The sequence below is a fragment of the Calliphora vicina genome, chromosome 2, assembly GCF_958450345.1.
Source record: "Calliphora vicina chromosome 2, idCalVici1.1, whole genome shotgun sequence".
NCBI lineage: Eukaryota > Metazoa > Arthropoda > Insecta > Diptera > Calliphoridae > Calliphora > Calliphora vicina.
In genome coordinates, this window is record NC_088781.1 from 35,278,804 (window position 1) to 35,422,982 (window position 144,179).

Sequence of the window (144,179 nt, forward strand, 5' to 3'; positions counted from 1 at the left end):
TACACCCGAAACAATTTAAAAAAAATCACGATATGGAGTTGGCCAATCAGAGATTGAAAGTGCGAGAGATTGTGCAACTCATATGCAACTCACATGGCTAAGTGGTTTCAATTTTGAATGAACACTTGGACATGAGAGAGCTTTCCGTAAGATGGGTGCCGCATTTGCTCAAAATCGGGTATAAGGGTGCGCACATGTCCAGTTGCCATGGCAAACATATATGAATAAGGCAACGAATTGCTCCCTCACACCCTATTCTTAGGATTTACTCACGAATAACTATTTTTTTTTCCAAACCTGAAGAAAATTCTCGTTGATAAGGGATTTGACTCCAACGTTGAATTCATCTGCCGAAAAAATAAATATTGGCCATATATGTATATCAAAGATTGGCCATTGTTATGACCATTTCCCATTTTTCTGGCATCATATGGATTCCGAGCCAAAAGAACTGCTCATATTTTGAGGCCAAGAACGAATCAAGCCAATTTTGGATATTCTGTTCTGAAGTGAAGCTTATGCCAGAGAGAGCATTCTGCATCGATATAAACAAATAGTAATTGGACGGGACAAAAGTCTGGACTATAAGGCGGTTGTGGTCTAAAGTGTTTTATCTGCAATTTATAGAATCAAACAATCCAGAAAGACAACAACTAATAATACAAGGCAGTCAATTGAGTACCTTTCTGCGGCATTTAAAATACCTGGCAGACCATCAATTATATGGAAGTTTCAAATCTAGGGAGAATTATGTGATCATATTGTTTCGTAGAGGAAGTAATGGAAAGTTGGTGCTATTGCCCTACAATTCATCTTCATCGATAACGTTTTTTACATATGTAGATGTATATTTCTTTTAAAAACCATAATTCAAATACCAATTGTAACAAGTTACACGCAGTTAAAGCTAATCTGTTTACATTGTATATGAATTATAAACATTCTTACATGCACGTCAATATTTATTTACACATCATGTAAACGTATGTAGATACACTTGTAAGTAGGCATGTAAATTATTTACACCAGAAACCTTAACATTATAAATATCATATTTTCAAAGAATACTTTTAGGCTTTCATCAAAATCTACACTCGTTTATGAGTTGAAAGCAACAACGAATATGTGAACGAAGAAAACACAAGAAACACGAATAACAAACAAGTAAAACAACTACATCAACAGCAGCAAAATAACGTTAGCAAAGCCAGCTAAATAAAAAAAGCAACAGCAACAACAAAAACATAAGAATTTTGTTTTATTTTTTTATTATTATTTGTGTAAAAGGCTGATAAGCAACTTGTGCACAAGTATTGAGGCCGGTCACAAGTACGAGTAGTACGGAGAGATACAAACAAACCAAAAAAAAAAAATATTCAAAATAAACTCACACATACTTATACACGGATTCACAAAATGCACACACATTTGCATGTACACACATAGAGAAAATAATTTAGTGACGAGTAAAGAAGAAAAAAAAAATTAAGAAAAAACGAAAGCAAAATATGTGTGAGTGGCGAGTGTTTGTTTGGGTGGTTGTGTCGGTCGTTCTGTCTGTAAGAATGTATGTAAGAGAGAATTATTCTAAAAATGAACAATTTACGATTGTGTATGTTTGTATCTGTGTAAGTATGAATAATTGTGATAATGATGTTTATATAGACAATAATGAAGTTGTTGAATATTTTATTAATAGTACATATAGTTCTTGTTGTTGTTATTGTTTGTGTAGTTGATGATGATGATGATTAAGTATGAATGTACAAACATACAGCTGCGGTCAAAATAATAGCACAACGACATTAATATTGTTATGCATACATAATCAGGATTTAAATAATTTCAATATTGTTCTCGTAATCGTCTGCGAATAACTACACACTAGTCGTCATTTTTGATCATCGTAGAGATAATAATAGCCTGATTTTTAAAATAGTCAGCCAAGCATGTTATGATGAAAGGCGATAGTTTCGCATCATATAATTTATATTTTTATTGTCTTTTAATACCTACAATTTTCCAATATCTGTAAATATTTTTACACTGAATTCAGCAGCTTTTTATATTTTGAAATGATAATTTTTTAAACTGGTAATTTATTATTTGCACTACTGTTTTGTTATTAAAAAAATAGGAAATTTTTTTAGTTCGATATAGGTAATTAGATTCAAATTATAATTTAATAGCGGTTTTTAAAACGGAAATGTAAATATTCCATATATTTCCAACAATTTCTTACGAATTTCTTACTGCAAAAAATCTGGATATTTTTTCAAAAATACCGTTATAATTGATTGAAAGGTGAATATTTCCTAGAGAAAAATTTACTTAAAGAAGAAATTAAGATCAATTAACGATTTTATATTATATTTAATTAAAATTCATATAGAAATAAAATTACATATAAGCACCCCTATCGGCAATAACATGTGCAATTTTGTTCCCATGAAATATCGATTTCCCTAGAAGGGGAAATTGCTATCGTGATATTCCTATGAACTTTTCATTAATCTATATATATAAAAGAGTAACGTTACTAACTGCCCAAACGATTGAAGCTAGAATCACCAAAACGATCCACTAAGAAGGGATTTTTGGAAATTCGAACGTTTAGGGGGTAAAAACATGTAATTCGATAACCTTATATCTTCAAAACTAATAAAGATACAAAAAACTTAACATTGCATATTACTCCATTTAAAAGATAAGCTTACAGGTGTTTCGTACATTTTCGAAATTCGAACCTTTTAGGGGAGAAAACGGGTAAAAACTGTATTTTGGAACTTTCTTGGCACCCTATGTATCTAGAAACAAATTTTAAATCGCATTCTTTACTTATCAAAAAATAAAAAAATATAAATTTGTTACTTTTTGGAAATTCGAATTGTTAAGGGATAAAAATTGTGTTTATTTTTGGTACTTTTTTCATGAAATATGTTTTTCTATAAACTGACATACAAGTATTATGGGAAAATTTGAATAAAAATTTTATCATCGCAATGGGAATAAAAATGGGTACCTTTTAAAAACGGGAAAATACATTTTATTTGAAATTATAAGGCTAATTTCGATAATTTTTTTAATATTGTTTTCTCGATTCATAAAAAAAACTGAGTGCCAATGAGTATATTGGGCCTAATCCGGGTAAACAGTTTGGTACTTTTTTTAAAACATAGTTTTTCTTGGGCATATTAATACAGATTTTAATCGTTTGAAACATCTGTCTGTAGCATAAACAATTTTGGCAAAATGAACTATTTTTAAATTTCAAACTTGAATGGTGTTCAAGGATGAAAATGAAAATTGGTACTTGTCTCCTGATGGTACTTTTTTAATATTTTAAATTATTTTACTTATCGACATTAAAGTTAGCTGATATGTATCTGATTGAAGTTAGAATAGGGGATTATATTTAGGTAACAAAATGTGAACTACATATATGGATCTAAGTGACTGAAAATTCACTCAGTTTTTCTTTATTAGAATAGAAATAAAGCTTGGGAATCTACAAGTGGAGACCTTATGGTACTTTTACTTTATTCGAATTGTACTTTTTTTTAATTTCTTCACCAATGAACCTAGAAACATGAAATAAAGGTTATATGGATCCGAGTGAGTGGGAAACTACAGATGGGGGCTTTTTGGTACTTTTTCTATATTCTAATGGTACTTTTTGAATTTTCTATAATAATGGACCCAGAAATATGAAGTTAAGCGTATATGGTCGTAAGTGAGTCGAAATTCTAGGGGGACACGTTTTGGTACGTTTTCTTTATTCGAATGGTACATTTAGACATTTCTTTACCAATGAACATAGAAACATGAAATAAATCTTATATGGACCCGAGTGAGTAGGAATCCACAAGTGGCTGCTTTTTGGTACTTTTTATATATTCTAATGAGTGGAAACACAAGGGGATATTGCATGGTACTTTTTCTTTATTATACTGGTACTTTTTTTGAACTTTCTATAACAATGGACTTGTTATAGATTAATCATATATGGTATTAAGTGAGTGAGAATTCTTTGGTAAGTTAAGATGTTTCATGCTACATAAATGACACATTTTTTATTTGTACATTGATATATTTTTATTTTAATATCAAAATATATGTATATATGCTAACGAAGTAGCTTATTGTTTACAAAATCTAGAAATTTCACAACATATTTCATGTGAAATATTGATTCGTTATAAGGGTGAATAAGTATATCCTATGTTAAATGCTTTAAGGATCGGAGGTGCTATTATTTTGACTGGAACTGTATTTACAGGCACACATTTTATGTACATATATTTTTATAAATATTTTTTTGTGTTGTCGTTTTTGCTATTTTTGTATCAGGAATGTGTGTGTGTTTGTGTCAATGTAAGTGTAAGATAAAATAGAAAAAGCTTGTTGTATATTTTTGTTTATTACATATGTACCTACTATATAGTATTTAATTTTTTTCTTATTGATATTATGGCGTCATAGAAATTACATTAATGCAAAATTTTACTAATACAATTACATAAGTAACAGCAACACTTTAATGGAAAATTACTAAAAAAGCTCCCCGAACAGCAAAAATCGCACACACACACTTACACAATATTTTACCAATACATGCAATATAACTAAGAGTACATTAATGAAAACCCACAATCTATACACTTTTGTATTTATGCCCCCTTTTTGCTTTTAAATACAATTTAAATTTTTTCATTTTTAGAACAAAAACCCAATACTTTTTTTATTAACGCGTAGGTTGTCGGATGTGTTAGTGTGTATGAATTTTTGTACATTTTCTGTGCATTTGTATGTGTTTGCATGTGCTCAGTTTTTTTTATATTATTTTGCTTCATTGTATTGCATGAGTTTCAAGTGCGTTTTAATAGGAGGGACGTTTGAAAATTGGTCTTGAAATGAAGGACAAATAGGACTTTATTCAAATTTAGTAAACTCGTTTTATTTTTTTTGGTGAAAAAGTTTTTTTTTTTGTTGAAAACATTTCTATTATTTTTGTAGGAAAAAAACTGATTATTTCATTACAATCTGTTTTCGGTACAAAACTGTTGTTTGGTGAAAAACTTGTTTTTTTGGTGAAACAATTTTCTATAGCAAAACTTGTGGCCTTAAACTTTATATTGTTAAACATCCATTTGTGGTTTCGGTAAGTAGATTTCAACGGAATATTTAAACCAGCCAAAATCAAATTGTTTTTTTAAAAGCTATTGGGACGAAACGGAGAACCTTTACTGTTCTGAATTCGATAATTTTCATGGCTATACAAAATTAAATTACTGTCACGTACGGTATGTCACGTACGATATTAAATTGTATTTATTATAAAATCATCCAAAGATTTTTTTTATTTAAATATGGATTGTAAAAGAAAAATATTCGTTTCAGTTTGATTTTTTTATAAAGGCTTTCGAATACATACTTTTATAATTAATTGTCCAATTTTATTTCCCCCTTGGTTCACGTTTGGACATCTTGGCGAAGCTTCACACTTTTATGTTATGTCCCAAGGGAAAATATCGTGCGAAACCGGGGCTCCGAGGTGCATGGACCTCATTCCTGGTAAGAATTTAATCCTTTTAAATTCGAATCTGAAAACAACATGAGTAAGTGGTCGCAGGACTTGACCTGACTGGCTGTTGGTGAGGTCACTTCGGTGAATTTAAAACCCAACAATTTTTTTTTGTTAAAAATATTGTTTACCCCATGATTTGACCCATTCTAGTTCACGACGTTATATACATACTTCGTTGGAAAGGTCTTCGAAATGTTTATCATTAGATATCCATATTGTCTATATTAATGATGTTAGTAATCCAGATATATGTATATAAAAAGTATGTCAAAAATCGAGGCTGCCCAAGTCTTTCTTTATATCTTACCCATTTGTGGGCCGATTGTCTTGATTTTAAACCGAGCCGGGAGAATTCCCGATATACTGATGTATGAATCATATATGTAAGTTATTTGGGGGCTACGGAAAATTTATTTCAACATAAAGACGGACATACCTATATCGACTCCGCTATCTAAACCGATACATAATATATATAGCCCCTTATGGTGCCAATGTGAATTTTGTATATGTTGGTAAATACATTACTTATAATTCTGGAAAATCTTTAGAAAATTTAAAATATCTTTTTGGAGATATCATTTGATAAATTTCAATCTTTTGGTGTAATATTCTGTGAGCAAAATAAAAGGATTTTTAGGAAAATGTATTGTAAAGGTCTGATGCCTTGTCAATTAAATTTAAAAATGTGTTTTCAGATTGCACTCGTAATAATGCCTGAACTCATACATTTATAGATAAATACACAACTACTCACACACAAAAACACACGCTCTTTCACACATACACGAAAAAATGAGTAATCGAAAAAGAGTAAATTTGATGTAATTTTTGTATTTTGTTTTTTCTACAGAAATGTGTGCTGTATTCATGAGTCTCATTTCAACTTAAATATTTATGTGTGAGTGTGTGTTGTTATTTTTTTCTTTTTTTATAAATTTTTTTACGCATTGACAAAATGATACAACAACGACAACAGCAGAAGTACGACGAATACGTTTGCACCAATGTTCAAGTATGTACATTAGAGTGGCCCCAAATAAAATGTATGGATGTTCTCAGCTAAAATAAAAGTTTAATTCATTCTAAGATTCATTATTGGGTTCAGTATTTGGTGCGCTGGTACAAAGGATAAAAAGGAAAATTTTTTATGGATTTTATGATTTCCTTCATATTTTTCGTAAAGGAAACATATGAAATATTGGTATTATGTGAAGGGTATTTCAATTCAAATGTATATTTATCGTGTAAGTAGAAAAAATATTAAAATTTCTGTAACATATTGCAAAAATTTTAAATACATATTTTAAAAATTTTACATATAATTATTTAAAATAACACAGTGCAACAGTGAAAAAAACACACGATCATGACTATATAGGTTCGACTCTACTACCAAAGGGTAGTAAAACCCTATACTCAGTTTGTCCATTTTGGTGACCGTTTTTTTTTTATGGGCCCGCAAAGTTTCTGAAAATCAGTTGGGCCTCTAAAAAAGGTGTCATCAGTTTTTTGTTAACAGCTAATTCAGACTTTGTGATATGACTTAACTTTATATGGCAATAATAAAGCTTAGATTCCGCCAAATAAATTTTGTTACAATTTTTTTTCATAAAATAGCTTTTTCGTGCACTTTTGTTTAAAAAATATAGGAAGAAAAAATTTTTTTTTACTTTTTTTAGAATAACTTCCAGGGTCTCCTAATTTTTCACTAACAATATTTAGCAAAGTTGTAACTACGGTAAAATTGAACAACTCTTGAGAACATATCAATGCATTCTGAACGTGTCTAGTCACTCTAAATAGCACATAAAGATCACTTTGTACCTTAACCATTTTCGTTTTTACTATTTTTTTCGCTAAAACAAAGATTTTTTGTTAAAATAGTATGATCAAGTCCACACTTCTATGTTGTGCTGTATTATTTACTCGGCTCAGGTGTTCGGAATGGGGATCAGTGAGTGGACCTTCAATGTCACACATTTAAAAAAAAAAATCGCCAAAAAGCCATTTATGATCCGAATGAGCTGAAATTTAAAATGTAGATAGTCCTTGAGAAGGTCTACAAAAATATGCTTTTATCTGCAGGTATCTCTTTTAGTTCAAGAGATATTTAAGTTTAATTTTTTTTAAATTTTGCTCGATCTTTTTTTTGTATTTTATATATGATGGGCCTACGAAAGGTCGAAATTTGTTTTTTATATACGACGTATATTCGCGATAAAATTCTAAAGAAAATTAAATAAACCTGATAACAATTATTTCGTACTTAACAAGTTACACGCATCCAAAGTTGAAGCTTCTTTTTATATATTTCAACTTTGTATGCGTGTGTTTTTTAAGTTTTTTCCCAAAAAAGTCCCCATATTTTTTCTTTTATAAAAAACTAATTTTCTTCGTGGCTATATACATTTTTTTATGATCTGGAAAGATAACTTAATGCAAAAACGTATAAAGTAAAATTTTACTAACTTAAGCGGACATTGTACCCCCCAGCCCTATACAAACTTGGCCAATTTTGAAACAAAATTTTAGGTTTGAGTAAAAAATTCTAAAAACGCAAAGCACCGATCCTCAAAAGCTCGTCATATTTGTATAGCCCTATATATTGTTTATATATATGCAAAATGTTTTTACTATCATACTGTAAATAACGTCAAAGTGGGCTATTTTCTTAAAAAAACTCAGTTTTTGGAACACATTTTCCCCGTTTTAGGAATTTCGATGTTTGAAAACAAAGAATGGCAACATTAGTGATGCCATTGACTTAAGAACATTTAGATCTATATTACTTCCAAATTTTATTGTGATGTCTGTAACTATTAAAATTTTACATTAATTCGAAGTTTTTATTTTTCTTGATGGAAAATCACCATTTTATAATATAGTTAGATTTTAAGGTAAAATACGTCCGAAAAAACCCAACATTTATTCATTTCACTAAAATGTCAATCTCCAAGTCATAAGGTTTCCACCGATATCAAAAACTTATATAAAAAGATTATATTTACTCTTCAGAAGCTCCACAAACCTTGCAGACTTTCAAAAATTTTGATGTTTTTTCATATCTTGTATCAAGCCGGTCTTGCGTGATCAAGATTGGATAAAGTGATGCGCCCGGATCATACCGATAATGATTTGCCCATTCTTCGTTATTCCAGCACAATAGAGAAGTATAACCTCGAACATACATTTTTAACAAAAAAATTTTCGTTTTAGAGTCAAAAAATAGTAAAAAATTAAAATTTTTAAGCTACAAAATGATTTTTGACAGCTATTTAGAATGCCTAGATATGTTCGGATTGCATTGATATGTTCACAAGAGTTATTCAGATTTACCGTAGATACAAATTTGCAAAATATTGTTATTGAAAAATTAGGAGTCCCTGGAAGTTATTCTAAAAAAAGTAAAAAAAAAATTTTTCTTCCTATATTTTTTCAACAAAAGTGCACGAAAAAGCTATTTTTTGGAAACAAATTTCAACAAAATTTATTTGGCGGACTCTTAGCTATATTATTGCCATATAAAGTTAAGCCGTATCACAAGGTCTGAATTAGCTGTTAACCAAAAACTGATGACACCTTTTTTAGAGGCCCCACTGATTTTCAGAAACTTTGGGGGCCCATAAAAAAAATTGGTCACCAAATGGACAAACTGAGTATAGGGTTTTACTACCCTTTGGTAGTAGAGTTGAACCTATACTGTCATGATCTTGTGTTTTTCCAAAAGTCTTCATTTGTTGCATAGTGTAATTAGTTTAAATAAAATATCTCATGAAATAAAGAAAACCTTTAATATTAATCACAAAGGAAGCATGACAAATAAATAACAATTTTATACCCTTCACCAAGAGTGGCAAGGTCATTCGGCATGTTATTTCTACATTTTACATTTGTGACACCATAAATTATATATGTATGATTTCATGTCAAGTGAACCAATTTTTGAAATCGGTCTTTTTTCAAAATCTAAAATTTGTTTTTTTCAAAATGGACCCTTTGTTTTTTATATTCGATATAAATCTCTTTTCCTTGTAGAGCTTTTTATTCGCTTAGTGGGATGAGAGTTGGATATCTATCAAAATGAATTTTTTTTTAACTCAAGACATACAATTTTGGACTTTCTAAATTCAAGACATACATTTTTTTTGACAAAATCAAAAACATTTTTACTTTATATTACATATATAAATTTTTTGTTCAGCAAAAAAAAAAAATTTCTTAAAAAAATATTTTCAATACTTTCGCAATGGACAGCTCTCTTTTTCAGACATGTCAATGGAAATACGAAATATTCCACATTCAATATAAAAAAATTGTAAGTTGTGTTTTACCCTAGGTCTCCACCGTACGTGACATCTGTACGCCTATAAAGTGGAATAGATTTTGCAAAAATAAGAGTATCTGAAAAATAATTTGGTATTTGCTGGTCTTTCAGAGGGTACTATATTTTAAAAAATAGTAAGTTCTTTCGAAACATTGTTGTTCAAAATATCGATCGAAATAAGGGTATATCGTACGTGACATATAACGGAAGTAATATGTAGAAATCTTTTTTCTTATTTCTTACACTAAACAAAATATTTTTCATTTACATAATAAAACCAATATATGAACGATAATTCAGATACATCATTGAAAGCGCCCTTCAAAGACCTTTCATATGATACCAATATTTGATATGTTTCCTTGAAAAGGACATTTTTATCCTTTGATCCAGCTCAACAAATACTGATGCCAGGACAAATATTTTAAGAAATTGTCTCCTCAAAAATAAATTTTGAATTAAGTTGGGAACATCCACACCTTATTTTAACTCCTTATAAATGGGGCCAGCCTAATGTAGCTATGTATTGTATTTAGGTATGTTTGTAAGTTTGTACATTCACCCAACATGTTTAAGTTTGTGTGTTCGTGTGTATGAATGTTGTCTCTACTACATTTATGCTCACGTGATAGAAAATCATCAACAGAAATGAAAAAAAAACACGACACAAAACGAAGGAAAACAACAAAAAAAAAAGTATAAAACAAAAATAAAGAGTGTGTGTATGAATGAGGTTTATCGAATACATACGTACATTCATTCGTACTCGAACAACTTAAACGGGGGGTGGTGATCATATAGTACGAATAATATATACGAGTACTACAGCGTCAGCCAGCCAGCCAGACAAACATGCATGCAATAACCAACAACAACACCAACAATACAATATGAGGAAAAAACAAAAACAAAAAAAGCATACAGTATAAAATGGAATGACGCACACCCAGCTACAAAGCAAACAACTCAAACATATCTATGAGTACGTATGAATATGTTCATTACATGTATTAGTGAAATTTACTACAAGATATTGAAAAAATAAAACAAAAAAATTAAAGTTTTGAAGCATTTACTAAAAAACTAAAATATTTATAGTGTGTATTAACAATAGAATTTTCAATACAAGCATAATTGGTTTGTATGTGTGGGTAACCATATGCATGAGTATGTGTGTAATGTCAATGGTTCATTGTACTTATACATTTTATGAATTTGAAATCTTTTATTTGTGAAAAATCCTGAAAGTAACTTATATTTACACTTCCGGGTATACAGTTACATATGACTCAACGTTGAAACTCAAACATCTATATCAATAACGGTTCGATTTACTTGACTAATCGGCATTACAAACATGATGGAAAATATGTCGCGTGACAAATCATACTGAAGTTACAATCTTCAGTATTGAGATATTTTTTTAAAATTTAATTGAAATAGTGTAGCTATCCATAGAGAGTAGTCTTGTTAAAATGTTTGTATTGGTTTTTGTGTTACAATCTTCAGTAAGATTTGTCACGTGACATTCGTAACGTGACATATTTGTCTGTCGTGTTTGTAATGTCGATTAGTCAAGTAAATTCAACTCAAAATTTAAAAATGTTAATATTTTTGTATACTTATACTCGTAATCATAGAGATAATATACATAGAGCGGAAGCTCTCCTGACAAAGACCTAACTCAGTTGTCAAAAACCTAAGTGGTAAGTGTATTAGGTACTAAAGTGTATTAGGTACTAAAAAACTATGTGAAAACAAAAACAACACTCGTATGTGTAACTTTTTTAAGTAATTTTTTTCTTTGAGTTTTTTATAGTTTCCGCTGTATATTTTCTGTATGCTTGTAATTAAGGGAGCTTAACACAAATAAAGTTATTAAAATCCAAGCTGTTGTCAGGATATCGATTTATGCCAGATTAGAGTGTCTAAAAAAATCGGCAAATTTTAAAAACCTGTTTCCGGTTTAACCGAAAAAGTGTGTTTTTGAAAAAACCAGTTTTGATAATGTATGTATTTTAAAAAAAACCTGTTAAAGGGTTTCGGTTTTTGTCTTCAAAAAACCGGTTTATATTAAATTTTTATTTAATATAAAAAAGGTCACCTTAAATTTATTTGTATTTGTGGACGCTAATAGGAAATGTGAATTGTTTACAAAATCCTCCGAAAATTTAGCATTTTTAATTTTTAAGGATCTATCTTTATGCAATTATTTTATATCTTTTACGAAATATTGTCAAATGCTATAATTTTCTAAAAAATTTCATAAATATATTAGAATGAGCTTTAGAAAATATATTTCATTATAACCGGTTAACCATATTACAAAAACCATTTGTCAAAAAACCGAAAATTTAAAAAAACCGAAATCGGTGGAGTTTCGGTTTTGGATACTCTATGCCAGATACATTAACGGACACGAACTAGACAAACATTGAATATCAGAATAAAATTTTCAGAGTGATTATTACATTCAGTAATTTGATTTTTAGTTAACGCCACAAAATTTTGGTTTGATTAAAATTTTCAGCCATTTTATTAGGAAAAAAAATATATTTTTTTCAGTTTTCAGTCCAATTTTCATGAGAATAACACATACATATTTAACCCTCTAACTCGCAAACTTTAAAAAGCTAAAAAAAAGTTGTCCAATAATTTTTTTAAGGTAATTATGACCCAATAAACTCAGAAAAGCCATCAGAAAATAATTTGAAAATTAAGTTTAGGAACCAGGTGCAAAAAGGTGAAGAGTGCCTCAGGGCATTCTTGCCGGTTTAAGTAAAAAACAGTAACAGTAAAAAACAATAATTATGATACGATTTTATTGAAAAATTAATTAAAAAGAACTAATAAAAAATATTTCGAATAGATCGGGCGACTAAAAGTAAGTAAAACTTTGATTAAAAAAAATAAATAACACAAACAATTTCACGTGCTAAAATTATGACATCACTCACAAAACAGCTGACAGAACAAAAACTATAAGTCAGAATGCATTTCGACCTTCGAGAGAAATGTTAACAAATCTGTAACTAAAGTCACAGTTAAATTCATAGAGAACATAGAGCGGAAACTAGAAAAAAACTCAAACAAAAAAATTACTCAAAATAATCACACATTCGAGTGTTTCCGCTCTATGTCTATTCTCTATGGTTAAATTAAAAAAAAAAAAAAATATAAGTACTTTTTGAGATAATTGCTGTTTTGTAATGCATGCCTTGAGGCACTCTTGCGGATTAGAGGGTTAAAAAGTTTTGACAATGTTTTAATATAATGTTAGAAAAATCAGTTATTTATGAACCTTTAAATTTTCGGTTAAGGTGGACCTATCTGTGGAAATGCCCAAAAGAGTACGATAATCAATTAAACTAACATAACTTGTTATGTTGTTGTAACATGTCTGCTATCGAAAGTTGTTCCCGGTTTATAGAGCTGTCGCTGGGTTGACCATCTATGGACAAGTGAAACTCGTATCAATCTGGAACTAAGATGCAATTGTCTGGAAACGTTATAGTAGTTTGTTATAGTAGTTTTTTTCTCAACAACATACATTAGATATTTCCAGGATGACATTTGCTTTAAGTATAGCAGAAATCCAGCAATAAATCTAACCAGTTGACAAATTGAAAAAAGATCAATAAAATGATCCAAAGAGGATGTGGTTGTTATTTAGAAAATATAAATTTATTAAATTATAGGGTGTTAAAAATACAATCTTCTTTTTGAAAATAAAACAAAATTAACGAAACTTAATTTCATTTGGTGTATTATTATGGCTTTATTATAAAGAACCAAATTTGTCTAAACGCAATCAGCGAGCTACCACCTAAACCAACCCATGCAACAAACATTCCCATTATCTAGGGAACACAATTTCCCAACAATGAACCGATTTATAGCGGCAATCGTCTTGGCGTATTGTTGGCCCTGCGTGGCCAGAGCTGCATTTTGACATGGACATGGACAACTGACTTGACAAGATATACTACTGCAAAGCCAGACGTAGTAATAAACCGTGGAATTTATTTAAAACAACCTCTATAAGCAATTTTTCAAAGTTTACGGAACTATGGACGGAATCTAAAAATGCGGGGTTTTTCAAATTTTTAGCTTTTATTTTGAAATATTTGTACAATATAACTTTTTTCAAACTATTAGCCATTGTTAGCTATGACCTTTTCCCATTTTTCAACTTTTGAGGCCTTGAACGATTAAAGCCGATATCGGATACTCTGTTCAAAAGTGAAGCGTATCCCACATATAGCGTTCTGCATCGATCGAAACAAAAAGTAGTCGAATGGAGCGGGTGCGGCAAAACTTCCCAACCACTTCAATAAGAATATTTTTTAACAGGTATTGTAATATATGGCCGAGCGTTGTTATAATGGAATATTACGGTTTCATATCTGGCCGCATATTCTGAGTGTTTTTCGGCCAATGCTCTCTTCAAACGAAACAGTTGAATTCGGTACATGTTCCATGTGATGGTCTGGTCAGATTTCAGCAGCTCATAACAGATAGGACCCTTTTTGCTGCCACCAAATACTTTGGTGTCGAATCGGCTGGTTTGCCTAGTTTCTCATACGATCTCTTACGCTTCGGATTATCGTAATGGATCCATTTTTCATCGCAAGGTTTGGTGCAAAAATGATTTTCTTTTATAGCGTACATCAGTATATAAGATATTAACGCCAAGTTGCTAAAGTTTATAATATGGAGCGATATATTACAACTCAAAACTATTGTGATAATATTTGGCTCAGTTTTATCTTTCGTTACGAATTTTGTTCGGCTACTGGAGATGTTTTAGAGAAAAATGGAGTCAGTGTCCGGACAAGGAATCGTGCGCCTATATTAAAATTTACTCTAAAAATATCTCCAAAAGCATGGAACTGAAAAATTCGTCAGTCTACGAAATCAGCCCGATACTAGAGCTTTCACTGTATTTAGAAAGTATTAAAATACAAGACTTCTCGCTTTTTAACCTTGTTTCGTAGCCAATTATCAGATCTTTCATTTAGAATCAAACATTTTATTCGATTTTACTCAATCAATTTATGATTAGTAGACAACGATCTTAAACATAACATTTAATGCAATATTCAAGAGGAATATGGAAAGGTTTGTATGCAATATACATATAATTGTGGGCTAATAACTATCAATCGATAAGACTCGTGAATGCTTTCAGTCGCTTTCATTCGATTTGGATTCCGTTAACTCTATCAGCCCAATTATAAAAAAAAATTCACCGGGAGTTTTTCCCTTTTCTCATTTTTCCTATTAAAATTCTATGTAAAAAACGCAAAGGGAAAAAACTCCCGGGGAATTTTTTTTCATAATTGGGTTGTATTTCTATGCAAATGTATTAGGGTAATTTTATTTTATTTCTACCGAGGTTAGATATTTATCATCTCTGTGTTTTATAAAAAGTACCTCCAAAATTTGGAAAATGTCCTTCATCCTTGGATAACTCAAAAAAGAATATTTGGTTTCCTTAATGTTTTTAGATAAAAAGGACTTCGAGAAACAGGCCTTCAGTACCAAAATTTTATTGAAATATCTTTAGAATTGCTACCTGCACAAGGTTTACATGGACAGCCAGACGGACGGACATCGCGATTCAGAGTCGATCGGTATATTTTAAGGAATGTTAGACTAATATTTTCGGGCGTTACAAACATCTGCACAAATCCAATATACCCTCCGCACTATGGGGTATAAATATGCATCGGAAATGAACACAGGAATAGATATGATCTATGTATTTCATTCATATCAGATTATCTGGTATGAGCTCTCTGATATGAGCCTCTGATCTTGACTATCGCAATGATATAACAGTGAGGGATGTGGTCTGATCGGAATTGAAAGTACTGGAAGGTTTCAACGATTTTCAAATTCGTCTTGATTTGGATGCATGTTTTTATTATTCTTAATTCACGTACATATAAGTTACATAGATTATACATACATTTAAGTATATAACGATGGATCTTAGGGGCTCCGAGTATACTCGCTTGTTGCCAGCGACCCATGTAACATAACTTTCTCTAGATTTGGTCCTACGTACGGATTAGGACATAGATAAGTACATAGTAGATACATATTTATATACACATTAGTAATGTGTATGTAAGTATGGCCCACGCTGACCACTTAAAAGTGTAAAACCACATTTTGTTATGCCCCCTTATAAAAAATGCAAGATCATCATTATTCCAAACAAAATCTAATTTTTGTTCTTTATGTTAACCTGACCATATGTTTGGAACAAAATCAAATATCAAAATCTCTATAGGGGAAAACCTAAATGTTGGCTATAAAGCAAATGTATGTATATGTTAATTTCAATTTAAACCCCTCTCAAAACAAAAGCTTAAGCATTGTTTATGAATTCCACCCGGAAGTTAAAAGTTCATAAAGTGTAATTTACATATTTATTTTTCTTTTAGTTTTCTCATACATATTTTCAAATTAAACTCTATTTTTAATGATGAAACACACAACGAAAAACAAGAGAACGCAATTGTGTGAGTGCAATTAGTTATTCAACGAACAATAACAATACATACACATTTTGTGTATGTATTAAACACGATATATCCATACATTTACAATTTATAAATAAACATAGAAAAAAACACACAATTCTTTTTCTCATCGTCTTGGCAACAGAAAACACACATTTCTCAACAAGAACACATGGCTGAATAACCACTACACACTCACAATTTCTATATTCAGCAATTTCAAACACGCTCGAAAACATTCATACACAGGCACACACGTCCATACAGAGATATTAAATAGAACACAATAAATGTGGGTAATTCCATAATTGCTTTGCTCGCATTTTGTGTCTAACATTATTTTTTTACACATGCGAGCAGTGTACGTGTGTGACGTTTTTATTTTTAGTAAATGTATGTGTGAGTGCGTGTAAGAGAGAATTTGGCGATGTGTGAGTGTGTGAAAGCTGAAATTGTGTGAATAGTGTGGGAAAGAAAATGTAAAACATACAGCCAAACAAATGTACAACAATAAAAGTATAGAAATGAAAGAAAAGAGGAAATAATGAATTTATGTTTAAAAATGTTTCGTTATGAAAGAAAGACACAGTTTTTGTGCAAAATTTAAATTATTTGTTGCAAAGGGGGATGGATGTATGGTGAAATAAGCCATTTGAATCATGCAAATAAGAGCTAGTATAGAAATGCCTATGTTGCACTCATAGAAAATTTAAAGGTTGAAAAGATAACTATTTATGATCCGGTATCTATGATCTAACTAATATCATCATTATATTGATTTTGTCATTCCGTTTGTAACACATCAAAATATTTCTCGCAGACCCACATTAGTCTCATAATATTCTAAGACGTTCTTGCTATGACCGTCTTTTTGTCTGTTGAAAACACGGCATAAAATGTCCACAAATACTATCTGTTGATAAAGTTGACTTGAACTTTTATAATTGTATTATAATAATTAATATCGTGATGAAAATCGATAAGCAACATACATAGGTATTATGATAAATTTATAATTGTAGTCCAAACACATGATCATAATATGTTTTGAAGTAATCATATTACCCAAAGCGATCATAATACATATGACCAGAAGTAATCATATCGAGCCCTTAGTGCAAAATTATCGTAAGCGACATTTTCCCAATTTATTTTCTAATTCTGAAATTAAAATTCTGAAATTTATATTTCTAAAGTCATGATAGTGATTTGAATTAGCACAATGTGATGATAATGCTGTTTTTTGTTAAGAAATGTCCCTATATTTTTGATCAGATTTGTGTCCTGCATTATCATCACATTGTGCTAATTCTAATTACTATTCTGACTTTAGAAATATATCAGTTTTGAATATAGAAAACAATTTTAAACGTCGTTATATGTTAGAAATGTTACAGATAATAAATGTACCAACAAATAAAATAATAAATTTTAAGGCAGATGCAGATAATGTAGACAGACGACGCACGTTGGGTTGAATCATGGTCAAAGTGGCGCTTAATTGATTTTTTAGAATTAGTACCGGGTAAAAGTAGACAAAATTCTGCATCACTAATAGCTAAAATCGTTATTCTAGGTTGCATACTTTTTCTGCAGTTACTGTCAAAGTGGATACATTTTTCGTATTTTTAGATAAAGTAATAAAAATTGAAATTAAACACAATTAAAATAATTTTTTTTTGTTTAAAACATTTAAAAGCTAACTTTTTATGATGAAACTTCAGATATTTGAGTATATGAATGAGAATCCTTTATTTAGTTTTTTTTTTGGAAAAGTATTTTTATTTTGTTTTTCTAAATGTTCCAAATTTAGAGTATTTTTAATTTTTGATGGATAATAACTAAATGAGGCATTTATTTTAACAAAAAAAAAATTTAAAAAACAAATTCGAAAAAACAACTGGAAAAAAAATTAAATTTTGTTTACCTAAAAATATTTAAAATTTTTATTTTAAATTATATTTTGGTGAAGGGTATATAAAATTCGGCACAGCCGAATATAGCTCTTTTACTTGTTTTACTTAATAAGGCATAATATTTAACAAAATATATATAGAACAAATCTTACATTATTGCCTGAGTTAATTTGCATTAGTAGTCTTAATTCAAATTAACTTGTGAATTATCACCATCCTAATGCGCATTAGCTTTGACGTAAATACACAAAATCAAACTGAATTTATACTGAATTTAGCTACATCAGAAGTTGGGAAATTGTTTACTTTTGAACAGGAAAAATTAAAATTATCGAGTGGAATACAAAGCCTCATATTGGTGACCATCCTCTCCATATCTTTAACATTCTCACACACTTTTTGGAAAAACTTCCTGTTGAGGCGAAAGTTTTCCTTAAACCTGTTATCGTCTATCGAAAACACGTCACACTCCCAAAAAGTGCTGTTGCGGTCCTTTAATATATGTCATTTATGAATTATATCCTCCATAAAATGGTGATATTAAACCTACAATTGTCTTTCTCTTATTTCAGAGTGTCCTACTGCGATTCCAACTTGAATCAACAGGTTCAGATTTATGGTTGCTAGTGCATGTACAATTTTTGCATTATGAAGCAGTTTCAACAAAAGTAATTTCAGCTTTTTTTCAAAAAGTACTGATTTTACACCATAGCATAGCTGCTAATCTTAATTTCTACCGTCTATCCATTCGATAACGATGTAAATTCCAAACAAATTTTTTCACAATTAAACAATTGTTTACAAACAAACAAATGTTTACTAAATGCAAAAACTGTCGCCTATCAGGGTTAAATTTTAATTCACATTAATGTGCTGTTAATACAAATTAACTCTGTCGTCTGTCTACGGTATTAGTTTATAAAAACGGAAAAGGAAATTAAATATAAAATATTTTTTTGTGTTTGTGTAATATTTAAAAATTTCAATTTTGACAAATTTTGTTATTGTTTTATTTAAAAATTTTTATTATACATATGTATTGTATATTATAGACGGCAATACTGAGTATTAACACTTTTCAAATTTAAAATATTATTAAAATCAGTCGGTATTTCAAAAAATCGTTTCGAAAAAACATTTATTGTTTACACGATAGTATTACAAATATTTTATTTTTTTGTTGATTGATATTTTTCTGAAAATTTTATTTTTATTTTATATTTTCTTGACATTTTTGTTTGCCTTATTTGTTTTTATAAATACATACCCGATACATATGAAAATAAAAAGTTTTTGAATTATTTAAAAACAAATTTTCAATACCGACCGTAAATCAAAAAAATCATTTGTATTTTTTGAAAATCTAATACAAATTTTGTTTAGACGATGAAATTGTATTATGATACTTGAGTTTTTGACAAATATTAATACTCAGTATTGCCGTCTATAAATACCTTAAATATTGTTTCCCTGAAGATGCTACTCAATGAAGTAGCGAAATATCGGAAATAAAATAAACATTGTTATTTAATATAAAAAGTGACCTAAAGCTCAATAAATTAGAAATATAAAATATAACAAAAAAAACAAAAAAAAAATAAATTTAAATTGTTTTTTTAATTTTTTTAAAACGTTTTTTTTAAATTTTTTTTTTAATTTTTAAAAAAATATTTTTTGGAAAAAGAATTTATGACAAAACATTTTTTTGATGAAAAAAAAACGTTGTGGGGTCGAAAATTAAAAATGTATAACTTACAAACTTATATGTATATCGAACACCCAGTTCAAAAGTGACACAACTCTAAATTAATTTAATAAATTAATTAATAAATATAAACACAAAAAATAAATTTGTAGTTGTGTCACTTTTGAACTGGGTGTGCGATATTCCCTTGCAACTCATGGTGAAAATGAAAAATGTAGAACTTACAAACTTATATATCGAACACCCAGTTCAAAAGTGACACAACTCTAAATTAATTTGTCGGGTATATAAACACAAAAAATAAATTTGGAGTTGTGTCACTTTTGAACTGGGTGTGCGATATTCCCTTGCAACTCATGGTGAAGGGTATAAAAGTTGTTATCTTTGCAAAAACTGAATAAAAAGCATTTTTTGTCATATTTTTCAAAAAAGAATTCCATGAATTTTATAATTGTCAAAAGTCAAAAAAAGACAGCAGTACCTAACTCTAAACATGTGTTAGTAAAAAAAATGTACATGTATTGGTGCCTTTTTAATTTTCACCAGACACACATAGTTCTATAAAAATGTTTAAATTTTAATTCATTTAAATTTTGAACTATTTTCAATACCAAAAATTGAAACTCTGTTCTATAAATTAAATTCTACTACAAATAAAATTGTGTGTCAAAAATTAATAATAAATATTTTTTTCATTTGAGCAAAATTAGAGTGTTTCGAAAATAAAAGTGTCCTGCAAAGTTTTTAAAAAATGACCCAAATATTGTGTAGAAGTATAATAAAGTGGTTCGGTATATGTATATTTAGTCGGAAAATCAAAGTTAAAATTTCTAGTATTTTGAAGTGTTTAATTCTCTCACAAGGGTTTTGAATTCACAAGTAATTTTAAAAAATAGCGAGTCGGACTACTTGGTATACTTTGTTTGAATAATAGACAAAATCCTCTATACACTGATACATAACATGTCATAACATGATACATAACACTGATAGGGAAAACTTAATATCTCGCAGAGAATTTACATGTTATTTTCATTCATATTCAATAATTTAGAGACTTAATATTCCCTAAAAGATATTACCAGGAATAACTGTTTCAACATTTCATTTTTAAAATTTTTTTGGATAATATTTCTATTTAGACCCCTAACCCGAAACTTCAAATTGAAGCTCTAAACCAGTGGTACGCAAAAAGAGGCATTTAATTTGTGTGCTCTTTTGGGTAAAAAATAAAATATCCACAACAACATCAAGAAACTGAATGAATTGTGTGTATTTTTACGCTCTATTACGCTCTTTTGTTCACATTCGGGTTGTTTGACGAAAATCATCGTAACCTGAACAATATGAACGCCTACCATGACTCTAAACGTTCTACGACTTAAATCAAATGTTGAGGATAGAGCTTGGGATCTATGTATCGCCTTGTATTTAAACAGAGTTGTTACCAAATTAATTATCGGAATGACTGTATCATTGTCAATAATACACAGATAAAACAGATTCGTAGTAGCAACCGAATTTGTTGCCAATCGAATGATTCGTTTGCACACATCGAATATTTCGGTTCTATCAAGAATTTCGGTTGAAGCAACCAAACTGTTGTTACCTCTTCTAAAATTTTGTAGCCTCAACTATGAAATTCGGTCACTAAGGTAGAATCATTCGATTGACAACAAATTCGGTTGCTATCACGAATCTGTTTTCTCTATGTATATAGTAGCAACACTGTATTTTTATTGAACCAGTACATTAGATGATACTTATTATTTATTTTTACTTTGGAATACGGAACACTCATTGCTGTTTTGTGGTTGTTAAATTTTTCTTATGTGCATTAGGGTAGCCCATGGAAGAAAAATAAGGTGTGGATGTTCCAACTAAAATGAAAGTTCAGCTTGTTTAACGAGACAATTTCTCAAAAATTTTGTCCTGCCGTCAGTATTTGGTAAGCTGGATTAATGTGAATGATCGTTTTGAAAAATTTCAGAAACTTGAATTGTTGCCAAAAATTAGAAAAGTTCGAATATTTTTTGACTTACTCGACAATTTTTAATATGACACTGAAAGCTATTTTCAAAGACCTTTTACATGATACCAATATTTCATATGTTTGAAAAAAATCACAAAAACCACCACGAAATACTGCACATAGAACAAAAAATTTGTGAAGCCGTTTCGTATAATGATTTTTTTTCGTTGGGAAAATCAACAACTTTTTTGGGGGCCACCCTAATGTACATACATATGTAAACTTTGTAGGAAAATCATGCTTCATACTAAATTTTGGTTCATAAGTTTTAAACTAAACGAGTGTGCAACTTCAAATGTTTCACAAGTATAGAATAAAGTTTGGTTATCAAATTTAAGGTTTTTAAAAAATTTAATTTTTTGAAATACACACCTTTGAACATTATATCTCAAGTTATGTACTTTGACCATTTGAAATAAATAATATGTATTCGTATCATATTAATGGAAATATCTATGTTTTGAAAATTAAATCAAAATTACGTAGTTTAAAAGTTATGATAAAAAATGTTGTATAGTCGTTTGTGAAATTTTTATAGTTTTCCGGACATTATAGAGTAAAAATGTCCCGAATCTTCTATATTCACCATCAATATAGTATGACAATAAAATATTTTTTCTGATATAGGGGTTATATGGGAGATAGGGTAAATTATTGACCGATCCTTATAAAAGTTGATAGAAAGATTTAGGTTCATATAAAACTTTTTTATGTCCAATTTCATCACGATATTAATTATTTTATTGTTTTGAAAATTTAGCCAGCTAGCTCCTTTCGGATGGACATATCATGATCGTTTTAGAATATTATGAGGACCCAGAATATATGTATATACTAAAGTGTGTCTGCGACAAATATATTGGTATGTTACAAAAGGAATAGCAACACCCATATTTTTTGATGGTGGGTATAAAAATTGTGATAAATCCAACTGATGTTCCTTTTCAGATGGATCCTCTATTTCAGTATTTATATCTGGAAATTTTGTGGATTATACATAAAAATGTACACAAAAAATAAATTGGCTTTGTATGGGTTTTATTTTGTTCCTTGACAGCTAAAACTATTTGCAAAATTGTTTAAGAAATCAAATCATTGTTTACATAATTTCACAATTTTTAATCGATTTCTGGCACGGGTTCTAGTTATCCAATTGGTCTCAAAATTTTGCAGCAGTTATTTTAAGATCATGTCTAATGTACATAAAATAGGCCCAACAATATCAGTTACCGTAAATTCTTTTCAAACACAGTTTTGCAATTCAATGACTTAAACCAAACTGGATATTTGTTTCCAACAAATTTAACTTGCTATGTGGCACGATCATATGCCACTTTATGAGGATACATTTGGCTATTTATCAATCCATTACAAACGTACATACATATGTACAATGCAATACATTCTACATATCTACATTATCTAGCCTTCAATGCAAGCATTAACAAAAAATGCATGAATGTAGGAGCTATTAATTTAAAAGCCATTTAAATAGGAAACACAATGTTGCATTGGTATTTTCTCCATGCAACACGATGCAGAAATTACAAAATACGTACACAAATACCAATACAATATACAAAGAAAATCCAATAATACTCGTGCATATGTACGTAACCAAGTAAGCATTAAACATCATAAACTCAAAAAGTGGCTAATTGCACTAATATGCTTGTAAAACCCATTCATAATCTATTATAATGTGTGTATTTATTTATTTATTCAAATAAAAATACATTATTGTTGTCCAACACACACTCACTCACAACAAAAATATGTAATGTGAAAGAAAGCTGCAACCAGCTCAGTTCAGCTCAACTCCTGCTACGAAAACTTACAATCGAAGCAAATCAAGCAAAAAGGCATTAAACACCAAAATGCTCATACACACATGCAAACACCAGTACAAAAGTGCAAAAGCAAGCTGGTTATGTGGGCTTTTACACAAAAAATTCAAATAAAATAAAAAAATCTAAAGAAACAACAAACAACAACAATAATAGCAACAGCAAAAATACAAAAATGAAAAAAAAAAAACTTCATACTGGTTTTGATACATACAAAACTACCCAGCAGTTCTAGGAGACAGTACCGAACTAGTGATTTTATCCATCATTTTAACACGTGCATGTCCTAAGCAGCAGGTCAATTGACCCTTTTTGATTACGATGAGACTGTCTGATAGCTGGTCCAAAGTAGTCAACACATTGGATTCACATACTATTTACATAGCGTCAGTTATTTTACTAGCTACCTAACTGGTTATTTGATCTGCTATATAACTAGTTATTTTAACATGTACGGGTGCTAATTGGCCACAAGTAGTCAGCTAACAAGCAAGAGAGCTATATTCGGCTGTGCCGAATCTTATATACCCTTCACCAAATTATACTTAAAAATAAAATTTTTTAAATATTTTTAGGTAAACAAAATTTATTATTTTTGCAGTTTTTTAATTTTTTGGAAAAAATTTTTTTTCGAATTGTTTTTTAAAATTTATAAATTTTTTAAATTGAAAATTTTTTTTTAATATTTAGCGAAGAAAAACTTTACTATGGTTTTATTCGTCATTGCAAAGGTCTTTGAAATATCTATCATTAGATATCCATATTGTCTATATTAATGACTTAGTAATTCAGATATAGATCAAAAATAGGTAAAAAATCGAGGTTATCCTGGTTTTTTCCTCATATCTCAGCCATTGTGGACCGATTTTGCTGATTATAAATAGCAAACTTCTCGAAAGCATGTCTGACAGAATTGTTGAAGATTTGGATCCCGAAGATATCTGGGGTCTTCAGAAAATTGATTTCAACAGACGGACAGACAGACAGTCGGACATGGCTTAATCGACTCCGCTATCTATAAGGATCCAGAATATATATATAGAGTCGGAAATGAAAAATGTAGAAATTACAAACGGAATGACAAACTTATCACGAAGGTCAAGGGTATAAAAAGACATAGACAGTCCAATAAACGATTAGTTGTAAACAAACCTTCCTCCGACAACTCGTATCTAAAATAACTACTTTCTAAAGTGCAGTACAAAATAAACGTTTTAAGTGACTTCACTATAGGTTACTAAGAGAAGAGACACTAAAGTGACTATTGACTTCACGCTATGTTACATGGGATATCAGTATACTTAAGCAAAAATAAAAATAAACTGTATGAGAATTATATCAACACAATTTGTATAAAACCAGTTTGTACGAATTACTCACAAAATGTTTAAAGTGACTACACTCTAGATTATTTAAAGACACTTAACCCTTAATAGCCTGATTTTTTTTTAAGCTGAACAAAATTAATGTTATAAAACTCACGTTTCTGAACAACTTTTGTTATACGTCTTTGTTCATAGGTGTTTTTTAACTGTGCTAGGTAAGAAAAAAAAGGGATGTACCCTTCCTTGACATATTCTGGTAAATGGTTAAAACGTTATCAAGGCGAATGTCACACGGCGGCATCGGAGCAGACATTGGGCGATGACGTTTCGCAACAATTTCAACTTCGAGACCTTTTGTCGTGACTTTATGCGGATATGACTACGGTCGAGTGACGAATCTAAAAGGTCAACACCTCCCATGTATTTGTTATATTCCTGAACTTTGTTGGGACATGGTAATGGAATGACCATTTTTTATTATATAGCTCAACGGTTGGTGCATTCTCTGGCGTTTGACTATCGGCCAAAATATATGGCTTCATTCCAACCATTGTTTATGCTATATTTACAATCTTATTCTCATTCCATGAAACTGTTGTGACTTCGATTCCATGAAACGTTCAATGCCGCATTGAACTGTTATTTTCAAAAAGTAGAAACACGAGCAAGATTGTTTGTTGATGAACAAATTTGTGAGACAAAGATTAAACACTATATGAAACGATATATGAAACAATACACTGCACCCATGGGTTGACAAATTGTTTCTTATGTGCGATGACTCCGGATTTTGCTATTCGTTTGAAATTTATTCCGGCGACGCATTGATTATCGGACGTATTTTGTACAGACGATCGTAGCCTGGATCGTATAGCAGCATCAATATCGAAGTCTGGGTCATAATCACTGTCGTCAGAAGAAAAATCACCATCATCTTCACTTTCCGACCACGCAACCGAATTAACAAACTCGCAAAGCTCTTCTTCTATTCTAAAATCACGAATTGTAATCGACATTTCTAATCAACAAACTGAAAAAAACGTTACAAAAACTTTGATATAGAATTTTATATTTGGTAAATTTCGAACACCCGGTGACTGACGGTTCCGTAAGGGACCAACCAAAAATTTAAAAAAATCCACTAAAATAAAAATTATTATTTTAAACACTCACAATAGCTTCTAGGCACTATAACGATCTCGGAAATATTTTTTTAAGCTTAAATTTTTACGTATTTAACACCAAATTATTTTTCTGAAAGTACGCAATTTCGCAAAAGTTGTTTTTTCGAGGTTTTGACACCTTACTGAACCTACGTGAGTCAAATAAAGTCGGTTTCCAGTGGCAATCGGCTCAAACTGTGGCGCTTGTATCAAGAAATATCCTTAAAGTCGCAGCGGGAAGTTTAGACAAAAATCGTTGAACAAAATTTTAATTTTGTTTGGTTGGTTCCTGACGGTACCAGTGGGATATTAAGGGTTAAGTGGCAATTGTCTTCACGCTAGATTACCTGGGATGTATAAAGTAACCAATTGTCTTCTGTCTGCACTACAAAGAACACATACGTGTCAAATGCCCCAAAATACATATAAATAGGAGTCTGCCAAGTGGTCAAACATTAGTGAAAATGACTGTCTATAAGGGATACATTGACTACTTGCTAAACTGCTGGGTACACTCTAACTTTACTCTATACTGAATGTATCTATGTGTGTATGTCTGTCTGTCTGTTTGTATCTATGTATGTATAAATGTATATGTATGGGGTATTGAATGCTGTTTGTTGTACAAGTACGAGTACGATGAAGTGCTGGAATAGAAAAGAAAGACGAAGAGTGACTAAAAAAAAAAAGTTCATAACCCATACTTGTACAATACATTCAAAATCAACATGTACACACATCCGAACGATGTACATACATTTATTTGTACATTTGAGTGTAAATACGCTACGCTTCAAATTGTTGTTGTTTTTTTTTGTTTTTGTTCATTTGTTATTTTTGTAAACAAGTATAAAGTACGAAAATGAAAAAAAATAAATAAAATCGAAGCAAAAGAAGACAAGTAAGTAAAGCAACAGCATGTTTAATGACAAGCTACATAAATGCAAGCAAACGCAACACATACATACACATCCACATCCAGTACCCAATACAATGCACAGTGGGATGGTGTAAGAAAAAGGATTAAGAGTAAGTGAAAATACCAGTTTTTAAGTGGGCATTGAAGAGGTAGTATCTATCACATATGTAACAATTGGTCAATTCACAAGTTCTCTTATCAGTCATATTGTCATAATGTCCTAATATATCATGACTCGGCAGCTCGGCTTAACCGACTCTTAGGCATTCGGCACAGGTCTCAGCTGGTTGGTTACGATAACAAAATAAACATAGTATACAGAATAGTATTATTTTAGGATATTTTTTGCTTGAAAAACAATAAAAACCATTGTAAAATATTAGGACATTATGACAATATGACATGATAAGAGACCTTGTGAATTGACCAAATGTTATTGTTTTAAGATCTTTAACATTTTTCTAACGATTTTCAAAAAAATGTTCAAGTACTTTGAGATAGTTTTTGGCAATTTAATGACACAGTCTTGATTTCCAACTCCCTTAATAATCGGAGAATATATTTAGTGGATTCACTAGGAATCCTATCATGTCATATTGTTATAATTTTTTAATATGTTACAATGGTTTAAAATGAACAAAAGTGGTCGGCACAGTGGGGCAGAATCAAAAAATTTTTGGAAATCTGGCATTTCTAAACTTCTGTTCCGATTGGGATATACATGGGCGTAGACATAATATACAAACGATTTCAGAGCAATATAGATTATGGGTCCAAAAATAAACGATTTTCAATTTAAAAATTAAAAAAAAAATAGTAGATTTTTGCTGTTTTTTTTTGACGAAAAGAATACTCAACTCTTTTTTATTAAAAAAAAGCTTTCTTTAAGAACATATAACAATTTTATGGTGTTCTGTAAGCTATCTTTACGGAGAACATTTTGGTATAAAAAACATGTCCTATTTTTCGAATATGTCGCCTCTATGCTCTTCGGAATGTGACCTATTTTTTTTTATCAAAATTTCAACTTTGGACCACATGTTCTAAAATCCCAAAGCTGTGATCAGAAAACGGAAAGCCCCTTTGGAAACCTTGATGTGTTCTCTATTTATCTCCAAAGTATTTTCGCTCCAATTTTTAGAAATTGCGGGATTCCCTTTGACCTTTTGACAAGTTTTCTACACCTTGTTATTTAGAATGACAAATTTAAAAAACTTTGAAAATTTCATTGAGCTACATTATATTATATATTTATTGAGTTTCTAAAATTTGTATCAAAATTTTAATAGGATTTCAAATATTAGGAACAATTTGATCCGCATTTAGTCCTTGGATTAATGGAAAAGTTTGTGCCAAATTTTGTCGAATTATTTTTGAAATTCTGACCTGTAGTTTGATTACAAGACTAACATGGACGGTCGCACATAAAAATCTTTCAAATCGAATCAAGAACAATTATTTTTAATTTGTGATATACCCTAGGTGCCCCACTTTGGGGCAAGCTCAAATTCTAAACTTGAACTTATCGACACCTCCTCTATAGCCTTGGGAATTTTATTAAAATCGGGAGAAGTTACAGTTTAATGTGACGACCCTACCTAGGATCGAGTATTTTAATAAAATATCAGTTAAATTTTTGATAAAATGTCAAATGAACGAAACAAGTTCCATGTTGTTATCTGGTCCATATAAAAAGGAAGATTGCTGCATACGCCGATAATGAAGTGATACCGATCTCGGTATAATTTCTTCACACTGTCAAGGATATCATGCAAACGGCGCAAGGCGATATCTCTTCGGATGTAACCATGGGACTAAAAGTCTACCTCGAGAAGACGGAATTTGTTCTCTTCATCTGAGGAGTGGAGCGTTTCAAGCGGAAGGAGTAGAACTTACACTAGCTGGTGACAGTAAATTGCTGTGGAGAAAAAATTAATTGGAGAGAATAAAAATTGGGTCTCAATTCTGGATAGGTATTCTGGAATAATTCCGGAAGATTACAAGGTATGACGGATCTGATATCATTTAGGCTTCCGGATGAATCAAGTGTATTGGAAACTGTCACCTAGGGTTATAAAGTAACTTTCTATGTTAATTACCAGACGGCGATAAGACATTGGATGGTCAAATCCTACCTATTGTATGACCGTAAGGGGCTGATGGAACATTCGAGGTAAAATTAAGTTGTTAGATCCAAGGATAGTTGCGATCTTGGAAGCATGGAAGGATCTAACAACATTCAATATGGTCATATCATCATTAAGTCACTACCACTGGGTTGTTTATCTAGAAAAAATCTGTTATAATATTACTTGTCCCAAACTCAACGAAAAAAATGTTCAAGGATTCTCATACATTAATTCTGGTTTGTTGGATTCCATAAAATTCAAATATTTATAGTTTTTCTCGATTACTTCGTTTAGTATTTTTTAGTAAAATAATAGTTTCTTAACGTTTCGGATATATCATGTCACTAAGGCGGGTCAGTACCGATTTTTTCAAACACTTTTGAGCAACTAAAAATAGTAACATTAAATTTCATACCCCTAATACAAAAAATACAAATATTTGTCCCTAAATAGCTCGCCGCAACTGTATGTATATTTCTGATGTCACAAATGCACTTCTGTGGGAATTTTATTTGTTTTTTTTTGCCCGGCATTGTTCTTGAACATTACCTTGTTCAATCTTGATCCGGAAGTTGTGAAAAGGCTGGTGTATTTTTTTTTATAAAATTTTACATTTTGCTTTTAAGTACGATCTTGAATTTTCTGAACTTGTTCTACTTCTTTTGCCTTACCAATATCTATTAGACTTTTTTTCTTCTTGATCCAGGTTTTCCTTCAATGTTCATGTCTTCCTTATACTGTTTAATGGCTTTAGAAACGGTGTGATGATGAACATTTGGATCTTTTGCTATTTTTTTTGAAAGTACAGTTGGGAAAAAATAATAGCACCACTACCTACCTAATTTTCTGCTCTGTGTCTCAGTAACTATTACTTGTTTCAAAACATGAAAAATATGTCTTTGGATAATTGTACAATTAGAAGAATATTGTGAACAAATTTGGTGTGCTAATAATACCAAAATAACCGAAAACTGAACCATAATTTTTGTGTTCAGTTTTGAGCCATGAAAAACTGCGATTTCGGCTAAAAACGAAACACTGACATTAGTAGTTGCTTCTTCTTAAAACATAAGTAATAACTCTAGTTAATCCACATCTAGAGATGCCAAACGGGGAATCCCGTTCCCGAAAATCCCGGGGTTTTCGGGATTTCTTAAATCCCGTTTTTCATAAATAAATAGGGGAAATTGTAATTGTTGTGTGCTTTTTTATGCGTTTTGATATTATACATGCCCGAATATCGCAAAGTTGTTAAGCTCAACACCTGCTACAATATAGTTAATAAAGGAAAGCGGTATGTTTGGGTTTCCTTGATTGGGGCTCTGGAAAATCAATTCTCTTCTTTTTTGGTAAAGTTACGTACTTGCACCCAGAGAAAAAATATAGTTGTGCATGTTTACTGTAACCATTTTAATATTGTTAGAAGTTTTTTAACAATATTATAGTCACAGTAACTATTTACATGATTGTGGTAACCATAATATGGCTAATTTACGACTCACAAGATTGTATCAACCATTTATATGATGAAGAACTTGCCATATTATGTTGCTCTCGGCTTATGGATATCATAATCTGAGAACAACATATTATGATAAAACTATTCATGAATTAGACTTGCCAACCGTCCCGTTTTCGACGGGACAGACCAGTTTTAGAGTCGAATGTCCCGTGTGCCGGCGATACTCTGAACGGGACGCCATTTGTCCCGTTTTGAAAAAAAAACATAACTTTTTCATTAATTACCACAAAAAATATAAAGAAATCAAAAATTGGAAATACCAATAGACAAGAATGCTTTAATTTCTGAAATATAGTATTTTCTCAAAAAATCACTATTTAACAACATATTCTTACTCCATATTCATATTTTAAATTTATAAAAGCTTTATAAAATAAAATTTTCATACAAAATCTGTTTTATAAACCTTTAGTGCGTTAACTTCTATGAGTTCCGAAAAAACTCATTCAATTATATATTAAACTAGCTGTACCGGCAAACGTTGTTCTGCCATAGCTCCCACAAAGTTTGAAGACTCCCACTATAATAGTACTCCAGATATGCATTAATAAATTTTTACTTTGTATCGGAGGTGCCATGCCCATTGTACCTATATAGGTCAATTGTGAATCTAAACCATCCAGGGACTCACTCAAACACACACAACAAATTTCATCGAAATCGGCCCAGCCGTTAAGGAGGAGTTCAGTAACTAACAGACGTACAGAAGAATTATATAAATAAAGAAGAAGATAATGTTTACAGTATACATTCATGAAACATAAATGGCACGATAATCGTTCTAGGATGCTTGTAAATTTAGTTAAAGCTGAGTTGTTGGTCCATTCCAATTTCAGAGCTAAGATGTGCTAAATTTGTTGAATTTATTACTTCAAATAAAGATTTAATAAAAGCTGATAAAATTGATTAAAAATATAAATTCAAAATTATGGACTGAAATAATTAAACTTTATTAAAGTTTATCGTAGTAAAATAAAAAAAATGTGAAAGATTTTATAAACTATTTTTTGAAACAAATTAGATAAAATTATAAAAAATAAATTTTCAGACAAAGTTTGAAAATCTCGCAGTCTTAATTATCCAGATATTTAAAATTGACTATGTACTTTGAATGGAAAGTGCCACACCCACTGTTCCGATCCAGACCATTTTTAGCTAAACTCCGTACAATAATTAGAATTTGATTCATACTTAGTTTAAATACATTACAATTATAGTACTCCAGATATTCGAAATTATGTATTTACTTTGTATGAGAGGTGCCACGCCCACTAACACAATACCATATTCACCCAAACTATGTAGAATAGTTTCACAGTTATAGTTCTCCAGATATTCGAAAATAACTATTTACTTTGTATGTGTCACGCCCATTTTTAGCGAAGATGCGCACAATTATACCGAAGTAAATTCTGCGAAGTTTTGCGGCTTTCACAGTTATAGTTCATCAGATATTACATAATAAGGGTCCTCATGTAAACGCTTAAAAGCCTCGCAAACTGTGCAATCTGTGCATTTTTACACTCTCGCAAATGAAATGTCAAAAAATGTATGGAAATTCGTTTGCACAACTCCGATAAGTTTGCGCGACAATTTAGACTCGCAAACTTGAATTTATTGTGCATTTGATGAATCAGCTGCTTTTGTTTACTTTTATTTATAAGAAATAAAAATCAAATAAAATATAAAAATATTGTGCATGTGAAAATTGTGTAACTTTGGAACAGAATGATTGTATTAAATGACATTGTGTATGAAAACATTAACCAACAGCTAGAACATAAACAAAGTCCTCCAAGCTATGTATACCACCGTTTGTTCCAAAGATTTAACTTTCATTCAACATTTTAAAATTAAAATTTATACAATTTGAAAAAAAATTATTAAAGCTTTTGTTGAATTTATGTATTTTTATTTGACAAATATAAATTTTCTGTATAAACTTGCACAAAATTGAAAAGGTGGGTTCATGAAACATGTTGCGCAAAATTGCCCATTTGCACAAATGGGAAACTTAAGCGTTTAAATGAGTACCCTTAATAACTATTTACTTTGTATGGGAAGTGCGACGAACACTTGAATTTTTAAAATAGCCTATTGGTCCATCCAGATATAGGGGAACATACATAACAAATTTCAAGACCATCGGTCCAGTGGTTTATTCTGCTATAAGTCACAAACAAATAAACATATTCCTATAATATTAACTATTCCTATTTTATTTACGTTTGTGTTTTTTTAAAGTCTAGATTATTGACTTTAATAAATAAAATAGGACAATAATTATAAACGAATTTATTTGAATTTTTCCCAGATCATTTAGTGCTGTCCCGTTTTGGAAATTTCAAAAGGTGGCAAGTCTATCATGAATATGTTATATTATGTTATATCAGCCTAATTATTACTATGGCTAGGTAGGACAAAAATTGTAACAATGCAGGTAATTTACATATTACAACCCACTGTACATTCTGTATACACATTTCCATACATGCATATCATACACCACTACAAGCAAATGAATTCATACATTAAGTGTGTGTGTAGGTATGTATATATGTATGTAAATCAAGCTTTTTGGAAAAACTCATGGACAAACAAAAATTAACATGCATACACATTTTTAAGTCATAGTGTGCAAAAGATAATAAATTGAAAAACCGGAACTGAAATGAAAAAAAAAAGTTTTTTAAAAAAAATTAATTTATTATTAGTTATTCATTTTTAAATTTTCAATTTTACATAAAAAAAGTGTTAACTGAAAAAAAATGTATAAAATAAAATCTAAATTTTTGTATTGAAAAAAGTTTCACTACTACTTTTAAAAATGTGCACTCATAAATTTAACACACACTTTCTCATAGAGGAACAACACGACAGACAAACCAACAAAGCAACTGGCTGAATGCGAAAAACACTGACACATTCTCTATTCACATACACACAACTTATGCTCACCAACACACTCATGCCTAAAACACCAACGAAAAAAACCCAGCAACACAAAATATGCATGTGTGTGTAAGAAAAAAAATTACACACACATTTACTCACTCACACACTGATACATTAATGGAGTGTGGTAGTGTTGGTTAGTTAGTTGAACGATGACGATGAGCTACGGCAGCCTGCTTTGTTAACACACGAAACAGTTTTCATTTGATCTCTCTACAGTGCAAGTGTGTGTTTTGAATACGAGCGAAAGCAAGAAAACAACAACGGAAAACAAGTGATTTTTATTGTTGAAAATTACAAAGAAAAGAATAAAACAAATATACTGTAAAGATAATTAATAAATTAAAAAAAAAAGTAATTAAAATATTCAATTCTAAGTAAAAGAAAATTAGTGAAACACGCTCTCTGATTTTCCTATTATACAGTTCAAAATTTTTAATTTCCCTCTATTAGTGGTAGCCACTAGGTGGCGTTGTCTATCTTAATAATTGCTGTTATAATAATTAAACTACATATTCTGAATTTACGACAGCCAAAAAAAGAACATAGTACTTTAATGTTAAAAATGTGCCCACAAACACACTAATAATACTGCTACGACAATAAAATTCCCTTCATACATACACACAACTTAATTTTTTTTTTTAAATAAAAATTATTTTTTTTATCGTCTGAAGCAAATGCAAAAATAACACACACACACAAAGAGAAACAAATATAAAAACTACTACTACAAATAGAAAAAAAGCAACAAATACAATACTACACAACAGACAACAACACCACACCAAAAAAAAAACAAATAATATAAACGTAACAACAACGTAACTAAACAGCGGTTTCAATTCAACATACTCAAAACGAAACTAAAAAAAAATAATGAAATAAACACACACTCTCTCACACAAGGCAAAAGCCAAACACAATAAGAATAAAAAAGATAGAATAAAATGGAAAACTGCAAAACATACTGAGCAAACACACATGTGAAAGAAACGGGAAAAAATTCAATGTGAAGATATAGAAGAGAACATCATTATTGTGTTCTCTTAGTAATTGTGTAATGTACATTCTCTTTGTAGTTAATTTTAATCTAAATATCATTGTGTGTTTGTGCTGCCACTTGTTGTGAAGTTGTTTTGTTTTTCTTTTTGTTTTTTGTTTCATTACACAAACTAAAAATTAAGTAAGGGAATTTTTATGATCAAATTACCGCATTCGTAACCGAATGAGCTATCGTATCGACAAATGATTACGATATTATGATAATTATGATAAAATGTACTAAATTTCTTGCTCGATATCGAATGCCATAATCTCAAATAAGAAAATTACGATAAATTTTACTCGATATCGAATGCGGTAATTTGGCCTCAGGACAAGTTTCTCCAAGTTATAGCTTGAAAAGTAAATTTATGCATATCGAGGGACTATATTTAAAACCATCTATTTAAATATTAATTTTCTATAAATAAAACTAATAGAGCGTTTTGGAAGAATTACTTTTTAATTTATACATATTAATGGATATAAGAATCAAGTATTATAAATAACACCCAATAAGTATTGTAAAAAATATTGTTATTAAGTTCGGTTAAGCTTTTCTGAATTTCAGCATGTTCCTAATGTAGAAAGTATGGTATTCAGGGGTATAAATAAATAAATTTATTTGGAAGTATTGAAAATGGACCAGAATATAAAGATTTCAGTTCAATATGTCTTTTATATGTATGATTTAGTTTGAATTGGAAGGTCAAAACGCTACAGTTTGGAAGATATAGAAGTGACCTTGGTTCTGATCGGTAGGTACCTAAGGTACTTTCTTAACATTATATTTATACAGTGCTAGAATTAAACCGTTGTGCTTCACTACCCCTATCTTAGTAAAATTCAAAAAATTTTAAAGGATGTAAAAAATTAAATGAACATAATTAATAATAATTTGCCATTGAAAGTATACAATTTTTTTGGAATAATCTTGAAATTATATGGTAGGTTCCACGCCCACTAATATATTACCGCCCATTTTCATCCAAAATCCGTACAGTAATAAGAAATTGATTCAAAGTTTAAATAAATTTACGATTATAGATCTTTGGATATTCGGAATTAAAAATTTACATTGTATGGAAAGTGCCACGCCCACTAATATAATACCGCCCATTTTCATCCAAACTATGTAGAATAATAAGGTTATAGTTCTCCAGATATTCGAAAATAACTATTTAGACTTTGTGTACTGATAAGAATTTGGTTCGTATAAAGTTTGAAGATTGTCTCAATTACAGTTCAAGAGATATTCGAAATAAGCATCTATATTTGTATGGGTGGTACCACTCCTACTTATCAAAATCTCTTGAGGAACAGTAACACAACATGCTAAATTTTTTTCTACTTAATCCGACCTTACCTCCGATATCATCAAACACAAGAGTCTTGAGCAACTAAATTGCCTAATGTCAAACGGGTCTTATTAACTTTTAGTGTATTTCAACTATATTTAATAACCGGGTCTTTGAATTTTTAGATAAATCTGAAATCGTTCCTCAAAATTGGCCAAGTATGGTGAAGAGTGAGATGAGCCAATTTTTATTTTCATGTACATATTCATGTTAAATTTCCCTTCAGAAACATCATTATAAATGTCACAGTAAACAAATTTTGTCAGCTGCATAAAAATTATAATAATGTTCCAAGAAATTTTTAACACTTTCAAATCTAAATCCAATAATTTATGATGAATTGTCAGTTTAAAATAATACATTTTTGTCTTGTTTAAATAAAATTTTCTGTAAACAGGTAGAAATGCAACATTTCCAATTTGAAATTCGGTTTAAGCTGTGTACCTGCTGCGTTGTAAACATAACAAAATGGGTTAAACAATTGTTTAGCATCTAAGAATTGTTAGCTTACTGTGTAAAAATGCTAAGTACCATTTCGATGCCTTAATATAAACTCGTTTTTTTTTAAGTCGACATTTGTTTGGCTAATTATGTTATATGATCGGGCCATTTATCGAAATAAACGAAATAAATAGGTCCTTTTAATTATATTAAGGCATCGATTTTATACATTTTAAAGCAAGGTAAAAATAGCTTATTTTAAATATTTCTTTAATCTGTTAATCCAATTTTTTCCTTGTTGGGTAAGGTTCCTAATGATAAAATATAGACAGTTTAAATTATGTGCATTGGTGCCTCATTAGACTTATTTTGGGATATTTTAAATTTTTCATTATTTTTTCCACATCCATATGAAATTCTTAGTCGATTTAACAGTGTCCGTGCACAATAATGTTCATCATTATCCTAAGCAGTTTAGTACGGAAAAGTACCAACGTGTGAGACAATCTCTATTTCATGTTAGTCTGAATGTTTTGTGTTGTATTTTTTAGGAAATGCTCCAAGAAAGCTCCATTGAATGTAAAAATATAGTGCAGAACAAGACGGATTTAGAGAAGGTGGCAGTACACCGAATTAATTAAATACACAATTCAACCAATAATCCGAAATTCAAAACAGAAAAAATAATAATGTTAGACCTGATTTATAATTGTTGCAGAGGGATTCTTTGCAACTCAATTTGACAATGAGAATGTAATCTTAAATTTTATCTTAAATATAAAAAAGAATAAATTACTTTAAAACTCACCTTTTATCAAGAATATGCAGAAAAACTCCAAAGATTTGAAACCTGAAATTATAAAAATGTTGTAAAATTTCAAAATCATAAAATTAATAATATAAATCATTAAGTTTTTATAAAATGTAATAGTTTTTAAAATGTTATCTGTAATAATTAAAATAATTTCAATGCTTGAGATTTCAACAATATAACCTTTAACTAAAAATAAATTTTAACACGAAATTCTAAATTTTGAACTGTTTTGGGAAAATAGAGAGATTTTTCTTAAATCTATTCAAAAAAATACGAAATACCCAAATACTAATCAGAAATATCTTTATTCTAGCTAAAACCAATAATATGGCAACATCTGGAAAAAAATAACTGCAATTTTCTCAGTGCATTAAAAAAAGTCAACAAAAAATTAAATAAAAAAAGAGAGTGTAATGTGAAAGAGAAGCAAAGCAAAACAATACATTTCAATTAAAGAATTTAGAAATGAAAACATAAAATGAAAAAATACATACTCATACATACAAAGTAAATAGTATAAAAATAAATACACAAACACATTTACAAAACAATTTTTTTTTAATGTAAAAAAGAAAAATAACACGATAAACAATAGAAAAGAAGAAAACAAAATACTATTAAAGTCTCCAGTGAGTGTTGTGTTGAATAAAATAAACTTTCAAAATAATAAAAAAATTAATAAAAGACAGTGCAAATAAATTATAAAAATACTGTGTTAAAATTAAACAAAAAATTAAAATGTTTTTATAATTTTGAGGCAAAAAAGTGCAAAAAAATCTTGTTTAAACAGCAGCAGTAAAGTGTTTGGTTTTAATATTAAAATTTGTGAGCGCAAAACACTGCTGCAAAATGGATATTCATTCAAATTTGGAGTTTTTATGCCGCGTTTGTGCGGCCAATACTAAAGGCAAAAATTCAGTGGCGGAATGTGTTTACATTTTAAAAACTGCCGGCTTAAGGGATAAATTGGATAAATTTCTTTATTTAAAGGTAAGTTACATAAATAAAAACAATTGCAATTCATTGTCAATGTAAAATGAGAGTAAAACAAGTAAAATCTAAATAATTTATTACCTCCTTCAACTAAACAACAACAAAACAAATCAATGCAAAAACATTATGCACGCACATTATGAAACAGTTTTGTGTTTTTTTGTTTCTATAATTTGCGTAAATTTAAAATTACTACCTTTCAGTGTAGTAAAAAAAAATAATTTTAATAATTTAATTATTAAACTTAAACATTAATTTTGATTAAAGCTTTTAAATAGTAAATGTTTTTTTTTAAATAAAAAGCTACTCCGTTAGGGGATTCGAAAAAAAGCTAAATTTAAAATATTTTGGCATCATAAAATAGTGCATTAAATAAATTGTGCTAAAAATCCACATGGCATCACTGTTATTTCTTCTTTTTGTTTTTGCATCAGTTTTTGTTTTCTCCCTCCATCTCTCTATCTTTGTTGTGGTTTCTATTCGTGCGAATGTGTTTTTGCAAAAAATAATAACATTTATTTATTTTGGTTGCTGCTGTTGTTGTTGTTTTCACTTTACGTGTTCATGTTTTATTGCTTTGCTATTGTTTACGTTCATTGTCGTTGTATTTTTACTACTATGTTGTTTTCATTGTTGTTCTGTAGTTATTTTTGTCTTTGTAAATAACACCAAGAACAACTAAGGATTAGTTTTTTTGTGTTTGAATTTAACATGTGTGAGTTAATGTGTATGTTTATGCTAACTTACATATGGCGGGTGTCATATGTTAAGTAGAAAAAACAAGTTATGCTGTTGTTGTTTGACTTGTAGTATGTTAAATCTATCTGTTTTCATTGTTGTTGCTCACTGCATTGTTTAATGCAGTTACAACAAAGAACCTAATTGGAAATATTGGAGTTTTGAAATGTACAAATTCTTTTGGAATTAGGCACATATCTTAAATAACGTACATACTGAAATTTATCTTAACAAATGGTCAATGTTGGCTATCGATTCGAAACGGTTAAAAAGTAATAGCTAGTAACGCTAATATGGATTAGTTCGATACTTTAATGATAATGCCAATCTCGGACTGACATAATATGGGATTAGGTACAAATTATTTTCAAAACTTGTTATAGAATAATGGTATTTTAGATTATTCCGCTAACGGTATTTTATCAATAACAGTAATTGTAGTTCCTTTAGTAAGTATGTATGTATTAGGGTATTCAATCGATTAACCGTGATTAATTTTGGTCGGTTAACTGTTCGAATAATTCAAAATTGGCGATTTTCAAATAACAAATAAATCGATTAATTTGTGTCGATTAACCGAAATTTATTTTTTTTGAATTTAAATATTTTTTTGTAATTAAAAGTATTCAAACCGGAAAAAAATCAACAAGGAATCCAATGGTATAATGGTGGATTTTATAAGCTTAAAAAAAACTAAATTTTGTTTTTAGTTTGTTCTTTTTATTAATAAAATAGTTAAATAAGTACCTACACAAAATTCGATTTTTTATTTCAATTTAAAAATAAAACAAATTATTCGGTTAATCGAATAATTTAAAATTAACCGATTAAACCCCCAAAAACCGTCTAATTGAATACCCTAGTAAGTATACATACATAGGTATCGCTAAAATACGATAACGTAAGTCGAATTGAAAATTTATTCTAAAACTAACGGGTAGCAAACTTTGCAAAATTTAACACGAACATAATTTAAATAAATATACAGTGAGTGTCACTCAAAATCGTACAACATATTTTTTTTTTAAATATTATGAAATTATACAGGCAATAATAAGTAATTATATAAAAAATTAAAAGTAATTTTATTAATTGGAACAAAAACTATGTATTTCAACAAAAAAGTTTTACAAAACCTCAATTCGTTAAAAATATATTGATGAAAATTAAAGAACATCTCAAAATTCATATTTCACTTAAATTCGTACAATTATATTAAATTACAATTAAAACTTTAAAAATTAAAAAAAAATGTTAATATTAAATAATCCTAATACTTTGTAGGGTATAATTTGCTATTTTTTAGTGCCTTTACGATTTTAAATGAAGCGTTGATATTCTGGGCACTGACAGTCTTACCCAATTTTTTTATTTGTGGATAAGGGCAATTAAAATTATACCCAATTTTCTGATAGGTAATAGCACACGCAATATAAAAATAGCATTTTAAAATATTTCCAAAACATCAACTTTCTAAAACTAATGAATAAAATTTGACTACGATGGTGTACGATTTTAAGTGACATTCACTGTAGGTTGCACAAAACAGAATTCTCGAAGGTATCGAAATCCTACACATAATTTGTATTCGATTTTCCGATTATGCCTTGGTAATTTATGGTCTGCTTTGAATAATTTTTTGAACATATTCAAAATTTTAATTGTACCTACCTATTATATATATATTTTTTGATTATGCCTATGGCATTTATGAATCGTTTTTCCTTATTTCCAATTAGCAAAAATATGTGGACTACCATACCCAATATGTTGATGTATAATTTATGTACGTAAGTTATTTGGCGGCAGTGGCTAAGAAACTTTTTATTTCGGAAATAATTCGTTAGTTCGTGAACGATTGAAGATATCTTAATGAAATATCAAATAGTCTGAACTGGGGTGTTCTTGAGTTGATTTATATGGCCCCAAAGTGGCTTACCTAGGTTCTACAAAATTTGATAAAAAATTAATGTCAAGAAATTTTAAATTTAGATAGTAAATATGTACTGTGAAAATACATATCAATAAAAAATTCTTCATATTATTTCTCATTTCAAAGACCTTTGCAATGACGTATATAACACCATAGTAAGTCGGACCTTCAATGGGTCAAAATCGGAAAAACTACATTTTAACCCGATTTTTAAATGAAAATTAAAAAAAAATATGGTTAAAAATATTTTTTAAATCGAATATATACGGACCAAATCCCAACTCTAAAACAAAAAGGTAAAAATAAAACCCAGGGCATCCATTGTGATACCCTTAAGCAGACATCGGCAGAGAGTAAAATTGGCTTTGCACACTAACACCACTTTGCGTTTTTTGAGTACCATCTCTGGCATTCAGTGCACTGATACAAAGGTTTGTAAGAATGATTTCTTGTAATTTGTTTGCCAATTACGTACGTCTGAAAGAAAATAAAACCAGAGAGCTCTTAAGGTGGCTCTTTGCCTGGGATTCACATAGTCCCGGTACCTAAAAATAGCCAGCCAATGATAAATCCTAGTAGATTTCCTATATCATATCTAGCAATATCCCCCAGTTAATCATGAAATCTTTCCCCTAGCCATTTTTCCCTGAGACCATGTAGTGTAGGACAGAATATGTTCCACTGTTTCTAGTTACTTAATATCCTCGCACAACCTACAGAAGTCCTGTGCGCCGATATGCCATCTACCAATGAAGGCTCCAATTGAGCTGTGCCTGGTTATCACTCCCAATAAAGACCACAGACGTTTCCTATACAACCCAATTAGTATTCGGGTTGCCTTTGCATACAACTTTGGCCAAACTACATCAGGATTGGTTGGTAGAGTCCCGAAATCTTTCGAAGATCAATATATAATAGTGGCATATAGGAAGTTTAACTTCCACGTCTCTATTAATATACCTAGTCCAGATCCTAAGCACGTCTGGCCAATTCATTTGCTATATCATTCCCCTGTATGTTACAGTGCCCTGGTGCTCCAAACAATCTGATTGTGAAGGTATAGTTCGATTAATGCTTCTAGAGCACTCTTACAGTTGAGCACTATGCTCGAGTGTACAATATGTCATTTCATAGCCCTCAGTGCTGCCTGACTATAGACGTCTCTGTGACGTGTGATCTTATCAAGTCCGTGGCTTTCCAGATCGCTAGGATTTCTGCCTGGAAGACGCAGCATTGGTCTGGGAGTCTGTATGACACTTTTTGTCTTCATAGGTGGTGTAAACTGCGGCTCTCTAAGCCTTAAAACAGATTAAACCGTAATGAAAATAAGGATTTTATAGTTACAACAAGTAAATTTTTAAAAAGTCGACTTTTAGCACTTTCAACTTTTTTCAAATAACAGGCAAATCATTTAATGATTTACGTACCTAAGTTTATACTTATGTATGTACCTGCCTAGATATTTACATACCTACATGAATTTTACATATTTTAATATTTTTTTGTTTTTGCCTATATGTATATGTACATATGTATTTTAAAATTGCATTTTAAGAGTTGTGAATAAAATCGAAAACAAATAGGTAGGTATACAACGGTAAAATCTTGTTTATTATTAAATTTTACAACATTCCCACTTGGAACATACGGCCATCATATCTACTCTCAAACATAAATAAAACATCAATACTCACTCATACACATTAAACAACAAAAATGTTTCTTTTTTCTGTTTTTTTTTTGTTTTTTAAAGCTTGTTGAAAAAAAGAATAAATAATCCCCCATTAAGCAAACATACACATACAGAAAACCTAACAAACATACAAAACATTCGTACAAACATACAAAATTCAGTACTTTTTATATAGAACATAGAGAAGATCTGATAAAAAAAAGAATAAAAGTGTAAAAAAAATATTGACTAAAATAAAACAACCAACAACAGCAACTAACTAACACACACTCATACAAATGCTGTTTTTTTTTTAGTTACACTAACACTATGACACAGAGCAAATATCTCACTCACTTACACCAACATAAGTTTCATTTTCAATTTTTGTGAATAAAAATGAGCACAAAGAAGACGAACGAAAAACTAAAAATGAAATGCTGAATGTTGTAAAAAAAACACAACTAACACACTAACATTAGAAAAGTATGCATGTGTGTGTGGGAATATATGCAAAAACAGGAGAGTAAAAATGATAGATTTTTGTTGGCGATAAAAGCGAAATGTTGAGATATGTAAAAGTGTTGGTAAATGTATGTATGGCGATTGCATGTGTGTGTTTATGATGTTTGTATGTTATTTGAAAAAAAAAAATTTAACAGTGGGCAAAGAGCTTTAAAATTTTCATATATTTTTATGACCGGAACGAAACGAACAATTTCGTTTCACCTTCGTAAGAAGTTCATTCCGTTTGTAATTTCCACAATATAATTTTCCGACCCTATAAAGTATATATATTCTTGATCCTTATAGATAGCGGAGTCGATTAAGTCATGTCCGTCTCCCTGTCCGTCTGTCTGTTGAAATCAACTTTCCGAAGCCCCCAAATAACTTACACGATTCATACATCAATATAGCTCGGTTGCTATTTTAAATCGAGAAAATCGATCCACAAATGGCTGAGATAGGTATAAGGAAAAAACCAGAACAACCTCGATTTTTTACACATTTTTGACCTATATCTGGATTACTAAGTCATTAATATAGACAATATGGATATCTAATGATAGATATTTCAAAGACCTTCGCTAGGACGTATATAAGACCATAGTAAGTTGGACCTACAATGGGTCTAAAAGGAAAAAAAATTTAACCCGATTTCATTTTCACCAAAAGTTTTTTTTTGTTAAAAATTAAAAAAAATAATTGAAAAAAAAAATTGAATTTAATAAAAAAAAATTTTGAATTAAAAAAAATTTTAAAAAACAATTCGAAAATTTTTTTTTCCAAAAAATGAAAAAACAACAGGAAAAAAAATTGTTTACCTAAAAATCTTTAAAATTTTTATTTTGAAGTATAATTTGGAGAATGGTATATAAGATAGCTCTCTTACTTGTTCAAGCTTTACTCTTCTGGATTCGAATATGGCTATACAAAAATTAAAGTTCTCTAGAATTGCGGAATTTGTTTGGTTATAGATGCGTGCAAAATACCTAAAGTACAACTTTAGAAGTAGCTGTTAGTAAAATTCAATAATTTTAAATTATTAAAGCTAATGAATCGTAGATTTTAAAATTTTATTTCTAGAAATCTGTTTTTAATCAAAACAGGATATAGCATAGAAAATCACTATTGAACAAAGGATATCTCAAAGGCGATTTTACATTTTCCAACGATTTAAATATGAGCCATTGCTCGATATAAAGGTATATAAAATTCAGAAGGGAGCCATAGGAGTTCTCGAGATAAGTAAAATTTTTTTTTCAGAGACCGAAAATAGCGGTTCTACTTTCAATTCAATGGAAAATTCACAAACATTTAAAAATCTTTTTATACCCTTCACCTTCGTGAAGAGTATAAAAAGATGTTTGAGCTATTTTTTTTACCTATATCTGTATTACTAAGTCATTAAATATAGACAATATTGATATATAATAATTGATATTTCAAAGACCTTTGCAACGACGTATATAAGACCATAGTAAGTTGGACCTACAATGGGTCAAAATCGAAAAAAAAATCCAAAAAATTAATAAAACGACTTTGGAAAAAAAAATTTGTTTACCTAAAAATATTTAAAATATAAATTTCGGAACAGCCGAATTTAGCTCTCTTACTTGTTTTATCTTATATCACTGAGAGAGTGATCTATAAGTAGAGTATCCAAAACCGAAACCGAAAACCGGTCAACCGGTTTTTTCATCTTTATAAACTCGACCGATTTCGGTTTTCTTTAACATTTGGGTTTTTTGAAAAACCGGTTTTTAAGATGGTTAATCGGTTTAAATGAAATATATTTTCAAAAGCTCATTTAACCATATTTTTGAAAAACTTTGATACCATTTTTAAAAATATTGATTAATTATATAGAAAATTGTAGCATTTGACAATATTGCTTTAAGAATTCAAAAATTTTAAAGTAGCGTATTTTTCATATTGAATAAAAATTTAGTATAAACCGGTTAACCGGTTTTTTTGAAGACAAAAACCGAAACCGGTTAATTGGTTTTTTTAAAAGATAAAAATCAAAACCGGTTTTTTCAAAAAAACACCTTTTCGGTTAAACCGGAAACCGGTTTCTTAATTTTGCCGGTTTTTTGGACACTCTATCTATAAGATAACATTTTAGGTTAGTGGTTGAGAGAAACAGTTATTTATATTTTTTTTCGTAAAGGTCAGGTTATAAATTTTATTTGCGAACATGAAAAATATATACAGTGTTGGAAAAAATAATAGAAACGAATTTTTTAAAAGTCAAGTTTAATTTTGTTAAAAAAAATTTATATGCAGTTTTGTTTATCAGATATACAACATAAGATAAAACATAATAGTTCCTCTTTTCATTTATATTTTAATACATTATATGACTAACAATGTAAAGAGTGAATATTTTTAGTGGAAAAAATAATAGAAACGCGTAAAAGCATTAAATTTTTAGAGGCAAATCTTTTAATTTTTTGTTAAAAAATTATTTTATTTTAATATTTTGTTGCTACAACTTTATTTTTCACAACTTCATTGCATCTGCGACTCATGGAACCAATTTTATAGCAACCGTCATTGTCAATGGAAAATCACTCTTCCTGGATTTTTTCCCACAAGTCGTCCTTATTTTTCGGACTAAAACTCTCCAGCTTCCTTTTGAGTGACTGCGAAGGCTATTCCATAAGAGGTACTTTGTTGACAGCAAACCAGTCCTTTGCCAATTTTGATAATTGCATCGGATCATTATCCAGCTGAAACTCCCATCTCAAGGGCATCTCTTTCTCAGCAAGTGGAAGCATTATGCTTTGCAATATATTTACGTAGTCCGAGGTGCACATTTTGTTCTTAACCCAATATAATGTACCGACACCAGAAGAGGAGAAACACCCCCATATCATGATGGAACCACCGCCGTGTTTAACAGCATTCTTACTTCATATTCATCATATTCTTTTTATTATTTCTTAAAACTTTATATAAATATTGGTAATAGTGATAAGGCCAATATTAACATAAGCTGCCTTGGCATGGTGGAATAGAGTGGAACATGTGACTGAGAGATCATTATTTGATAAGGTCTGTCGTATCATCTTTATTTTTATTACTAGGTACACGAGGACCTGCCCCACTTATGCTCTGGGTGCAATCCTACGCATCACACCCTTACATATATTGGTAATGGAGAAAGCCTATAGTAGTGCATGCTGATTACCGGGTATATCTCTTGCAATGACGGGTGATCTGGTTGGGCACATGCGCATTCTAGACATCTTTGGGAATGAGACTAGTTTTGCAGTATCAAACTATATGTCACCAACTTTGATGTTAGATTGGAAGTTTGGGTTCCTTATACCTGAAAGGAATACTAGGATATATTTTATGTCGGTTAGCCAGGCAGGTGCGCACAATTGACTCATATTGTGCTGGGTACGATGAAGGTGATGGTTCTCCAAACGTAGATCTCAGTGGTTGCTATCGCTCGGAAAGGTTGACTTGAGAATACTTACTGGATTATTCACCGGTCACTGTGGTTTAAAGTACCACCAATTTATTTTTATACCATTCACCTTCGTGAGAAGGGTATATAAGTTTGTCATTCCGTTTGTAATTTCCACAATATAATTTTCCGACCCTATAAAATATATATATTCTGGATCCTTATAGATATCTGTCTGTTGAAATCAATTTTCTGAAGACCCCAGATATCTTTGGGATCCAAATATTCAATAATTCTGTCAAACATGCTTTCGAGAAGTTTTCCCGAGATATGAGGAAAAAACCAGGACAACCTCGATTTTTTACCTATATTTGGACTACTATATCATTAATATAGACAATATGGATATCAAATAATAGATATTTCAAAGATCTTTGCAACGACGTACATATATAAGACCATAGTAAGTTGGACCTACAATGGGTCAAAATCGGAAAAAATATTTTTTAACCCAATTTCTTTTTTCACCAAAAAAAAAATTTTAAAAACCAAATTTTTTTTTAAAAATTAAATAAAAAATTTTAAAAATTTATAACGATAAGGTCTTATTATGCCTTGTCGAATTATTATTTGCTTTATTTAGTGCCACTGTTTCTAAAAATAATGACGCTCTTTACTGTCTAATTCTCTTGAAAGCGAACGTGCTCTCTTAAATTGTAGTAATGCATATACGTTAATTGTGTTACTACTATTTTTGGCAGTAAATTGTTAAGTTTACTTTGTTTTAAAACATAAAATACTGACTAGTTTTATTATAAAACAAATGTCAAGTAAACTTTAGAGTTTTTTTTATGTTGCAAGGTCATAATCATACAGATGAGACGTAAAACCTAACTCTTACAACAACAAAATACAGTCAACGTATTTTGTTGTATCAGACACATGATTTGTTTTATTTTTGTTTGACAAATAATAGTGTCTCGTCCATAGATAAATACACACAGATTGGAAACTCTGCTGTCAAAGACCTAACTCAGTTATGAAAAACCTTAGTGGTAAGAATGAATTAGTTAAATAAAACTATGTGAAATCAAAAACAACACTCGTATGTGTGATTTTTGAGTAATTTGTTATTTTGATTTTTTTTCTACATAGTTTCCGCTCTATGTGTATTTCTCTAGTTAGAATTTCAAGTATTTTGTTTAACGGCTGTACTTGTGAGCTTTGCAGTTTTTAGTCAGAACTATTTAGAAAAGCATCAAAATATATTGAAAATTTTAATACAGGAATGGATTTCCTTTAAAACTGGAATGTAGCTAATGATAATTATTGAACTAAGATAATAAGCGATCGTCACTGTTGATGATCGGCCAAAAAAATATCCACTTTTTTTAACGAATTTATTTTCTTTCAGATTTCGGAAAATGACTCACTTCCAAAGGTGCTCTGCAAGTCGTGTTTTCGTCAGGTGGAGGCTACGGCTTCATTGTCAAAGATCGCCAAACATACTCAACAAGTATTTCGGGATTTTCTCTTAAGCAATTTGGTAAGTTTTGAAAATTTAAAACATATAGAGGGGAAACTAAAAATGCTTCAAAATTTTTGCAAATTCATTCTCACCATTTAGGTTTTTGTAAATGAATTTCTGCTCTTTGGATTTCTGTATGATTTTAAATGTTTAATACTAGTTTTCACTTAAAATATTAATTTGTTTACCTATTTGTCTTATTACAGCCCAAAGGCCCTTCCGAAAGTTCAAATACTTCTGAATTCACATCTTCCGATTTTATGGGCAAACAATATGCCAAGGAAAAATCTAAAAAAGACGAAACTGTGGTACCAGCGCCACAAAATTCATTAGCCTTCTTACCACCTCCAGCAGCACCAATACTAGCCGCAACACAAGCTCCAGCTATATTGCAAAACTTAACAACGGTCTCCCGAAAAGATGAGGTAGTGGTTAATGTTTCGGTTGCCGATCCATTGACACGAGATAATCAACAAAAAATGATTTCTAATTCACAAAGACGGCAAAGTCTACTACTGGAATCACGTTATACACCCAAATCGATAGCGCAAAAACCAGCCACAGCAGTCCAGAAGGCACCAAAACCAAATCAATCTATAGAGACCACAAATACAACGAATAGCGCAACAACTGCCACACCGGCATTAAACTTTTACCCGATTAAGGCTCACCAGCAACAGGTTCAACAGCCAAACACACAAATAACCACCTTTAGTAGTGGAGGTTATGTTATAGGAAGCATTAATACAGACAGCACCGATAAGGAACAACCGAAAAAGATTAACAACATGCCTTTGGCGCCCACAGCTGATAATGTTTTGCAGCAAAAGCGCAAGAATCTGGTCAAGGCATTGAATAATATTAAGGCCAACAATTCGGGTCAGGTGTCATTGCTGAAATCTTCGCAACAAAAACAAACGCCAAACACACAGAATATACCAAAAATTCCGCTAGCGGAAGTGGTTAATCAGGCGGCCGAAGATGAATTACCCGATAAAATTATTATTGCTGCTCCCAAGAAAAAGTCGTCGTCGTCAGATAAATCTAAAAAAGAGCCCTTAAATTTAAGTAGTAAAATACCGGCAGTAGTTACACCATTACCACAGATACCAGTGCCCACCACTACAGCCACTATAACAGCTGTTGTACAGCAACAACAACAGCAGCAAGATCCTGCTACCACATTCACCAACACTGCACCCAAACCCACATTTCCCGAGGATATTTTATTGGGTCGTGTCATACGTGATATGGATTTATTGAAGCTGATTTTGAAAGCTTTAAAATGGCCGGTAAACAAACAAAATATGGAATTACAATTACAACGTTTAAAGAACTCCAAATTCACCGATATTATGTCGGATAACAATTTATTGCAAGACACAGATTTGACTCAACTGCTGGGACCCTATTTGGCCCCTGTTCTATTGGCCGCTCAAGCTTTGCAACAGCAACAACAACAAATTTTAAAAAATACTACATTAAATGAGAACATGTCAGCTGCCTATATACCACCGGCAAAAGTCTCGGCCTTAGAAGCGGCTCAAGCTGAAATTAATAAATCAATACCCTATAAACTGCCACCAGAAACATCGGTACAATTGGTGCCCGCCACACCCGAAGACACAGAGCCCACACAATCCCCTCCTTTAAGCACTTTAACTAACTGCAACTCCAGCACCTCCGTTGCTTTGAAGAGAGATGAACAAAATGAAACAACAACTGTGGCGGTGCCTCAAAAGAGACAACGCAGAGCTGCTGCTCAAAGAGCCAGAGATTCTATAGTTATATCCGATGAGGAAGATACCTTCACTGAAGGGAAACCACCCAAAAAAGCTAGACAGCGGACCACCAAATCTACAGCCAACATACAAATCGACTTAAATAATGATTTTATGACACAATTCAATTTGCTAAATGGGTCGGGTGGTGTGGAAGCCAATGAAGCTTTAATGGCACTGCTGCAAAGACAAAAGACTGCCATTATGAAGAACAAAAAAGTACAACGACGTAGACGCAATAGTGTTTCAAATTTAATAACATTGCCGACCAGTGAATTTGATGCTTTAATTGATTTGGATAATGATATTGTCTTAATGGAACCTGTTACCACCACCAGTTCCTACGATACGACCTCAACAACTAACAACTTTGAAGCGTTACAGCCAAAAACCGATGTCACTAATACATTTGTTATACCCTCTGTGCCGCTTATAACGCGTCCCATTATTAAACGAAGAAAAACTGTAATACACTCCTCTCGAAGCAAATTAGATTTGTCTACGGAGTTGAAAAACACACCTATTTCCTCTTCATCAATTTCACCCAGCAAAGAAAGGCTATTAGAAGAAACTATAAATCAAGTTGCCACCGGTATTATGTCGAATAGCGACAATCCAATACAACAAAGTCCCACAAAACCCATCATCAGCGAAAATTCCCTACTTCTGCCGACAGATCTATCGCCATCTAAAGCCCCACAACAAAAGAAATTGCAAAGTAAGGCCACTTTGGGCCAACAACTTTTGGAAGCCATAGGTTTGCAAAAAATATCAACCAATGCGGCAAACAATCCACAAACCGAAGCCGCCAGCTCTTCCAGTTTAACCAACGCCATAACGGTGATGCCCAACAGTAAACAGTCGATACAGCAAATAAGATCAGCCCTGAAAAAGTCGCTCAAACAGGCTCAAGAACAGCAGCAGCAAAGGAAAAAGGAATTATCCTCTTCCATGGCCAACAATACAATAATACAAGATGCTGACTCTACCACCAAGACGGCTGGTGTTAAGGAAATTGTGGTGGTCGAGGGAAAAGGCAATAAAAGTGATAATGGTTCCTCAATGGTGGATGTGGAAGATCAAATCGATAAAGTCACACTAATGGTGCGCAGCAATGACAAGGACAATTGTATGCAGCCTACACAGGCTGCAACTATTACCGAAAAACAGGAAAAGAAAGAAGTGAAAAAATCACCAACCACCAAGATTCAGGAACGACGTCGTACCGTGCCGGCAACAGCAGCACGAGGTGCTCGCAATATAGCAGCCCTTGACACTAAAGACAAATCCAATGAGCAGCAGGAAGAACATAATGAGGTTGTGGAAATACCAGAAGTTGCCGAAGATAATGAGTAAGTTTTTAATTAATTTTTATTAAATGTATTTGTATATTTTTAATTTTGTTTATTTTTATTTTTAGAAAACCCGAAAAGGATGACTTGGAAAATGCCAATATAAGTTCACAATCGGACCCTAATAGTTTAACAACAAAGGAAACTAATGCTGGCATTAAAGAAGAGATATTAACACCCAAAAGAAGAGGTCGCAAACGTCTGGTGGATAAAGTACAAGAATTAGAGACCGCTGAAAGTAATGACAAAGAAAAGGATAGTAAAACATCACCCACAATATCGGAAAAATCCCGTACATTAGATAAATCTAAAGATGAGGAAACAGACAACAACAACGCAAACAATAGTAAAACTGAGGAGGAAACTGCAAGCCATACGTAAGTTTAAAAAATTAATTCTTCCATCTACGAATTAATTAATTCAATTTGAGCTTAATTCATTAAAATCATAAGGCGGAATTAAAAAAAAATGTCAGATATTCATTCCGTAAATCCTTTACCAAACTCTAATTCTTTAGCTTCATTCAAATTTGTAATTAATTCATAACAGAATTAAACCTTAGAATCACAAATTATACAGATATGAATCAGCTGGTTCCAGTAATATGTCAACAAACAAAAGAAAATGTCAACATGGTTGTGGTTCGGAAAGAATGACAAATATATATCACACTCGTTGCCTATTGAAAATTGTATTTTTTTTCTCTCGCTCTGCAAACCACAACCATTGAAAAGTGGTTGTAGAACGTCAAAATAACCATACGGTTCGATATTATTTTTATGACAACTGTCATTTGTTGCATATCTGTAATAAAATAATTATCGATCAATTCAACAGTTTTTACACTCTCATGAAACATTTTAAAATTCCACTTAAGTTATTTTGTCAAAAGTCCACAGATAATCATTTACAAAATGTATTAAAAAACAAGTAAGAAAGCTATATTCGGCTTTGCCGAATCTTATATACCCTTCACCAAATTATACTTCAAAATACAAATTTTAAATATTTGTAAGTAAACAAAATTTATTTTTTTTCCAAAGTTGTTTTTTCATTTTTTGGAAATTGTTTTTTTCGAATTTTTATTTTCAAATTTTAAAAATTTTTTTTGGTTTTTAATTTTTTTGGTGAAACAAAAATCGGGTTAAAAAATATTTTTTGTCCGATTTTGACCCATTGTAGGTCGAACTTACTATGATCTTATATACGACGTTGCAAAGGTCTCTGAAATATCTATCATTAGATATCCACATTGTCTATATTAATCCAGATATAGGTAAAAAATCGAGGTTGTCATGGTTTTTTCCTCATATCTCAGCAATTTGTGGACCGATTTTGCTGATTTTAAATAGGAAACTTCCGAAGATATCTTGGGTCTTCAGAAAATTGATTTCAACAGACAGACGGACATGGCATAATCGACTCCGCTATCTATAAGGATCCAGAATATATATACTTTATAGGGTCGGAAAATTATATTGCGGAAATTACAAACGGAATGACAAACATATACCCTTATATACCCTTCTCACGAAGGTGATGGGTATAAAAATGGTCAAAACCTTTTTATAATAGATTTGAATTGAATAGAAATTAAATCATTTAATAAATTTTTAAAGCTATTTTGTAGTGGATTTGAATTAAACAAAACTTGAATGATTCAATTCCTAATGAATTCTTAAAGGAATGAAGTCAACACGTTTACAGTATTAAATAATTAAGACAATGAATTAATTCGTGCTGAAGCTTTAATGGAATTTTATTGAGAATTTATTTAATTTGATTTTGAAAATTGAATTAGGAATTAATTCTTACGAACCTTTTGAAATAAACACAATTTATTAACAGAATTTATCTTTTTTCCAATAATTTCAGAACTTCTGGTCGTCCTACTAGACAAAGTAAAACACTTTCAAAATATTACAAGGGACCCGATAAGCCGGCGCAAGGCAGACGTTCTTTACCTTCTAGATCAACTAGAAATAGGTAAATTTTTGGCAAATAAAAAAAAGAAATGTCTCAAAATTTAGTTAACACAAAAGCATTAACAAAAAGCTAAACTTTAAACTTTTTGACGGAACTTTTGTGTTATTAATTTCAAAATTGGCCTTTAAGTATTTTAATATATATGTATATTTCTTATATACTCCTTCAATATCCCCTTTATATCTTTTCTTTTCTGTCTTTCTCTTTTTTCTTTACAGAAAATATTCTTAGTCTTCCAAAGTCTAAGTCTTAAGTTTTGTTTGGTTAAAATTAAGAGTTTTCTTTATATTATATTTAAATTATGCTATTAATTAAACAAATATGATTTGTTGTAAATATTTAACTACTTTTACTTATATATATTTAAACAAACAGTAACTATTATATTTAAAAATACATAATAAAACTTATCATTTAAATATGTAACTAAAGTGAAAAATTTATTAATTAAACCTTTTCAATGATTTCATTATTGTAACAAAAACATAACTAGTTTAGGTTTGTTCTTTACTTAGTTTTGTATATAAATATAATCATTAAACACTTTAGTTTTTAAATCTTGAATTCAATATTAATTTATATTTTTTATCAACTAAATATCTGCCATATATCATTAATAATTTTTTTTTTAAAAAACAATTCATTTGTTTTATTTTATTTTTTTCTTATAAAATACTCAATTTTCTTTAATTTCTGGTACTTTTTGTGGATTTACCTTCTTAGCCTCCATTAACACAAAGTCTGGTTATATTTTAATAGAGTCAGTATAACTTTAGTTTAAAACATACGTCCATGTTCTGGAAAACGCAGCGTTTTCAAATTGCTTAAGGTTGTAAAACGCATTTCAGAATGTTCTGAAAACCACGGGATTTGCTATTCGTTTCAGTATACACTAGCGGTTTGAAAACGCAAAATTTCTATCGTTTTCGTTTGTTAGAACACCTGGCGTTTTTAAATCGAAAACGCGAATTTTAAGCGATATGCGCTTTTCAGAACATGGGTGATAATTATACATTGTGATAATGGGTGGTAAGGAATTATAGTATTGAATATATTATTGTAGTTTTTAGTTACATATTAATATTATAAAATGAATTTTTATTTGAAATAAAATTAAAAACGTTTTTGAAATTTAATGAATTTATAAGAAGTTTTATTTAAAATTTGAGGTTAATTTTTAAATCTACCGAAATCGACTTTTAAAAATCAGTAATTTTGAAATCTATGGGTTTCATCACATACCAGGTAATTTAAGGGCACTGCTACACGTTCAATACATACATATATATTTTGATATTTGGATCGCGATCCATTTTAATGGATTGATGGATCGTGCGTGTATGCTACATGTGCAATTAATATTAGTTTTTATACCCTTCACCTTCATGAGAAGGATGGAGTCGATTAAGCCATGTCCGTCTGTCTGTTGAAATCATCTTTCCGAAGCCTCCAAATAACTTACATACACCATTCATATTTCAATATCTCCGGAATTCTTCCGGCTCGGTTGGTATTTAAAATCGAGAAAATCGGTCCACTAATGGCTGAGATATATGGAAAAAACAGGACAACCACGATTTTTGACCTATTTTTGACTTATATCTGGATTACTAAGTCATTAATATAGACAATATGGATATCTAATGATAGATATTTCAAACCTTTGCAACGACATATGTATATAAGACCATAGTAAATTGGACCTACAATGAGTCAAAATCGGAAAAAATATTTTTTAACCCGGATTTTTTTTCACCTAAAGTTTCTTTTTCGCTAAATATTAAAAAAAAATTGAAAAAATAAAAAAAAAAATTTTAAAATTTAAAAAATTCGAAATAATTTTTTTCCAAAAAATTAAAAAACATTTAGAAATGAAGAGCTCAGGAACTTGACACTTCATAATCGTACAGAATGTAATTTGCCTAGAATCTTTTGCTAATGTATTCTCATGCTCCCCCTGCACCAATCTATGTTAATCTGTAAATCTAATGTCTGGTCCAGTAAAATGATATTTGATGTTATCAAAAATCAAGTATATAAATGTTTAATATTTGGATTTGCCTCCTATAAATGATCCATATCGGAAAACATCATAAAAATAAACAAGGTATTAATTGAGAGGAGTAACAGAAACACATTTGCCGTAACATTTTATTTGTTTTCTTTTCTACTCAAAGCTAAACGCTAAAATTGTGTTTATTTCTAACTTTACATCTGAAATGTTGAGAAAATTGTATATTTTCGAGTACAAACAATTATGAACAATGACTAATTAGCAAAATAAAAGCTTTCAGCTACGTTATTCTAACTAAAGTTTATCAACAAGTACTTGACTATATACAAATAGTTTTGAAACGTATCTTGGCCATTCAAACAATCAAGTGAATCAGAAAAAGTTTGTTTGTTCATAATGAGCAGAAGTGTGTTTTATGTAAATTTTAATGTAAGTTTTACGCTTAACTGACTACACGCACAATAATTAATTGAATTACTAGATATAAAATAATTTTAAAATGCAATTTAAAAATGTATGTGCTTAAAATTGAAGTTTTTATTCAGCAATGACATAATGTTTGATCTTCTAATGGTTTACTTTAAATGGTATGAGTAAGTTTATTTAGTGTCCAAATAGGGTAAGTGTGTTAGGACACTGGCTGACAAAAAGCAGAGTCGTATGTGAACGAACACAATTTTATTATTATTGTAATAGAAATAAACAGTTTAAAAACGGTCTTCTCCATCGAATACATTATTCTCAAGGTTTGTATTTTTGATTTAAACATAAATGAAGTTTCCTCGTTCACTATACAACATTGAACGTTTTCAAAACATATACAGCCCAATTATGAATAAAAATTCCCCGAGAGTTTTTTCACATTGAATTTGAATAGGAAAAATGAGAAAATGGAAAAAACTCCCGGGGAATTTGTATTCATAATTGGGCTGATACATAGAAAATTTCAATGTGCTAAGAAGAGATTAATCTTTTTTTATGCCGAAATAATCTAAAATTCGAACCTAAAAAATCAGGTTCGATAGGCCCAATCCGAAAAAATTTAACATTTTAAAGTTTTCTTTAAAACAAATTAATTATTTTAATTTTAGAGCATGTTTCCGCTCGCTTTTATGTGCCCTCCGGAATCCACTCTACATTGTGGACTCAATTAATTTTGTTTTTCACCTTGAACTAAACAATCACCCCTATCGCGAATCAATATTTCACAATAAATAATTTCCCTTTTCCCATTTCTCGTTCATTCAAAAAAATTCCCCATGTTGTGAAATTTTTAGATGGAATTTTGTAAACAATAAGGAGCTGTTACGAACAAAATGAACTATTGTGAATGAAAAGTTGATGGGAATATCATGATACCAATTTTCTCTTCGAGGGAAATGGATATTTCATGGGAACAACATTTCACTTGTTATTGCCGATAGGGGTGATTGTGTTTAAGGGAATAGTTTTTATATTATGCTTAAATATTTTACAATAAATATTTTACATTATATTAATTAATTTAAAACTTGTTTCTCCTTTAAAATTCCATAATCTATGTTTTTCCTTTACAAATGTTTCGGTTTAGGTATTCTGCCAAATACTGGTGACGAGAATATTCGGTCGGATTTTTCCTTTGTGTTGTGTTGTTGGACATTTGAAATGATATGAAGTGATAAATCCTCTTTTCACATGTCACGGGACTAGTTCAATTTCCCCTCAGGTTTTATATCTGGTACTTTTTGAACGTTACAAGCCAGCGCAATATTAGCAAGCAAAACATTTTATAGTACCAGAAATACCTGGGTATTTTCTGGGTAACTGTTTGGTGCAGATTATTCGACCATACTTCTTCGAAAATGATAACAGAGGCCGAATTACCGCATTCGATATCAAGCAAAATTCATTATCGAGCAAGAAATGTAGTACATATTACTATAATTTCGATATCGAAATCATTTTTCGATACAATAGATCATTCGAACACGAATGTGATATTCGGCTGTGCAGAATCTTATATACCCTTCACCAAATAGGTAAACAAAATTTATTTTTTTTAATTTAAATTTTTTAATTTTTTGGATTTTTTTTTTTTTGGAATTGTTATTTTAAAATATTTTTAATTTAACAATTCTTTTTTTAAATAAAATTTTTTTTTTTGGAAATTTTAAAAAAAATTTTTGGTTTTTTAAATATTTTTTTTGGTGAAAAAAAAATTCGTTTTAAAAAATATTTTTTCCGATTTTGACCCATTGTAGGTCCAACTTACTATGGTCATATATACGTCGTTGCAAATGTATTTGAAATATCTATCATTAGATATCCATATTGTCTATATTAATGATAAAGTAATCCAGATATAGGTCAAAAATCGAGGTAGTCCTGGTTTTTTCCTCATATCTCAGCCATTTGTGGACCGATTTTGCTGATTTTAAATAGGAAACTTCTTGAAAGCATGTCTGACAGAATTATTGAAGATTTGGATCCCGAAGATATGTGGGGTCTTTAGAAAATTGTTTTCAACAGACAAACGGACATGACTTAATCGACTCCGCTATCTATAAGGATCCAGAATATATATACTTTATAGGGTCGGAAAATTATATTGTGGAAATTACAAACGGAATGACAAATTTATATATACCCTTCTCACGATGGTGAAGGGTATAAAAAGAAAAAGAGGGGAAATTGCGAGAAATTGAGTACATTTTATCATAATTTCGATATCGAAATCATTTTTCTATACGATAGCCTATTCGATCAGGAATGCGATAATTTGGCTCCTGGTTGAAAGCTCAAAAACCCTTTTGTTTATCTAGTTAAATGTTTTCCACAAACTTATTGAGTAGGTATAAGTTTATTTCTCATGTACTCTGTAAATGGAAAATTGCGAATGGGGGTAATTGATAACGTCTCTGCGACATGTGCATACGTGTGTTTATGAACTTATAAAAAACCATTTAAATGTGTGTTTTGTGACTGTTTTTATTTGGCTTTGGACCACAACAGAAATAATGAATCAAAATCACAACAATAAAGGTAAATAACTATATAATGGGGAAAATGGTGAGAATTAGTTCTTTAATGTTTGGAAACAAACAAATTTATGAAGAATTTTTCCTATGATTTACGAAAGATTTGAATTAAATAGACGTATGTGAACTCTGTAATGCAGAGATAAGTCAATTGATTACTTTATACATTCCAGGTAATCTAGCGTGAAGTCAATCGTCACTTTAGTGTCTCTAAGTAACTTCACTTTAAATGTTTATTTGTTACTTGGACACCTTTCACACTAGGCAATTTAGTTGTGCATGTCTCTTGTGTTTGTTGATGCAAGAGGTAATGTCGGGTTAAGGAGAAGAAAATTTTGCATGCCGTTTTTTTGTTGGGCAAGAGACTTGCGCAACTAAATTGCCTAGTGTGAAAGGGGTATTGTTTGTTATTTATGTAGAAAACAAGTTTTTTCTTTAAATTGTTATTATTTTTATTTTATTGAATCATGGAATATCACATCTGGTATTTACGTACCTAAACATCTAAAATCTGATAAAATAATTATCAAAAAACGGAGTCTATAATTTTTTATCTGAGTAACAGGTCGCGATGGGTTTTTAACTCCGGTTAATCTCGAAAAATCCTATTTTCACATAATAATTTTTCTCTTAATAGCCGGCCATGTGTATAACCATGAATAAATACATATCTGTATAATAGACTTACCTGTTTGGTACTTTATTGGTCAATATCAATTTTTTATTTTATTTTTTTGTGAGATTTTCTTTTCTTGTGACTTTAAACTTTGTTGGTAATAACTTTAGTTTAATAAATATGAATATTCAAAACAACAAAACTTTATAAATGTTAATGACTTTGATCTCCATAAAAACAAAAATAATCAGAACATGATCAATTAACCGTTATTAAATTCATTCATATTAATAACAACCAGTGCTGCCAGATGAATTTGAAAAAAAAATCGTCAATATCCCGATTAAAAATCGCAACTTCGAATTTCAAAAATCTTCAAAAAAAAATCTGAAGATTTCTAGTAGTAGGTTAGGTTTCTTGGTTTGCTCGCAATTTAGCGAGTTCACTCGGAGGTCTTTTGACCCATTGTTGTACCCTTAGAAATACTGTTCCTCTTATGCTGAGAATCAAAAATGAAAGGAGAATATTTGCCCGTCCTAATTTCGATGGCTATGTGATTCCTGTGGTCCCCGTGAGAAGTAACCGGTACTTGTAATAAGTTTGATCATATGTACTAGTGACACATCTCTGAGACAATCCAGATCATGAAAAAGATCTATACCAAGATGTAGAAGATAGTAGTCTACACTCTTGTAAGGCCGCACAGTCACATAGACATTGTTGTACTGATCCTTCCTCCTCTCTATCTAAACAACTTCAACAATAGCCTATTCTAATTCCTACCAAGAGTACTGATCCTCTCCTTTGTCAGAGTGGGCCAGAATATCCAGAATATTCTACAAGTGATGATATTTGACCACATGAGTTACGTTTCTCTCAAAGCACATTCATCTATCAAATTCTATACGGTCACGACAGGAGTGTTTCCGCATTCATCAGATATTTAATTTCCTCGGAAGCCTTCATGTCCTGTAACTGATATCAACTCGACGTGATGTTGTATCAGTTGTGCCATTGATTGGATACAATTAAAAATACATTTCGACCTAATAACGTTGGAGTTAAGAATCTTGATTGATGCAATGCTATCCAAGTATATGTATGTATAGTCGAATTATCGAGATTCAGTTCCCGGATTCTTCTTCTTGCACCAGGAAGGAAAGCTTTAGGGAAATTGAAAAATTATTATTATTATTATACCCTTCACCTTCGTGAGAAGGGTATATATAAGTTTGTCATTCCGTATGTAATTTCCACAATATAATTTTCCGACCCTATAAAGTATATATATTCTGAATCCTTATAGATAGCGGAGTCGATTAAGCCATGTCTGTCCGTCGGTTTGTTGATATCAATTTTCTGAAGACCCCAGATATCTATTTTTGACCTATTTTTTTACCTATTTCTGGATTACTAAGTCATTAATATAGACAATATGGATATCTAATGATATTTCAAAGACCTTTGCAACGACGTATATAAGACTATAGTAACTTTGACCTACAATGGGTCAAAATCGGAAAAAATATTTTTTAACCCGAATTTTTTTCTCCAAAAAAAAAAAGAAAAAACAAAAAATTTTTTTTTCAAAAAAATTAAAAAAACAACTTTGGAAAAAAAAAATAAATTTTGTTTACCTAAAAATCTTTGAAATTTTTATTTTGAAGTATAATTTGGTGAAGGGTATAGAAGATTCGGCACATCCGAATATAGCTCTCTTACTTGTTTTTAAATATATTTATTTTTATGAATAAATGTTTTCAAATAAGAAAAGCTTCTGCAGAATTTCCCGGAAATATCGTTAAATCGGTACTTTGTTATTTTTGAAACAAAAAATCATCAAAATTACCATAAATCGTCATATCTGGCAGCTATGATAACAACTAAAGAGAGTAAGTAATTTGCATTTGCCTCTTATCATAACGCATTTATTACTCTCTATGAATTTTGTCGTACATAAATTGCAAACAAAACAATTAACGATTAAGTGCCACCACATTTCCCTCGCAATGTTTTTTCTCTAACAATTTCAGTGATCGTACAAACAAAACGTTTTGGCGTGTCTGCAAAACTAAACAGAAAGAAACATCACGCAGTATGAAAACAAACTGTGTAGAGTGAACAAATGTTTTTGGGGAAAGTGAAAAAGCAAAAGCAAAAGTAAAAACAAAAAAAAAATATAATAAATTAGAAAAAAAAAATATATATAGTGAAAATATATAATAAAAGACCTTGCAAAAATGTATAATAAACAAATGATTTTTGATCTTTCAATTAATATATTTTTTAAAGAGTTGGAGTAAATCACGATCAATATTAAATAAAACATACATAAATAATTTAAATTGTTTATTCCAAACAAATGTTAATATGTATTTGTGTTTAATTAACATTATGTTTAAAATGTTTACGTAGTAAAAACGTTTTCACAATAAAAGTGTTAAATGGATTTTATTGCAACAACAAAATTACTATAATAAGAATGTATCCATAGGAAGAACAATTTGTGTGATGAACGAGTTATAAATTCGAATTCATTTTATATAATTTAATTACCAATTTAAATTTCTTTAAAAATTTATCTGTTAAATGTATTTTTAACAAAAAAAAATTCACTTGCAACTAACATTCAGCACTTTTAACGAGTTTGGAGATGATGCCCGACGCATTTTGGTTTTATAAATAGTTTTCATCACTGAATATTTGTGTTAAATAAAAAAAATATTAATCCATAAATATCAACCCCTAATATTCATAATGAATTTTTAAATTTATTAAAGGTTAATAAAGAATTTCTATACCAAATGTAATTTATAAATCTTACTACTAATAAGGCCTTTAATGAAGCCATGTAAGCTTCGATATGGAGCAAGTAGTCAAAGTTACACCATCGAGCTGTTTGAGTGACTTACAACATAAAGGTTGGTTGGTGTACCAAATGATCGATATCGTCGTCTTGCAAGCGTGAGGCTGCTTGTGTCAGTCCGTCCGAGATAATATGTGACCCGGCACTCAGAATAACTCCAGGTTAGAATGTCTCACCATCTCGTCAAAATACACCCGGCATTCATCTACCAATCTGGATGTCGTGTAAACATAAGAGAGATATTTAATTGCAGTTCTACTACAAATTCGGGTATTCTCATCGAATAACCTGTAGTACCTCAACCAGTGTACCGGTCTTTTCATGGCCGAAATATCAGCCTGGATCTCAGGTACCCCCTTCCGGAATCGGTGAGGGGAGTCATTTTCCCTAAATGAAGGTGAACAGCCCACATTAGATACAAAAAAGAGTCTGGCAAGGAAGGCTGTGCAATAGTCAATGTTACCAGGAATATTAGATAAAATTCCCAAAGTAGTGGCATAGCCAGTAAAAACAGATATCCTTGACCCCATAATACTGATAATAACAGCTGAATTTAAGGTTAATTCGGCCATTCGGTGGACAGTTCAATATAACACACAAAGCTCGCTATGGAGTATCGCTCCTGTGATCATTAGTGCAGAAATTCGCAGGATTCTTTCCATCGGTCTTAACCACCATATCGAAGAGTAATTTCGCGTTCCTTGGGTTTATGTCCCTGGTCCTTCGTGTAATCCTTCTGCAAGCATATATGGCAATAGCTGCCTTTGACGCCTATGAGTAAATATTCAAGTACCAGGATAGTTTTGAGTTTGGAATTATATCCAAGTTATTCGCACTATCCGAGAGGTTGATTTCCAACCCATCTAAGCGCGGTAAAGGAAAAGGGGGTAGCTTTTTACTTCTTGAAGAGAGCTCGAGCTTCATTTCCCCAGAATTCACACCAAGTCGGCTAGCATTATTACAGCGGCTAATTGTACTTAAAGCGGTTTATAGACATTGTGATAGAGCCGCCAGGTGTTTCCCAGAAACAGACACAGCAACATGATCAGCATACGAAACAGTCTTACACATCATAGAGTCTAATTACACGAGCAGGCGATAAAACTCCTCCCTGTAAAGAGTCCCAGTTCGTTACTATGAAAATAGTTGTAGTCCACATAGAAGAGATAATGACTTTATTTGCCAGAATGTCTGTAATCAATCTGTCCAAAGTCATAAGGATCGGCTCGGCTTTCACACTGGTAAAGGGCCACCAATGCATATTCCTTGTGCTTGAGTGATTTCAAGCGAGTGTAATGCCAGAAACAGATTTGCTCTTCATATAGGCATGTTGAAAGACATAAAATCGAGTTGGCTTTATCGATGAAAGGAAATGCATATCGCTTATCCGTTCCATAGGTTTCATAAGGAAGGAAGATAAGCTAGTCCGCCTAAAAAATTGGACTCTTACAAATAAAGGTCCAATCGACCACAAAGTTCTTTATGAAAAATGTGTATTACCTAAAAATCAGGAAAATCAGTAGAACACATTCCATTGTAGTATCAATAGAACAGTAAAACACAATCAATATAGAGACGGTGCTGCAGTAAATCATTAGAGTTGGATACAGTACTGTCACCGATAAGCACCTTAGCCCTCTCTTATACGCGGTCGTCAAGCTCCAATATAGACTTTGAAGTATGGCATGAGAGTAGCATTCTATTTTCGGTCGGATATGGGTGGTGTAAATAGGATCAGATAGTGTGAATGAGATGAAACTGATGAAGAGTCATGATCTGTTGTATTGCATCATACAATAGTGAGTATTGCAAGCATTGAAGTCGACTCTATTTTCACGACCCCAATCGGAGATTGCCACAAGATCCTGATTAATCAAATCATTTATATATTGTCTCATTGTCCTAATCTTTGACAAGCATATACCGAGCTTTTTATATAAATATGCATTGCAAATGTTGCAATTGGAAATCGGATTGGAAGTTTAACGTAGAATGTAGTTTAGAAAAATAAGGAATGAAAATGAGAAAGAATGAAGGGTAACGCAGAATTACTAATGAACTATTTATGAGAAAGCTCTAATATTTTTATAAAAATTTCCTGTCGTACAATATGGTACAGTTAGTAAAAATTATTGGTTAAATGAATAATAAAATTGGAAGTGTTAAAAGTGTGGAAAGTCGACGATACCTGAAATCGAATAATTTGTAATGGATTTCTAAATATATATTAAATAAGTTCGAAAAATTGTTTTCTCTGACCGACAATAGCTGTTGAGTAAAGTCTAACTCCTCATTTATTGCTGTTCCAAGTTTTCAACAGATTGCTCCAGTAGTTAAGAATTTCTACACAGAGAAAACAGATTCGTAGTAGCAACCGAATTTGTTGTCAATCTAATGATTCTGTCTTAGTGACCGAATTTTACAGTTGTAGTTACTAAATTTTAGAAGTGGTAAGACAAGTTTGGTTCCATTAATTGAAATTCTTCTTTATCCACTGACTTTCTGTTGCTATAACCCAAAAATTATTTGTGTGCAACCCAATCATTCGATTGGCAACAAATTCGGTTGCTACTACGTATCTGGTTTTTGTGGGTGAATTCCAAAATGTCTGTATGCAATGCAGTCATACCTTTATCAAGACAAAGCAAGCAAACGCGTAGTTAAGTTAGTTTTTACTTTTTCATACATTTTGCGATATGAAACATTATCAAAGTTTACACGGTTGCGTTAAGAATCGCTCGACTTTTTAAGGTTGCATTTTGGAATTCACCCTGTGTGTATATATTATTTACTATTTAAATATTTTACAATGGGCCCCTTTGAGAGTTTTAATGCGTTCCTTTTTTTTGCACAAAATGTTTTTTTAAAAGTTCAATTGTTTAAAGTATTTTACCAACTTTTTGTGGTTTTATTAAAGAGGTTTCAGTTTAAAAAGCAATAACATGTTGATAAAAATAACAATGTGTACATTACGATAAAAAAGGTGTGTATTAGGGCATGTCACAGGGAGCCAAACACATAATACTTCAGTAAAATTAATAACACACAATTTTATATTAAAATTTAATTGCAAAAAAGAAACTGTGAGTTCCATATACGAGTACATGGTACCAATTTCTTATCATTTAAAAAATAAACCTTAAAAATGCATTTTTACTTCATTCCAACTAAGTATGTATAATGCTAAAGTGTAGTCGTAATAAATAAATTTAGTAAAATATATAAGAGTTGCAGTGTTATAAAATTTGCATTTAATTTCATTAATTGTTTAAAATTGTCAAATATTAAGATACGATCATCATTGTTATTTGCCTAAAGTTTTTCCAAATTAGTGCATGAATTGCTTCGTTGAATACAAAATATGCCTTGCTGTTCAAAAGATCATAAATTCCAGCGCATTCCTAGAGATGTGAGCAGCGATGAAGATTATTATGGCAAAGGAAATGAGGTAAGTTTTGTATACAATTATAGAATTGTTTAATACTAGAAACAAATTTTACAATAAATAAATTGATAAACAATTAAAATCCCTATAAATATGCTTTAATTTGTTAATATGAATATGTAAAAGTGATTGATTGTATAGAGAGCATAAACGGCTAAAGTTATAGAAAATAATTTCAAACTGTTTTTTTCTGGACCGACAAATAAAGGGTGTTTTTTATAGAGTCGGAGAACTTTAAATTTAAATTAATTAAATAAACAGAGAAAAAAGTTTTTAATATCCATTCAATTGGCTTTATTAATTAGTCAATTTTATGGAATTAATGTTTAAAAATTATTTCGGGCATTTTTTTGGTTGCTGTTCTGGAGTTACATACAGTCCTTAAGTTACCAACTATCAATACAAAATTGAGGGAAGCTAGCGCTGAACAGAGCATAATATAACAAAATAATGTAGCAAAAGTGGTGTAAGTTGAATGTACCACTAAGTAAATAGTTTAGGTTTACACCAATTTTGCGCTGATAGCATCATGTATTCAGAAAAAGAATTTGCACTATTTATTTTTAATTTATTTTAAAGTAGTGTATAGAAATTACTAAACAACATCGCACAGTGGTATGAGAAAAAAAAAGATGGAAATAAATCTGTAACTTCTAAACCCTTAGTCCGATTTGAATGAAATTTCACATTTGCAAAGATGAAGTGTAGTCGAGTTTAAGTTTTGAACTTGGACCTCATGAGCCCACCAGGAGCTGGTCCAGGGGTCCCCAAAGTAGGACTCCTCGGGTATGTTCAATTTCAAAAATGATCCTATTTCTTCGTTTGTGTTCCGATTTCAAAAAAATTACCCATATAGAATCTTCTTGCCGAGCACTAAATTGCGTAATACTTGATAACAAATTTAAAAATTTTTGTTAAGTTTTCCCTAATTAATTTGCCACTTAAAAAACATAAGGTAGACACGTTATATATCAATGGATAGAGGATTTTGTCTACTTTTCAAAAATGTATATAACTTTTGACAATTAAAAAATTCATGGAATATTTTTTTGAAAAATATGAAAAAAATGCTTTTTATTGAGTTTTTGCATAGATACAAATTTTTCAAAGTGAAAAAAAATTTTTATTTATGAATATTTTTTAATGAAATTTCACAGTTATGTAGATTTCTATAGCTATTCTATTTAAAATGGAAAAATAAAAACAAATTTTGAAATTTATTATCAAGTATTCTGCAATTTCCAAAAAAGTCTTGAAAAATCCCAAAAGTGGGATTTTTTCGGGGTTATCGGAACCCCGTTCCTGGAACAAAATAATTAAGAACATATTGGGCCATCTAAAATAGGTAACTATATTTTGATATCGACTATGCGATTTGAGAATTTTTGCCCTAATGTTGAATTTTACATAAAAAATAGGCGTTTTTTGAATGGACCTGGTCCCCTCGGTATCAAAAATTATATATTTTTTTTTCATTTAAAATATTTGATGTAAAGTTAGCTTTTCAAACAGTACAAATTCATTATACATCCTCTTAGAAATTTGTTAGATAACTTAAAAACAATAAAAGTACTTTTTTCCCAAAAAAAAAATAGCGTAAAATCGCCTTTTTAAATTCAAATGCATATAACTTTGGATTCAGTCATTAATTTTAAACAATTCTTTCTTTATTTGATATATACATCTGTTGTTAATCCTACAAAAGCAAAATGGAGAAAATCGGTAAATATTTGGAACCGGGGTCATCAATAAACTGGAGTAGGGTGGGTAAAAATGTTGAAAATTTAATTTTCAAATGCTAATATCTCCTAAGCTATAAGAGATAATTGATAGCTAGAAGTTTTATGTAGTGCTCGGCAAGAAGATTCTATATGTGTAATTTTTTTGAAATCGGAACACAAACGAAGAAATAGGATAATTTTTAAAATTGTCCTACTTTGGGGATCCCTGACACATCTCCTGGTGGGCTCATGAGGTCCAAATTCAAAATTTAAACTCGACTACACTTTCTCTTTGCGAATGTGAAATTTCATTCAATTAAGGGTTTAGAAGTTACAGATTTATTTCCCTCTTTTTTTTCTCATACCACTGTGCATCGTTAAAATCTTACAAAAATAAATCTCGGTATTATTGTTTCATTGCCGCTATAGTTAGGATTCACTAAGCTTCTTATCTTTCATCAACAATTTTTATTTTGATTATGATTCATCATTATTTTGTTAATATTTACTTTTATGTATAAAATATAGCTGGAACGAAGCACTCAATAACACAGTATTAAATACAAATATTCGTAAATAATCACTACTTCACACAAGAATGTGTATTAAGTAAATACATTTTGAATTGATAGTGATAAGACATAAAATGAATAATATTGATGTACTTTCGATGTCATAGCTTTAGATAAAGTATGTAGAACGAAATAACAAAAAACAAATAAAAGTTTTATATTTGGCTGTGCCGAATCTGGAATACCCACCATCAATATGTGACAATTAAATATTTTTTCCTGAGGGGGGGGTCTAGTTGCAATCATGGACCGATATTGCTTCATCAAGCCAGCTAGATCTTTCCGTTTGCGCCCTATCGTGTTTTTAGAATACAGACAGACGGACGGACGAACATAGCTAGATCGTCTTAGAATTTGGGTATGCGATGAATATTTCGAAGTGTTACAAACAGAATGACAAAATCCATAAAAATCCTTAAAAAAAAGAAAGCTTAGGTCTTTTCCTTGAAGAGCTTTTTGGTCGCTTAGTGGGATACCTTTCACTCTTCCGAATAAAAAAAATTTAAAAATAAAACATTTTTGTAATTTTTTTTCAAAATCAAAAACTTTTGTGACTTTTTTTCAAAATGTGTTCTTTTTTCTCAAAAGAAAGCTTAAGTCTTTTCCTTTGGTCGCTTAGTGGGATCCGAGTTTTGACTTTTTTTGCAAAATCAAAAATTTTGTTGACTTTTTTTCAAAATGGATTTCAATTTTTTTTTTGGTCTAAAGAATTATCTGGCAGAGAAACTACCTCAAGTTATTTCACACCGATATATATAATTTTTAAGATATTAGAGGGTATAATAGCCCATTTGTCAACTGATAGGAACTTCTGTAAATTATAATGATCAAACTGATTATTAGATTATAGGAAAATGTTACCTATTTATTTATTTATTCATTTTATTTATAAAAGTCGTTGGATTTACATAATATCCTTACATACTATTCGCTTAAAAATAATTGTAATACATTTGGTCTATTCACAAGGTCTCTTATCATGTCATATTGTCAAAATATCCTAATATTTCACAATGGTTTTTATTGTTTTTCGAACAAAACAATTTCCTAAAATAATACTACTCTGTATGCTATGTTTATTGTGTTATCGTAGCCAACCAGCAGAGACCTGAGCCGAATGCCTAAGAATCGGTTAAACCGAGCTGTCGAGTCGTGATATATTAGGACATTATGACAATATGACTGATAAGAGATCTTGTGAATTGACCAATTTTTGTTGATAATGTTTTAATTAATTCCAATAGATTTAGTATGTTTCAACGTATTAGCAATGAGGGACATTCCGTCTTTGTATCAGTATTAGGCACATATATCTCACACCTAAATACCGATTGTTTCAGGAGATTATGAGTTTCAGAAAGCATATCCTTGTAAAAATCAGTTCACATTTGGTATTTCTTAGATGTTGTGAGCTTTCTCACCGATGTTATTCTTTAAGGGCCTACTGTATATGTTTTTTAAGAAGAATCTCCTCCAATGAAAGGCAATAAAACTTCGAAGTAAATTTTGTAGGACCAAGGTGAACAACTTTGGGGGCCTATTACGCATTCAAAATTAAGTTTCATTCGAAAGAGGAGAATTTTGAAATTGTTCTCATATATTTTTCATTCAATACTTCAATAAGACATTTTTCAATTTCATTACTTTCGTTTTAAATTTCAAAGCCTGATAATCGTTATAAATTAGAAACACATACACATATTAATGTAAGTACAAAATCAGTATCCAGCAGTTCTAGGAGACTGTCCCGACTTAATGATTTTACTATCATTTCAGGTGACAACTGGTTACTTAACTATTAACATGTACATGTTCTAAGCAGGGGGACAATTGACCCTTTTGGATTACAAAGTAGTCAACGAATTGCATTCTCGTACTGGTTACATATCTTACATACCTTACTAGCTACCTAACTGGTTACTTGATCAGCTACATAACTAGTTATTTTAAAATATACGGTTTCTCCGACAACTAATCAATGGATTGGTGGATCTGATGGATTAAATAACTACTTTCTAAAGTGCAGAATAAAATAAATAATTAATGTGACTACACTCTAGATTACTTAGAGACACTTAAGTGACAACTGAATTCACGCTAGATTACCTGGGATGTATAAAGTAACCAATTGCCTTATCTCTGCTCTGAAATGACCCAGCCTTGTGATCAGAAATTAGTGACAGTCAATGTATCCCTTATATATAGTAAGTCTATAAGGGATACATTGACTACTTGCTTAACTGCTGGGTAGTGAGAAGTAAACAAACGCAAATACACCAACAACTTATCATAGATATGAAAAATATTATTCAGCAGCTACCAAATCAAACGCACAAAAACGATTCATTTACGTTTATTTTAATAGCCGGCTAAAAATGTCGTAAAAAATCGAAATAAAAATAGACTCAAGCAAACCAAACAATATTATGGACAAGAGAAGTAATATTTCAACACACTTTAGTAAAATGAACACTGCGGCACGGGTTAAACGCAAGCGCTACAATGCTAACGAAACGTCAAATAATGACAATTGAAAATAATTTGAAACATGTGCACAAATTGTATGTAATATATAAGTCGTAACTTCGTGGTACAAAGTGTAAAGTGATTGTGATATAAACAATGTAAAGAATTGTGAAATTTTTTATAATGAATTAAAAACAATGAAAAAGTAACATTCTACAAATATTTAAAGAGAATTTAAGTTGTAATCCACAAGTATTAACATCCAGCTCTTAGAGAAGTGAGTGTAAAGTGTTTATTTATTTTCTGGTTGGGATTGTATGTAATGTAAGGCACAGTGGGGTTGATTGAAAAATAAGTGGTTAAAACTATAAATATCTAATATGTATTCGATAATACTAGTTGAATAGGCGAAAGCTATGAGGGGAATTTGTGTTTCTTTTAAATGCACTATTGCCGTGACTTGTAAAAAGAGATGACAGCCATTGTTAGCTATGACCTTTTCCCATCTTTCTGGCAACATATGGATTTCGAGCCAAAAGAACTGCTCATCTTTTGAGGCCAAGAACGAATCAAGTCAATATCGGATACTCTGTTCCAAAGTGAAATGTATCCCAGGGAGAGCATTCTGTATCGATCGAAACAAATAATAGTTAGAGAGGGGAAGGTCTGGACTATAAGGCGGGTGAGGCAAAACTTCCCAACCACTTCATTCTTAATACTTTTTAATTGGTATTGCAATATGTGGCCGAGCGTTGTCAAGATGGAATATTACGGTTTCATGTCTGGCCGAATATTCTGGGCGTTTTTCGTCCAATGCTCGCTTCAAACGAATCAGTTGTTTTAGATACAGGTTCCTTGTTATGGTTTCGTCGGCTGCTCATAATGTATAGGACCCTTTTGCTCCTGTCAACTACAGAAAATTACCTTAACGCCATGGGTATTTGACTTTGGTGTCGATTCGTCTGTTTGGCTTCACATACGATATCTTAAACTTCGGGTTATCTTAATGGATCCATTTTTCATTGCAAGAAGTGATTTCGGTGCAAAAAAGATTTTCTTTTATAGCGTGCAAGCATCATTTCGGACATGCAAATCATCATTCAAGGTCCCTCGGCTTCAATCCTTATGGTACATAATTTCCCTGCTTTTGCTCCTTAAGTAACTCCCAATGTTTTTGCAAGCTCTTAATGAATTTTACAACAATCTTCATGGAGTAATGCCTCCAATTCTTGGTCTTCAAACATTTGAGGCTGGCCTGAGCGATCTTTGTCTTACGTGTCAAAATCAGCACTTCTGAATCGCACAAAAATTTTCCATTTATCATACAATCAAGCCCACTGTGCGGACATGCATTGCAACTTAATACAAATCACACATGCAAACAGATAAAAAAAATAGAATAGAATTGAAAAGTAAAATCCGATAAAAAATTGAGCAAGTGAGTGATTTAATGGAGAGTGTTGTCTGAATAAATGAGAAAAAAAAATTAAACTAAAGGGGGAAATAAAAAGAAATAAATAAAACCAAAAACAACGTAACTACCCAAGCAAAAAAAAGCAATTGAAAAATACTGGATTGCTCTTGGGCTCTGGTTGGCCTTACTCACAATGGCCGCTTTAGTTTATTGTGTGAGCAGTGCATTGAATGATCTCTACGTCTTTTCAAATGCCTACAAACGGTGTAATTATAATTTCACACAAACTATAAAATATCTAAAATACAAAGAACGCTTGAAATTATTCTATAAATATTGTTGTGATTTTCGTGAGAATTATTATCGTCAAACAATAACTACTAGTGCCAAATTGCAATCCAAAGACAATCATCGTGAGCAGAAAATGTATAAATCAAATAGAAGTGGCATAGATTTTGCAGCCATAGAAGCATCGGCCGAGGCATTTGAAGTCATTGACTCTTTTGCGGCGAAAACACCGCACGGTTCGGTGGAAAACTTCTTGGAGTCTGAAAGAATCAATACAAATTTTCGCGAAAACTATTTCGAGGATGACATAGAAATCATTAATGGCATAGAAGCTGAGTATGAAGTAAGCAAAAATCAATCTGTTAAATAATTTTTAATTAATTTCATTTTAAAATCTCTTTCTGCATCTTATTTATATTGTCATATTTGTTCAACTTGCTATCGGTTTTTCAACAACTTATTACGTTGTTTTTTTTATTTGTTTTTACACTTCGTAATAATCTATCTTTTATGAAAAAAAAAATAAAAAGAATGTTGTAGTTGTTTTTCTTTTGTATTCTGTTTTTTTCTTCTTGTTTGTTTTCTTTTCTTACTTTTAGCATATGATTTGTATTTTTTTATAAATACTATTTGACATTTCGTTTTGTCTTTAGCGTTTTACTAAAATTTATTTTAGTAGTACGTTAGTGAAGCTTTAGTGAACAGCAACATTATGTTTAATCCCTAACAGCTGTTTGTTTAATGTTAGTTTGTGTTTGCATTCAACAGCTGTTAAGCTTTTTCCTCTCTTGTTGTGTTAAACTTGTTTATACATAAAGCTTTTCAATCAGGGTTGGAAATTGAATTGTTTGTGTTTACCTACACCATGAGTGATGTATAGGTACATAAGTTTGTAATTCTGTTTATAATTTCAACAATTTAATCGTTTATTTCAAAAACCAGTCAAGAAACAAAAAATCCAAAAGTGAGTTATTGGGCGATTACTGTTTTGTAAAGGTAAATGCATCGTTAAATGCAAAAAAAATAATGCCTCTTTTTATGGTGAAACAAAAAAAATTGCGTTTATGATATTTTTGGTAACGTTTATAATTGTCATCTCCAGAACGTGTGGAGCTACACTCGTTGTTTGGAACGGTTCCGGAGCAAGTTTATTAATTGTTTTTTTCGGAACTAGTACTTGAGAAACTTTACGAAGCATGCACAATTTCATAGGAACAGTTCTAGAACTAGTTCTCCGTCAGTGATTTTTGTTTGAAATTGTCACGTTATATACTAGTTTTAAGAAGTAGATGAGGAATTTTCATTGTTTCTATGATAAATTATACATATTGTTACGTTTTAACCTTTTTAAAACGTTGTTTTATTTCCTTTAAATAAACCGGATACTTTTGATTGCAAATAAAAGCAGTAACAACTCTTTATTTATCCAAATATACAACAACATCAGAATTAAATATATTTAATTCTGTCCAGGTAATTTTAAATATAGTCTGAAAGTTTTCCTAAAATCGGAAAACGTTAACCTTTAAATCGTCAAGGCCAAAGGTAAAATTTTTCAATATTTGGAATTTCTAATGGAAAGATAGCGAAATATTATATATTTTTGTTCCGATTATGATGAAACGTAAGAACAATATAACATGAAGTCTAGTATTTACAACAACAGTACATAAATGGAAATTAAACCTCAGCGAGTTGTTAATTAATTTGCCACGTAAAAAACATAAGGTAGACATTTTATATATCAATGGATTGAGGATTTTGTCTACTTTTCAAGAATACTTTTTTGAAAAATATAACAAAAAATGCTTTGTATTGAGTTGAGCATAGATACAAATTTTTAAAATTGAAATTAAATTTTTTATTTAATTAAGGGGCGGTGTTATCGGAACCCTTTACGGAATAATTAGGAACATATTGGATCATCTAAAATGGGTTAATATATTTTGATATCGACTATGCGATTTGAGAATTTTTGCCCTAAAGTTGAATTTTACATAAAAAATAAACGTTTTTTGAATGGACCTGGTCCCCTTGGTATCAAAAATTATAAATATTTTTTCATTTAAAATATTTGATGTAAAGTTAGCTTTTCAAAAAGTTCAAATTCATTATACATCCTCTTAAAAATTTTTTAGATAACTTAAAAAGAATAAAAATACTTTTAGCGAAAAATCGCCTTTTTAGTTTTTTAAAATTAATTCAGTCATGATTTTTAAACAATTCCTTATTTATTTGATATATAAATCAGTTGTTAATCCTACAAAAGAAATATGTAGAAAATCGGGAATATTTGGAACTGCGGTCATCAAAAAACTGGAGTAGGGTGGGTAAAAATGTTGAAAATTTAATTTTCAAATGCGAATATCTCCTAAGCTTTAAGAGTTAATTGATAGCTACGACGAAGTTTTATATAGTGCTCGATGATAATTTTAATTTTTTTAAAAACGGAACACAAACGAAATGGGATAATTTTTAAAATTCAACATACCCGAAGTGTCCTACTTTGGGGACCCCTGGCCCAGCTCTTGGTGGGTTCATGAGGTCCAAATTCATGAACCGACAACACTTCCTCTTTGCGCATGTGAAAGTTCATTCAAATCGGACTAAGTGTTTAGAAGTTACAGATTTATTTCCCTCTTTTTTCTTCTCATACCACTGTGCGCAGTTTTGTTTTTAATAATTTATAGGTCATTTTGCTTCGAAAATATGGGATTTTGTAAAAGTGCCGCTGAAGCAAACCGATTGCTCATCAAAGCTTATGGTGAATGTGCGAGACATGATTTGTGAGGTTTAGAAGTAGTGATTTTGACGCGGAAGACAAAGTACAATTTTGAAGACCAAGAATTGGAGCATCACTCCATGAAGATTATTATTAAACTCCAGAAGAACTTGCACAATCTTTGGGAGCTACTCAATCAGCAATTTCAAAATAAAAAATAATAATTACTTGCGATGAAAAAGCATCCATTACGATAACCCGAAGCGTAAGGAATGGTATATCAAATATCAATGACGCTAAGGTAATTCTCTGTTTTTGATGGCAACAAAAGGGTCCTATCTATTATGAGCTGCGGAAATCTAACCAGATCATCAAAGAGAACCTGTACCTAATACAACTGATTCATTTAAAATGAGCATTGCCAGACATGAAACCGTAATATTCCATCATGACAACGCTGTGTTACATGTTGAATACCTGTTAGAAATGATTAAGAATGAAGTGGTTTGGAAGTTTTGCCTCATCTGCTTTAGAGTCCATAGAATAGAAAATATAAGAATATAAGATTCGCATAGCCCTTCACCAAATTATACTTTAAAATAAATTTGTTTAAATATTATTAGGTATATAAAACTAATTTTTTTTTCGAAATTGTTTTTAATTTTTTTTTAATTTTAAATAATTTTTTTTTTGAAAAAGAATTTATGACAAATAAATTGTTTGATGAAAAAAAAAATTCGGGTTAAACATGTCTTTTCCCGATTTTGACCCATTGTATGTCCAACTTACTATAGCTTTCTAAACATCGTTGCAATGGACTTTGAAATATCTATCATTATATATCCATATTGTCTATATTAATGACTTAGTAATCCATATATAGATCAAAAATCCAGGTTGTCCCGGTTTTTTCCTTGTATCTCAGCCATTTGTTGGCCGATTTTGTCGATTTTGAATAGCAACAGAGCCGGAAGACTTCCCGATATACTGATGTATAAATCATGTATATACGTTATTTGGGGGCTACGGAAAGTTTAGTTCAACATACAGACGGACATAGCTATATCGACTTCGCTATCTATAACGATCCAGAATATATGTATATACTTTGTGGGGTGGCAAATGAAAAATGTAGAAATTACAAACGGAATGACACTCTCCACTCATGTTGAAGGGTATAAAAACATGATTAATCAAAAATAGTACTATATTCGATGTGTCGCATATTACCAAACTTGTTGATGTATTTGTTTGTGCAAAAAAATAAATATAACAACATTTAACAACAAGATTAAAAAGCTGTTTTTGACGTTTTTGCACTGTCGGTACCTGTGTGAAAAAAAGCTTTTTGAGTTTTGTTTTTACGCTCAGCCAGTATTTTGTTTATTAACATGCTAGTGGTGAAGTAAGTGTATAATTAAAAGCTTTTTTTGTTGTTGTTTGGTTGTATCGGTTCCAAACAATAATCACCATTATACTCTACTCAGTCTGGTCGCGTTTTATTACAACGATACACATTCGATACTGAAAAATTAATAATAAATAAACAACAAAACATACAAATTATTTACTGCACAAAAACGCCAATTCATAAAATATTTTTAGTTCAAAACATTTCTGTTTTAAACAACAACATAATTTTGGTTTTGTTAACAATCATCCAAGGAAATGACCACATTTGTTTATCGCAACCACGGTCATAAACGGAATAACAATAATAATACATTTAAAAATACTAATAAACAAATGAAATTTAAAGAATTTCAACAACTAAAATCTTACAAATTTAAAAGGCACGAAGAAAGAGAGAATACAAAAAGATAAAATAAAAATAAAAAAAAAAAATAAGAAAATTCCTCATGGTTGTAGTAACAAAATTTGTAAAATCGATTTTTTATTATAGAACGAAACAAGATAAACTGTGATTTAATATCTCTTTTTGTAATTTTACAAGTGCAAAAATTAAAATTAAAATAAAATTTGCTAAAGAATCTCTTTTTGAAACGAAACAGAATTTTAAATGCTCAGCTAAAATATTTTAACAATATTTTTTAATTTAAATTTTTATGATTCACCTTAGAATACATTTTTAAAAATAAATAAACACAGGAACAAACAAAATAAAATTTTTAAATTTTAAAGCACGTACTGTGAAATTAACATTTGTATACAAATAAGAACAAATAAAAAAAACAACTGCCTTCAAAATAAATATTTTTTTTTTATACGCGTATAAAAAAAAATCCTCTATTCTACTCTATTACAAAAAACAAGTTCAAAGTCTTCATTATAAAACAAACAAAATAAAATAAAAATTTAACAAAATTGGATGTAAATGTAATTGAATTTAAGACTAAGAAAATCAAAATCAGTATTTATTTATTTTAACGTGCTCATAGAATTTGAAATTTTAGCTTGATTTTTTCAAATTTACATTGCTCATACGCCACATACCGCTGAACGTACGTCCACTTGTATTTGTAGTTACAACAAGTTCGTTGGTGTGTCACTCAAAATAAAAACGCGACCTTATTCGCTACTAAATTAACTTTTATTTCTTTGTCATAAAAAGTTTGTTTTAACGTTTTTAACCCAATTTTATAATCGGCTTTTAAAAAATTCGCCAACCGCCACCTCAAAGTAAATACACTACGAAAACCATTTACTCACACCTGCCAGAATTTAACAACGTATCGACTTAAACATTTTTTCCAAATACATGAGTATATTGAGTTTTCGTGATATACTACGTAAAGCCTTTTGCTGTTGTAAATCAAATCAAAAGGCTGGCAATAATGAGGTGAGTTTTCAATGTCTATACAGTTAACGAAATAAGTAAATATTCATTTGTGACAAAAATACTACAGTTTTTTTGTTGAGGGAAATAAATTGAAACAATATTTTTATCAAACTAGAATTTTAAAGAAAATTTTTTATAAAATAGTACATATTTTCAATAAAACAGTGTGTGTTCTATATAATTTATTATAAATTATATGTATAACAGTTTTTCTATAGAACATTTTGTGTATAAGTATTTTCTAAAGAATATTGTGTGTATAACAGTTTTTTGTATAGAACATTTTATGTATAACAGTATTTTCTATAGAACATTTTATGTATAACAGTTTTTCTATAGAAAATTATATGTATAACAGTATTTTCTGTAAAACATTTTGTGTATAACAGTTTTTTCTATAGATCATTTTGTGTATAAGTATTTTCCATAGAAAATTTTGTGTAAAACAGTATTTTCTATAAAAAATTTTGAGAATAACAGTATTTTCTATAGAACATTTTGTGTATAACAGTTTTTTATAGAACATTTTCTTCCGAAAATTTTGTGGATAACAGTATTTTCTATAAAATATTTTGTGTATAACAGTTTTTTGTATAGATCATTTTATGTAAAACAGTTTTTCTTTAGACAACAATGTATAAGAATATTTTCTATAGAAATGTTTTTGTATAACAGTTTTTCAACAAAACATTTTGTGTATAACAGTATTTTCTATAGAAAATTTTGTGTATAACAGTTTTTTCAATAGAACATTTTGTGTATAACAGTATTTTCTATAGAAAATTTTGTGTATAACAGTTTATTTCTATAGACAATTTTGAGTATAGCCGTATTTTCTATAGAACATTTGAGTAAACAGTGAAGTCTTTCGAAAATTTTATATAAGAGTATTTTCTATAGAACATTTTGTGTATAACAGTTTTTTCTATAGAAAATTTTGTGTATAATAGTATTTTTTATAAAACATTTTTCGTATACCTAAATGTTTTGTATAGAACTTTCGAAAATGTTGTGTAGAAAAAATGTTCTATAGAAAATTGTGTTTATAACAGTATTTTTATAGAAAATTGTGTGTATATCTTTATTCTCTATAGAATATTTTGGGTATAACTGTATATTCTATAGACAATTTTGTGTATAACTGTATTTTCTGTAGAACATTTTGTTTATAACAGATTTTTCTATAGACAATTTTGAGAATAACAGTATTTTCTATAGAAAATTTTGTGTATAGCAGTATTTTCTTTAGAAAATTTTGTGTATAGCAGTATTTTCTATAGAATATTTTGTGTATAACTGTTTATTCTATACAACATTTTGTGTATAACAGTTTTTTCTGTAGACAATTTTGAGAATAACAGTATTTCTATAGAGCATTTTGAGTACAACAGTATTTTCTTTCGAAAATTTTATGTATAACAGTATTTTCTATTGAAAAAATTGTGTGTAACAGTATTTTATATAAAATATTTTATGTTCTATAGAACATTTTGTGTATAACCGTTTTTTGAATATAAAATTGTGTGTATAACAGTATTTTCTATAAAATATTTTGTGTATAACAGTTAATTATATAGAACATTTTGTGTATAACAGTTTTTTCAATAGAAAATTTTGTGTATAACAGTATTTTTTATAGAAAATTTTTTGTATAACTTTATTTTCTATAGAGTATTTTGTGTATAACAGTTTATTCTATAGAACATTTTGTGTATAACAGTTTTTTCTATAAACAATTTTGAGAATAACAGTATTTCTATAGAGCATTTTGAGTACAACAGTATTTTCTTTCGAAAATTTTATGTATAACAGTATTTTCTATTGAAAAAATTGTCTGTAGCAGTATTTTATATACAATATTTTATGTTCTATAGAACATTTTGTGTATAACCGTTTTTTGAATATAAAATTGTGTGTATAACAGTATTTTCTATAAAATATTTTGTGTATAACAGTTAATTATATAGAACATTTTGTGTATAACAGTTTTTTCAATAGAAAATTTTGTGTATAACAGTATTTTTTATAGACAATTTTTTGTATAACTTTATTTTCTATAGAGTATTTTATTTTCTATACAGTTTTTTCTATAAACAATTTTGAGAATAACAGTATTTTCTATAGAGCATTTTGAGTATAACAGTATTTTCATTCGAAAATTTTAGGTATAACAGTATTTTCTATAGAAAAATTTGTGCATAACAGCATTTTATATAAAATATTTTGTGTATAAGTGTTTTGTGTATAGTTTTTCTATAGAACATTTTGTGTATAACAATTTTCTTTCGAAAATTTTATGTGTAACAGTATTTTCTATAGACATTTTTGTGTATAACAGTATTTTCTATAAAATATTTTGTGTATAATAGTATTTTCAATCGAAAATTTTATAGTAATTTATAGAAAATTTGGCGTATAACAGTATTTTCTATAGAAAATCTTGTGTATAGCTGTATTTAAATATTAGTCATTGCACAATTAAAACTTATATAAAATTTAGAAAGCTATAGTGTTCCCGGAATAATTAAAATTTAGGGATATTTTTGTGAAACTTTATATACGTTTTTGTGTATATTTTGTGCACAATTAAAGGATTTTTAGGAAAATATATGTTGAAACTAGGGTAAGTAAGCATTATTATGAGACCAATATTGTAAAAATTGGATTAGTGATAAAAAGTTGTATACAAATGAAATTGAACTTTGTATCTCGTTTTAACAAATTTGAAACGGGTAAGGTCTGATGCCTTGTCGAATATTTTTGTTTCCTTTGGAAAAGTGAACTGTTCCTCAAATTATTTAGCGGACTGATTTTTATTTGTAAGAAACTTATTTATGCCTAATTTAGCTTTTCTATTACAAGTAGAGATGCTAATCGGGACTGATTTTTGAAAATCCCGAAGCCCGGGATTTTTTTAATTTTAAATCCCGGGATTTGCCAAATCCAAATCATGAGCACAAACTTCCAACTATAGTGGTGTAGAGTATAACAATCTTTCATATTTCCTCTTCAAATTAGAACAAAAATCTGCATAAATTCGAATTTAATTTAGAAATAACACTGCGTGAGTTACTTTTACAACACGTAAACAAACTATGTCGACATGAGATGTTATTTGATATTGCCACACACAGCCTAAAACATTATTTTAATTTTAATGTAATTCTTAATCCACTTTAGTGTAAAGCACAATTTGAAATTAAGGTAAAAGTGGTTATATTGGATGTATTACTTAAAAATACGGGATTTTTTCAAATTTTTCATTTTTATTTTGAAACATTCATATAATATAAATTTATTCAAAGTTTCGGTCATTGTTAGCTATGACCTTTTCCCATCCTTCTGGCAACATATGGATTGAGGCCAAAAACGAATCAAGCCAATTTCGGATACTCTGTTGTGAAGTGAAGCGTATTCCAGAAAGAGCATTCGGCATCGACCGAAACAAAAGTAGTCGCATGGGGCAAGGTCTAGCCTATAAGGCGAAACTTCCCAACCATTTCTTTCTCAATAGTTTTTATTAGGTATTGCAACATTTGTGGTGGCAGCTCATAATAGCTAGGACCCTTTTGGTCATACCAAATACAGAGCATTACCTTAGCTCCATGGATATTTGGCTTTGGTGTCGATTTGGCTGGTTGTTCGGGTTTCACATACGATCTCTTACGCTTCGGGTTAGTTATCGTAATGGTTCCATTTTTCATTGCAAGTAATGATTCGGTGCAAAAATTCTTTCCAAGGTCTCTCGACTTCAATTCGCATGGTACCCAGTTTCCCTGCTTTTGGATGAATCCTGCTGCTTGCAAACGTTTTGAAATTACTGATTTGCAATAATTTTGCAAGCTCTTGTTCAGTTTGACAACCATCTTCATGGAGTAATGCCTCCAATTCTTGGTCTTCAAACTTTTGTGGTTTACACTATTATGTTGAATAACTAAGTGAGAATAAATGACGTATAAGTTATTAAAAACAAAAACCGCGTTCAAAAGATACGCCATCTATTGCAAATCACGCATTTTTAAGTCATTCACCCACTAATAAAACTAACCACAAATTAAAATAAATATTTTCTTATATGCAGGTAAATAGTTATGTAATATATTGATGTTTCATTCATATTCGTAAGTTAATAGAGGGCTCCGAAAAGATTATTTCAACAGACATCGATTTGTTAAGGATTCGGAATATAAAAATTTTTTTGAGTTCGAAAAAAATTGTGTTCGATCGGGTTGTAGTTGCACCTCCAATCGAAGACTAGCCAATTACGCCAATTAAAAAAATAATAAAATAATATTTAGGGTAACCACTAACCATAACCAAGTAAAATTGCACATAATAACTCGATAGGTGTAGGGTATCAATTAGTTGCTATCGCCTTAATTTATTCTAATTGATTTTAGGTATTAAAATTAACATTTACTACATGTCGTCTGTAGAAAATTGATGATTAATACTCGTGAATTTATATGTATGAAAGTTAAATATAGCATTTTGAGATGTCTTAATTAAAAGCGACTTAAAATATAAATTACTAATTTATTTGAAATGAATACTGCGGTTATATAGAATGTAATACATATGCATTCTAAATTTACATAATTTAATAATTGGAGGACATAATTCCAGTACAGTGGCAATTATTTATATATGGGCAATACCATGAGTATGTCAACCACAACGGAAATAACAAAAACCCTTAAAACTATTTTTCAAGATGTTTTAAATATGAAAAAACACTAAAAACTTAGGTATTTAGAGCTATTTCTGCAAAAAAAAGTGAAAAATTTAATGTCTTGAGTTACAAAATATTTATTTTGATAGATATCCCACTCGCACAAAAAAATCTGAAAGGAAAAGACCTAAGCCATAGAGAAACATAGAGCGGACCCTAGAGAAAAACTCAAACAAAAAAATTACCCAAAATAATCACACATTTGTTGTTTTTGTTTTCACATAGTTTTTTCTACTAATACATTCTTACCACTTAGGTTTCTGACAACTGAGTTAGGTCTTTGACAGGAGAGTTTCCGCTCTATGTATATTCTCCATGACCTAAGCTTTCATTATAGCAAAAAAAATTAAAAAAGTCCCCATTTTAAAAAAAGTCCAAAAAAATTTTAGATTTTAGAAAAAGAATGTAAACAATTTTTTCTTTTTTTCAAAAGATTCAAGAAATAGCTACCTAAACAGTTTGGGACACATTTTGCTAAGAACAATAGGTAATAAGTTACATGGAAGAGAAAAAACACATGTTTGGCCAAAGTCATTTAACCCCCCCAAACTCAAATTGTGAACTATTACAATAGGACTAACCTTGGTGCAAATTTCATCCCGATCGGTAGATATTGATTTCAAAAGTTGGTTCACTTGACATGAAATCCCCCATATACATATATTTACAGAGTATATATTGTATTATTATAAGAGAAAAATCTGTCGCGTACAGTATGTCACGTACGATATTAAATTTTATTTATTATGAAATCATCCAAAGATTGTTTTCATTTAAATATCACGGATTGTAAAGGAAAAATATTTGTTTTAGTGAATTAGAAATTAATAGAAAAAAAACTCCTCTCACGATTAGTAGATTATTACGTGTAAGTACCTCAAAATCACTTCCGTTTTATGTCACGTACGATATGTTTTTCAGATAATCTTATTTTTGCAAAAATCTATTACACTCTAAAAGCGTACAAATGTCACGTACCATATTTCCCAAAGTAAAAAAAGGATTAAACATTTTTAATAATATTTTTTAAGAACAGTCAAATTATGCGAATTTGCCTCCAAAAAGTTGGAGTATAGGGTTAGTAAAAATGGAGCATTACAAAGAGATTGATACTTTTTCATAGCTGAACAATATTTGAAAAATAATAAAAGTTTTCTAGCACATTCATCTTAAGCGCGGTTCAGAGAACCCACATGTGATTATGGCCTATGAGTATATCCTAGAGTATTCATTCGACTAATGATCGTTCGATTAATCGAATAATTTCTTACGAATAATTATTCGAACAATTTAAAAATGGAAATTTTCGTATAACGAATAATTCGAACAATTTTATGTAGAATAATCGAATAAAACGAATAAATGTTCATATACATATATTTAAATTTATAAAATTGCTTAAAATTTTTCATAATTCCAAATTTAACTAAGTAATAATGACTCACAAAACTTGTATTGTTTCTGAAATTCGACAAATAACTAAAGACAAAGGGACTTTCGATCGCTGTAGATGAGTGTTCCGATAGCTTCTTCTATAAATATATAAATATTACTGCAAGAAGTTACAATTCTAAAAACAAATATTTCAAAATTTTTAACTTAGGACATGAACCAATGAAAATAAAAGGTACAGAATCAAATATTTGTTATTTAGCTGGCGAAATATTAGAAGAATAGCAATTAATAATCAAAATTTTAACTTAGATTAAAGTGGAGTTGAATGTGATGGAGAATGTGATTTTGAAACGGCCGTCGAAAGTGATATTGAGGATGACATTTATATTGATTACATTGAAATAGATGAAGGCCATGATCTTAAAATATATGTATATAAGTGATGTTATTAACCGCGTTAAGGATTCGAAAAACATCAATTGTATCAATTTTTGATGCAGAATCATGTTTGCAATATATTCAACTGTTTTTGCTCTACAGAAAAATGTTGAGCCAACACAAGGTGTGAAAAAAAGGACGCCATTATTTTTATTTACGCAAAAGCCTTCAGAAAAATTATGATACCCCCAAATCAAATTTTTGAAATTAACTCTAATGTACATACTTTATTATTATTTATTCTTATATGATGTACTTATGCAAGTATTTTATGCTTTTTAGTGTCTAATAAAAATTAATTGCTAAATAAAAAAATTGACTTTCAATTGTAAAGACATAATTATGTAAGTTTCTTTCTTATAATTTTCGGGATTTAAGATTTTTCGAAAATCCCGAAATCCCGACCCTGGATTCTTTACCAAATCCCGAACCCCGGGATTTTCAAAAACCAGTCCCGATTATCATCTCTATGTATAATACAATTTGTTATAAATAATTTAGAAATAGTGAATAATTCATTTACTAAAGTATTAGTTACTCATTTTAAAACCCGAAGTAATGAACGACATAAAAAAGTTCTTAATACGTTTATATTGTATATTGTATGTACTTGAATTCAGGATCATGTCCAACTAGCTTTTTAAAGCATAGCTCCAAAACGGAAACTATAGGGTTTGCTAGTCAATTGTTTTGTAGATTGTTCGCGAGTTAATCTGATCAGAATATTTTTGATGAAAATTTAATGATGGACTTTGTTTTCGAATGTTTTTTAACATTATCAATACTTGAATTGTTAACTTTAACGTTATTTTTTGTTTTTCTTTAACAATAAAATATTAAAAAACCAACATCAAATCTTCATTCTTTACTTTTTTTAAAAAAATTAAATTATTCGAATAATTCGATTAATTTTAAACGTGTGATCGAATTATTCGAACAAGTTAAAATCTCTTATTCGAATACCCTAGTATATCCACAAGGTGTCACTATTTGGTGTGGATTTTTGGCTGGATGCCTAATGGTCAATACTTCTTTTATAATGAGGCAGCTGAAGCAGTGATTGTTTGTTAATGGTTGACTGTCATTATTTTGGTAATAAATCGGTAGCTATAGATCGGTAGATTCGAGTTATCTTACTGAAGTTTCACATATTCAGTGCTGAGTTTTTGAGTTTGTATTACGAATTATTTCCAAAATAAAAAGTTTCTAAATCACTGTGTGATGTTAAATATCACGATCTTGATGTGGCGTTGCACAGTGGCGCCAATTTGAGTTTTTTCGATGCAAAAATCATAACTTTTGAACCAAATGAGATAATCAAACGGCATATGATAGATTATTGATCAACCTAAAAGGCTTCTACGCCTTTTAGGTGCCTACTTATGGGTTAGTAAAGTTGAAATTTGTGGAAAAATAAATTTTATGGGAAGTTAAATAAATATTTTTTAAATTTTTTATGTTTCTTTTTAAAGATTTAAACTTATTCCAGAAAAAATTAAAATTTTTTGTAAAATATTCCAGACAATTTTTTTAAAATTAATTTTTAATTTTTTTTGTTAAATTGCTCACAATCCGTAAAAGAAGGTATATCTAATGGGTTCTCAAGGTTATACGTCATAAATAGCCCAAAAATGCATGAAAACACATTTTTTCAAAATGTTACATCTATCAAAAAATGGGACGGGCAGCTGGAAATATGAAAACTATAGACATTTTTAATTTTTTATTTTCCATCAGTGTTGAGAAATATGGAAAAAAAAAGATAGTTGGTTTTGGATAGTTGGACAAATACTACGCAAAGAGTACAATTTTCTTTTGTATTCTTTTCTTAATAAATAGATATATGCACAGAACCAAAAATGACGATCCGTAACCTAGTTTTCGAGATACTGTATCTGAAAACAGACCAAATTACCTAAAAATGGTCTGTTTTTTGAACGCTGAAAATCAGTCAACTTTGAAGGGTAGCATATTTGAAATCGTTGGACAATTTCCTGTAAAATAGGTTTATTCAATATTTTTTAGGGACACATGTCATATAGCCCGTGAATGAATTCAATTACTGCATGAGATATTTCCAGGTATTGTCTCTCTTGTTTCAGCAATCAGAATTGGGCTTCTAGATCCTGTGATTTAACACCATTGGATTTCTTTTTTAGTCTTGGCCTATAAGACAAAATAATATTTCAATTTCCAAATCAAAGAAATATATAATAAACAATAATTAACTCTTGTACAAATGTACAATGTCCATTATAACATTAGGTTATCAAAATTTCCTCAACAAGTCATAAGCTTAACGATAAGAACGCTTAATATGAATATTAAAATTCCAAATAAAAACCCAATTGAATTATGTACAACAGCAACCCTAATCTGATGACCATATTCAAGTGTTTAATAAAAATCCACAGCAACAAATTTAATAAAATTTCAACATTTTACCAAATAAAGATGTGAACATTGAAAAATTTATTAAATTATACTTGTATAATTTGTATAATTCGAGATATTAAAAGTTGTTGACTTTTGGCAGACACCAAAAGACAAACAAAAACAGCAAAACAACCATACAATTATTAAAATAAATACATAAAATTCATTAACGATAACGTCATTGTTTATAGACATGAGTTTCTTTCAAAACTAATTTTCTATTTAGCGGTTTATTAATTCGTTAAACGGTTTCTCGTTAACTTGTACACCTGATACCTCATCAATTTGATGTGTTTAGATTGATAAGAATTAAATCAAATTATTAGCAAAAATATATAACGAAAATAATTGCATGTGTTGTAGTCATCAACTGTTAAGTTTAATGCTTGAAATTAATCATGGAAACATTCCTACTTAGGTACGCTACTCTCAGCTGGGTGGTGTTTTAATTGAAAGAAGCAATTTGTGTTTATTATAATTTCCACTGTTATGAAAGTCTAAAGGAATGAATAGAATACAAACGAAATTCGTTTTATAAAGTCGAAAAAACTTTAACGAATCAAATGGTCTGAAAGTTTTATAAATTTCACACATATACAAGTAAAGGGGTCTTCGGGAATTTTGACAGATTTTGGGATTTGACCTTAAATTGGGAATAAAAAGATAACTCTTTTTTAAATTATTAAATTTCAACAATTTTTTTTAAATCTTACGCATTTGAAAATTAGCTTCTACACTCCTTTAAAATTAAAATAAGTTTAAGTTCTGTTTATTTCAAATTGTAATCACACAAATTACAAAGTATCATAGCAGAGTGTAATACATTTTCTGACCCTAGACAGCCGTCATCAGCTCACTTCTATAATTGCTAGTAATTTAGAGTATTTCAAACTCATTACTGCCTGCTCTCTCAATTTTCTACTTGATCAATTTGTCCACTCTAACAACTCAGTAATGGATCACTTTGACATTTTTAGTTGTTAAGAAACAAGCAAAGCAAAATAATAAAAGTATAATTTCTTTCTTCATTTCTTTCATAATCATTGATTACACTTAAATTGTAAGTCAAGGATTCAAGGATATAAAGTGGCATGTTTTCATGGCAACATACAAAAATATGACAAACAGATGAAAATAGATTTTACGTATTACATTTCATTGTTGAAGGTTTTTATGGATTTCTATAGCCAGTTTTTTTTACTTTCTTTTGTTTGCTTTTACTTTTACAATGAGTATTAGTCGTAAGTAATGAAAAATGTAGGACAATAAATGACGAAAATTGTTGCAGATAATACGTGTAACTATCTAAGAGATGAGTAATTTTTTTTTGTGTAAATAAAAAAATGTCGTATAGGCAAATTAGTTTTTTCTTCTTTCTACTTAGTAAGTGAATAATAATTGAGTTGATTTGTAAACATATCTAATAATAAAATTATTGTTTATTATATGGGGAGCCCCAGTTTATTTTAATATGTGCTACCGTAAGAGCGATAAGTACTTGCGGGTTTTTTTTGTTACTAATTTGGAATGCATATGTTTAAAAAATTATATTCCTATTCCTTAATTTTTTTATTTTTTATTTTTATAAATGCCCGGCTTCGCCCGGTAGCATTTACTAATGTTAGTTCTTCAAGTTTCTCCAACCCACATACACCTGCCTGTTCTTATTTATTTGCAAACAATATATCTAAATTTGTACTGCATACTTTAGGGAGCTTTTTTATTACAGTTGACTGGACTCAAAAAAAATTTCCGAGTTTTACCCGGAATTTTTTTTCTTTACAAACCATCTCCTGAAAGATTCGAATCGAATAAAAAACAATCAGCCAAATCGCTCCAGCCGTTCCCACGTGATGGCATTACATACATGGACCATTTCATTTTTTATTCGGGAATACAAAATTAGTATTTAACTAAAATAGTTTTATGCTAAATTCCCAATTTTCTATTGATAAAATCACTGACATTTATTGCTGGGGGATAAGCTTGTTCCTATGCGCATTTCACTGGTTCTCTCAGTGGAGAATCATATTTGCCAAATTAGAATAGTGGTAACTATGTAGCCTTGATATGTTTGAGTTACTGCAAGTAAGCTTCACGAGTTTTTCTAAATTCATCATTGACCAAATAATTTTGGATTCCGCCCTCTGTATGAGATCTATACTGGTTGAAATTGAAATGAAATTTGACGACAGACCCCTCAGGAGTGGTGCTATGAGGTCTCAAATGAGAACACCTCAGACGTGAAACATAATTATCTATATGAGAATTCAAATACCAAAATTTCCAAAATGGTTAACAAATCATGGAACAAATGTGAAGGATTATTTCAACACAAAAGATGCTCTTCACAGGTCCCTCCAAATTGAACCCATTTTGTGTCGGATTTCGCATATTTATTCTAAAATCCCAAAGTACTAAAATCAGTTTTATATACCCTAGGATGTTTTGAATATTCCAGTTAAAAATATTTTGAATTTGGAAGCAGCTGGATCCATACAGCTTCAAATACAGCTTCTGATAATATTTAGCTTTAAAAACCTTGAAAAAATAGAGTTTACTAAAGGCGAATAAATATCTATGGCTACCCGGATGTTCTAATTTTCGGGATGCACAAAAACCTGAGAAGCACACCCAAGGGCGAGGAGGTGTGAATTACTATTTCACTCCCTTTGGTTCCACACCTAATGGAAGCAATAATGTTTTAAATTATGAAGCCAATTTTTAGTTGGTATTCTGAACAAAAACGTCGTCTCGAAGTTTAATGATTGACCTGCATATACTTCGTAAGATGGAGCCATGATCTATGCTTCAGTCCTATTGACTCTTGAGCCTTAAATATTAATGAGATGTATGTCTAACATCGTTTTCAGTCTGGCCTCAGGAGTGAAGCTAATCGCACCAGTAATAGCAGGACATGCTGGTCTCTGCACTGTATAGTGCAGGATTTATCTTTTGACCGCGATTCTTGTTTTTATTACCTTTTCTTTACATCGAAAATGTTGAATTTTGTGCCAACAAAGCGTCATATGCGGGGAGTTTTGCCTTACTTCTTTAATTTGAAAACAAGTAAGAGTGCTATATTCGGCTGTGCTGAATCTTATATACCCTTCACGAAATTATACTTCAAAATTTTAAATATTTTTAGGTAAAAAAAATTAAATTTTTTTTCCAGTTGTTTTTCATTTTTTGGAAAAAAAAAAATTTTCGATTGTTATTTAAATTTTTTTTTTTTAAATTTAAAAAAAAATTTTTTTTGAAAAAAAAAAATTCGGGTTAAAATTTTTTCCGATTTTGACCCATTGTAGGTCCAACTTACTATAGTCTTATATACGTCGTTGCAAATGTCTTTGAAATATCTATCATTAGATATCCATATTGTCTATATTAATGTCTTAGTAATCCAGATATAGGTAAAAAATAGGTCAAAAATCGAGGTTGTCTTGGTTTTTTCTGATTTTAAATAGCAAAATTCTCGAAAGCATGTCTGACAGAATTATTGAAGATTTGGATCCCGAAGATATCTGGGGTCTTCAGAAAATTGCTTTCAACAGACAGACAGACAGTTGGACATGGCTTAATCGACTCCGCTATCTATAAGGATCCAGAATATATATACTATATAGGGTCGGAAATGAGAAATGTAGAAATTACAAACGGAATGACAAACTTATATATACCCTTCTCACGAAGGTGAAGGGTATAAAAAGTGCCGCTGACACACACCAAAACTTATGGTGAATGTGTTCTATCGGTTTCAACGTGCGAGAGATTGTTTGTTCGTTTTAGAAGTGTTGATTTTGAAACGGAAGACAAAAATCGCCCAGGCCAGCCAAAACGATTTTGAAGACCAAGAGCTTGCAAAATCAAAAAGGTTTTGAAGAACTAGAATTGGTGGCAAGAGCTTGCAAAATCATTGGGAGCTATTTAGTCAGTAATTTCAAAACGTTTGAGAGCGACAGGATTCATCCAACAGAAGGGAAATTTGGTATCATACGAATTGAAGCCAAGAGACCTTGAAAAAAGAAAATCATTTTTGCACCGAATCATATGTTTCGATGAAAAATGGATCCATTACGATAACCCGAAGTGTAAGAGATCGTATGTGAAGCCCGCTTAACCAGCTGAATCGACACAAAAGTCAAAAATCCTTGGCGCTAAGGTTATGCTCTCTTTGGTTGGAGCTAAAGGGTTCTATCTATTATGAGCAATATCGATCGAGATTTATTTACTATTACAAAGATATTGTTACGTATTTGCATTAACGATGTGAATTTAACGGTTTGCAGCGATTGCCTATAACATTTATCATGTTTATCTTAGTTTGTGGCAACAAAATCTTGCTCATGCTCGAAGGTTCGAGAATGAACAATATCAATCGAGATTTGTTTACTATTACAAAGTAATAGTTACGAATTTGCATTAACGTTAACTACCTGTAACATTCATCATGTTTATAAACATGTCCATCAGTAGAAGCTTCTACTTATCAAGAATGTTGATAGGACGTAGTTTAGGCTGCTAACATTAACATTTAAGCTGATAAAAGCTTTAGAATTCGAATATTCTAGTTTTGTCCGTTAAGAACTTTCATGGAGCTACTCGAACGAAGATGGCGTTGTGTATAAATGGCGGCTGCGGTTGCAGTAGTTATTCAGTTTATTATAGACGTTGTTAGAAGTAGCATCAACTGTATTATTAGTGTATACTTGTATATTATAAAGTGTGTAATATAAGTGTGTCAATTAAAAGAAAGTGACTATATTTGTGGAGTAAATTTGAGTAAATAAAGAGTTGTTACAATTTTTAAACCACTAAACTGCTTTTATTTACAATCAAACGTATCCGGTTTATTTAGAGGAAATAAACCACCATTTTTAAAAGGTAAAAACGTATCAATATGTTATTTTACAAATTCTCTACATATCCTTGGATTTATATTTCATATTTTTTAAAAATTCTTGATAATTTTAGGAACATTTTAATTATTGAATAATTCGTTTTTGCCAAAGCGAATATAGTTTGGTGGTGTGGGTTGTTGTATAATTGTTTATGCACAGTTTTGTATACAAGGGTAGAATTTATAGTAATAGGAATTTCTTTAAATTACAGATTTAAATTCAAACATTTGTTTATTTATTCAATATATGTATACAGAAATGCATATTTTTGGTACCTAATAAAATTTAGTACTATGAAATTCACAGTTGTAAATAATCTGAAATAGGTAGTGACAAAGGAAAATTCAAAAATCAAATTTGAATAAAAAAAAAATCATAAACAAAAACTAAATTTTAGTAAGAAATTTAATTAACATTTAGTGCATGTTTGGTAGCATTATAGAAACTATATTCCTAATGTGTTGGCCCAAGAGGACAAAGAATCTAGATGTATAAATATTTGAAACTAAAATTAATCCTTTTATTAACTTTTTTCTATCTTTTGTGCACTTTTAGGAACGCCTACAAGATTTTGAGGCCGATGATGAACCAATCTATCACAATCCACATTTGGGAGATTTGCACGAGGGTGTTAGTTTTACGGTAACGGGTAAAACCAAACGTCATTGTGAGAGGTATGTATTTGAAATTATAACTATAATTTAGGAAAATAATAATTCTTTTTTTTGCAGATTTTCTATAAATTTTATTGTGGAAAATGCTACCAGAGATTTAGCCTTGCACATAAATCCACGTTTACCTCAAAATTATATTGTGCGCAACACTAAAGTTCGTAATGTTTGGGGTCGTGAGGAGGTGGCCTCGGCTTTGCCATTTAGTCTCAGACGTGGCGCACCATTTTCCATACAAGTTCTCTTCACCGAAGAATGTTACATGATCTCCGTAAATGGTTATCATTTTTGTAAATTCTATCATCGTTTGCCCTACAAAAGTGTCCAGAGTCTGGAGGTTAAGGGTGACATAGACGATGTAATCGTAGAACGTATGATTGTTAGCCACTATCCGGAACGTTTGCCGGAGTCCGTACCCAAGTCTGTACGTCTGCACAAATCTCTAAGAGCCGATCATGATCCCGATGAAGAAGGTGGCGATTTGACGGATCACGAAGAGAAACAAGCTACACAATGGCGTGATGTTATTGTAAATAATAAGATCGCCTATGAACCGAATATATTGCGCAAAGATGAAATGAAATTACCCTATTATGGTGTCATACCGAAGAACTCATTTCACTTGGGTCATGTCATTAAGATTGAGGGACGTGTCCGTCTGTTGCCTCAATCGTTTTATATTAATCTACAGGCCGGTCATGATTGTTGGCCACATCCAACGATTGCTTTGCATTTAAATCCACGCTTTAGTAAACAGAGTGTTGGCCCTATTGGCCAGACTACGGTCATACGTAATTCATGGGTCGATGGCGTCTGGGGTACTGAGGAACGCTCCGATATGGAAACCACTTTTCGTCCAGGCAAAACATTTAGTTTATCTATAGTTCATGGCTCTAATGAATCCTTTGAGATTTATGTCAATCATGAGCTGTTGACGGAATACAAATTTCGCTGTAGACCGGAAAGGATTGATACGATTTATATACAGGGTGATATTAAGTTATTTGATGTGGTTTTGCAGCAGAATACATCGTTCGAAAAGATATCACCAAATCGTAGAGCTATAGAGGATTTGTAAATAAGCAGTAAGTATGACTAAGTATCTATTTGGTGGTCATTCCGTAATTCGATTCGAAAGAAATACAAATTCGAGCTATGGACTAATAGATCATTCATTTTAATGATTCAAATAATTTAGTATTTTCCTCTTTACAGTTTCAAACATTCTTAACTTACAAAACAAACAAAAAAATGAGCCTTATTTATATAAGCTTAAGGAATATTGAAACCTAACTGAAGAAGGGAAGGATGAAACGATATGGAACACTGACAAACAAACAACCAAACAAAAAACTATATACTTTCGGAATTTTAAAACTATATTAACAAAGATTGTGTTATTTAGTTTTTAGGCTTAAAATAAATTTTACTGTTATTTATTGGCTATAATCAAAAAAAAAAAAACAAAATCTAAAAAAAGAACTCGAAAAACGTATTTATAATCCCTACTCCCCATCTACCAAAAACCCTGCCCCCTACACTAAATATGGATAAATCTATTTTATTATATTTTTTATAAATGTTACTAAACGAAAACTATATTTCATTAAACCCAATTGAAGTCCCTTTTTAATACCAAAAGAAGAAAAGACAATAAATTTACTCCTACTAAAATTAAAACCTAATTTGATTTAAAATCTATGCAATAATTGAATTAAAAATTATTTAATGTATTGTATTGTAACAAAATAACATTAACATTTAAAACTAAATTATTTACTTACTCGTACTTTCATAGATATGTTGTGGTATTTACAAAATGTTGCGTCTATATTTCCGTTGTATTAACTATAACTATAAAAAAAGCAAAGATATAAACAAAAACTTAAAATAATAATCAAATTAAAATTTTGCTCTTTATCTATAATATAGTTTTTAATAAATCATGTTGTCATGAACTCTAAAAGTAAAACAAACTAAAAAAAACAAAATGTATGAAACTGCAGACAAAATAAGTGCAATTTTTTTCTAAATGAATCTTAAATAAATGTTTTCCATGTATAAAAATAAAGGGAAAAGAAAACTAAAATGGCAGTATTTTGGTATATTCGATTTATTAAAAAGATTTTCAAAATTAAATTTCAAACAGAGTTGGACCCGAAACTGGTTCAAATCCAATGTATAAGAAAACATAATTTCATTTGTTTCTGTTCTTTTGGACTGAAAATTTAATATATGTATGTAATTTTATGAACCGGTAAAAATAGGGCAAATGTTAGAGTATTAAAAGCCAAAACCGGTTAACTGATGTTATCGAATAATACAATAGAGAGGCTTTTTGTATCGGTTAATAGATTTTTATGATTAAAAACTTATGGGTCGATTATGGATGGCAACCGAATTCAGTTACGTTGCCAGAGGGCAACCACAAATTTCTGGTTGCCAATTAGGCATGAATTATTTCTCCAAAATTTTTTTTTCAAAAAATTGGAAAAATTTAAAAAAAAAAAATTAACTTAAAAATTAAAAACTGTGTTTCGAAAGAAAAAAAAATTGAAAAACTGTTTTTTAAAAAAATTTAATTTTGTTTACCAAAAATATTTCAAAAAAATTATTTTTAAGTATAATTTTGTGAAGGGTATATTAGATTCGGCACAGCCGAATATAGCTCTCTTACTTGTTTTATTTTTTTTTTGCTCAAAAGAAAGCTTAGGTCTATTCCTTTCAGACCTATTTAGTTCGTAGAAAAATTCGATGCACAACGAAATTTTCGACAGCGATGTCAACTTATAATACGAATATTACATTCGATAGTCGATATTCAATAGCCAACGAATATCGTTTGTCGAATGCAACTCATAAGAGGGGCCATAAATCCAATCGCATCCCACTAATATACCAAAAAGCTTTCTTTTGAGCAAAAAAAAAAAAAAAAATTAAAAAAGGGCCCATTTTGGAAAAAAAGTTAGATTTTGCCAAAAAAAAAAAAAAATTACAAAACATTTATTTTGATAGATATCGCACTCGCATCCCACTAAGCGACTAAAGAGGTTTTCAAGGAAGATATCTGAGCTTTCTTTTGGGCAAAAAAAAAATTAAAAAAAGGGCCCATTTTGGAAAAAAATTCGATTTTGCAGGAAAAACAAAACTTGTATGTCTTGAGTTACAAAATATTTATTTTGATAGATATCCCACTAAGCGACCAAATAGGTCTGAGAGCTTTATTTTGAGCAAAAAAAAAAAAAATTAAAAAAGTTTTTGATTTTGTGAAGTCAAAAATTGTATGTTTTGAGTTACAAAACATTTTTTTTTATAGATATCCAACTCGAATCCAACTAAGTGACCTAATAGGTCTTCAAGGAAAATATCTAAACTTTATTTGAGAACAAAGTGCCTATTTTGAAAAAAAATTTAAAAAAAAGATTTTGAATTCGGAAAAAAAAAAATTCCGAAAGATTGAAAAAATAGCTATCTATACTATTTGGGGCACATGTTGCTAAGGGCGCTACGAACTAAGTCCCCAATGAACAAAGTCCCCAAACCGCAAATGAATTAAGGCCCCAAAATTTTATATAGAAAAAACTCCCCAGGTTTTTGATACACCCCAGAGGAGAAAACCTTTGTGCCCAGCCGAAGGCCGGCAATGCAAAAAGTTTTTAGTATGCGAAGACGGTTTCTTTTTGCTTGGGGGTTTAGTTCCTTTGGTTGGGGATTTATTTCATTTAGAACTTTTGGGTTTTAATTCATAATGAATTAAGCCCCTAATTTTGGGGTTTTAATTCATTTGTGGTTTGGGGACTTTGTTCGTATCGCCTTGCTAAGAACAAAAGGTAATAAGCAGGGAAACCGGAAATATGCTCTAAAAAAAGCTTTTTAGGCGCTTTAAATATGCAGTAAAAACTTTAAAATATGCTCTTAAAATTTAAAAAATATGCTCTTAAAAAAACAAACTTTTACATAATTTTTAACCAAAAAAAATTTACTTAAATTTTCAAATAAAAATCGTTGTCTATTGGATCTGAAAACATTTTTAAACATAGAAAATGTTCTTTCGACATCAACTGATGTTACAGGAGCAAATTTAAAAGACAATATTTCTTTAACACTTAGAACTGTTAATTTGAGTTAGAACTAAAAATTGATATTTAGATGGAGCTATTATTAAAATAGTGCTTATTTTATATTAAAACAAGTAAGAGAGCTATATTCGGCTGTGCCGAATCTTATATACCCTTCACCTAATTATACTTCAAAATAAAAAATTTAAATATTTTTAGGTGAACAAAAATTTTTTTTCAGTTTTTTAATTTTTTGGATAAAAAAAAATTTCGAATTGTTATTTTAAATTTAAAAAAAAAAATTCTGTTTTTTAATTTTTTGGTGAAAAGCCATCTTTTTTCAATTTTGAAGTTCAAAAGTTGGTTCATTTGACATTTATTTTGTAACCCCGCCCCTGGTATGAATATTACAGCCAAAAAACAAAAAAATTCCATTTTTGGGATATTTCCACACTTTTTTGGGAATTGCGGGAGTCCTGATACAAATTTCCATAAAATTAATAATAAAAATAAAATCAATCTTGAAATAACGGTAAAGCGACCATGCTTTTTACGTCGTTTTCTTACATATTGTTTTAAATCATTGTTTCTGAACTTAAAACGTATTATAAAGTTCTTAAAAATTAATAAATAATTAGTACAACGAAACAATCACTCACCTACTCAATCAACTTCCCTTTCCGCTTACATTTTACTGGTACAAACAAAACGGAACACTTTTATTTACTCTTTTGTTTATTTTACAACTTTTTTTATTTTCTCATTTACCTATTTAGCATTTTGCTTTCAAAGATCTGTAGGTACTTTATTTATTTCCTCTTAATTTCCTACAATAAACTTAAACAGCTTATTTGACCTATATTTACTTTGTATGAAGCTTTTTAACTCCATACACACACACACTAACTCTCCACTAACATGTTTTCTCAACGAACGGCCCGACCAAAGCAACACACCGACCGGCACAAAATTGCATTCATACAATAATTTTTTTCTAACACTTTTATTACAAATTTACTTTATATTTTTTAACAATATTTTTACACACATCTATTAAGCAATATTTAAATTTTATATTTATGTAAAAATATTTGAATTTTTTTTAATTTTAACACGATTTATTAATTAATTAATCGAGCTCTAATCACCGAACAACCGAACACTTGTTAGATTTATAGAAAACTAAAAGAAGAATGCAAGTAATGTTACTGTTACTGTTGTTGTTGGCATTAGTGTGTATAAAGAGTGTTTGTTGTTATTGTGATGATGATTTGAGCGGGAAATATTGAAGTTGGCTAAGAGATTAAAAGTTAGATGTCAAGACAGATTTGTCAGTGTAACAACAAACACTCTTGTATTTGTACAATTTATTACACATTAATGCCAACAACAACAACAACAGTAACATTACTTGCATTCTTCTTTTAATTTTCTATAAATCTAACAAGTGTTCGGTTGTTCGGTGATTAGAGCTCGATTAATTAATTAATAAATCGTGTTAAAAGATACAAAATTGCAAATATTTTTACATAAATATAAAATTTAAATATAGCTTAATAGATGTGTGTAAAAATATTGTTAAAAAATATCAAGTAAATTTGTAATAAAAGTGTTAGAAAAAAATTATTGTATGAATGCAATTTTGTGCCGGTCGGTGTGTTGCTTTTGCCGGGCCGTTCGTTGAGAAAAAAGAGAGTTTGTGTGTGTGTATGAAGAGTAGTTAGAAAGCTTCATACAAAGTAAATAAAGGTCAAATAAGCTTTTAAGTTTATTGTAGGAAATAAAGAGGAAATAAATAAAATACCTACAGATCTTTGAAAGCAAAAAGCTAAATATGTAAATGCGAAAATAAATAAAAGAGTAAATAAAAGTGTTCCGTTTTGTTTGTACCAGTAAAATGTAAGCGGAAAGGGAAGTTGATTTAGTAGGTGAGTGATTATTTTGTTGTACTAAGTATTAGTTAAAGCTTTTAAGAACTTTATAATACGTTTTAATTCAAAAACAATGCTTTTAAACGCCAAAACTAATGTAACAATGTGTAAGAAAACGATGTAAAAAGCATGGATGCTTTACCGTTATTTCAATATGTATTTATTTTGATATTTTTTTTTTAATTTTTTTACACACACGATTTTGAAGTAAAAAAAACTATCTGTGATAAAGATTTTTCAAAGCGCTTCACAGTGGATAATATAATATGATTTTTCCGAATGTTTGAAATTAACCATAAAACAAGTTGTATCGCAAAGTTGAGATGCAAGCAATAATTATTGGCAGAAATTATAGTTATTATGTTAACAGAAGTATGTATTCGAAAATGGTGACAGAATACACTACTTTCGACTTTAAAGATATTTAATATTGTGACACTAGGCATAAAAGTTAAATGCTTAAAATTTGAACCAAATCGGACAACGATTTCTGGACGCGCAACGAGGTCAAAGTTCAGATATATGCACAATTTTACTATTTATATGGAATAAATAGGTGAAACTCGTTAACTTTCTGCATTGTTTTCTAGAAATATGTAGATTTATTTATATTAATGAATATTACATTAAAATTTTTTTTTGGAAATTAACCCTGTGTCTCCTTTGGGTCAAAATGACCCAAAAACTGTAAAAAAAAATTTCAGTTTTTGTAAAAATTTTGCCATTAAATAATTACTTTTGCAATTTAATTTAAAAGAATCGAAATGTGTACGTAATTGTCGTTCTAATAAGATATAAAACACAAAAATTGGTTAAAAAATGTTAAAGTTATTAAAAAATCGCCAGGCCATTAAAGTGTCTCAGGCCACTAGAACAAGAAATGTAGGAACAAAACTAACATATTTTGAGAAATATTAAAATAAGAGCTTAATTTTACTTACTTTTGTCTTCGTAAGATACCGTTAATCTATTCGCAGGTATGACCAAAAAAAATTATTTTTTTAACAGCAGTTTCAAAACTCCAATTTCAAATTTTTAAAAATTTCAGAATTTTTTGATCATCACTTGGGGATTAATTGACAACATAATAGGGAATAAAAATGTGAAAAAATTATGTCAATATTTCCTATAGTTTTTCCGTACCTGCGATTTAAATTTTGCGATTTTCGAGAAAAACTAATTTTTTGGCCATATTTTGGCGAATGAGCCGAATTTCCTTACTGTTATGATTTTTAAGTAAAAGCTATTCAAAATATTATAGTCCAGGTAATTTTAAATATAGTCTGTAAGTTTTACTAAAATCGGAAAACGTTAACCCTTAAATCGTGAAGGTCAAAGATAATTTTTTTCAATATTTGGAATTTCTAATGAAAAGATAGCGAAATGTTATATATTTTTGGGCCGATTTTGATGAAACTTAAGACAAATATAACACAAAGACTAGTATTTGCGGAATTTTCTATAATTTTTTTCATTGACATTTCTCTCTTCTTCCATATTATGTATTTATCAGAATTACTTTCCGATTCGATTAAACAATGTCCTTCCGTCCGTCTAACTGACTGGCTGTGCATGATGATCGGTTCATTTTCAGTCATAGCTCCAATAAATAAATATTAATCTCTTTAAAATGTTGGTATCCACATAAAATTCAACAATTAGTTTCATATAGACATAAATTACACTACCTAATTTCATGTCGATCAGTCCATAATTAGCCATAGCTTCCATATAAGGTTCTCCTTCGTAAAAATACTGTTGAGATTTTTAAAGAAAAATGTTTTTGCTCATTTATTCAGGTCGGGCTTGGCCGACCAAATTTTCTTCCTTGTTATTTTGTTTCAAAAAAAGAAGAATAAGTACGCGAATATTTTTTGTTAGATATGATTCGTCTTTAAAGGACACATAGTTTACTCTATGTCCCTCACGCAATTCATACCAAACACGATTAAAGTTTGGAAACACAGTGTTTTAGGATGGTACTTCACTACTAAAAGTCATAATAAGAACTTGTTTCAATGAACCCATTTTCAACTATTTTTTTTATTAATAATAATTTTAAATTTCAATATCCAACCTTATTTCCCTTTCAATCACTTTCAATATCCACACTAAATAGTTTTAAATCGCCTGCTATAAAGCAAGTATCCACATACTTCGGATTCACCTTGTAGGGATAATCGGTAACTGGTTTGTCATTCATATAAATCTCAAACGATTTTCTGCCTCGCACTACAACCAAATGAAAATCTGCTCCGGGTCGTAGACCTGTGGCCAATTCTGATTTAATTTCACCCGTCCATTTACCATTGGCAAATGAATTGCGAGATATAACGGGTTCACCAGTTTCACCGTCACGATGTCTAGTAAAGCGAAACTCCAGCAGCAGAGCAATAGTAGGCTGAGGCCAAACATTCTGACCCACTTGCAGAGCCACCTTAAATGTATGTGGATTGAGGCGTACATGGCCCCTAACACCGATGCTATAGCCCAAATCAAAGAAACCCTTATCGAAGGTGGCATAATAAGGCAAGGGTAGAAAACGTTCAGCCTCATCGGCTGCTCCTAGTTCACAATAATCAGCTTCCGATTCGAGATCCTCTAAATCGGCAGTCTCAGCATAGCGACCGCCTAAACGCACTATATGTGGTGTTTTATCGGGTCGTGTAGGATAATCGGTAACAATATTGCGTTCCACATGCACCTCAGTAATATCACCACGTATTTCTATGCTGCGTATATCATGAAAAGGCAGACGATGAGTAAATTTAGCTATATGCAAACCATTAAGGGCAATCAGTATGTTTTCTAAGGTAAACAAAATTTGTATTTCAAAGGTAGAGCCGCTATTTAAGCGAAATGGTATGGCTGAATTCGTTTCCTCCGCTCCCCAAATATGTTTAATGCGGGAATTACGTCCCAATGAATTGGTAGATACACGAGCGGCTACTCGCAAGGCAATATCTTTATTGGGATTATCCAAACCAAAATCTATAAGGAAACTGTAAATAAAAAAACAATAATTAATTCAACTTTTATAGAATTTCATTCAAAAAGACCCACCGATCTCCATGACGTAGTATTTTACCACTGGCGAAAAATGCCAGACCTTCTTGTATACGCCCCAGTTTATTATTTTGGTATTTTGGATCTCCTTCGATGTCAGCATTTAAAGATTCCTATATGAAAGATTTCGTTATTTTGAATAATTAGATATGTTATTTGTTCATATTTACAGTTGAATCAGAGGTTTTGCCAAAACAATAAGCCAGCATTGTGGTATTTATGAAATGCGGAAATTTTTAAGGATTTTAATTTGAATTTTTATTCCAAATTTTAATTAATTTTCAATTTTGTTTTGTTTTCGAAATTTGAATTCTGATAAATTTTGAAGTGTGTGCTGTGCTTTAATTGTTGTAAAAGTAAATCATTTAGTTTTTAGATATGTGAAAGTGTTATCGATAAATATCAAAATGGAAATGGTTTGGAAAGAGGGAAAAAAATATACATCACACTATTTGCCTATTGAAAATTGTATTTTTTCTGTCGCTCTGCAAACCACTACTATTGAAAAGAAGTTATAGAACGTCAAAATAATCATACGGAATATTACTTTCTTGAGAACTGTCATTTGTTGCATATCTGTACTAATCTGTGATATCGTTACCTAAAACGCAAAACGCCATAACTAACAAAAATTTCAAAACCAACTTTTTCAAAGTACATCGGAATTTGTAAAAAAAGTCGATTTTTATTTTTTTGTTAGTTATTGGCATTTTGCGTTATAGGCAACGATATATTGAACGCGATCCAGTTTCGCGATATTTATTGAACGTGTAGCATGCAGTATTGATGGATCGCAGAAAAGCCTAATATTCTGAAATCCAGATTGCAATCTAAATATCACAATATATACACATTAGAGTGACAGCCGATTTTTTTAGATTTCAAAGAGTGCCGGGTGGAATATTGTGACACTAGGCCTAAATGTTAAGTGCTGAAAATTTGAGCCAAATCGGGCAACGATTTCTGGACGCGCATCGAGGTCAAAGTTCAGATATATGCAAAATTTTACTGTTAATATGGAATAAATAGGTGAAACTCGTTAACTTTCTGCATTGTTTTCTAGAAATGTGTAGATTTATTTATATTAATGAATATTACATTAAAAAAAAATTTTGGAAATTATCCCTGTATCTCCTTTGGTTCAAAATGACCCAAAAAGTGTATTATCGCCAAAATTAGAGAAAAATGCAAATTTTTCAGTTTTAGAAAAAATTTTGCTACTAAATAAATACTTTTGCAATTGAATGCAAAAGAATCGAAATATGTACGTAATTATCGTTGTAATGAGATATAAATGACAAAATTTGATTAAAAAATTTTAAAGTTATTACAAATTCGCCAGACCATTAACGTGTTTCAGGCCACTTGAACAAAAAATTTAGGAAAAAACTAAGATATTTCGAGAAAAATTAAAATAAAAGCTCATTTTTACTTAAAATATGTCCATATTTACTTGTATATAAGTTATTGTCTTCGTAGGATACCGCTAACCTATTCGCAGGTATGGCCAAAAAAAATTATTTTTTTAACGGCTGTTTCAAAACTTCATTTTCAAATTTTTAAAAATTTTGTTAAACAAATTTCAGATTTTTTCGATCATCACATTGGAGTTTATTGAAATCAAAATAGGGAATAAAAATATGAAAAAATTATGTCAATACCTCTTACAGTTTTTCCGTACCTGCGATTTAAATTTTGCGTTTTTCAAGAAAAACTAATTTTTTGTCCATATTTAGGCGAATGAGTCCAATTTCCTTACTGTTATAAATTTTAAGTAAAACCTATTCATAATATTATAGTCCTTGTTATTTTAGATATGTTCTGAAAGTTTTACTAAAATCGGAAAACGATAACCTTTGAATCGTGAAGGTCAAAGGTCAAATTTTTCAATATTTGAAATTTCTAATGAAATGATAGCGAAATATATATTTTTTTTTTAATGCAACTTAAGGAAAATATAACATAAAGTCCAGAATTTAAAATAACAGCACGAAAATGGAAATTAACCCTTAGCATCACTTGGGGTCCAAATTACCCTCAACTTTTAAAATCACGAAAAACACAACCATTTTGACCCCAAGTCCTCTTAAAGGTTAAAATCCATTTTTGCACTGTTGTTGTAAATGCTAGACACCAATATATATTTTCCTCAAGTTTCATGAAAATCGGCCCAAAAATATATAACATTTCGCTATCATTTCATTAGAAATTTCAAATATTGAAAAATTTAACCTTTGACCTTCACGATTCAAATGTTATCGTTTTCCGATTTTAGTAAAACGTTCAGAACATATTTAAAATAACAAGGACTATAATATTATGAATAGGTTTTACTTAAAATTTATAACAGTAAGGAAATTGGGCTCAGTCGCCTAAATATGGACAAAAAATTAGTTTTTCTTGAAAAACGCTAAATTTAAATCGCAGGTACGGAAAAACTGTAAGAGGTATTGACATAATTTTTTCATATTTTTATTCCCTATTTTAATCTCAATAAACCCCAATGTGACGATCGAAAAAATCTGAAATTTGTTTAACAAAATTTTTAAAAATTTGAAAATGAAGTTTTGAAACAGCCGTTAAAAAAAATTATTTTTTTTGGCCATACCGGCGAATAGGTTAACGGTATCCTACGAAGAAAAAAACTCATATACAAGTAAATATGGACATATTTTAAGTAAAAATTAGCTTTTATTTTAATTTTTCTCGAAATATCTTAGTTTTTTTTCCTAAATTTTTTGTTCAAGTGGCCTTAATGGTCTGGCGAATTTGTAATAACTTTAAAATTTTTTAATCAAATTTTGTCATTTATATCTCATTACAACGATAATTACGTACATATTTCGATTCTTTTGCATTCAATTGCAAAAGTATTTATTTAGTAGCAAAATTTTTTCAAAAACTGAAAAATTTGCATTTTTCTCTAATTTTGGCGATAATACACTTTTTGGGTCATTTTGAACCAAAGGAGATACAGGGTTAATTTCCAAAAATTTTTTTTAATGTAATATTCATTAATATAAATAAATCTACACATTTCTAGAAAACAATGCAGAAAGTTAACGAGTTTCACCTATTTATTCCATATTAACAATAAAATTTTGCGTATATCTGAACTTTGACCTCGATGCGCGTCCAGAAATCGTTGCCCGATTTGGCTCAAATTTTCAGTACTTAACATTTAGGCCTAGTGTCACAATATTCCACCCGGCACTCTTCAAAATTTTAACAAAAAATTTTTTCCATACAACTGATTGTCACTCTAATACACATATTGAACATGTAGCAGTGCCCATAAGCTGATTCAACAAGAGGAATGGCAAAGTTGGTACAATCGTACTTTTTTTGGTACAATTTGAACCTGAAAAGTACTATAGTACACCAATGACTTATTTGGTACAAATTTAAAATTTCCAACATTAAATTTATAATTGATTTTAAATGGCAACTAAGTGACATGTTAAAAATTGTACATAAAAAATATTATTTAACTTATTTTGATTAACATTTAATCGAAATCATGTTCCATTAGAATATATTGACAGAGAAACGAACACAGGTAGGCATATATTCAGAACCGATGCTGGTAAATGATAACTATTGACAATAGATATAAAAGGGTTAATAATGTCCTAGAAATTTAAAATTACGAACACGTAAATAAGCAACTCAAAGAAATAATATGAAATTTCCTAGAAATCCACCAATTTCAACTGTTAAAATTTTCGTTTGAATACTCATTTAGTAGTTATATTTTTTTATAAAGTGATTTTTGTATAGGTACATAATAAAAATAAATGTTTGAAATTTTTAGTTGAAAATGATTTTCGCTTTATCTAATTTAAATACATAGGTATCTATCTGTGATCAACTTTTTATAAAAAATCGATTATTTGACTGACAAATTTTATAAAAATCAAAAACTTCTGTATCTATGTATGTGTGTAATTATTGTGATTTTTTTTAAACAATGGCCCAATTCACAATTGGTGTCGTAGCGTTGTATCGTTGTATGTCGTATTTTTTTTTATTAATGTTTTGTTTTTGTTTCAAAAAATTAGTTTGAAAAATATTTATGATATACAATGCTACAATGCTACGACACCAATTGTGAATTGGGCATATATTTCATAATGCCAGTTTCAACATTACCTTTCATAAATGTATATTTCTAAGATAAATTACTACGTTTTTAAGCATTCAAGTTTAAAAAAAAACATACCTTTATTGAATAAGGTTACACATACTTCTTAGTATTAGCAAAACAATGGAAACTTTATAATATTTTTCTATCTTTCATTTAGAAATTCCAAATATTGTAAAATTTTAGATTTGTCTTTCAGGATTTAAGTAAAACTTTCAGACTATATTTAGTTTTTCTCTAAAATTGCAAAATTTAAATCGGAGGTACGGAAAAACTGTAGCAGGTATTGTCATACTTTTTTCACATTTTTATTCCCTATTGTGTTCTCAATAAATCCCAATGTGATGATACAAAAATTCTGAAATTTGTGTAACGAAATTTTTAAAAATTTTAAATTGGAGTTAAAAAATTAAATATGTTTGGTCATATCTTCGAAAAGGTTAACGGTCGCAAATCTAACTGGACAAAATTAATAAATCACGTTGGGTTCACTTCTCACTTATGAATCATATAAAAAATGAGTTCAAATATATAAACGATTATAAAAAACCAACTTTTTTCGCAATGTATTTTGGGAGTTTTTACCCATTCTTCAAAAATTTTCTTTCGTGAAAAAGTAGAAATCATACTGGAAAAGTGAAAAAATTTATGGCGGTCGCAAGAATGCGCAAGATGTTTGATTTACCTTGAAGTGAACACTTGACAGATTAACCCAAATATAGTTTTACAGCGGAACTATGCGGAATAAACAGCTTTAACTCTACTTGAAAAAAGGAAATATTTTATTTTTTCTAATTTCTGATCTTCTCACAAAAAATATTTTTTTTTAATAGTTACAATGGAAATAATTAAATGAAAATTGTTGCATATTTCCTTGAAATAGAGCTTAATAATAATATAAAAAAATTATGACAATAAAATCACCGTAGCCTTTTTAATTATAAACCAAAGTCACACAAAAAATACACTTCTCTTTGAAATCTTAATGTACCTGTTGACAACAACTGACTTTAACTCTTAGTTTTTCCTAATCGGAGCTAAAAACCAAAAAGAAACAAAACATGAACTACAGTTCCCTATTGTATTGAGAAGCTTATTAAATGATCAGAAGGAATGTTGCCAGACATTTATTTTTTAATTTTGTCCAGCTAGATTTGTGATTTACCACAGTGTGCATCGGTTTGGAATTGGATCAACGTCACTTTCATCACTAGTTGATATAATCATATTGTCATCATATGGTAAAATATCATTTTCATCACTAGAATTAATCTAGTGAATAGGGGACGAAATCAAATAATTTGTTGGAGCTTAAATTGATTCATTTCTTGCAAAATAATTTGTTATTAAACATTGCGATTTTAAATTTTTAAGTTGCTTATGCAACTCTTGATATCCGGAATACAGATCAGTCAGTCCGCAATGAATCTTTAATTCTCTTTCCGTATCTGAATCTATATTAAGAATTTGATTTTGTAAAAAACAAACTATAACCATTATATCAGTGATACAAAATTGGTTTAATTTAAAAATGGTTAAAAGGTAAGGCCCTTAAGGGCTCGGTTATGTAAATGAAGAATTAAAAAAAAAATTCAAAAAAAAATTTATTTAAAAATCACATAAATTTTAATCCGCATAAAACGAGACCTGAGTGTACAAGTAAATATGGATATATTTTAAGTAAATTGGGGAATTTTTAATAACTTTAACATTTTTTAACCAATTTTTGTCTTTTATATCTCATTACAACGACAATTACGTACACATTTCGATTATTTTATATTCAATTGTAAAAGTAATTATTTAATGGCAAAATTTTTACAAAAAATGAAATGTTCTCACAAACTTTAAGCTTCGTGCGGCACGCCAAATTTTTAACCGATCGAGCTCAAACTTTTGACAACATTTTTTTTATCGTAACCTAACACAAAACTATCCTTCGTTTTAGAAAAAGATGAGTTTTAAATTTGTCCATACATTGAAGGTCCACCTTAATATAGAAATTGATGTTGTTATTTGATTTCTTGCAAAAAGTGAAATTTTAAAAATTTTGAGTTAATACAGTATTGTTGATCAAGTGAGATATGTATATTAATTGAGGGCTTTTGCTGGTCTTGAAATTTCTTTGAATTGTTAAAATTGAGATCGCATAAAAAAGCTCTTCAAAATTACTAAATGAATCGCAAGACACTTTGATATTTTTATACCCTACACCACCATAGTGGGGAGGGTATAATGAGTTTGTGCAGATATTTGTAACGCCCAAAAATATTAGTCTAACACCCACCTTAAAGTATACCGATCGACTTAGAATCACTTTCTGAGTCGATTAAACGATGTCCTTCCGTCCGTCTGGTCGGCTGGCTGTCCATGTAAACCTTGTGCGCAGAGTACAGATCGCAATTTTGAAGATATTTCGATGAAATTTGGTACTTATTATTTTTTCGACTTAAGGACCAAGCCTATTGAAACTGGCTGAAATCAGTCCATTATTTCACGTAGCCCCCATACAAATGTCCTTCCAAAATTGGACTTTATCGGTCATAAATGTTTAATTTATTTATGTATCTCCACAAATTCCGCTCCAAATAAGTTTTTTATACACAAAATTCATGTCAGCAAATTTTTGTTACGATCGGTCCATAATTAGTCATAGCTCCCATATAGACCCGCTTCCGAAAATCACTTTAACGTGCATAAATCGCTTAAAAATGTTGGTATACACACAAAATTCAACATAGTTAACTTTAATTTAGTCATAAATCACACGACCTAATTTCATGGTGATCGGTCCATAATTGGTCATAGCCCCCATATAAGGCCCACTTCCGAAACTCACTCAAAAATATAAATTATTGAAATTTTAAAAGAAAAATGTTTTTGCTCTTTTACTTAGTGTAGGGTATTATATGGTCGGGCTTGACCGATCATACTTTCTTACTTGTTTATTTTAATAATGATCCTAAAATCGCAATTCCAATTTCAAACAATTTATTTTCATTAATAAGTTCTTAATATTAATTACCTCAAATAATAATAACTACCGTCCCTTTCCAATGTAAAACACAATCAATTAAATGACATTAAATATTAATATAGTTTAAATTATTTAATGAATTTATTTGTATTATTTAAAAATTCAGGTAATAATTGATACAACTTCATTTAATATTCTGGTATTTAGATTCACTGCAACTAAGTAAATGTAAATGTTTAATCAATTTACCTTTATTTAGAAGCTTATTGCGCCGACTGACCATTGACCGATTATTATTATTGTACAACACCATATTTATAGCAGTATTGAAAAGTGTTCTAACATTCTGTGCCTCGCAATTCAAACACTTCAAATATAAAATTTTGTCACCATAATAGCGGCATATATTTGAAACCTCATTAAGTTTAATATTATTTGATGGCCATAATTTTGTTAAAAGTCGATTTCTGGTCAAATCACACTGTAAAGCCACCATAAATATGTTTACATTTACATTCGCCATCATCAGATTCAAAGATTCTCTTAACCATTTGTTTTGCCATATTGTCAAGGATTTTTTAGTTGTAATATTAAAACAAATTAAAGAAATATATATAATTTCAGAGTTATTTTTAGATAAAATCTGTTGAACATCTTCAAAACTTGAGATTTCCTGTAGGGTTATATGGTAGCGTCTATGTTGTATGAGATGGTCATGATAGGCATAACCAAAATGTAATTTCCATAGATATGTATCCACTAGAGTTGTTATGTCTACTCCTTGATCGCCAATCAAGAGAAATTTAATTTCTTTCATCTTTATTCTAAGGCTCACTTAAATAAACTGTTGTATTTCTTGTATGAATGCAATGAAATGCAATTTAAAATGAATCATTAGAGAATATTTATATAGCAAACCATTGCAGTCGTTTGAAACAGCTGCATAATATTGAAAAATCGATGAGTTGAGTCGGTTTTGGTTTATAAACAAAGGTTCGTCTTTATGTTTATCAGGTTTATGTTAGAAATCGATTTCAAAACAAGGAGGTTCTAAAAAAGGGAGCAATGAGTTTATTTATTTAGTTTTCTGATTCATTCTCACATTTCATGGATAAAATCTTTTAAATTATTTGTTATTCTTTTTTTATCGAAATTTAAAATTAAGGGTCTAATTTTATAAAACGAAACGACAAACGTTAACAAAATTTTGTATGGAACATATTCAAGTTTCAAACCCTTTTCCCAGTATTCTTCATACAAATTGCTAACGCTTCCAAACGCTTCGGTTTACAAAATGAGACCCTAAGTACGCAGCTCGATATATAAAAAAGTTTGCGAAAGCTTGCGTTTTACATTGATTTTTTGTTTGTCTGAAAGACATGATCAGCAGCTATTTTCATTGCTAAAGCCTTGCTAAATAACCAATAAAAATTTAATTTCAATGAAACTTGTATTAATTTTAAAAGAAAACTTTATTAAAGTCAATATTTCAATCTGATTTAATACTACCTAGCAACTGTAATTATTACAAGTCCTTCCCTACTCACATTCATCGCATTTAGTTTCACAATTACATTTCTTAAATTTAAAATTTATTTGTATTTGTTCATAAAACTCTATAATCTTCTTTTCATTGCCACTGGCATCATCTTCATACAGCACAATTTTAATGGCTTTATCAAACAAATCTTGTACACTGTCCGGTTTATTACTCGAACACTCCAAATAGTGAACTTTTTCGTAGTAACGTGAAATTGTTACACCATCACTGTGACTCACATAGTCGTGAGTTAATTTCACCAGAAGTTGCTCACGCAAATCACACTGTAGGCCCACAAGAAATATTCTTAGTTTGGGATTGTGTTTCAACAGTTCCAATATCCAGTCATTACGAGCTGTTTGCAATGTTTTTCTATCGTTGACATTGAAACAAACAAAATAAATATTTTTCATTTCGATGTGTTCGATCAGATGTAGTCGCAATTCCTCGATGGTTTCGATTTCGATGGCATCAATTAGATAGCGAACTTCCTCGACGGTGTGATCATGATACGCACAGCCATATTTCAATTTCCAAAGGTAAGCCTCCAGCAGGGTAGATTTACCCACATTTTTATTGCCCATTATTAGAAATTTGATTGTCTTCATTTTGAATGCATATCTTCTAGTAGACTTGTTTAAAATAACTGTTTGATAAATACAATTCAATTGTTGCAGATAGACATGTGTAGATAGATCATGATTAAAAATTAATCATAATTATTTATTTATATAGCAAAACCAAAGCTTTAAAAATACTTTGTTTTTTTTCTTCTTTATAATATTGCAGTCATCTTTTGTATTCATAAATATAGATATACCCCCATATGCATAAACAGTTTATAAATTTATCAAAGGTTTATGAAACAGATTTTGTATTAAAAATTTTGTTTTATAAACCTTTGATAAATTTATAAACTGTTTATGCATATGGGTGATAGTATTTATATTTATTGATATAAATCTGTGATGTCGTTTTTGTTTTTATGTTTTATCCGTCCAGATTTTTTTTCCAAAAAAAATATATAAAATAAAAATATTTGATCCCAAAGTGGGTATCAAATAAAAGCTAAAGATCCCTCAAATTTTTTTTTTAAATTTTATTTGAAAACTACTCTGATCATTCAAAATTTTATCCGCTAAGCCTTGTGAGATGCCTGTGGCTTCCACAATATCTTGCATTTTCAATCTCAGATCGGCCAAACCCGTATCGTGGTTTTTTAAGTTATTTAGGTTGTCGTCCAGAACGTTCTGCATCTTTGGTGCTTGTACGGTCACAAAGAAATTTGACAGCAGTTAACTGGCAGATGCCTGTTTACATGAGCAGTGTTCCCCTTTCAGTTAAGAGCTGGTAAATTAAAAAGGTCGTGAACTTATTGACCCACCTTCGTATATGGTCAAAACCCGATAGCGAAGCTTTTAAAGAGAAACAAGTAAGAGAGCTATATTCAGCTGTGTCGAATCTTATATACCCTACAAACGGAATGACAAACTTATATATACCCTTCTCACGAAGGTGAAGGGTATAAAAATATGAAAAACAAGTAAGAGAGCTATATTCGACTGTGCCGAATCTTATACAACCTTCACCAAATTATACATTAAAATAAATTTTTTAAATATTTTTAGGTAAACAAAATTTAAATTTTTTTTGTCAAAATTGTTTTTAAAATTTTTTTTTTAGAAAAAGAATTTATAACATAAAATTTTTTTTTATGAAAAAAAAAATTCGGGTTAACAAATGTTTTTCCCGATTTTGACCCATTGTAGGTCTAACTTACTATAGCCTTATATACATCGTTGCGATGCACTTTGAAATATCAATCACTAGATATCCATATTGTCTATATTAATGACTTAGTAATCCAGATTTAGATCAAAAATAGGCCAAAAATCGAGGTTGTCCCGGTTTTTTTCCTTATATCGCAGCCATTTGTTGGACGATTTTGTCGATTTTAAATAGCAACCGAGCCGGAAGAACTCCCGTTAGTTGTTTGGGTGCTGCGGAAAGTTGATTTCAACATACAGATGGATAGACGGACGACTTCCCTATCTATAACAATCCAGAATATATATACTTTGTGAGGTCGCAAATGGTTCAATTTATCTTGGTCGTTAACCCTGAGAATATATGGGTGGGTATATAAAAATAAACAAAATTAATTTCATTATGATGAGCGATGATTCAATGCAAGTAAAAAAGCTTTAAAATTTATTTACTTAGATTTTTTTGGTGAATGTCTTTACTAAATTAGAAAAGCTTTTTACAGTTAAAATAACACAAGTGCTGTAAAAGTTATAGTTAGTAAATGAAAATATTTCAAAGCTTAATTTTACATAATTTATTACTCGTAACATTTATAGCGCTACTAAAACGTGACGTTTTCGGTATCTCGGAAACTATTGGAGATACGTACCGAAATTTTACAAGCATGGAGCTGAGGTGTTGATTTACAGTTGTTCCGTTACGTAGCCGAAATGGGGGTCAGTAGGTGGCTACTCAAAGTTGGTCCATTTATGATCAGAATGAGCTGAAATTTAAAATATGAATAGTCCTTTAAATGGTCGCTATTCGCTATCTTTAAATTAGAAATTCCAAATATTGAAACATTTTTACCCTTGACCTTCAAGATTTAAGGTTTAAAGTTTTTCGATTTTAGTAAAACTTTCAGGTTATATTTAGAATTATCTGGACTATAATGTTCTAAATAGGTTTTACTGAAAATTCATAACAGTAAGGAAATATAAGTCATTCGACAAAAATCGACAAATAATTAGTTTTTCTCGAAAATTTCCAAATTTAAATCACAGGTACGGAAAAAATATTTTCATAAATTTTTCATATTTTTATTCCTTATTATATTCTCAATAAATCCTAATGAGATCATCAAAAAATTCAGAAATTTGTTTAACAAAATTTTAAATAATTGAAAATGGAGTTTTGAAACTGCCATTAAAAAAATTGTATTTTTTTGGTCATACCTGTTAATAGGTTAAAGTAAATTTGGATATATTTTAATTAAAAATGGCTTTTATTTTAATATTTATCAAAATATGTCAATTTTGTTCCTTAATTTCTGGTTCTAGTGGCCTGAGACACGTTAATGGCCTGGGGAATTTTTAATATCTTTAAAATTTTTTGACCAATTTATGTTCTTTATGTCTCATTAGAATGACAGTTACGTATACATTTCTATTCTTTTAAATTAAATTCCAAAAGTAAGTTTTTAATGGCAAAATTTTTACAAAAACTGAAAAAAAATTAATTTTTCCCCCTTGTAAATGCATCTCAAAACTTCAGAGGGCTTGCGGTACGTCTTAAACCCAACCGATTTACCTCAAATTTTTTCAGGATTGTTTTTTACCAATGTTCACCAAACTGATGGGTGAGACTGGGAAAAATCCAACTTTCGTTTAATAAGGGCCACCCTAATGTAGGTATCCTCACATCTTAGATCCACTAAGAAGGGATTTTTGGAAATTCGAATTTTAAGGAGGTAAAAATGGGTAAATCCGGCTAAAATCGGCATCTCTATATCTCCGAAACTAATAAAGCTAGCCCTAAAAGTCCCTAAAAGTGTGGTACTTTTTGATTTTTGTACTTTTAAGGGGATAAAATGGGCGAAACCCAAGTTTTAGTACTTGTTTGTGTACAAGAAATTTTATTTAAATGGAATAGTATTCCTTCTAAAAAAATTCAAATGGTATTTGCAACTTTTTAGAAATTTGAACGTATAAGGGGTTAAATTGATCCCTCTTTTTGGTACTTTTTGTACATTAATATGATATACACCATTTTATTATAAAACCCCTCTATTAATAAAGGATTCTTAGCGTAGTAGCACACGTTGGGTATCCGCTAGTTTTTAACAAAATAAAAAATCTTGTCCCTATAAAAATGTACATCCAAAGTCAGAACATGTAAAAATTTCGGTATTTTGTTTCTCAAAAAAGTCCCCATATTTTTTATTTTATAGAAACAAATTTTCTTCGTGACTATATACAATTTTTATATGATTCAGAAAGAGGACTTAATGCAAAAGCATGTAAAATAAAATTCGGCTCAGTTAAGCGGACATAGGCCCCCACCCCTTTCCAAACTGGGCCAATTTTGTTTAAAAATTGTAGTAAAAATTCTAAAAGCGCAAATTTGAAAAATTTAAATAGCAGGTACGGAATAACTGTGGGACATAACTTTCATCTTATATGTTATGTATCTTATGTATATCTTATAAATATCTATGAGATGTTCTAAAAATTCTAAACAAATTGAAAATGAAGATTTGAAACTGCCGTTAAAAAATTCAAAATACCGATATATTGGGTAAATACCGGGTAGAATCCCATCTATAGCCATACAACCTTGGATCACTCTAATTGTCATTAGATTGGTTCTCAATTATTTTCATTATATACCTCATAAACGATGTTTTATTTTATTTACCTATTACATTATAACAACATGTGAGGTAAAGTAAAATTTATTGAATTCATATTTTCTAAAGATCCTTATAATAAAAAACCTTTAAATTACAGCTGCGTTATGATAAAATCTTGCGCCATATAAATAGTTCCGGATTCTTAGAATTTCCAACGAAACACTAAACGCAATAACTCTTTATAGAGAATGCAACTATTAATTCTTAGTTCCGTTTTTGGAGATATACCATTAAATTTTAATGAATTATGTAAAAAAAAAAACATTTTAATTATTATTTACGTTGTTTTTTCTTTTTTGTTGAAAAAAGTCATTTAAAATAATCATCTTAATTAAAACATGCATAATGAATTTAATTAAAATACACTTAGAGAAACCAGACAAAAAAAATAAGAAACAGACTTGAAAACACTGACTTAATTTGAGCAAAATTGTTGAGTCTTTTTATCATAATTCTTGTGGTTTTTTTTAGTAATCGTTCTTTTTTTTGTATATAATATTTCATTGTAAGTTGAGCAATAAAACAAAAAAGAAATTGAAGCCAGAAAAAAGGTAAGAAATAAATAAAAGAATGTGTATGACTACTTTAACTTAAATACTGTCACTTATGCGCCACGCATTTTTAAACATTTTTTAATATGAAACATTTTAAATCATAACAGAGTAACCACCAGTACCAGTGGCAGTAGCAGTGCACTATAACTCTGCTCCAATCTACTCTTAAAATCAGCCAGGGAAATATGAGTAAATAATAATAATGATGATGATGATGCGTGCGAGCAAGCCAGCGAGTTGGCCAACAACCAATGAACGTTATGTCAGGCATGTGGAACGAAAGATGCCCCTCAAAACCATACCATACAGACATACCTTGCAACATACATTATTGGTATTATGTATGTACTTGTGCCACTCGAATTTGCTGTTCCTTTGCTGCAATGCACTGCACGTTCAACAATAAATAATAAAATTAATGCATACATTTCATCATCGTCATCATTGTCCTCATCATCATAAAGGAGTTCTGTTTATGTTTTAGTTTCTTCGCAATTTTTTATTCTGTAACAATCGAAAACCAAAAAAAAAAAAAAAATACGATACAAAATTATAAACAGTCAATATACAATTGAACATTGTGCATGCATTCAGGATACATTCATAAACATACATATTTGAGACTTATGAAAACATTTGTTGATGCCTGTTGATACGATTTGAAAAATATTTCCAAGTTCAGTTTGCAATAATTTTTTTATTGGTCTTTTTTTGTTTGTGATTTTTTATTTATTGATTATAAAAGTTGGTATATTTAGTTGTCTAAAGTTTTCGGGAAAACAAAAAAATTTCATATCAAAAAAAAATTGATATTTGGTTGAAAATATAAATGATCACAGATGATTACTGATTACCACAAATTACCTTTTATGTTTTACTTAATTTTCAAAAAAAAAAATTGTTGGGTGATCACAGATGATTTCCCTATTTCCGTTTAGTCCCCCCCCATATTTACCGACATGTAGCCACATTTATGTTTTGGTTGAAAATATAAGGGATCGCCCTTTTTCCACTATTTACCGACTTATAACCGACTTATTTGATGTTTCACTTGATTTTCATATAAAAAATCGATTTTTGGTTGAAAATATAAGTGATCACAGATCATCGCCCTTTTTTCGTTGATACCGCTACTTACCGACTTTTAGCCACTTTTATGTTTTACTTGATTTCATACAAAAAATCGTTTTTTGGTTGAAAATGTAATTGATCACAGATGATCGTCCTTTTTCCGTTTGGACCACTATTTACAGACTTATAGCCAATTTTATGTTCCACTTGATTTTCATATAAAAAATCGTTTTTTATAATAAGTGATCACGGATGACCATCCTTTTTTCATTTGGACCACTATTTACCGAATTATAGCCAATTTTATGTTTTACTTGATTTTCATATAAAAAATCGTTTTTTGGTTAAAAATATAAGTGATCACAGATGATCGTCCTTTTTCCATTTCGACCACTATTTACCGACTTATCGCCACTTTTATGTTTTACTTGATTTTTATATAAAAAATCGATTTTTGGATGAAAATATAAGTGATCACAGATGATGGCTCTTTTTCCATTTGGATCACTATTTACCGACTTATAGCCACTTTTATGTTTCACTTAATTTTCATGTCAAAAATAGTTTTTTGGTTGAAAATATAAGTGATTTCAGATGATCGTCCTTTTTCCGTTTGGACCACTATTTACAGACTTATAGCCACTTTTATGTTTCACTTGATTTTCATATAAAAAATCAGTTTTTGGTTAAAAATATAGGTGATCACAGATCATCGCCCTTTTTCCGTTTAGACCACTATTTACCGACTTATAGCCACGTTTATGTTTTACTTGATTTTCATATAAAAATCGATTTTTGGTTGAAAATATAAGTGATCAGAGATGACCATCCTTTTTCCATTTGGACCACTATTTACCGACTTATAGCCACTTTTATGTTTTACTTGATACAAAAAATCGGTTTTTGGATGAAAATATAAGTGATCACAGATGATCGTCCTTTTTCCGTTTGGACCACTATTTACCGACTTAAGGCCACTTTTATGTTTTACTTGATTTTCATATAAAAAATCGATTTTTGGATGAAAATGTAAGTGATCACAGATGATCGGCCTTTTTCCATTTGGACCACTATTTATCGACTTGTAGCCACTTTTATGTTTTACTTGATTTTCCTACAAAAAATCGATTTTTGGATGAAAATATAAGTGATTTCAGATGATCGTCCTTTTTGCATTTGGACCACTATATATCGACTTATAGCCTCTTTTATGTTTTACTTGATTTTCAGATGAAAATATAAGTGATCACAGATGATGGCTCTTTTTCCATTTGGACCACTATTTACCGTCTTATAGCCACTTTTATGTTTTAATTGATTTTCATACAAAAAATCGATTTTTGAATGAAAATATAAGTGATCACAGATGATCGTCCTTTTTCGATTTGGACCACTATTTACCGAGTTATAGCCACTTTTATGTTTTACTTGATTTTCATATAAAAAATCGAATTTTTGTTGAAAATATAAGTGATCACGGATGATCGTCCTTTTTCCATTTGGCCCATTATTTACCGACTTATAGCCATTTTTAGGTTTTACTTGATTTTCATATAAAAAATCGATTTTTGGATGAAAATATAAGTGATTTCAGATGATCGTCCTTTTCCCGTTTGGACCACTAACTACCGACTTATAGCCACTTTTATGTTTTACTTGATTTTCCTACAAAAAATCGATTTTTGGATGAAAATATAAGTGATTTCAGATGATCGTCCTTTTCCCGTTTGGACCACTATTTACCGACTTACAGCTAATTTTATGTTTCACTTGATATTCATATAAAAAATCGTTTTTTTGTTGAAAATATAAGTGATTACAGATGATCGTAGTTTTTCTATTTGGACCACTATTTATTGCCACTTTTATGTTTTACTTGATTTTCATATAAAAATTCGATTGATAAAGACCTTCGGTTTTAACATTGCCTTGTGGTATCACAATCAATTAATAGGCATACACGTGTTGGAATTGTTTCTGACGACCACCTAACCATACTGGGATTGATATAATGATTCCAAAATTAGATAAAAGATTTAATTAAAATAAAAAATGTTTAAACTTAATATAAATTTTGAACAGTGTTTTACATTCGTCTCAACCAACAATAAAATCACTTTTACTGTTCTGTGTGCTTTTATTGATCATAATAAGACTAAACAAATACAGACCATATTCGAAGTTGACTTCATTTTTAAGAAAAATCATATTTAAAAAAAAAAAAAAGAAAATAATAAAAAACTTAAGAAGCCGCCTCTTTAAATATGTGGAGTTTCAATGGAGTTGCTTTTGTATAATATTTTTTATGGTACCATTTATTTATTTGTGATTAATGCATAAATTTCAACATCCTTGAGAACTGTATGATTTTTATTGGATGGATCTGATGGTCTGATCTAAGGTACACAAGGCAATAGCTCTTTATGTTTGTATTGCCTTACATACACATACACTGGTATACAGACAAACATATGTCAACTGTCTTGCTAAACACATGTAGACATAAATGTCAGATGTCGCTTGTGACTCTTTTTCTTACTTTTGCTTGAATTGTTTTTCTCTTTTTTTATTCATCATTTTCAAATAGACCATAATCATGTGGCATGAGTGGTATGAAAGTGTGTAGATGTGGTTTATTATTTCTGGCCGTAGCATAAATAGCAGACGTATAGTTGGCAAAGACACTCGGACGGATGGTCAGACAGTTGGAGATAGCATAAGCAGTCCATCATTTAGTCATAATTGTAAAGCATCATCATAATAATCATCCTCCACGTCATCAGCATCACCGTCACAAAACGGCAGCAGCAGGAGCAGCATTAATTTAGTGTTATCATTTAAGCAGACTCTTTAGATACCCTTCAATAACTTAAGAAGCGAATATAAACTATTTATATGATTGTAATGAAACCTAAAGCTTAGAAGATTGTGAAATGTAGCCTAGATCTCCCAATAGTCCAGTCAAATATTTAGAACGACCAAATGAAAAATGCTGATCTTCTTCTTGTCGTTGTTAATAAATTGTTAGAAATAAACTGAAATTTATGCATTTAAGAATAATCGAAGACTTTTACATTATTCCTGATCTAATTCGCTATAAAAATATCCGAATTTGGTAGATTTAAATGAAATGTGCATGACCCTTGATTTTGCAAGTTACTGACGTATGATTTGAGGTAACTTTTAACCGCTTATTAAAAATCTTAAGACGAGTGTTTTATCGCAATTGAATTGAAACTTTCCCAAACTCCTAACGTAAGTGTTTGTTAGTCTTGTCTGACTTCGGGATTTCGTGCCAACAAAGCGTCATATGCGGGAAGTTTTGCTTTACTTCTTTAATTTGAAAAAAAGTGACGCTGAAGCTGACGCCGATTGCTTAACATAGCTTATGGTGAATTTGTTCCATCGGTTTCAACGTGCGAGAGATGGTTTGTTTGGTTCAGATGTTGTGATTTTGACACGGAAGGCAAATATCGCCCAGGCCAGGCAAACATTTTGAAGATCAAGAATTGGAGGCATTACTTCCTGCAGATTATTGTCAAACTCAACAAGAGCTTGCACAATTATTGGGAGCTACTCAGGCAGCAATTTCAAACAGCAGGATTCATTCAAAAGCAAGGAATACGAGGACGAATTGTTGTGTTGTTGTAGCAGCGTGAGCAATTTTACAATATTTAATCTGGAGGTTCTGCAAGATCAAGATCAAGTCCAAGAAATTGTGGTATTTCTGTGGGTGGGTCCATAAATCTACTGGACGTAGTGAAGTAGGGCTGACTGGACAGTTGAAAATGTGGAGGGTATCATGGGGACCCTGGCTATATGCTGGGCATAAGTTGAGGACGGCACGTTCTATTCTGATCTTAGTTGTGCATGATAGACCGGCAGAATCTTCTCGGCGTCTGCTATCGGTGGTGGGAGACCTCCAAGTTCGACATTCATACGGTGATGGCGTCTCTATGAATGTCGTTCAAAGCTGTCATATACGAGCTGCGATCAAATGAATCCTGCACATAATGTATGCTCTCCTCGTATTTTCTAAAGTCCTCTCTTAGATCGTTAGAGATCGTCGTGAAGCTCGGTCAACCAGGCGAATCGACACCAAAGCCAAATATTCATGGTGCTAAGGAAATGCTGTAAATTTGGTGGGACCAAAAGGGTCCTACTATTATGAGATGCTAAAATCTGGCCAGACCATCACAGGGAAACTATACCGAACTCAACTGATTCACTGGAAGCGAGAATTGGCCGAAAAACGCCCAGAACATGAAACTGTAATATTCCATCATGACAATACTCGACCAACACCTGTTAAAAAAGTATTTAGAATGAAGTGGTTGGGGTGGGTTTTGCCTCACCCGCTTTATTGTCCAGACCTTGCCCCGTCCTACTACTATCTGTTTTGATCGAAGCAGAAAGTTCTCTCTGGGATGCTCTTCACTTTGGAATAGAGTATCTGATATTGGCCTTACAAGATGAGCAGTTCTTTTGGCTCGGAATCTATATGTTGCCAGAAGGATAAGAAAAGGTCACAGCTAACAATGGCCAATACTTTGAATAAATTTATGTTATACAAATATTTGAAAATAAAAGCTAAAAATCCCGCATTTTTAAGTCATACAACCAATAATTCGAAGCTCTGGAAATCAATTTTCAAGATTCGTTTGGGGAAAGAGAAGAGAATTTTCTGTCAACCCTGAGATTTGGGATTGATTGTGAAGAGTATGCGCAGCTCATATTTAATGAGAATCACTGTCTTGTATAGGGGTACAATAGAGTCATTGTAGACCGTTTATAACTTTCTTATTTACAATTCTTATTGTTTTGTTTTCCTGCATTACTTCCATACATACATATATTCTTTGTACTTCTGTTTGATCATGACCATTTATTTAATCGATTATCATTTTTAATAAATCGCAAAAATATTGTTTATTACTCGTATCTGCTGCAGCTTCCACAAACTGTTTGCCACTGTTGTGGCAATTGCTACTTTATTACGACTTCTACAACTACTCCAAAGCATCTGAAGTTTAAGTTTTTGTCATTTGTTGATGATTTTGTTTTGTTTTTTTATGCGTTTGGTTTTTGCAAGCATTTTTTTAGATTTTTGATTTAGTACAAGCGTTTTTCTGATTTTTGTTTAGTTTTTAGACGCAGACGCACAATATTCAATATGGACATATACGCATGTTTTAATGACATTTCATTTGACATTTATGACTTGTGTCTGTGGTTATTTTGTGTCAGTGTTTGTTAGCGTATGTAAAGGTCTGTTGTGTATTTATGTGCTTAGATATTTATTGTTGCTATATGTCAGGATTGATTTCTTTTAGTTTTTTTTTTGTTTTGTAGCTCCTTTAAACTATTTACGATTTTCAATTTTATAGATATTTTCTGTTCTATTTTAATTGTTTATCATTATACAAAACACTCAAAGAAAATTATTGCTTAATTTTAAAGGAATATTTCGTTAAGATTTGCTAAATTTAGGGTTTGGTAAACAGGTTTAACTCGAATCTTATTCTCAGTATATATGATTATATACAATTGATGATACTGGTATTACTTTAAAGTTGTTAATAATTTATTGTAGTCATACATTTATTTGTAATTAAAATGTCTGGGGATAGGGAAATTTCAAATAAATGCTATATTGATTTATAACTAAAAACTCGTTTAAAATATTTGTTCATCAAACATTACAAAGAAATTTAATATTGACCAAACATTTAATTATAAATCGTAGTGGGATTGGAGTGGGATATATATCAAAATAAATGTTTTAACTCAAAAATTGTATGTCTTGAGTTAGAGAACATATATTTTGATACAAAAAGCTCATAAAGGAATAGACCTAAGTTTTCTTTTGAGCAAATTTATTTAAAAGGGCCCATTTTGGAAAAAAGTCAAAAAAGTTTTTGATTTTGCCAAAAAAATCAAAAATTGTATATCTTGAGTTACAAAACATTTATTTTGATATATATCCCACTCGCATCCCACTAAGGGACTAAAAATATCTTAAAGGAATGGGCCTATGCTCTCTTTTGAGCAAAAAAAAAAAATTAAAAAAGATACCATTTTGGAAAAAAGTTAGATATTGCAAAAAAAAATTCAATAATTGTATGTTTTGAGTTACAAAATATTTATTTTGATAGATATCCCACTCGCATCCCATTAAGCCACTAAAAAGGTCTTCAACACCTAAGCTTTCTTTTGAGCAAAAAAAAAAAAATAAAAAAAGGACCATTTTGAAAAAAAAATGTCAACAAAAGTTTTGATTTTGCAAAAAAAGTCAAAAATAGCTTGTTTTGAGTTACAAAACATTTATTTTGATAGATATCGAACTCGCAACCCACTAAGCGACCAAATAGGTCTTCAAGGAAAATATATATGCTTTTTTTTAAGAAAAAAGGCCCCATTTTGAAAAAAAAGTCAAAAATATTTTTAATTTGGGGAAAAAAATTATTAAAAATTTTTTAATTTTTATTTTAAATATTTTTTTTCGAAAGATTGAAGAAATAGTTATCTTAACTATTTGGGACACATTATGCTAGGAACAATAGGTAATAAGTTACATGGATGAGGAAAAACACAAGATTGGCCAAAATTTCAGAGAGTTCTTGACCGATCATATTGACCAAATTGTATCTGAATTACTATCCAATAGGTCTAACCTTGGTGCAAATTCCATCCCGATCGGAAGACATAGATTTTAAAAATTGCTTCACTTGGCATGAAATCCCCCAAATTTTTCTTAAGGTAGGGTCACACATAACAAATATTTGACAAAAAGACGTAACCACTAAATAAAATACATTTGAATTCTTTTATTTATTTCAAAAAGTTATTTTACTTAGGATGATTCAAAAGAAAAAATTTAGTTTTATTTTATGCGATGCTATTTGATCTTACAAAACACTTGTAAGAGTAAACACGTCAAACAAATTTGTGCTAAAATAAAGTGTTTACGCTTTTTTGAGCAAAAATTTGCCATGTATGACCCTACCTTTATTAAGAGAAAGATAAGTTTACCATAGTATACTTGTTATGATTTATCAATATTGCTCATACACCGTCATTGATCTTAATTTCTCAATAAATGATTCACAATTTTTAGACATAGTTACATAGTTATAAACATAGATAAATACACATAGATCGGAAACTATCCTCTTTTTTAATTTTTTTAGTAATTTTTTTGTTTGATTTTTTTTCTGATTCCAGCTGATAGTTGGATTCATAGGGTAACATAGTGACGAGACGTAATTGTCAAAAACCTAACTCTTGCAACAAAAAAATACATGCTAGTTAATCTATTTTGCTGTTGTATCAGACATATGATTTGTTGTATTATTATTTGGCAAATCGGAATGTCTCGTCTCTATATAAATTGTTACGAAATTGTATTTGAATTGAAATATAACGATTTTAACAGCTGATTTAAAAGTAGTATAATGCTATAAACTTTAACATATCTGTGGGCATTATTAACATTGAATAAAAGCTTTCAGTTGACCATTGATCGTAAGTTGGCAACGATGTTTGCTGCGACCGTATATTCGAATTCGATTATTCAGTTAAAGAACATTGTAGAAAGTACACCACAGATGGCGTATGTATTAGTAAGATCTAGAATATTCGAACTTTGACAGTTAAAGAGCAATCTAGAGTACAGATGGCAGTGTTATAAATAGTGGCAGAGGTTGCAGTCGTTAGTGAGTTTATCAGAGACGCTATTCGAAAAAACATCAACTGGGTGTGCTGTATTTTTCAAGTTAATTCGTGTACATTATAAAGTGTGTCTGTATTTCTGCGAATTTATAAACGTGTATAAAAAACATTGAGTGACTATTTAATTCTGTTGTTGTACATTTTAAATAAATAAAGAGTTGTTACAATTTTCAAACTACTAAATGGCTTTTATTTGCAATCAAAAGTATCCGGTTTATTTAAAGGAAATAAACCAGCGTTTTGAAAAGGTTAAAACGTAACAATATTCTCTAAGGTTGGAAATGTTGAACAATATTTAAAAAATAATGAAAGTTTGTCCACCGCGAATTTTGTTGGTGCTTAACATGACATGATAATAGAGTTATGTATTTACATATTTTTATATTGAATGGTTTTGATGTGGACGACATATGTATTCCATAATCCCTTAAAACAATTCACTTACTGTATAAGACATTTCCTAACGTTGCGGTAACACTACTCAATAAGAATTTTGGCAGGCTGCACAGTGTCAGATTTTGCCAATTTAGGGGAACTAAATTCAAAATTTGTTTTTGTTTTTTTTTGCTAAAGTTTCAATTCAGTATGAGAGACAATTGTCCAAATAATAAATAAATGCATATCGAAGTGAAGAAATGTGAACCAAAACACGGTAAGGGTATTCCGAATTTCGTGTTTTTTACAGAAAATAAAAATCTAATTTCTACCCGCTGCATGTTCACTAACTTTGAACAATTATAACTTTTTTGTTTTTGAATATTTTTTTCCAATTTCTTTTGCTTTTTAAATGTTTTTATTTTATTTAATAACAGTAATAAAGACTTTTTAAGAAATAAGTAAGTGAGAAAAGTGAGAAATCTTTCATGGACTCAAAAATATAGAATACCATTTGATTCCAGGGTTCTGTTATCATCACATGATAAATTGATATATAACCTATTGGGATTATAAAATATTTTTTGCAACCTTTTGCATACTGCATACACATTTTTTCAAAAGTTCAGAAAGATAGTTTTCAGCTTTAAAGTTGTTTTTCAAGGTTATGTTTAAGGGTTAACTTTTACCGATTTCAGTAAAACTTTCAGACTATATTAAAAATTATATGCACTATAATATTCTGAATAGGTTTTACTTAAAATTCATATCAGTAAGGAAATTGGTATCATTCGCAAGAATAAGTCCAAATAATTAGTTTTTCTCGAAAATAGCAAAATTTAAATCGCAGGTACGTAAAAACTATACGAGATATTGTCATATTTTTATTCCATACTAGCTGACCCGGTGCGCTTCGCCACCCCAATTAGAAGAAAGAAATAGTACTATCAAGTCTCACTTTGTGAATCTAATTGTAAATGTCTAATTTCATATTTCTGGGTCCATTATTATAGAAAATGCAAAATGTGTTCCTAATTTTAAATTTTTATGTTTATTATTATAAAATATTCAAAAAGTACCATTGCAATAAGGAAATAGTACCATTGATTATCACTTTTAAATTCGCATTCCCTAAACCATAACCCGTCAAGCTTGAATTTTAGATTTGTATATCATTTCCTATATTATCAACTAATTTTGTTTCTATAATACTTAAGATTTAATAAATTATCACAAAACCGAAACCGATCGGTTTTTAATTTTTTAAAACCGAAACCGCGGTTTTGAAATTCTTCGATTTTTTGGAAAGTCTAGGTCCATTATTATAGGAAATTCAATAAAAGTACCATTAGAATATATAAAAAGTACCAAAAATCCCCCACTTGTGGTTTCCCACTCACTCGGGTCCATATAAGCTTAATTTCATGGCTTTAGGTTCATTGGTGTAGAAATTACAAAAAGTACCATTCGAATAAAGAAAAAGTACCAAAAAGTCTCCCCTAGAATTCTAACTCACTTAGGACCATGTATGCTTAATTTCATGTTTTTAAGTCCATTGCTATAGAAAATTAAAAAAAAAAGTACCATTCGAATAAACAAAAGGTACCATGAGGTATCCGCTTGAATTTTCAATCACTTAGGACCATATACGCTTAATTTCATATTTCTAGGTCCATTATGTTATAGAAAATTCAAAAAGTACCATTAGGATATAGAAAAAGTACCAAAAAGCACCCACTTGTAGTTGCTCACCCACTCGGGTCCGTATAACCTTTATTTAATGTTTCTAGGTTCATTGGTGAAGAAATTACAAAAAGTACCATTTGAATAAAGAATAAGTACCAAAAATTCTCCCCCTAGACTTCTCACTCACTTAGGACCATATACATATGTTTAATTTCGTGTTTCTAAGTCCATTGTTATAGAAAATTCAAAAAAGTACCATTATAATATAGAAAAAGTACTAAAAAGTATACACTTGCGGATTCCCACTCACTCTGGTCCATATAACCTTTATTTTATACTTCAAGGTTCATTGGTGAAGAAATTACAAAAAGTACCATTCGAATAAAGAAAAAGTACCAAAAAGTCTCCCCTAGAATTCTAACTCACTTAGGACCATGTATGCTTAATTTCATGTTTTTAAGTCCATTGCTATAGAAAATTAAAAAAAAGTACCATTAGAATAAACAAAAGGTACCATGAGGTATCCGCTTGAATTTTCAATCACTTAGGACCATATACGCTTAGTTTCATATTTAGGTCCATTATATTATATAAAATTCAAAAAGTACCATTAGAATATAGAAAAAGTACCAAAAACAACCCACTTGTAGTTTCCCACTCACTCGGTTCCATATAAGCTTTATTTCATGTTTCTAGGTTCATTGGTGAAGAAATTACAAAAAGTACCACAAAGTCTCCCCATAGAATTCTCACTTACTTAGGACCATATATGCTTAATTTCATGTTTCTAAGTTCATTGTTATAGAAAATTCAAAAAAGTACTATTAGAATAAACAAAAAGTACCAAAAAGTCTCCCCCTAGAATTCTCACTCACTTAGGACCATATATGCTTAACTTCATATTTCTATGTCCATTATTACAGAAAATTCAAAAAGTACCATTCGAATATAGAAAAAGTACCAAAAAGCAGTCACTTGTAGATTCCCACTCACTCCGGTCTTAATTTCATGTTTTTAGGTTCATTGGTGAAGAAATTACAAAAAGTACCATTCGAATAAAGAAAAAGTACCAAAAGGTCTCCCCCTAGAATTCTCACTCACTTAGGACCATATATGCTTAATTTCATGTCTCTAAGTCCATTGTTATAGAAAATTCAAAAAAGTACCATTAGAATATAGAAAAAGCACCAAAAAGCCCACACTTGTGGTTTCCCACTCGGTTCCATATAAGCTTTATTTAATGTTTCTAGGTTCATTGGTGAAGAAATTACAAAAAGTACCAATCGAATAAAGAAAAAGTACCAAAAAGTCTCCCCCTAGAATTATCACTTACTTAGGACCATATATGCTTAATTTCATGTTTCTAAGTCCATAGTTATAGAAAATTCAAAAAGTACCATTAGAATATAGAAAAAGTACCAAAAAAAGTTCCACTCACTCGGTTTATATATAAGCTTTATTTCATGTTTCTAGGTTCATTGGTGAAGAAATTACAAAAAGTACCATTCCAATAAAGAAAAAGTACCAAAAAGTCCCCCGCTAGAATCTCACTCACTTAGGACCATATATGTTTAATTTCATGTTTCTAAGTCCATTATTATAGAAATTTCAAAAAAGTACCATTAGATGAACAAAAAAGTACCTATAGTTCAGTTCACACATTTTGGTACCTAAATATTATCCACTATTCCTAACACTAACTTCACTCAAATAAATATCAGCTAACTTTAATGTCGATAACTGAAATAATTTAAAATTTTAAAAAAGTACCATTAGGAGAAAAGTACCAATTTCCCTTTTCTTACTTGAACACCCCTCAAGTTTGAAATTTAAAAATATTCCATTTTGCCAAAATTGTTTATGCTATAGGCATGTATCAAAATATTAAAATCTGTGTTAATGTGCCCAAGAATAAATATGTTTTAAAAAAAGTACCAAACTGTTTACCCGGATTTGGCCCAATATACACCTTGGTACTCGAGTTGCAAATAACACGCTGTTAGTTAATTTTTGTATGAATCCAGGAACCAACGTTAAAAAAATTATCAAAATTGGCTTAATAATTTCAAATATAATGTATTTTCCCGATTTTATCCCCTTTTTGGTACCTTTTTTATCCCCATTGAGGTGGTACAATTTCATTCAAATAAATTTCTGTAACGTGGTGGGAGCTCATAATAAAATATTCGTATGTCTATGTCAAATTATAGAAAAACATATTTTATGAAAAAGTACCAAAAATTAACACAATTTTTTAACCTTAAAGGTTCGAATTTCCAAAAAGTACCAAACTTATATTTTTTATTTTTTGTTAATTAAAGAATACGATTTAAAATTTGTTTCTATGTTTATTGGTTTAAAAGATACATAGGGTGCAAAAAAAGTACCAAAATACAGTTTTTACCCGTTTTCTCCCCTAAAAGTTTCGAATTTCCAAAAAGTACGAAACACCTGTCAGCTTATTTTTTAAATGGAGTAACATGCTATTTTAAGTTTTTTTGTATCTTTATTAGTTTTGAAGATATAAGGTTACCGAATTTACCCGTTTTTACCCTTTTTTACCCCCTAAACGTTCGAATTTCCAAAAATCCCTTCTTATCGGATCGTTTTGGAGAGGGAGGAACCCACAGTTAAAATTTCGTGATTCTAGCTTCAGCCGTTTGGGCTGTGCGATGATGAATCAGTCAGTCAGTCAGTCAGTCAGTCAGTCAGTCAGTAACGTTACTCTTTTATATATATAGATTATGTTCTCAATAAATCCCAATGTGATGACCAAAAAATTCTGAAATTAGCTTAACAAAATTTTTAAAAATTTTAAAATGGAGTTTTGAAACTGCCGTTAATTAAATTTAATTTTTTTTGGTCATAACTGGTTAACGGTATCCTACGAAGACAACGACTCATATACAAGTAAATATGGATATAGTTTAAATAAAAATGAGCTATTATTTTAATATTATTCGAAATATGTTAATTTTGTTCCTACATTTTTTGTTCTAGTGGCTTGAGACAAGTTAATGGCCTGGTGATTTTTTAATATCTTATTTTTTTTATATCTTATTTGAACGACAATTACGTACACATTTCGATTTCTTTAAATTAAATTGCAAAAGTAATTACTTAATGGCTAAATTTTTACAAAAACTGAAAAAATTTAATTTTTTTCCCCTTGTAAATGCACCTCAAAACTTAATCGTCGTTGCCCCACCAGTTAACGTTATCCTATCATCAAAACGTGCGTTTTTTCATGATAATAACTTGTGCAAAAATTCGTAGCTTTACCTTTAATAATTTTCAAAATACAGATTTTAGTCCCCCTAATATGGCAAAATCTGACACTGTGATCTGTACACAAATAAAATTTTAAAATATTGAGGTTAGTTTTAGAGATATTTCAACTTTCAGCTTTTTGCAAACAGTAAAAACTTTTTACGGAAGTTGAGCTTCATATTAAGTACCACATTTATACCGTTCACCATGAGTGACAAAGCCGAAATTAATAAAAATTGTGCAACATTTCAATGGCGGCGTATGAGCAATATTGATCAATCATAACAAGTACACTCAGGAATAATATGGTAAACTTACATATCTTTCTCTTAATAAGAAACATTTCTATATTCAAAATTTATTGTTTTACTGCGTTAAATTAAACAAATACATATGGGGGATTTCATGTCAAGTGAACCAACTTTTGAAATCGATGTCTTCCGATCGGGATGAAATTTGCACCAAGGTTAGCTCTATTGGATAGTAACTCAGACACAATTTTTCAACAACATCGGTCGAGAACTCTCTGAGTTATAGGGGGTAAAATTTTGACAATTTGGTCAAACAGGGGTTTTTTCTTATCCATGTAACTTATTACCTATTGTTCTTAGCAAAATGTGTTCCAAATAGTATAGATAGCTATTTCTTCGATCTTTCGAAAAAAAATATTTAAAAAAAAAAATCAAAAATTTTTAATATTTTTTTTCCGAAATCAAAAACTTTTTTGACTTTTTTTTAAAATACGCTATTTTTTTTTTATTTTTTTTTTTTTCTTAAAATAAAGTTTAGATATTTGCCTTGAACACCTACTTGGTCGCTTAGTGGGATGCGAGTGGGATATCTATCAAAATAAATATTTTGTAACTCAAAACATAAAATTTTTGACTTTTTTTGCAAAATCAAAAACTTTGTTGACTTTTTTTTTTCAAAATGGACCCTTTTTTAATCTTTTTTTTTAGGTCAAACAAAAGCTTAGATATTATCCTTGAAGACCCTTTTGGTCGCTTAGTGGGATGCGAGTGGGATATCTATCAAAATAAATATTTTTTAACTCAAGACTTACAATTTTTGACTTTTTTTTTTGCAAATACGATTTTTTTTCCAAATGGGCCCTTTTTTTAAAATTTTTTTTGTAGTCAAAAGAAAGCTTAGGTCCATTTCTTTAAGATATTTTTAGTCCCTTAGTGGGATGCGAGTAGGATATCTACCAAAATAAATATTTTGTAACGCAAGACATACAATTTTTTATTTTTTTTTTGCAAAATCAAAATTTTTTTCCAATATGGGACTTTTTTTTAAAAATTTTTTTTGCTCAAAAGAAAGCTTAGGTCTTTTCCTTTAAGACCTATTTTGTCACTTAGGAAGATGTGAGTAGGATATCTATTAAAATAAAAATGTTGTAACTCAAGACATTCAATTATTGACTTTTTTTTTGCAAATTCGAATTTTTTTTCAAAATGGGCCCTTTTTTAAAAATTTTTTTTTAGTCAAAAGAAAGCTTAGGTCCATTCCTTTAAGATATTTTAGGTCCCTTAGTGGGATACGAGTGGGATATCTATCAAAATAAATATTTTGTAACTCAAGATATACAATTTTTGATTTTTTGGCAAAATCAAAAACTTTTTTGACTTTTTTTTTAAAATGGGCCCTTTTTGTAATTTTTTTTTTTGCTATAAAGAAAGTTTAGGCCTATTCCTTTAAGATGGTTTTGATCGCTTAGTGGGATGCGAGTGGGATATATATCAAAATAAATGTTTTGTAACTCAAGACATACAATTTTTGTGTTAAAACATTTATTTTGATAGATATCCCACTCGCATCCCACTAAGGGACTAAAAATATCTTAAAGGAATGGACCTAGGCTTTCTTTTGAGCAAAAAAAAAAAATTAAAAAAGGGCCCATATTGGAAAAAAATTTTGATTTTGCAAAAAAAAATTAAAAAATTGTATGTCTTGCGTTACAAAATATTTATTTTGATAGATATCCTACTCGCATCCCACTAAGGGACTAAAAATATCTTAAAGGAATGGACCTAAGCTTTCTTTTGACTACAAAAAAAATTTTAAAAAAAGGGCCCATTTGGAAAAAAAATCGTATTTGCAAAAAAAAAAGTCAAAAATTGTAAGTCTTGAGTTAAAAAATATTTATTTTGATAGATATCCCACTCGCATCCCACTAAGCGACCAAAAGGGTCTTCAAGGATAATATCTAAGCTTTTGTTTGACCTAAAAAAAAAGATTAAAAAAGGGTCCATTTTGAAAAAAAAAGTCAACAAAGTTTTTGATTTTGCAAAAAAAGTCAAAAATTTTATGTTTTGAGTTACAAAATATTTATTTTGATAGATATCCCACTCGCATCCCACTAAGCGATCAAGGAAAATATCTAAACTTTATTTTAAGAAAAAAAAAAAAATAAAAAAAAATAGCGTATTTTAAAAAAAAGTCAAAAAAGTTTTTGATTTCGGAAAAAAAATATTAAAAATTTTTTATTTTTTTTTTTTAATATTTTTTTTCGAAAGATCGAAGAAATAGCTATCTATACTATTTGGAACACATTTTGCTAAGAACAATAGGTAATAAGTTACATGGATAAGAAAAAACCCCTGTTTGACCAAATTGTCAAAATTTTACCCCCTATAACTCAGAGAGTTCTCGACCGATGTTGTTGAAAAATTGTGTCTGAGTTACTATCCAATAGAGCTAACCTTGGTGCAAATTTCATCCCGATCGGAAGACATCGATTTCAAAAGTTGGTTCACTTGACATGAAATCCCCCATATATGTATATACAAATAATTATGGTACACCAACACATACAAGTTTTTAAATATTTTATCAATATTATATCATTTTTAACTGAAGATACTAGTTCAATTCCGTTTGTTATTTAAAAAAATTTCATTTGAGACCCATATTCAGGATCATTATAGCCATTTCCGCCTGTCCGTCTTTATGTTGAAATCAACTTTCCGTAGCCCCCTACTAACTTACATACAATATTCATACATCATTACATCCACTATAATCACAGTTGGTTTTCTTTCAAATGGCTGATATATCCCAAATTATTTGATTCCTCCCCACTTTGCAATGGTCGAAAATAGAGATTTTAAATAAAATTCATTAAAAAATTTTAGGTATGTCAAGTTTTCCAAATTTTGATATGTATAATTCTATGTATCTATATCATAATTTCTAATATTTTTTATTAACAAGAATAACACGGTGCTACGATGAAAAAAAAACTTGGAAAACGACGCAGCGTGGGTTATAGGTCTTGCTTATTACGTTACAAATTGTTTCTAAAAATTTAAGAAACACCCTCAAATTCAGAAGTTATTTGAAAAAAAACGTTTTCAGTGATGTTCGTCAACTTATTGTCCAGTAAGTCATTCAGTTTTTGTCCAACTTTAAATTTATTTCATACATTTGTAAGTTCTAAGTATTGTTTTTGTTAAGAATCTCTAAAAAAAACAAAATTTTTCAACAACAATGTATTAAGGAAATTTAGTTCTTAACAAAACATGGTTTCAATTATTCAAATCTGATGAAAATTGTAAAAGTTATTCAACTTTTCATTTTTTAGTATTTTCTCCCTCAGCGCGCATATGAATAAAAAACAAGTAAGAGAGATCGGTTGATAGTTTCGGCACTACTGTCAAAAATAATTTTTATACCCAAGAAACCGAGCCTATCTACTGAGATTATCCGACTGAATTCTGATGTATTTTCGTTGCCGCGGATAATAAAAACTGAACTCTTAAATAAAGCTATATATATATATGGGGGATTTCACGTCAAGTGATCCCACTTTTAAAATCGATGTCTTCCGAAAGACCACTAAGAGACCAAAAAGCTCTTAAAGGAATGGACCTAAGCTTTCATTTGAGCAAAAAAAAAAAAAATTTAAAAAAAAGCCAATTTTGGGAAAAAGTTCTATTTTGCCAAAAAAAAAAAAAATCAAAAATTGTATATCTTGAGTTACAAAACATTTATTTTGCTATATATCCCACTCCCAATTGCATATTTTGAGTTACAAAACATTTATTTTGATAGATATCCCACTAAGCGACTAAATGGGTCTTCAAGGAAAATATCTCAGCTTTCTGTTGAGCAAAAAAAATAAATTAAAAAGAGGCCCTATTTCGAAAAAAAAGTCTACAAAAAATCTACAAAAGTCTACAAAGTTTTTGATTTTGCAAAAAAAGTCAAAAATTCCATGTTTTGAGTTACAAAACATTTTTTTTGAAAGATATCGAACTCGCATCCCACTAAGCGACCAAATAGGTCCTCAAGGAAAATATCTAAGCTTTAATTTAAGAAAAAAAAGGGCCCATTTTGAAAAAAATCAAAAAAGTTTTTGATTTCGGAAAAAAAAATATTAAACATTTTTTATTTCTTTTTTTTAAATATTTTTTTTCGAAAGATTGAAGAAATAGCTATCTAAACTATTTGGGACACATTTTGCTAAGAACAATAGGTAATAAGTTGCATGGATGAAAAAAATCACATGTTTGGCCAAAATGTCAAATTTTGACCCCCTCTAACTCCGAGAGTTCTTAAACGATCTTGTCGAAAAATTCAAAAAAGATTTTAAAAGTTGGTTCACTTGACGTGAAATACCCCATATATATAGTTTGACCCCAAAAAGGGATATATAAATCGTGTTTTCTTCTACTTAAAATTTGTGGATAAGTAAGTTAACTCCGGACACGACTGAACTACCTCAGTCGACTACAATGCATGAAAATCTCTTAAACAAGGTTTTTATAATATTTTAAAATATATGTATATTTATCTAACCAGAGCTCCCTGACGGCAAAGTTTTGCAAAATATCATAAACGATGACTTCCAAAAATATAATTGTTTAGCAAAATTTCAATAGATGCCAATAAACTATGTTTTAAAAACTACAGAAAATGTGGTTAGTAAACTAACCACCCAACCGCAAAGAGTTAAGTAAGTATTAGAATATTCCTGAGTATTTAAGTCACTTAAACAGGTTCGAAATCACTTTCCTTAATTAAGAAAATTCCTTATTTAACACATGCTTTATATGTCTGAAGACTCTTGCTCTTGTTAGAAAAACAAGATTTATTGATAGACAATTAGGTTTATATGCAATTTATTAGACCCCGAGGAATTTAAATCAAACTCCAAATTAAATTTTACATCTATTAGCAATCAATTAAATATTTGTCAAATATCCATTTAACTATAAAAGTCCATACTTGTTTTAAAATCTGTCTATATACTCGTAATTTGATTTAAATTTAATAATTTGTTTTATAATTTTTTGCACATACCAAGATAAAACAATTATATATAGGAGTAAATGTATATTTATAAGTATTAAAATATAAAACCATACACATGCGCATTATAACTTCATCATAACTGTCATGATAAGGATGACAAATATCAATTTTTGTGACAGTTTACAAAATATTATTAACGTTGCAAGAATTTTATTAATTCAATAAAAAAAATGTTTTTTTTTGGCGTACATTATTTGCCTTTATACAAACACATTCTGTGCTATTAATCGCAAAAATTGTTTTTTGACAGCAAAAAAAAAGAAAAACTGAAAAAAAAATATTTAATTAAAAATGCATAAAAATGCAATGTTATGCATTTAAGCGTGGAATAATGTGACGTAACATAAAAAAGACAACAAAAAAAAAGAAAAAACAAAAAAAAAACGGTATAAAATACAAATTTCATTTAAAATTTCAGCGTCTACAAAAGATCAAAACGAGTAAAGATCATATTTGGGCCTGCTATTAATCAAACGGGCAATTAATTATGCGTATGAATGAATGTACTCTCGTATGTACGCATATTTGTTTGTGCATTATGATCACATACATATACACACCATCATTTTTATTGGTATAATCCGGTATTTTAAAAGAATTTGATCTTTTTTAAACCATCAACTTTTAGCGAGAAAAGTAAAAGAAACTTAATTTCTATGCTTTTTAGCTCTAAAATTCTTCTCCATCATTTAAAAACCAAATTCTGAAAATCTGAGCCAAATCAAACAGACTTCTTCTCGAAAAGAGAAGACTCAGAAGAGAATGACAACATAATAGATCACCTGCTGCAAAGCAGAGGCTGTTTACAGCACACAGTGGGGCAGAATCACACATTTTTGGAAATTAATATGGCATTTCTTAACGGCTCATCCGATTGGGATAAAATTTTACAGGGGCGTAGCCAAGGAGTATTCCAGTTTATGTTATTAAAATGCGTCCTACAAATGATCGAGGCGCGGCGCTATGGGGGCTCAAAGTAGGGTATCTTCGACATGTAAAATTTTAAACACGTGCAATTTTTTTGTTTCTCATCCGATTTCAAAGTTTTTTATATTGCGTCTGCTATTTATCTCTTATAATTTCCGAGTTATAAGCATTTTAAAATTTAAATTTTAAAATTAGGTCGCACTTTTGGACCTAATAAACTCGATTTTTTTTCGTTGGTTAGATAACTAAATTACGAATAACATACAAAATATTTCAGAGCAATATCAATTATGGATCCAAGTTGATCATAGTTGATTTTTGCTGTTTTTTGGGCGAAAAGGAGACTTAAATCTTTTTTTTATTAAAAATAAACTTTCTTTAAGAACATATAACAATTTTATATTTTACTATAAGATATCTTTACGAAGAAAATTTTGTATAAAAAACATGACCTATTTTTCGAGTATGTCGCCCCTACGACCTTCGGAATGTGACCTATTTTTTTATCAAAATTTCAACTTTGGGCCACATGTTAAATCACAAATCTGGAATCAAAAAACGGGAAGCAGCTTTGGAAACTCTGATATGTTCCCTATTTATACCCAGAGCATTTTTCCAGTCCCGAAGGAAATGTGGATCGTATGGGCAAAATTGAAAAAAAAAACATTTTTGGGATTTTTGCTCCAATTTTTAAGAATTTAGGGATTACCTTTGACTTTTTGACAAGGTTTTTTACATTTTGTTATTTAGAATGAAAATTTTAAAAAACGTTGAAAAATTCATTGAGTGTCGTTAATAAATAAAGATTTTATTACATATTACATATTTGTTGAGTTTATAAAACTAAAATTTGTATCAAAATTTGAATAGGATTGAAAATATTAGCAACAATTTGATTATATTTTTGGAAAGCGCACGGCTAGATCTTGAAAAAACATGCTTGTGTGCTATTTATCTCTTATAATTTCCTAGTTATAGGCATTTCAAAATTTACATTTTAAAAATATAGGGCGCACTTTTAGACCGAATGGACTCGATTTTGTTAGTTAGATTTGTTAGTTAGACAACTAAATTACCAACAACATACAAAAAATTTCAGAGCAATATCAATTACGAATCCAAAAATAACAGATTTTCAATTTAAAAATTCCAAAAATAGTATATTTTTGCTGTTTTTTGGACAAAAAGGTGACATAACTCTTTTTTTTATTAAAAAACAACTTGCTTTAAGAACATATAACAATTTTATGTTTTTCTATAAAGTTTCTTTACGGAGAACATTTTGGTATAAAAAACATGTCCTATTTTTTGAACATGTCGGCCCTACGCCCTTTGGAAATTGACCTATTTTTTATCAAAATTTCAACTTTGGGCCACATGTTCTAAAAACCCAAAGCCGGTATCAGAAAACGGAAAGCAGTTTTGGAAACCCTGATGTGTTACCTATTTATCCCTAAAGTATTTTCCCAGCCCCGAAGGAAATGTGGACCCTATAGACAAAATTGTAAAAAATACCATTTTTGCGATTTTCGCTCCGATTTTTAGGAATTGCGGGATTCCCTTTGACCTATTGACAAGTTCTTTTACACGCTGTTATTTAGAATGAGAAACTTCAAAAACGCTGAAAATTTCATTGAGTTTCGTTAATAAATAAAGATTTTATTACATATTACATATTCATTGAGTTTCTAAAACTAAAATTTATATCAAAATATTAATAGGATTGCAAATATTAGGAACAATTTGATCCATATTTTTTCCGAGCTATATTTTTTTGTTTAGATAAGTTAATTTTTGGTCTTACAAAAAATATTTCAAGTCAATATCTCAATTCGATTCAAAAATATGCCACTTTAAATCTGTGTCCATCAAAAATATTTCACTTTTTCATACTAAAAAATCCACAGAAGGCAATGAGATTTTGATCAAATTTTCAGCACTTGTTTTTGAGATGACGGAGATTAATTTTGAATATTTGGAGCATTTAAGAGGGAACACTATTGACGAAAAGCTAGATGTTTCAAATAAAACATTTTAATTAAAGATTTTTTTAATCTTTTTTAATATTTGGAGCCTTAATTATGTTACATTAATTCATAGACAGTATCCTATCCTTTAATGCTCTGGCTAGTACTGACAGACTTATTTGCTGCAATTTAATTTTTTGGCTGTTTTTGAGTTGTGGTTGTCATGGTGAGCAATTAAAATGTTGTCTTATAACCATGTTTTTTTTCTCCTCAGCATTTTTGGGGTTTTATAAGCAAAAAAAAAGTCTTTGGTTTAATACTCTTATGATATGACGATATTTGATCGTGCTGTTATGTTTTGGGTGTCTCAGTCTTGTGGCTTTAAACTGAGCAGCTTACAGTTGGGTGCTGTGTGCCGAAATGTTGGAAAGAGTACACAGAAGAAAGAGAACAGTGAACAGCGAACAAACCTGAGCTGTATGTCAAATGACAACGCAGCATGGTTGGATGGATGGCGTCTGTTTAAAAATTTAAATGATTTCAAAAAAAATATATTTTTCTTTAATATTTGGTTGTTGTCTTATGTCTTGTATAATTACAGGTATTTTTGATGTTTTATTTTTTTTTAATTTTTTGTGCAGACATATTTAAACCTTTTTAATAATTCTTGTGGTTTCTTAAATGTTAATTATGAATTTCATATTTTTAATGCATGTCTTTCCTCTGCATGTAATTTGTCAGTTGCCGTGTTTTTTTTTCTTTTAGCTGTTTTGAGCTTTAATAATTTGTTAAGATTTTGCGTTCATTATGATCACTATGACATTGACATTTGCTTGTTATGGATTTTGTTTGTACGCAAGTTTGTGCAGTTTAAGTGTTTGTTGCCTGAATTTTTTGCATTTTTAATGAATCGTGTGCGTTTGAATCTTTAAATAGCTCACAAAAAAATAAAAAAAAAATTAATATTCTTTATGAAATTTTCACACCACATGAAAAAATGTTAATATTATTTTGTTTTTGCTGAACATTGAAATGTTTGAAAATGATTTAATATCTTTATTATTTAATATATTTAGTTAATATAAATGTTACATCTGCTTTATATTGGCAGGTGTATGAAAATTTAATAAATATATTAGTATAATTTTTTTTTGGAAAATATTAACAAATTTTTTAATTGCTAGTTAGGGGATGTGGTATCATTTTTGTAACCTGTAATTATTGCATACAATTATGACTTTAATTAATTTTTATTTATACTTAGGTATATGTTTTATTATATAATGGTATTAAGATTTGAAAATGATTTTTGGCATATGGCCATTCGCGGCTGTTCTTGACGATGCGCATTCTGGACGTCCCATTTTGGAACACTTTTTTGAGAAGTCAGCTGTTGCTAGTTTATCAGCAAAAACCAAATAATCGAGAGAAATTCGAGCCCAATTTACAGGTCCATTTCGAGAAATCAAGTTATCGCCAAATTTTGATTGCAATAAATCGATGGTTGCGGTTGTCGTATGGTTTAGAAAAGTTTTTTTTTGGAAATATATTCGGTATAACTATTGAAAATATTGTTATCAAGTATCATATGATTGGGCCATAGGTCTTTTTCAGTTCATTTACAGTTGTTCAGCATCCTAGGGGTAATGGGTGCTAGTGCGTAGCTCCTCAAAGTTGGTCAACACTGTGGTAAATCTCAAATCAGCTGGACAAAATTAAAAAAAATGTCTGGCAACATTCCTTCTGATCGAAAAAAATAAAAAGGGCCCATTTTGAAAAAAAAAGTCAAAAATATTTTTGATTTAAAAAAAAAAATCAAAAATATTTTATTAAATTTTTTTAATTTTTTTTTCGAAAGATTGCATAAATAGCTATCTAAACTATTTGGGACACATTTTGCTAAGAACAATAGGTAATAAGTTATATGGATAAAAAAAAACACCTGTTTGGCCAAAATGTCAAATTTTGACCTCCAATAACTCAGAGAGTTCTTGACCGATCTTGTTGAAAAATGGTGTCCGAATTACTATCCAATAGAACTAACATTGGTGCAAATTTCATCGCGATCGGAAGACATCGATTTCAAAAGTTGGTTCACTTGACGTGAAATGCCCCATATTTAAACTCATTTTTATATAATTCATAAGTGAACCCAAAGTGATTTATTAATTTTGTCCAGTTAGATTTGCGATCTACCACACTGTACATCGGGTCTCAAATTTTCAAATTTCAAAAAATTTCCAAAAATCCATTTATAATCCGAATGAACTGAAATTTAAAATATAAATAGCCCTTGAGAAGATCTACATAAAATATACTTACAGGCTAACTCTATTCGTTGAAAATATGTATACTTCGGTTTATTTATCTTTTAAATTTTGCTTGATCTTTTTTTGGTTTATGGAGGGCCTACAGAGGGTCGAGTATTTTTTTTAAATCAGCTATATTGTCGATTAAATTCTAAATAAAATATCAGTTATCTCGTTCCTTTAATAAGTTATACGTTTTTTCCAAAAAGTCGATATTTTCTTTTGTAGAAAACAATTTTCTTTGGGACTATAAGTATGCTATTTTTATTTGATAGTGTAAAGTATAATTGTGGACATAGTACCAGATCTACCCAATTTGGCCAATTTTAACAAATAATACTAAAAACGCAAAGAACCGATCTGCGAAAAAGCTTCACATTTGTATCACTTGGTAAATAACGTCACATTAGGTAATTATCTAAAAAAACTCAGTTTTTGGAACACATTTTCCTCGATTTAGAAATTTCACTTAAGGACATTTCGATCTATATTAGTTCCAAATGTTCTTATAAAGTTCCAAATTTTGTTAAAAACGTTATATTTTTCTTGATGGAAAATCACCTATTATATTTTTTTAATTTTTAAGGTAAATGATTTCCGAAAAAATTACAAAATTATTTAATTTCATTAAAATATTAATCTTCAAGTCATAAGGTTTTCAGCAATATCAAATACTAATATAAAAAGCTTATATTTAATCTTTAGAAGCTCCACAAAACTTGCGCCCTTTCAAAAATATTATTATTTTTTATATCATCCGGTCTTGAGTAATCAAGATTTTGTAACGTGATGGGCCCGGTTCATATTGATAATGATTATCACATTCTTCATTGTTGCAGCTCAATAGAGAAGTGTGCACTGGATCATACCTTTTTAACAAAAAATATTAGTTATCGCGTTAAAAAAAATAGTAGAAAACGGTACAAAGTGATCTTTGTGAGCTATTTAGAGTACACGTTCAGATTGCATTGCTATATTTACACGAGTTCTTCAGTTTTACTTTGATAAATATTTGGGGTATTCACACGGTTTACTATTTGATCATATTAAGATAATGTCCTAATATATTATGATAGTTCAAACAAAAAGGTTCTAAGCTAATAAGACTATTTGAATTCTGTTTATTGTTTTGTCATAAAATAATACTTTTTTGTTTAAAAAAAAAAAAACACAACAACAATTGTAATATATTAAAACATTATGACAATATGACTAATAGCAGACCGTGTGAATACCCCAATTGTTAGTGAACAATTTGGAGTCCCTGTATGTTATTCTAGAAAAAATGAAATAAAATTTTTGTTCCCATATATTTTGCAAAAAAGTAAGCGAAAAAGCAATCTTTTGGCAAAAAAATTTAAACAAAATTTGTTTGGTTGACTCTTAGCTATATTATTGCCATATATAGTTAAGCGGTATCACCAAGTGTGAATTAGCTGTTGGCCAAAAACTGATGACACCTTTATTTGAGGGCCCACTGATTTTCAGAATCTTTGGAGCCCCATAAAAAATTGGTATCCAAAATCCCCAAACTGAGTATAGGGTTTTACTACCCTTAGGTAGTACAGTCGAACCTATACCGTGTGTATTTTCCACTGTTGCACTGTGTTATCTTTTGCTGGAACCGAAAAATCTATGGATATAATGGAAACAATCTAATTGGCATCACAACTACCTTCAATATTATAATATTAAGAAGAAAAAGTTTCTCCCATAGTTTAGAGTAATTTTAAAGACGTTTGATTACATGCGGAGATAATTAATTATTAATTCTATCTAAATTATTAGTGATAAATTATCATTTCAAGTCTATTACAGATCCTAATCCCTTCCTAGGTCTAAAGTAGTTCGGGTTTCGTGTTTTTGTTGAGATCTTAATATGAAATATATTGAAAAATAAATGTAGAAATTGGTTTACCATTATATATTAATGTTTTTTTTCTCCAATAAAAATATTATGTAATTTCAACTATTTTTAAAAATATTAGCTTTAAAATAATTTGATGCGATTATTCAACAATTATTTATACTTAGAATCATTTTTTATTTTAAACTGAATAACAAATAAAAAGAAATTGTTCTTCAATTATTCGAATATTTCTTCAAAACAGAACATAATTTGTATTTCCTGGATTCTCATAAGAGCCTTAACAACTAAGTGATCTCAGTGATATATATCTTAATATGCCTTTCAAACATTTCCTTAGCAATTTGCCCACATATGATAATAAAACTATACATTAATCGAGTTTCAAGAACAGATTGTTGATGGCTAAGTTCCAATATACCAGATTATGGAGAGCCATGATTTGCTATTGTGTTACCAAATAAAAATTAATTTCTTTTAAAAGCTGTTTAGAATTATTTCAAAAATAACTTAAAAGTATTGAAACTAATATCACCACCCATCACCCAAAACTCTGCGAATAACATCAAGTCATGTTTTACATCATTTTAATGTGAATTTTTTTACTTACAAGCTATGCTCAAACTTAATATGTTTAACAAATTAATAAAAATCCAATAAAACATGTAAAATCCAAAAAACAAAATAAAAACTAAGCAAACAACTGTGAAAAAAACTATAGACACTAACCAAAAACGTTAAGTTGTTTTGACAAGAAACTTTTGTTGGGTAGACGATTTTGGCAAACAACAAATCATTTACTGACAAAATTGCATGATAATCACCCAACTATTAAAATGACCATAAATGAGACTCTAATTAAATACTTGTTAAAACAACACCAAAACTCAACCAAAAATAAAATACAAACTATCACAAATAAACCAAAAAAAAAAAAATTAAGAAAAAAAACCAAATAAAAATGCTACAGCCAAACTAACAAAACGAACTTAAGTAAGCAAGTAATTTACACTGAATTTAAGTAGATTTATACAGAAAACAAAAAACCAAAAAAATAGCAGAAAAAAAGACAAATCAAATCGATGAAATTAACACGAATGCAGCAGCAATCGAAATCAGTTGTAGGCACAACAAACAAAAAAATGATTGAACAATTGTTGCTGTTGCCAGCCTATTGGCAGGGGCTAGATGCATGTATGAGTACGAGTACGAGTGTGTATATATTGGGAATGTCAATTGAACGATGTCATTAAGAATCACCTTCAGTGTACGTATCTACATGCAACAGCAACAGAGTAGCTGCAATAAGAGCAATTTAATCAAGAATTTACAATGACAACACAAACTACAACAACATGAATAACATATCGGCGAAAACAACAACTCCACCACCAACACAATCACCATCATCTCACTAATAAAATGGAAAGGACGAGAATCGTACACGTTCAGACATACATAAGTACTCGTACATGAAATGGTAACAAATGCATTCGCACCAAATAACAACTTGTTGTTGTTGTTGCTGCTGGAACTGCTGATGTTGTTGTAATTGTTGTTGTTGGCGAATGTTTTGCACACCATTTACTCTTGCAATGTTGCAAATGCAAACAAAAAAAAAATCTGTCATACCCAGTTGGATCAATTGATAAGTTATTGAAATTTAATTTAAATGTTATGGAATCAATTGATAATGGATTGAAATTTAATTTAAATGTTATGGATATCAATGTTCTACATTTTAAAAAAATGTTAAAATCTTTTTACTGTGTGAGAAAGATATCAACAATTGTATGAGGGACTTCAAGTCTGTAATTTTTTCGGCCTTGGATCACTCTAAATGCCAAATACCTCATCAACCTAAAACGTATATTTCTAATATGGAAATTAAAAGATTCCTCATCGAAAAGAGGAGATGTAGAAGAGATTGGCAACATAACAGATCTCCTGCTGCTACGCAGATGTTATCCACTACAAGTAAAAAACTAAAAATAGCCCTTCATTCCGAAGAGGATCGCAGAAATCGAAACTATATTGAAAGTTTTACCAGTACCAAGCACACAAACTTCTCCCTTTGGAAGGCAGCTATGAACATTAAGCCGCCGATATGAGAAGAGATTGGCAACATAACAGATCTCCTGCTGTTAAGCAGAGGTTGTCCACTGCAAGTAAGAAACCCTTCATTCGGAAGAGGATCGCAGAAATCGAAACTATATTGAAAGTTTCGAAATTTCTCTCTTTGGAAGACAGCTAAGTACATTAAGCAGCCGGTACAGAGTCAAATTCAGATAAGAAAATCTGATGGAATAGTTTTCGCTGAACATTTAAGTAATGTGTTCCAACCGAACCCTCCAACATATGATTTGGTATTAGGAGAGTTATCTGTTCTTAAAGAAACAGACTCTGAACTAATCAATGTTAGTCTAGTTGATGTTCAGAAAATCATAAATGATAATCTTAAACTAAAAAAATCTCCATGATTGGGAACCTACCAGATTATTGTGTTCACGGTATTATTCAATACGATCTTGTCTCTAGGAGTTTTTCCGAATGATTGGAAAATCTCCCAAATTATAATGCTATCCAAGCCAGGAAATGATTTGATATTGGCATCATCCTACAGACCGATTAGCTTATTGCCTAAACTATTTGAGAAAATAATACAAGGGAAATGTTCAACATTCTTAAATAGTCAAAACATTATCCCAGAACATCAATTCGAATTCCGTGAACATCACGGAACAATTGAGAAACTTAACCGCCTAACTGGAGAGATACGAAATTCTTTCGAACTGAAAAAGTAATGTTCGGCAATATTCCTAGATGTTGCCTAGGCTTCTGACAAGATTTGGCATAAAGGTGTAATACACAAGATAAAATGCATAAAATGCATTGCTTTACTTTTTTAATCTG

The 144,179-nt window shown here is 30.0% G+C and overlaps 4 protein-coding genes across 7 annotated transcripts; 2 read left to right on the forward strand and 2 right to left on the reverse strand.

Annotated features, from left to right (window-relative positions):
- Window positions 1-38,000: 38,000 nt before the first annotated feature.
- Window positions 38,001-53,961, forward strand: dbr (debra). Its single transcript, XM_065501235.1, has 6 exons — window positions 38,001-38,607; window positions 48,290-48,421; window positions 48,610-51,536; window positions 51,605-51,913; window positions 53,412-53,522; window positions 53,741-53,961. Exons 1-6 carry the CDS (start codon window positions 38,467-38,469, stop codon window positions 53,751-53,753), a joined length of 3,633 nt encoding a protein of 1,210 aa, XP_065357307.1. The 5' UTR covers window positions 38,001-38,466; the 3' UTR covers window positions 53,754-53,961.
- Window positions 53,962-65,328: 11,367 nt separating this feature from the next.
- LOC135949982 (galectin-4-like) lies at window positions 65,329-94,125 on the forward strand. 4 transcript variants are annotated; one of them, XM_065499457.1, is made up of 4 exons: window positions 65,329-65,483; window positions 91,921-92,039; window positions 92,097-93,121; window positions 93,252-94,125. In XM_065499457.1, exons 1-3 carry the CDS (start codon window positions 65,397-65,399, stop codon window positions 93,112-93,114), a joined length of 1,224 nt encoding a protein of 407 aa, XP_065355529.1. In that variant the 5' UTR covers window positions 65,329-65,396; the 3' UTR covers window positions 93,115-93,121; window positions 93,252-94,125. The 4 variants fall into 4 exon arrangements, with proteins under 4 accessions (XP_065355529.1, XP_065355528.1, XP_065355530.1 ...); XM_065499456.1 differs by lacking the exon at window positions 65,329-65,483 and adding an exon at window positions 71,779-72,284; XM_065499458.1 differs by lacking the exon at window positions 65,329-65,483 and adding an exon at window positions 77,067-77,463.
- A 5,930-nt stretch (window positions 94,126-100,055) lies between these two features.
- On the reverse strand, window positions 100,056-101,418 carry LOC135951830 (galectin-4-like). The gene is made up of 3 exons (XM_065501564.1): window positions 101,262-101,418; window positions 101,089-101,204; window positions 100,056-101,027 (listed from the first exon to the last, which is right to left on the reverse strand). The coding sequence occupies exons 1-3, from the start codon at window positions 101,298-101,300 to the stop codon at window positions 100,115-100,117; spliced, it is 1,068 nt and encodes a 355-aa protein (XP_065357636.1). The 5' UTR covers window positions 101,301-101,418; the 3' UTR covers window positions 100,056-100,114.
- Window positions 101,419-109,751: 8,333 nt separating this feature from the next.
- Window positions 109,752-110,336, reverse strand: LOC135950382 (ras-related protein ced-10-like). Its single transcript, XM_065499929.1, has one exon. It carries the CDS (start codon window positions 110,334-110,336, stop codon window positions 109,752-109,754), a length of 585 nt encoding a protein of 194 aa, XP_065356001.1.
- Between the last annotated feature and the right edge of the window lie 33,843 nt (window positions 110,337-144,179).

Coding starts and splice junctions, on each gene's coding strand:
- dbr (XM_065501235.1), top strand. CDS start 38,467: ATGGATATTCATTCAAATTTGGAGTTTTTATGCCGCGTTTGTGCGGCC. Junction 48,422..48,609: donor ATTTTCTCTTAAGCAATTTG/GTAAGTTTTGAA, acceptor GTCTTATTACAG/CCCAAAGGCCCTTCCGAAAG. Junction 51,537..51,604: donor GAAGTTGCCGAAGATAATGA/GTAAGTTTTTAA, acceptor TTTTATTTTTAG/AAAACCCGAAAAGGATGACT.
- LOC135949982 (XM_065499456.1), top strand. CDS start 71,847: ATGGCCGCTTTAGTTTATTGTGTGAGCAGTGCATTGAATGATCTCTAC. Junction 72,285..91,920: donor GCATAGAAGCTGAGTATGAA/GTAAGCAAAAAT, acceptor GTGCACTTTTAG/GAACGCCTACAAGATTTTGA. Junction 92,040..92,096: donor ACCAAACGTCATTGTGAGAG/GTATGTATTTGA, acceptor TTTTTTTTGCAG/ATTTTCTATAAATTTTATTG.
- LOC135951830 (XM_065501564.1), bottom strand. CDS start 101,300: ATGCTGGCTTATTGTTTTGGCAAAACCTCTGATTCAACT. Junction 101,205..101,261: donor GCAAAACCTCTGATTCAACT/GTAAATATGAAC, acceptor TCTTTCATATAG/GAATCTTTAAATGCTGACAT. Junction 101,028..101,088: donor ATACTACGTCATGGAGATCG/GTGGGTCTTTTT, acceptor TTTTATTTACAG/TTTCCTTATAGATTTTGGTT.
- LOC135950382 (XM_065499929.1), bottom strand. CDS start 110,336: ATGGGCAATAAAAATGTGGGTAAATCTACCCTGCTGGAGGCTTACCTT.